The 120113-nt window shown below is 41.7% G+C and overlaps 2 protein-coding genes and 2 long non-coding RNA genes across 6 annotated transcripts in view; 2 read left to right on the top strand and 2 right to left on the bottom strand.

The window, feature by feature from the left end:
* Nucleotides 1–8326, bottom strand: part of LOC114044410 — a 38267-nt gene extending 29941 nt beyond the window's left edge. For all 3 annotated transcript variants that reach the window (XR_003569235.1, XR_003569236.1, XR_003569234.1), the window contains exon 1: nucleotides 8114–8326. This is a non-coding gene — a long non-coding RNA (uncharacterized LOC114044410). The remainder of the gene's footprint in view (nucleotides 1–8113) is intronic.
* Nucleotides 8327–27209: 18883 nt separating this feature from the next.
* RAB43 (RAB43, member RAS oncogene family) lies at nucleotides 27210–60618 on the top strand. The gene is given in 5 exon segments (XM_027863794.1): nucleotides 27210–27287; nucleotides 27289–27366; nucleotides 27368–27730; nucleotides 51909–52092; nucleotides 54612–60618. Coding segments are annotated over 5 exon segments (954 nt in total). The 3' UTR covers nucleotides 54863–60618.
* A 7511-nt stretch (nucleotides 60619–68129) lies between these two features.
* On the top strand, nucleotides 68130–78372 carry LOC114044345. Its single transcript, XR_003569215.1, has 2 exons — nucleotides 68130–68313; nucleotides 78226–78372. It is a non-coding gene; the product is annotated as an uncharacterized LOC114044345 (long non-coding RNA).
* Nucleotides 78373–79780: 1408 nt separating this feature from the next.
* ISY1 (ISY1 splicing factor homolog) lies at nucleotides 79781–102563 on the bottom strand. The gene is made up of 11 exons (XM_027864071.1): nucleotides 102424–102563; nucleotides 98382–98404; nucleotides 97666–97717; nucleotides 96838–96903; nucleotides 95810–95852; nucleotides 94394–94506; nucleotides 89213–89330; nucleotides 87674–87796; nucleotides 81978–82090; nucleotides 81148–81234; nucleotides 79781–80225 (listed from the first exon to the last, which is right to left on the bottom strand). Exons 1-11 carry the CDS (start codon nucleotides 102424–102426, stop codon nucleotides 80118–80120), a joined length of 849 nt encoding a protein of 282 aa, XP_027719872.1. The 5' UTR covers nucleotides 102427–102563; the 3' UTR covers nucleotides 79781–80117.
* Between the last annotated feature and the right edge of the window lie 17550 nt (nucleotides 102564–120113).

Below are 120113 nucleotides of genomic sequence, written 5' to 3'. Positions count from 1 at the left end.
AAAGGAAAGGAAAGGAAAGGAAAGGAAAGGAAAGGAAAGGAAAGGAAGGAAAAAAGGAAGGAAAGAAGGAAGGAAAGAAGGAAAGAAAGAGAAAGAAAAGAAAGAAGGAAGGAAGGATGTTTCAATTTGTACTCAGTCCATCAGCTCACTGTCTTGAGGTGGATGATATGCTTCATCTTGGGTCCTTTGAAATTGTGTTAGAGTATCTAAGCCTTTCACAGTTGTTTATATTTACAGTATTGGTGTTATGGTATAAGCTGTTCTCCTGGTTTTGCTCCCTTCCCTTTGTATCAGTCCCTACAAGTCTCCCCAGTTTTTTTTTAAACCATCCCTTTCAACATTTCTTATAGCACAATTGTATTTCATTAACTTTATATATCATAACTTGTTCATCCATTCCCCAGTTGACAGGCGTCACCTCAGTTTCCAATTGTTTGCCACCACAAAAAAAAAGGAACTGCTATAAATATTTTTGTACATGGAAGTCCTTTTTCTCTTTCTTTGATCTCTTTGGGGTATAGACCTAGCAGTGATATCTGTGAGTCAATGGGTACACATAGTTTAATAGCTTTTGAGGTATAATTCCACATTGCTTTCCAGAATGTTTGGAATAGCTCACGCTGTACCAAGAGTACATTAGCGTGCTTGTTTTCCTATGGGCCCTCCAACATTTGTCATTTTCCTTTTTAATTATCTTAGCCAATCTGATGTGAGGTGTGTGAGGTGGTGCCTCAGAGTTGTTTTAATTTGCATTTCTCTAATTATTAATAATTTGTATATGGCTATTGATAGCTTGGATTTCTTCCTCTGAAAACTGCCTATTCGTATCCTTTGATCATTTGTCATTTGGAAAATGGCTTGTAAATTTGACTCAATCTTAGAAATAAGACCTTTATCAGAGAAACTTGCTGCAAAGATTTTTCCCTCAGATTCCTGCTTTTCTTCTCATTTTAGTTGTATTGGATTTATTTGTGCAAAAATGTTTTAATTTTATGTAATCAAAATGATCAATTTCACCTCATCTGAACCTCTGTCTCTCACTCTGTCTGTCTCTATCTCTATCTCTGTCTGTCTCATCTCTCTCTCTCTCTCTCTGGTCATGAACTCTTTTCCTGTCCATAGATCTGATAGGTAACTTTTTTCCATAATCTACTGTTTTGCTTATGATTTCACTCTTTATGTCTAAATCACGTATCCATTTTGAACTTACCTTGGTATATGGTGTGAGATGTTGATCTATACCTACTTTCTGCCAGACAACTTTCCAGTTTTTCCAACAGTTTTTGTTGAATAGTGAGTTCTTGCCCTAGTAACTGGGATCTTTGGGTTTATCAAACTCCAGGTCACTGCTTAAGCATGTAGTATATGCAAAGCCCTGTGTTAGGTGTTGGATACCAGAACAGCAAAACAACACAACAGATTCTGTACAGAAAAGGAAACCTAGTAAAGTAGGGGAGAGAAGTGAACAGGAGAGAATGGGAGAAAATGGGAGAATGGATGTTTAGGAGGGGAAAGGAAAAGGAGAGGGGGGGAAATATAGGGGAGGGATAGGGAGAGAATAGACAGACTAAGAGAGACAGAGAGAGAGAGATCTACTTCAACACCCTTAATCTAGCATAGAGAAGTAGGATAAGACAGAAGGAGTAGGACAAAAGGAACTCTTTTAAAGAAATTCAGGAATGTAATTGCCTGAGGATTTGCATATATCTTTGGGGCTAATGGCTGCTCATTCATGGATCTCTTTTGCTCTTTTCTCTTAATACAATTTTCTTTTGTAATATTGTGAAATGCAAAGTTATGAGTGGGGAGTTATTCTCAGTACACTGGATAGGGGAGGGGGTGGGCGGGCTGTGCATACATTATCTGAGTTTTCCTGGGTTGGGGTTCTGAACTATGAGAGTAAGCAAATTTCCACCAAGTGGAGCCAATCCTTTTGGGTCATGACAGTTTCTGATAAAGGATAATTATTTTTATCATGAAATATAGAGTGGGGGTGTATATTTTGCCACCAATGCTACCTTTTAACTTTTATAAACCACTTCCTTTCTTTGGCTTTAATTTTTTCAACTAACATACAGCTTGCCAACTCCTGGTCTTGTGAAATTCTTAATGCAGTGTTGATAAAGTTCTTAATGGCTTCCAAAGACAAGTGCCAAATACCTACAGGGCATGACCACTCCTAAACATTACATATGCCAGCATTTCCCAAATCATGCCACATGGAAGCTAATTATATGAATAGGAGTTCCATGAGAAAATGTTGATGCTTGTGATATTTCCCCTTTAAAATATGAAATTATGCATCAAATATGCACATAAAATACAGCAAAAGTAGGCTTAACTTGCTCTGTTTTCCCTCAAGATTTCCTCTTATTTTAGGAATATTCTATATGCTCAGACACCTGGACCATTTGAAAGTTCTATCAAGACATCAAGGCCAAAGTGTTCCTTGCCCAATTTACTCCTAGCTGAATGGAGGTGGAATTATTCCACCTGTTGCCAGGAGCCTTGCCCACCTAGAGATGCCTGTACCCTGGGACCTGCTCCCCTAACTGGTGACAGCCTGGCTGGGATTACCAGCTCCTCTTTTATGTTTTCTTCTCCTAGTAGAATGTAAAGGGCAGCTAGATGGTGCAGTGGACAGAGTGCTGGGTCTGGAGTCAGGAAGGTTAAGATTCATCTTCCTGAGTTCAAATCTGGCCTCAGACACTCACTGGCTGTGTGATCACTCAACCCTGTTTGCCTCAATTCCTCATCTGTAAAATGATCTGGAGAAGGAAATGACAGACCACTCCAGCATTTTTGCCAAGAAAACCCCAAATGGGGTCACGACTGAAACAACTCAACAATAATGTTAGAATAGAAACAAATTCCTAGAGAATGGAGATTGTCTCATTTTCTTGTTCCTGTCTCCCCAGAGCTTAGCACAGTGCCTGGCACATGGTATGTACTTAATAAATGCTTTGTCTTTCTATCCTTAGAAGTGTTGTTGTATGCATAGAGTGTATGTTATTGTGTGTTCCCACCCAAGTTCAAGCCCTCCTTACCCCTCTCCTAGACCCTTTGCAATAGTTCCCTAACAAATATCCCTCACTCCATTCCCTACTTGCTTACTACCACTAGATTAATCCCTTTGTACATATTACTGCCTGCTCCAAAACTTTCAATGGCTGTCTACTGTAAACATCTATTTCTTAATGTGTGATTGTGTTTTGTTTCAGTGATAAATAAAAATAAATGAAAAGCATTTAAATTTTAAAAGTTGCTCTTTGATATGGTACAGCAGAAAGAGCACTGGACCTGGAGTCAGAAGACCTGAGTTGAAATCCTGGTTCTGTTTACTATCTCTGTAACCTCAAGCAAGTCACTTACTCTCTCTGGGTCTCAGTTTCCCCATCTGTAAAATGAGGAGGTTGGACCAGACGGCCTTTGAAGTTCCTCCCAGTTCTAAATCTATGACCCCATCTGTAACATCTGTGAGAGAGATCCCTGATTGGCTCAGAGTGAATGTAGTGAACAGCAGCTGCGTTTGGCCAGAAACCCTAGTCTTCCTCTCCCAGATTGATTTTTTTAAGAAAACTCTTTCCCCATCCCTCTTCTCATATCAGTCCTCTTCTATAATTTGAAAGGTTATAGAACTACCCCAAAGACCCAGGGTTACTAGAGATCTGAACTCTCTCCTCACTTTACTATAGAATTGAACTCTCTTCCACCCTACTACCCCACAACCTTCACAATCCATATGGCTCATGGTACCAGTAAAGGGCAAGGTCTCTTACATGCTCCTTCACCCCATGATCCAGTATTGCTCCTATGGGTCATATTCTGTGCCTAATTGTGCCTCAATTCCATGGTTCCCGGTCATGCCAATCTTGACTCCACCCTTCTTTCCGCCATGCTCCACTGCCAATTGAATGTCCTACTTTGGTGCTGACTCCTTCCCTCCAGGGTTTTGTGAATTCGATAGCTTTCAACACCATTCTCTCTCCAGGTCCAAGTCAATCTCACGCGCCTTCCAATCTGCCCTGCCTCTGGGTCCCATAGGTTGTCACTCCCCATCTGTGTTTGCCCTGTCGCTGTCGGTATGGCCCTCTTTTTTTATGGAATCAGCTCCTGTCTTGCACATGTGCCCCAAGAATCCCTTGAGAATTGGATAAGAGGAGGTAACCCAGTTCTTCTTGGTAAATGCCTGCTATGTACACCACTTTGTATTTCTAGCATGTAGCACATAAAAGATGTTCAATAAATTGCGGATGTTATTTATGATAATGATGACAACGAAGAGATCACATAATCAGTGACTCCAATCATTATCCTTTTAGTAAATTGCTTCATTGGTCCATAATTCAGCTTCTTTTTAATCTCTCCCATTAGGCCAAATGGGTCATGTATCCAGATTTTAGACTTCATGTTCAGCCACTCACAGAGTCATCAGACGACAGTGCCAAAAGAGAACTTTAAGACTATATTATCCAATTCCCTTCATTTTACCATTGGAGAAATTGAGGCCTAGGAAAGTTAAATAACTAAATTAATCCCTTCATTTCCACTCCTACTAGCACCTCCTTAATTCAGGCCCTTTTAGGCCTCTGGCCAGAGATTACTAATCTCACTTCTCTCCAATCCATATTGCTGCTGAAGGTGTTAATCTTCCAAGGTACAAGTCTTAGCATAAGACTTCCCAGCTCAAAACCCTTCAGTAGCTACCCATTGGTACCAAAAAAAAATTTTTTTTTCTTACTTTGGCTTTCAAGGGTCCCCATGACCTACCTCCCATCTCCCTTTCCTGTCTTATTTCATTCTATTAACATGACTTCAGACATGCTAATACCTTCTAGCCAAATTGGACTACCGGTTGTTCTCTGATCTAACTTTGCCCTCTCTCACCTCTATGCATATGGACTATTTTCTATCAGTGGAATGAAACACCTCCACATCAATATGTGTTGAAATCCTTCCTTTCCCTCAAGGCCTAGCCTTAATCATTGAATGGGTGTTGCCTCAGTCAAACTGAGACCCACTAAAGACTTTAGCTTGAAAAGGCCAAGGCCTCCCACTGCCTCCAGGGCCATCTTCAGTAGTCCTGATCTATATCTTGTCACTGGACCCAAAGGAGAAAGTGAGGCTGGTGACTTTGCACAGCCCTCCATCACTTAAATCCAACTCACTTGCATATCAAGGCATCACCTTCCTGACCTCTTGGTCCTCTTCGAGAAAGAAGAACAAACAAGAAAATGCCTCCACAAGTCTTTCTTGTCCTCCCTCCACTAAGAAATCCCTCCCTAGTCTCTCATATGTCCTTTGAACTTTCTAATGTTTGGTTTTTTTTTTGGCAAGGCAATTGAGGTTAAGTGACTTGCCCAGGGTCACACAGCTAGTAAGTGTGAAGTGTCTGATCTGAGACTGGATTTGAACTCAGGTCCTCCTGACTCCAGGGCTGGTGCTCTATTCACTGTGTCACCAAGCTGCCCCTCCAATGTTGGTTTTTTTTTTCTCATTCCAGTTTTTATTGTATTTGTTTGAGTACATGTTTCCTTTGTTGATGTTCAGTCATTTTCAGTTGTGTCTGACTCTCCATAACCCCATTTGGGGTTTTCTTGGCAAAGATACTGGAGTGGTTTGCCATTTGCTTCTCCAGCTCATTTTACAGATGAGGAAACTGAGGCAATCAGGGTTAAGTTACTTGCCCAAGGTCACACAACTAATACGTGTCTGAGGTGAGATTTGAACTCTGCAAGAAGAGTCTCCTTACTTCAGCCCCCACACTCTGTCCACTGTGTCACCTAGCTGCCCCTGAACCACCAAGCTGGCTACCTAATTATATTGGTTTAGCTACAGAGAAAGGAATTGATCTTATTTAAAGAAGCCTTTGGATCTTAGTAAAGGGGAAAGCTTCAAGGGGTCTAGATAGAGGTATGCTGGTAAATATTTAACAATCAGCTGGGGGGGGATGTACACACAACATACCTTTATGTTTAATCTGCCTTATTAACATCTCTATCACTTATTTAAATCTAGATAATCAACAGAATAATAAATCACACCTGACTTGCAGTGTTTGCCAATTTCCCAAGTGTAAATGCTCACATGGAAAATTGAACAGTTGGCTCTTAGCACACCGCTGTTAGATATCCCCAAAACTGCTTTTTCATGGGCATTGCATGGACTTCACTGGTGTCTGAGCACCCTGGGAAGGCAGGCAAAGTGGGAATGGAGAGCGATTGTGGTGTATCCGTGTCTTCTCCTCCACCCCTCTCCCTTAGCACAGGATCTTACAAATAGTAAGAGCTTTTAATAAATTATTTTTGTTTGAAAAAACAGAATGTTGAAACTGTTTTTCATATAATTGGGGAGAAATTAATTTTACATATTAAAAAATAATAAATGCTTTTTGCTATGCTTCGTACCTGCTTTGGAGGGGTGGGGAGGTGAAAGGTGGAGTCAATCCAACACAATGGTGTGATGATAATTTAATTCAGTTACAACCTACAGCTGTATAACTGTAAAGCTTAAGACTCCATCCCTTGAGGGGCATACTCAAGAGCCCTAGACAAAATTCTGGCAGCCTGAGATTTTTGTTTGAATCAATCAATTATTAAGTACTTATTAAGTGCCTACTGAGTACCAGGCACTCTGCTAGTTGCTCAGGAAAGGGAGATAATATTTACATATAAGGATATCTCCAAAATAAACAGTTAGTTTACAAGAACTGGAAGTCTAGTAGGGCCTAATTACCTGCCCACTGTTGTCCTATAATACTGCCACCAGGTGTCATGCCAGCAGGCTTGGATCCATTAATGATTATAATCGAAGTTGAATTTAATGCCTGTAGAGAGGTGATTGCTTGATCCCTACTTGCAAAATATAGTTGGGCAGGATATACCCAGGGGTGTGCTTGAGCTAGCCCTTAGCAGCTACTGAGAGCTGATTTCTTTACAGCTGGAATATGGGCAAAACTACATAGCAAGGCTTGATTTATTGTTTTGTTGATTGTCTAGACTTTAAAAATGGTGGAGAAAATGTTAATAATGGACATTAAACTTTCCTTTCTCGGAGAGGCGGTTGTTAAACATTTACCAGCACAAGCTTGTATATGCTCCACCTTGGAAGGTAGAGGAGTACTCCTGAAGGGGGAACCTAAGTTGCTTGGGTAATGAATTGGTGCTTCAGGTGCAGAGAGTTTTAAGTTGTCCTTACTGGAACAGGCACCTGCCTCCTATCTTGGCCCAGGTTTCTCTCAACTCAGTCTAGAGGAGGAGTTCTTGACTTTTTTTGTGTCATGAACCCCCTTAAGCAATTTGGTGAAGTCTATGCACCCCTTCTCAGAATAATGTTGCCCAAAGGCAACAGAATTGGGGCCAGTAGCTAAGGCTCTGGACCTGATATTAGGAAGACCTTAAATATTTGACCAAAAGGCTTAATTTCAATTAGATGTTTATAATAATAAAGATGTAAATTTTTCCCTAAGTTCACAGCCCTCCCCCTTCTCCCTCTTAAGAACCCTTGGCCTATTTTTTTTTTTAATGCAAAAGCTCATTTGTATATAGTATTTCATAAGTACATCACAAATTAGGCTTGTTAATTTTGCCCCTAAATCTCCCAGAGTTAGATATCTAGGTTAGGAATAGTCTTTCCCATTAAGATTCTTATTTCCATCACTTGATCTACAAGGAAATGTACATCACTACCTAGAATGTCTTTACTATAAGAAGTCATGGTTAAATGTTAATAGAACTCCAAATGGGTGCCCCTGCTCTGATGGGAGTAGGCAGGCAGTTTCTGCCTTGTTTTTTTCCTGAATTCACCTACATTTATTCTTTCCAAGGGAACATTCTCAGAAGCCGTTTGAAGAGAAGCAATATCATTCCTTTCCCATATCACGGTCACAGATTGGTGGCTAGGCTCTCTCACCACACCTAGCATGGTTAACAACAGTTGTTCCTAAGAGCCAGGATCAAGAACCCGGTTTATCTTCTCCCCTAATCTCTGCTCAGAACCTGCTTAGCTATCTCTGCTTCTGGCCTAGCTGGGCTCCAGCAGGCCTCCCAGATTGCCACAGCCCCCTGAACACCCAAGAGAAATATAGAAACATTGAGGTGGCACATTCTCTCACCTCCAGAGTCAGATCTCTTCTCCGATTCCAGGGCTGCCCCCTACCTCAAGTCGCCACTTTTCTGGGTCTTCATCCATCTGGAGAATGTCACTCCTCTCGGCTGGTTGTGTTGAAATCCAGCCTCAAACTCTCTCAAACTGACTGCTTTTGACTAGTTGAATATTTTAAAGGCCACCAGGGCTTAGGCAATCTTTGCTCTTTTCAATTCAAAGAAAACTTTTTCACATGGTGAAGGGTTACATAGAAACATCTCTCTAGTTAGGTTAACACCCACTTCCTGTGGTTACATTTGTATCTCCTTGGCTATAGACTAATCAGAGACCAACTCCCACGTATACAAATTCACCCTTTTTGTCAGCCTGGGCCTTCCTTGCTAGGCTGAGATCACTCTGCACACGAGCACTGCCGGGATGACTCTTGGAGGACTGCCACACTCTTTCTTTCATCCTCTACTGTCTGTTCTTGCTTCCATTGATACAGACGGCAGGACATTGGACTTGGTTCATCAGAAAAATCTGGGTTCAAATTTCACCTCAGAGACTTACTAGCTCTGTAACCTTTCTATGCCTCAGATCTCTCACCTGTAAAATGAAAGGGTTGGATTGTACCACTTCCAAAGATCCCTTCTGGCTCTGAATCTATGGCACTAAGAGCTCACTGTGCATCCACAACTTCCCCTTGAAATACATACTGAAATCCAAGGTCTCAGATAAACGGAAAAACCAGTTAGAGAAGCAGAAATTTCAGCTCAAAATGTCTGTACCAAACCAGGAGGAAAGACACATCGAATGCCAGGGAGAAATGTTTGACTCATTCTGTCTCTTTTAAGTGTGGGTCTTTTTATAGTACGTGCTTGCATTCCCTATTCCAACCAGGCACTGATGTGCTTGTATGAGCACAGGCAGACAGGTGCTCCCTCCTAGTTCCAACTCATAATTCCAATCTGAACTTTTACTTCCTCCTGCCTCCAAACCCTCTACTTAGCAAACCTTATGCTTACAGTTGATCCATGGACCTCTCTCTGCATGACTGACTCAGCCTATATCTGAGGCAGCTAAGTGGTACAGTGAGTAGGTAGAGAGCTGGGCCTAGAATCAGGAAGATTTGAGTTCAAACTCAGCCTCAGACAGTTACTAGCTGTGCGGCCCTGGGCAAGTCACTTAACTTCTGTTTGCCTCAGTTTCCTCAACCATAAAATGGGGATAATAACACCTACCTCCCAGGGTTATAAGGATCAAATGGGCTAATATTTATAAAATGCTTAGCATGGTGCCTGATACTTTCCTTCCTGTCCCTAAGAGAGGACCAGATTCTGGCCATGACCCTTCCTTGATCCCCGATTTCTCAAAAGCCTGTGCCATTGGAGACTCAGCCTCAGCCTAGGGGGCCAGTCTCTCTACAGCCACAGTCCTGTGTGGGTCTGGCAGGACCCTCAGCATTACCAGGATTTCAGAATTCCTCAACCTAGGGGGGCTGGTCTTAAGATCTCCTCAGAGAGTAATTTCACTTGACTGTCTTCTGGACATAAGGTTAGAAGATAAAAAGTTTGATTAGCATCAGCCCATAAGGAGTGGATAATGCAGAATAAAGGGAGAAATACACATACTGTGTATAGGGCTTTTTTAGGGACTTTACAAGCCAAAAGAAAAGTTTGATCAGCCTAAGAGGCCACTTTCCTTTTCTGAGAAATGGCATAATAGGGACAGGATGTCAGGTGCTTTGGGGGAAAATGTGTGAACCTTGGGGTTAGAGCGAGTTAACCTTAGAGTGTCTGGAGTTGCCAAAGATTCTGTTGGTTCCAATGGGATAATGCCTTTCTCTGCGATTAGTCTTATCCTGGTGGGGACCGAAATTTCTGAGATGGTAGCACCCCACTTCAAGTTAGAATCCTCCAGCTGTTGAACAAAACACAGCCTGAAGGTGTGTCCCCATCTACTTATCCCATAACCCTTTTGCTTTGACCTCTAAGGTTAGTTTTCCTTGGGAGAAAATGTTTTCCCCAAACTCACAGTCTCTCCTCCTCTATAGTAGGAATTTGTGGATGAAGACCAAGCCTCTAATAGACCCTCAGGGATTCGGAAACATAATTAAAAAAACCTCCTTTTTAGTTTCTCTTGAAATATTATGATATATTTTTCTCTAAAGTTCCTTCCAAAATGTTTAATATGATTGTAATGTATAGCCTGTATTAGACTGGATGCCGTCTTGGAGAGGGGGCAGGGAAGGAGGAAGAAAAAAATTTGGAGCTCAAAATCTTATAAAAGTGAATGCTGAAAAGTATTTTTACATGTAATTGGAAAAAAATAAAATACTATTAAGAGGGTTTTCCAGACTTCTGGGGAAAGCCCCCTTGGAAAGGTCAGAACAAAAGAAGAAAAATATTTTTTTAAGGGAAGTGGATTAAAGGCGGAACCAAACTTTTAAACAAAGAACAACTCTCCATTATTATTTACTTAATTGTCTTCCCAACAGAAGGGATGAAGGACCACATCAATTGAAGGAAGCAGGTCCCCCTTTCTTTAACTCCTACAATTAAGGGATTAGTCCAAGAGGAATAGGACAGCAACTTGGCTGCCCAGTTCTGGAATGTTAACCCAGACAGTATTTTAAGACATCTTTTCCTTGTTCAGGATTCTCATGTTACCTGAAACTTTAGGGGACAGAGTTATGTCAGAAGGTATAAGGAACTATGCCAGGTTGGACACCTACCTCTCTCTCTCTCTCTCTCTCTCTCTCTCTCTCTCTCTCTCTCCCTCACTCTCTCCCCTTCCAACTCAGAAATGGTTTGGATGTAGATTAATAATGTTAAATTAAATAAAAATTCTTTCTGGTAGACCTGAGCCTAAAGCAGGTAGGTGGTACAGGTACTGAGTGCTGAGCCTAGAGTCAGGAAGACTCATCTTCTTCAGTTCTAATCTGGTTTCAGACACTTATTGGGCAAGTCACTTAACCCTGTTTGCCTCAATTTTCTCATCTGTAAAATGAGCTGGAGAAGGAAATGGCAAACCACTCCAGTATCTTTGCCAAGTCACGAAGAGTCAAACGTGACTAAAACAACTGAACAAAAGAAGATCTGAACCTAAAAACACTGGGGACATTATTATTATTCATATTTTTCTTTCTTTGATAGGGGAATTCCTCAACTACTGGGGAATTGATACACTGATTATAAAATTTGTCAATAGAGTTTACCTAAGCAACCAGGAGCTAGGTGTAGCCAGACCAACACAGGGGGAATCCTGTGTAGGGGGACAGATGCCATTCAGGGAGAAAACCTGAAAGAAGGGAGGTTCCAAATCCCCCAGGTCATGCCACTTCTCTGCTCAAAACCCTTCATCATCTAGCTGGGTAGCTCAGTGGGAAGAAAGCTGGAATTGGCATCAAGAAGACCTGAGTTCAAATCGTGACTTGCTGTATGACCTTGGGCAAGTCATTTTAACATCAGTTTCCTCACCTGTAAAAATAGGAATAATAATTTCACATTTCCCCTACCTCCCAAGGTTGTTGTGTGGATAAAGTGAGATGGTGTTTGTAAAGTGTTTTGCAAACCTTAAAGCACTATGTAAATGCTAGCTATTATTATTATTATTATTATTATCATCTCCCTATTGCTTACTGAGTAAAGTTTGGGCTCTTTTGTTGAAAATTGAAAATCCTCCACAGTCTGTCTTTAGTCTCCCTTTCTAGCCTTGTCTCACATTCCTCCCTTCTGTGCATTTGATGCTGTAATGAACCTTGGATTTCTCTCTTTCCCCTGGACACACGCTAGATTATCCTGCCCTCGTGTCTTTGCTCCAGTCACTCCTCATGCCTTGAATGCCTTCCCGGTCTGCCTCTCTCTCTCTTTTCAACAATTGGGTTCTTGCTCTCATCCTTTAAGTCCCAGTTGAAATATTTTCCCCTCTGGGAAGCCTTCCTGGATTCCCACCACATCACTTGAGTTATTCTTCCTAATTAATGACAGTGATTATGTCCCTCCTTTATTCAAAAAATCTTTTGTAGCTTCCCCATTGCCTAAGGAATAAAATTTAAACCTCTTACATCATCATTCAGAGTCATCCCCAAAATTATTCCAAACTCTGGGTCTGCCCTATTCCCCTTCACATCCTCTACATCCCTGCCAAGCTAGATTCCCATCGGCTTCTGTCCTCACCATGGCCCCTCCCAGCTCCATGTCTTCTTTGCTCGTGTCATCCCGTGCTGGTTGTTGTCCTTTGTGTTCAGAGAAGACTAAAATGACACCATTGCACTGGAGTCAACGTACGGTGTGTCCTATTGTGGCTGGCTCATAGGTCGGGCTCAAAAAGCTACATGAACATGGGGAATGGAGATGTCTCTCAATTTGTGCATCTCATATTTCTTTTGAGCTCCCCCAACTCTGCTTTGCTCACAGAGCATGGCCTCTTCCATGTTGGATGGTCCTACATGCCAGGCACAATGCAAAGTGTTTCTCGTTTGATCCTTATGACAATCCTGGCAGGGAGGTGCTACTATTAGTCCCCATTTTGCAGTTGAGGAACCTGAGGCAAAGAGAGGTTAAGTAACTTGCCCAGGGTCACACAGCTAGGAAGTATTTGAGGCCAGTTTTGAAAAATTATTCTCCTCCAGTTTCCGTCTGTTGAGGACCCTCCCTTCTTCAAAGCACAGGCCAGGTGTCATCTCTGATTGAAAAATACAGAGAATCCAAGATTTCCTTGGGCTTATTTTGGCAACTCTTAAAAAACTTGATTCAATCGAGTAAGTATCCCCTTAAAGACTTCTCTGTCAGGCATATCTAAAAATTATGCAAGATTCCTTTTAAGGTATGACAGGACACGGCCTTGTGCACTGACCCTCTCATCAGTAATATTAGATGACTCAAAAAACAGGGAGGCATATGCTTACCCCAAAGTGTTCCCCCCTGTCATGGTGGAACTCCAGCACAGGGTCCAAGTGGAAGAGGGATTCCCTGCAGATGCTGAGCTTTTCCATATGCTCCTGCTTACACAAGATATTGTATAGGTTGCACCCAGCTCCAAGACCTTTACTGAAACTTCCTGGACAAGACCCACAATCACTCAAAAGAGTTTGGAGGCCGCAGGAAAAGCCAAGTGGATGAAGAATGCTCACTGGCCAGATTACGATGAGTAGTTGGATGGGCAGGCCTCTAGTGTTCATCTATCAGTATACATATCTTGGACTGATATCACAAAAGAACAAGAGTTGGGCACTGAATTCAACAACAGAAGAGTAAGCTGGATTGCCTTTGGGTAGTTGTAAACTCCTTTAATAAAACCAAACTTTTTCCTGAAACAAAAGGCCTATGTTTTCGTGCAGATATTCTACATATTCTGTGGGTAGGGTTGTAAGGTCCAGAATCCTACAATACTGCAAATTATGATGAATTTAAAATAAATATCTCTAAGAGACCCCACCCTTACATCTTCTAGCTTTGATAAATGAGCTTTCACCTAATCTTGCCTGGGCCTGGGCCTCCACATCCCTTCCCAAAGGCCTCCACACCATGCCATCTACCTTCCTCACCATCTTCCTTCCTCTTCCCACTCCCCTTGAAATGTAAAGTAGGTCTACACCCACCCAGCTTCTCTTTAAGTGTGGTCTTCTGCTAAAGTGTAAACTCCTTCTGGATTTGAATAGTCCGAGTTGTTCTAATTTGTATCCCCAGGATAAGTGCTTAATAAACTCTTTATCTCTTTTATCTATTATTTATAATCTAGATAACTCACCTATTCTGCCCCCTCCCCTTTTTTAAGTATCCATGGGTAGATCAGATTTAGAAGCGGCTCATTTCTTAGGGCGTGGTTGAGCAATGCGTATGAAAGAAGTGAATGGACTTCAACACATAACAAATAAGGGATGATGAAGTAGAATTGTAGTAAAGGATGTCTTCAAAAATGTTTGATCTAAAAGGAAGATGGTTAAAAGAAAATTGATCCACAGTCCCTATACTCCACTGGTATCATCAAGTTTTCAAGAAAAAGTGAGGAAGGCCCTCAGGACGTTGACTAAACTCTCTGAGTAAAAAAAAAAAAATTTTTTAAAGTTAGGCAATGGGGTTAAGTGACTTGCCCAGGGTCACACAGCTAGTAAGTGTTATGTGTCTGAGGTCGAATTTGAACTCAGGTCCTCCTGAATCCAGGGCCTGTACTCTATCCACTGCGCCATTTAGCTGCTGCTCTGAGACAAATTGATAGAAAGACTTGGACAAGAGTCACACAGGGTAGAAAGTCTTTGATGGGTGACGGTCCCCATTGTTGGAAGAGAGGACTACACTGATGAGGTCACAGTTGGATCTGAGTATTTGAACATAAGCTCCATCGCCTCTACAGCCCTGTATCTCAGACAAAGCCCGTCCCAGACTAAACTGCTAACTAGATCGTTCATCTGACTCATCTAGTCCTCACTAACTTTCTTCTTTGGTCAGTGGAGCCATGACCTGACCCAAGGTATGTTGACTCCCAGTCCAGTGCCATTTCCCCTATAACATACTACCTCCATGTTGCTCAGAAGGGAGAGGAAAGTAGGATCCAAGAATTGCATCTGCATGTACTTGCATGAGCAGGAACTATGTTTATCTAAAGCTTCTTTAATGGTTCAGAAAAGACTGAAGGATAATCAGTGTGTCTTTAGTGGCGGGTCATTGAATAAGAGCACAGAGGAGCCCGAAGGGACCTCATGGGTCACACAGGTCAACCTGATTCTGAGCTGGAATGCTATCTACAGATGGAGTTCTTTACTTTTTCTAAGTCATGAACCCCTCTGATAGTCTGGTGAAGCTTATATGACCCCTTCTCAGAATCATGTTGTTAAATGCATAAAATAGGTAGTATTACAAAGGAATTCAATTATATTGAAATAGTTATTAAAAAAATTTGTAAACAAGTTCATGAATGCCAGGTCTACAGCAGAAGTATCATCCAGAGTGCTAGGGAACAAGATTAAAATATAATTGGAAAACATGTAACAAGATAAATGTAAATACAGTATAATATAGATAATATTAATCTGTTGTTTTCTAAATTAATATGCTGCTTACAGGGATCCATAATGTTTCTATTTGAGTCTGACACCACTGGACCACGTATACTTTTGAACTTGGCAGTTGGTACTCTGCGACATCCTTGACCAATGAGTGGATAGAGTTCTATAAAGAACTCACTAAGACCCTTCCAATTAAATCAACTTTGATGTCAGGGACTAAAATGCAAAGTGACACAGTCTGACAAGGCCGAAAATACATTGGAAAAAATGAGTAGGGGATAAGGAATGAGAAAGGCCAAATACCTATAAATTCCACAGAAGCCTCATCCCCTACATCATGAGTACTCTTCTTTGAGAAAAGAATTGGAAGACACTCAATACAGTGAATACCAAATAACCTCACAAAAAGTGAATTTGCTTATCTTTTAAGAGGCAGCTAGGTAACTCAATGGATAGACCACTGGTCCTGGAACCAAGAACACCTGTATTCAAATCCTACTAACCAGATTGTTCCTCTGACTCCTCAGGTCCTACCTGATTTTCTTTTCCTCTGAAGTGAACAGAGCCACAACTAGAACCCAGGTATCTTGACTCCAAGCCCTGTGCCATTTCTCAGTTAATTTATTCCCCATCTGTGGGACCTTCGCAAGTAACTAAACTTCTGTTTGCTTCAGTTTCCTCAACTGCAAATGAGTTATTTGTAAAAAGTCCTTTGTAGTTGGCACACGGTAGATACTATATAAATACTTATTCCCTCCCTTCTCCTTGCAAGAGACAGGAAACAACTGGTCACTTGTATGAGAGTAATTTTTTAATTAATTGACTATACACAATCCACCGATTTCTTAGAGCAAAGATCAAGATTAATACAAAGCTAAAATAACAAAAATGATGCCCCCAAAATATGGTCTTCAGATAAAAAAACTACAACCTGACTTATTTAGATAAGTTATCGATGCTAAAAATGGGACATAGGTGGAGGAAAGAACATTGACACTATTTTATAATAATTTCATGCAAAAGTTTAATTGATGTAAATCAAATTGCCATAACAAGGAAACTAAAGGCCTTAAAGCCATTTCATTTAGTAAATTTTTGACGTATTTGCCAAGAAGAAAGCTATAGCAACCAAAGGTAACATTGGCTTAGAATAAAATTGCTTTGTAAAATCATACTGGGAATGATCATAAGTAGACTGCTTCATAAGGCAACAAGAGACAACGGAGGGAAAAACCAGTTTGAAGGAATCTTGGTAAGAGACTCAATTGACGTAAGTTATCACAAAGGCATCTAAGAATGAATCTCAAAGGAAAAACAATGAACAGACAAAAAATGGAGAAGATCTGCAAAAACTTTTATGACTTTTTTTTTTAACCATCAAGGTTACTGGAGTCACATTTAGATACTAACATAACAGTTGTGTATGAGGAAGTAAAGATAGTACTAAGCCAAGTCAACACAAAGGAGGTCCAGGTTGGAGGCACAACAATTCTTAGGGCCTCAAATGATCAATTCTCAAGGTACGTGAAGGGAGTGAAGATACCAAAGGAAAGGGAAAAATATCTCAGACCTTATTATTTCCACTGAAGAGTCAATAACTGACAAACCATAAGTCTACTTTCCCACCTGTATCAAATGTCTATAAACCTGTAACAAGCACCTATTATTTATTGTACCAGGAATGGTGCTAAGCACTGGGGATACAAATATGAAAAAAAGATAGTCTTCAAGAAGCTTACAATCTAATGAGGGAAGAAAACGTACAAAAGGAAGCTAGAAAGCAAAAGTGGTGAGAAGGTGCCAGGAGTTACTTGATGGAGAAATCCAAAGAAATTCCCAGCACAATATGGGAAATAGATGTTTGGCCTGGTCTCCCTCCTTAAATAGAGGTTTTGGCTCTGCCCTCCAAACAGAGGGGCAGATGAGATGAGGGTTCCAAAACTGGGTGGATCTGGCAGGAAGATAACTCCCAAGGACGAGGTTTCTGGGGAGAAGGTCAAGAAGTAGAAAAGAATGGGGCAGCTAGGAGGCGCAGTGGAGCAGCCCTGAAGTCAGGAGGACCTGAGTTCAAATCCGGCCTCAGATCAAACACTCGACACGTACTAGCTGTGTGACCTTGGGCAAGTCACTTAACCCCAACTGCCTAAAATTAAAAACAAACAAACAAAAACAAGAAGTAGAAAAGAGTATCCTCAAATTATACCAAGTCTGCAGCCTCTTATTCTGTATTAAATACAGATTCTATGATCAGGCACCTAGCAATGATGGAGACAATGATCATGTTGATGAAGAGAGGATAGGAGGTAGGAACTAGATCCGTGACTTCATTGGAACAGGGTAGTGGTTCTCAAAGTGTGGTCTGCAGAGCCTGAGAATCCCAAAGACCCCTTCAGGGGGACTAGGAGGTCAAAACTCTTTATAATTATCATAATGAACTATGTTCATGATTTCCCTCTTTTTACTTTCATTATCTCATGAGTATACAGTGGAGTTTTCCAAAGGCTACATGACCAGTGAATTCAAGCTCAAGTCACTTGACATCAAAGAGGACCCTCTTTGAGAAGAAAGGACAGTGTATGGCAACAGCAACAACAAAGCTTTAGCTACACACAAAGACTGAGTTAATATGTCATCTGCAGAATTGTACTTTTGTCTTAGAAATGGACAAATCCAGAGACATGACCAGAGTTACTTTTTCGCCCATATTCCTTGGAAATCAGCACCAACTAATCATTGAAGATGTTTGATGTGAATGCTTGGCAACAAAGTTGGACTTGTTAGATCTCCAGCACTAAGCTCAATGCAGATCTGCACAGAGCAGATCAATTAATCAAAGCACGTAACAGATGCTTAAAACATGTTTACGAACTGAGTAATTTTGAGAGATGATTAAAAACAAAAACAATCCTGTTTCAAAACATTGCTCCCACTGGTCGGCTTCTTCAAGGATGTCTAATGTTATCAATACATCTAACACCATATGCTGAAAAATATACTGAAATATTTAGAGGGTTGAATCACATTTTTGAGTCCGACGGTTTCTTTGGGAACCACTGTGTTGACATTTGTACTAACGGTACAAAAGCAATAGTGGGTAAAGCTTCTGTCACTCTAGCACCAATTAAGGCAGCAGTAAGAATAATCATTTCATTCTTCACCCCACACTCAAAGTTTTTAAAAATGCCATTTTCACTTAAGAATGTCCTTGATAAAGCACTGAAATTATTCATTTTTATCAAATCTTGACCCTTGAATATATCTTTTAATACACTTTTTAATATCGTATGACAAAATGTGAAGTATGCATGACGAACTGGATACCCAAGTGAAAGGGCTTTCTCAGGAAAACTACTTGTATAATTAATTATTCAAGTTGTGAGCAGAATACCACTTTCACTTGAAAGACAAACTGTGGTTATTCAGACTTGGGTATCTAGCAGGCATTTTCTTTATAATGAACAAAGTGAGCCTATCACTTTAAGAAAAACAGCAACCAGTTATTGCCAACTATAAAATTTGAGTTTTCATGGGAAAATTTAAATTTTGTAATTTTTATATCTATCACCACAAGCTTGGGCAGCTTCTCATTATTTAAAGGGATTGGCCAGTGATATTAATTAATATGATTTTTTGATATTGTGTAATGAAATGTGTCCACATTTGGAAGATTTGCATAACTCAGCTAATCAATATTTCCCAAACAACTTTTTTGCTGTAGCATGATGTACAAAATCATGCAAGGGTAAAAGACCTATTTAAGTATCCAAAATACAACATCAATGATTTTCATGTAGCAGAATATGAAAAGTTTATAGATCTGGTTTTAAATTCCACAGTGCAATTAACCCAAAAGGAAATACCACTTGTCTGGTTTTGATGTCTCAAAGAATATCCGTAATTAACTGAAAAGCCCATTAAAATCCTCCTGCTTTTTCCAACTACCTATTTGTGGAAGGCTGGATTTTATTCCTATACTTCAACTAAAACAACTTATCGTAAGAAACTGAATGCAGAAGCAGAGATGAGAATTCAACTATCTTTTATTAAGCCAGACATTAGTTTTGCAAAAATGTGAAGTAAAGTCACTCTTCTCACTAATTTTTCTTTTAAAAATATAGTCATTCTTGTAAAAATGATATTTATGCTAATATGTAATTTTTATTGTTGTTATTTATAAATGAATATTTTAATGTTATCAGTTAAACTTCTAATGTAATAAATATTGATAGAGATAATGTACATAAACAAAAGCTCTTTAGGGTTCTCAACAATTTTTTTTTTGGTTAGGCAATGGGGTTAAGTGACTTGCCCAGGGTCACACAGCTAGTAAGTGTTATGTGTCTGAGGCCGGATTTGAACTCAGGTCCTCCTGAATCCAGGGCTGGTGCTCTATCCACTGCACCACCTAGCTGCCTCATACCTATCTTTTTATCTTCATGGATAAGATAACTGGAGTCTTGTCTCTACATTTAAAAAAAAAATTTTAATTTTCTTATTTTTTAATATTTAAAATTTTTTTAATATATTATTTTTAGTTTTCAACACTCACTTCCATACACTTTCGAGTTTTTAATTTTTCTCCTCCTCCCTCCCCAAGGTGAGTACAATCTGATCTAGGCTCTATACATACATTCCTATTAAACATATTTTCACATTAGTCATGCTGTAAGGAAGAATTAGAACCAATGTCTCTACATTTATTGACCTCCAGTCAAGCACCTCAAGGTGCAAGGATTTACTCCCTGGGAGGATTTTAGGACCTCTAGATTGAAGAATTCCCTAACAAGTAGCCCCTCCAATGGTCAGTTACCACCCAATCATCAAGGTAGATCAGTAAATAATGCTGAGCTTGGGGTCAAACTGACTCCAGTTCAAGTTCTGCGTTTTTTGGTTTTTGGTTTTTTTTTAGTATCTATGTGATCCTGGGCAAGTTACTTAATCTTTCTGTATCTCAGTTTCCTCCTCTGTGAAATGGGAAGATAATAGTACTTACTTCACTGGGTAGTCGTGAAGATCAAATGAGATAATATATGTAAAGCCCTTGGTCAATTTTAAGGTGCTACAAAAATGTTATCTATTATTATTATAGCAAGGATTTTTTTTTTCTTTAGGCGATGAGGGGTAAGTGACTTGCCCAGGGTCACATGGCTAGAAAGTTTCTGAGGCTAGATTTGAATTTACATCCTCCTGACTTGAGGACCAGTGCTTTGTCTGAAGTACCTAGCTGTCCATAATAAGCATTTTTTTTCTTTCTTTTTAGGCAAGTGGGGTTAAGTGACTTGCCCAGGGTCACACAGTTGGTAAGTGTCAAGTGTTTGGTCTGAGGCCGGATTTGAACTCAGGTCCTCCTGACTTCAGGGCTGGTGCTCTATTGACTTTGCCACCTAGCTGCCCCCATAATAAGCATTTATTAAATGCTTATGATATTCCAAACACTATGTTACCCCAAGGGTACTGCAAAAGCAGTCCCTGCCCTCAAGGAGTTTATATTCTAATGAGGGAGACCAACATGTAAATAACTAGGTACATACAAGACATACAGAGAGTGAACTATTTAGTTGTGGTTGACTCTTAGTTCATGCCATAATGGCCATGGGGTTTTCTTAGCAAAGACGCTGGAGTGCTTTATCATTTCCTTCTCTGGTAGATTGGGTTAAATGACTTGCCCAAGGTCACACAGCTAGTAAGTGTCTGAGGCCAGATTTGAACTCAGGTCTTCCTGACTGCAGGCCCAGGGCTCTACCCCAGCTGTCCCACATAGAGAATATTTATCAGGTAATCTGAAATGCACAGTCACTAATATCTTCCCACTCTAACTCATCTTCTACTAAGCTTCCAAGGTGATTTTTCTGAAGCATAGATCTCAGAGGCAGCTAGGTTAGATAGGACACCAGCCTTGGAGTTAGGCGGACCTGAGTTCAAACCCGACCTCAGATATTTTACTAGCTGTGTGACCCTGGGCAAGTCACTTAACCCCAATTGCTTCTTGAAATAAACTAAAGCATGGCTCTCATTAGGTCATCTCCACCTTATTTCTCACCTGGCTACCCTACTTAGGGATTTCTCGGACTTTTCCCCCATGCCCCCAGGCATCTCTCTCCTTTTTTCAGCTTTCTTTTTTACATTGTCATCCCCTCCCAGATTGGCAGTTCCTCCAGGGCAGGAACTGTCTTTCTTTTTTAGTAATTGTATCCCCAGTGCTTAGCACAGTGCCCTGCACTTAGTAGGTGCTTGATCAATGTTTACTGACTACTTATTGTTTAGTGAACTCCCCTGGCTGCTTATTCCCTCCAGGATCAAGTGTTTGGCATTTAAACCTCTAGATAACCCAGCCCCTTCCTACCTTCCCTCCTTCTTCCTCTTCCTTCTCTTCTGCACACTCTCGGCTCCAGCTCTACTCGCTTGCCTGCTCGCTGTTCCTTGAAAACAACATTCCATCTCTCGTGCCCATGTTTTGCACTGGCTGAATGCCCTGCACCCTCCCCCTTCCTGCTGGGCTCTAGACTTCATCAAGACAAGGGTCAAATCTTCCCTTGACCTGTCCTTTCAGCTGCTAGTGCCCTCCCCTCTTCAGTTCCCTTATATCCATTCCATACATTCGTCACATGCACCCAGCCATTTACTGTCTCTTCCATTAGAACGTCATTTCCTTGAGGACAGAGGCTACTTTTGGCTTCCATCATATCCCAGGGTTTAGCACAGGACTTGCCACATAGTAATCACTTATTAAATGCCAATTGACCTACTGACTAGAAGCTAGGGAAACTAGGAAAAGCCTCTTACTGAAAGTGAGCTTTGAGTGGAGGCTTGAAGGATATCAAAGTGGTGGAGGTGAGAAGGGACAATGTTCTAGGCATGAGGGCAGTTTAAGGAACAGTAAGTAGTACAATGTGGCTGGAGCATAGGAGAGTACAATTTAAGCAGACTGAAAAGGTAGGAAGAACAGGCCAAATTATAAAGAGCTTTAGATGCCAAAGAGAGGACTTTACAGTTGATCCTGAAAGGAATGCTCATGGAGCTCATGGAGTAGGGGGGTGTCATGGTCAAACCCGCCATGGCAGCTGAATGAAGGATGGACTGGAGTAGGGAGAAACTCCAGACAGTTAGAAATTTATGGTAAGAGATGATGGGGCTATATCAGATTGCTAGCTGTCTTGGGGAGGGAGGGGGAGAAAAATTTAAAACTCAAAAGCTTGTGGAAGTGACTGCTGATAAATCAAAATAAATTAATAAAAAAAAAGTGATGGGGGCCTGGACTAGGGTGGTAGCTATGTGTGAGAGGACATTTAAAGAGATGTCAGGAAGGTGGAGCCCCCTTCCATCTTCACTTGACCCCCCAGGTTGCTGCCACTCCTGAGCCTCTCCCAGCCTTCTCTGTGGACCTTTTGGTTGTCATACAAAACAACCAGGCTGTGCCTCCCTTGAAACTCCCTTCCTGTTGAAATGTCTTTAACCCTGCCCACCTCTGCCCCCTTGGGCATACCTTCTTGGTGTGTCATGGTGGCCTTGGGTGTCAATTCCCTTGCCTCCATTAAAGATCCTAGTTTTTGCTACTTTGGCAGTAGTCGTCACTTCTGATTGCCAGCTGGAACAAGGAGCGCCCTGCTCTTAAGGAACTTACAGTCTAATGGGGAATACAACCTACAAACCACTACTGCATACACACAAAGACAGGTTAGTGGGGATGTGTGGGTTAAGTGAGAGTGAAGAGTTTCAGATGGTAACACATCAAAAAGTCTGTAATAAGCTCCTATTATGTGCCAAGCACTTTACAAACCTTATCTCATTTGATCCTTGCTACAATCCTGGGAGGTAGGTCCTATTATTATCCTCATTTTATAGTTGAGGAAACCGAGGCAGACAGAGGTCAAGTGACCTGCCCGGCTCATATAGGCAGTAAGTGTTTGAGGCTAGATTTGAACTCAGGTTTTCCTGACTCCTGGCTTAGTGCCCTCTCCACTCTGTCACCGAGGCACAGGGTAGACCTGGGTGACTGGAAGGATGGTAGTGCCGTGGATAGTAGTAGGGAGGTTGGACTTGGGGGGGGGGGATAATGGTGCAAATTGCAATGTATCCCCACTTCCCAGTCTTCTTCTACCTTGTCCCTTAACCAGGCATCTTCCTGTAGCAGGTGTGATGAGGAACATCCCGGTCAAGGTCAAAGGGTGAGTCCTTTGTTCTGGCTTTGAAGATCTCTCCCTTTGGGCTCTTAGCACCATCTTGTCGACTTCCATTGTGCCATGAGGGCCAAGTGGAGGAAGAAGTGAATTCGTAGAGGAGAAAGATGAGGCAGAGATCCAAGTAACCAGACTGTGCTGACCACAGAAGCCACAGGAGCAGAAATGGAAGGCCCCTTGGTGACATTCTCAGGAAGGCAGAAACCTTAGGGAGACATCACCCCACCCTTCGAAGGACTCTACTAGCTCTACCACCATCTGATAAGGACTCTTACCACCATCTGAAGACCTCCCTGACAAAAGGACATGCCATTATTTGATGCAAATTCCATCTACCTGCCTCTTGACTTTGTGCCATGGGACTTTTGTCATTCCGGACTGATTGTTTTCTTTGTGGCTTAAGTGTAGCATGCCTGTATAATAAATGCTCACTACTTTCTTGTTTGAAAAAAAAAAAGATCTCTCCCTTTGGAAGATGCACCCCCTACCCACTACCCACAATGGAGACTGATTATTAGAAAGGTATGATGTGGTTTAGAGGACCTTCCCTGGAAATCCGGATCTGCCACTCATCGCCTGCATGACCCAGGCCGAGGGAATTCCCTTCTCTTTTCATCTTCTGTACCATGAAGGACTTTAAGGGCCTCTAAGGCCCCTCCTTGTACTGCTTCTTGCACAATAATCTCCCAACTCTGCATGCTCTAGTTTTCCCCCATGCCTGGAGGGCTCTTCCTTATCATCTCTATATCCCAACTTCTTTCAAGTTCCAGCTAAAATCCCACCTTCTGCTTCCTGGTGATGGTAGTGCCTTCTCTCTAGGATTCTCTCCAATATCCTGTTCAGACAGACAGTAGTAATTTGCATGTGGTTTCCCTATTAGCTTCTTGAGGGCAGGACTGACTTTGGCCTGGATTTGTAACTCCAGTGTTTAGCATAATGCCAGGCACATAGTAGGAGCTTAATAAATGCTTGCTAGATTACTCCCAGCTTTAGATTATGACTAGTACAGCTTCTGAGATGAGGAGTGCTTGCCCATTGAAAGGAAGGCAACCCTCTTTTTTCTTTTTTTTGGCTGGGCAATGGGGTTAAGTGACTTGCCTAGGGTCACACGGCTAGTAAGTGTCAAGTATCTGAGGCCAAATTTGAACTCAGGTCCTCCTGACTCTAGAGCCGGTAATCTATAGACTATGCCATGTAGGAGTTTACTTTCTTTTTTTTTTTTAAGGCAATTGGCTTAAGTGACTTGCCCAGGGTTACACTGCTAGTAAGTGTCAAGTGTTTGGTCTGAGGCCCGATTAGAGTTTACTTTCTAAAGGAGACTACAGCATTGGAAAGTAGTGGCCAGGAAAGGGAGTTAGGGTCTGGGAAATCTCCTAGAGGCTGAACGGAACAATAGGGCAATCAATTGCCATAACCTCCATCAGTGACTCCATTTCTTCGAGGTTGTCCTAGGACCAAGAATATCTGTAGGGCAAGTAAACTCTTTACTTTCTCATAGAGAGTATCAATCGAAGCCTGAACCTTTGACCTTGCAAAAATTGACCTGGTTACTCAAAGCAACAAGAGTTGCAATTCCCTAGGGAATTTATCCAAGCTCAATGGGCTTCTTCAGTCCCTCTTCAGCCTTACCAGTCTACAGTCTGACACCTACAACATTTCTATTTGAAGATGCTGATCAGCCCATACAATTTCTGATCGTACAATTCTTTGATGGTAGGAAGGTAGGCATAGGTAAAGTTGCCAGAGTCCTTTCAAATGCCTTTTTTTAACCAAGAATTTCCCCTCTCATAGCTTAGTGCCTTCCTCTCTCCCAGAAGCCTGGAAAATCAATACTTCAATGCTTTCAAAACTGTGTTGCCTCCAGTGACGTTTTCTTGGGGGTGCACGATAATTTACACATAGGTCATTATTTTCTTTTCCACTAAGGAGAAAAAGGGGAGAAACGTCTTCCAACCATTCCAGAGCAATTAGGCCTTTCATTACTCAACATTCTAATATATCCTCAGGTCTGCGTTAGTACATCTAAAGAATTACCAGTGGCTTCTTGTCTGTCTTTTGAAATAAATTACTTCCATATTATGCACATCCACAGATCAATTTACTCAGTACATATAACATGGAAAACTCAGCACCCTCAATGATTTCAAGGTCATTACCACATTTCCTAACCTTTTAAATAATATTTTGTAAGATCAGCAATTCCTGGGGAAAGGACCACACAAAGACCCAGGGCTGTGGGTAACGTGGATTTTAATTTTTTGTTGACTTTACAATCTGCAAAGTCATAGGCAAGAATGTTGCCCTAACGGGGCCCCAGGAACAGTTACTGGGCACGTAAAGACAAATAATTGAGATGGGAACAATTTCTAGCTAGGGCTTGGGGTCATCACCAAATGGGCAGTGTTCTGAAAAACTCCAGGGTGCTAAAGCCCCGGAAAGTACCACTCATTAAACAAATAATTGTTAAACGCTTATTATGTGCAAGACACTGTGATAAACTCTAAAATTACTACTAACTCTCAATAAGACAAACTGCGTAATTTTCAGTTTTATAGTAGAAAGACGGCAACCTTTTGGATTGTTTCTAAAATAACGTGCAAGGTAAACCTTAAGTTCAGCTTAATGTTGATTGCCTGTTATTTTATGAAGGCAGAAAAAGTGTGCATATGTAGTGGTTCCCAAGACCAATATTTGGAACATAAGGAGAGTTACCTGAGGGCAGGGGCTGTTTTTACTTAGTATCGCCGGAGTTGCAAAGGAGTGCCGGGCACATAGGAAGTACTTCCTTCATACAAGTTTGTTGACTTTACTTGTGAGAATTATAGCTTAGCTTTATTCGTGCCTGAAGGTTAGCGACCTAGAGGAAATGCTTTGCCCTCCAACCGGTCACAGTCTTCCCTGGGGCACTAGATTTTTGCTCAAACTTGGTATTTAGAGAGGCAGTTTGGATCTAAGTGGAAAGGCCAGACTTGGGAGGTGGAAAGACTTGAGCACTAATCTTGGTCAGCTATAGGGCCTTGTCAAATCACCGGCTTTCTTTTCGGTTAATGAGGGGCCTGGATTAGATGATCTCTAAGGTCCCTTTATGCATATGTGATTACTGCAGCTCAGATGACCCTCGCTGGGCCCAGAAACCTAGACTTGACCTTACACGACCCAGGTCAAGCTAGCAGAGAGCCCCAGGACTCTTCTCGTCCAGCTGAGGTCCCCCGGAGACAGGAAAGAAGGGAGGGGGAGAGGCGAGCGTCAGCAAAGACCTGACCCAAGGGGCCCAGAACAGTGGGCGGAGCGGAGGGGTCAGAGTGAGGAAGGGCAGGGACTTTGGGGATTGGGGGTGGGGATGATGCAGAGGACCCGCCTAGTTCAGGGGACTAGCGGGGAAAGGTTGAAAGTGGGTGCGAGGTCGGGGGGAATAGGAAAGGCAACAGCAAGAAGCAGAGTTCTGGGGCCGGGGTGGGGGTGGGGGGGTCGGGGCAGGACCGGGCTGGGGCGGGCCACGGACGGCACTACGCGGCCAGACGCTGGGAAGAGAATGATGAAGGCGGGGCTGAGGGGCAGGGCCGGGGAGGGGGCGGTGCCGAGGGATCGGATTAGGGAGGGGACAAGAGGGTGATGAGAGTGGGGCTGAGGGGGCCGGGACTCGACTGGGGTGGGGTACTGCCCAGCCAGCGGAGGGAGGGTCCAGCAGGGTTGGAGGGTGGGAGGCGGAGAAAACTGAGCCAGAGGACCCAGACTGGGGAGAGGTGGTGCTGTGTAGAGGCACCAGATTAACGAGGGAAAGTAGAATTGTGGGGCGGGGCTAGAGGGGGCTGGACTGCGCTCAGGGGCGGGGCTGAGGACTGGACTGAGGATGGGTCTGGAGGGGAAGGGGGAGGTGTTCAGCAGGGGTGGGGGAGGGGGCGGCGACGATGCTCCAGACGGGGACTGAGGAGCCGGCGATGCTGTGGGCCGGGCTGCGGAGGGGGTGGCGTTGAGGGGGCCAGACTGGAGACGGGGCGGGCAGGAGGCGGTGCGCTCGGGGCCGGGCTGGACTTGGGGCCGAGCCTGGCAGCGGGGCGGCAGTTCCGTGGTGTCTGTTCCGCAGGTGCAGCGGCGGCAGCCTGAGCAGAGACGGCTCCACGTCGTTGGGAGGAGGAGCAGAAAGAGAGAAAGCAGCGGAAAGGACCGGCCGTGCGCTCTCTTTGCGCGGAGACCGTGCCCTTCCTCCCCAGATCTCCACCGCCCGCCTGCGGTGCCCTCCTGTCCCCGCGGGGCCGGGGCCATGTCGGGGCCGGGCCCGGGGGAGCCGGACGAGCAGTACGATTTCCTGTTCAAGCTGGTGCTGGTGGGGGATGCGAGCGTGGGCAAGACGTGCGTGGTGCAGCGCTTCAAGACGGGCAGTTTCTCGGAGCGCCAGGGCAGCACCATCGGTGTGGATTTCACCATGAAGACGCTGGAGATTCAGGGAAAGCGGGTCAAGGTGGGTCCGGCCAGCTAGGTCGGGAGGGGAGGCCGGGACGCCAGTTTGCTGCTCCTGGCAGGGATAGTGTGCCCGGGACTCCGGGAGAGCCCCCGGATCCTGGCCTCTGGGCAGGGAGGAGCGAGTTTCCGATAACGTTGCAGCTTTCTCCCCTACCCCCAATCCCCCAGAGCGAGTCTGGCCTTCGGGAGGGGGGAGGGCGTGTGTATGTTATTGCCCTGGTGCCCTGGGGATCGGGGGTGGAAAGAGGGGGCAGGACTGTGCCTTCTGCTCCCTCCAGGGACCTATCTGTTCCCTCCCCACCTCCTGACCTAAACCTGCCCTAGGCCTTGACCAGCGGTCCTGAAGCTGCTGGGTCCTCTTGCCCTAACTCTCCTCTGTTCTCTCCAGAAGGGGGAAGAGCTGAAAAAAGTTAGGATGGAGTTTAGGTTTCTTTTCGAAGTGGTCACTATGAGAGATTTTCCAGCGTTCTTTGTTACAGCCAAGACTGTCCTAGAATGTTAACTTTCAAATCCTGTTTGGTTTCACTCGGCCACCCCCTCCTCCACCCTCTTGTCACAGCAAGTTAGCGCCTTGGGGTTAATTTGGAGTTTGTTCTGCATTCGTTGCTGACCTGTCTGTTTCTTCCCTGATGTTCCCTGGACCACTGTTAGCTGGCCGGATCTCAGAAACTGAGAAAAACTTACCCAGAATAAAATCCCAGCCTTTTCCCCTTCACACCCTTTTCACTCCTTCCAAAAAGTAAGGGGGGGTTGCTTTTCACAGGATGGGGGGTGACCTGGAAATAAACTCGGTCACGAAATCTGCCTAGGGATAGAAACTTTCCTGCCAAACTGTCGGCCCTGTCTGGGACCAAGACAGAAACTTCTTTAGGCTATAGGTAGTGGAAGTGGTTTAAGGAAGTCCACACCCTCCCCACCTTCTGAGTGCCCCCTTGAGCCTTAGAGAGAGATGGATGGGCAGGTCTGGATAAACACTGACCCTAAAGCAACTGCTCAGGAATTTTACATAGATGGAAAACTCTGGAAATTACTGGAGGGCAAGAGTGAATTTTGGCAATATAGCCTAAGGGACAGGGCAGTGTGGAGCAGTGGAAAGAGCTGTACTTAAGAATTCATTCCAACTTGGATACTTATTAGATTTGTGTGACCTTGGACCACCCTACACAACCCCAGTTGACAGTTTCCTCACCTGTAAAATGGAGGCAATGCTAGAGATGGATTACCTTCCTACTGGGAGAAAAAAGCCTTCATATAAGCATGTATGTGACCAATTATTAGAAATCTCTATAGACTATTGTGTGCCACCCCTTGGGTCCTAGGCCAGAAGAAACAGATGACCAAGTGCCCTCAAACAAAGTAAAATCAGAAAATTACCCAGATAACTCAAGGCAGAAGTGGAAGCAGTTTGAGCCTGGATTATCCACACAACTGCCTTCCAATAACATTTTACATTCACTTGGGGCTTTTCAGTTTCCATCAGTGTTCACATTTGACCTTGTGAAGGCAGTGGGCCCATTACTCTCCCCATTTGATGGATTAAGAAACTGAGGCTCTGAGAGGTCCTTTAGTATCCCCAGCACTTAGCACAGTACCTGGTGCAGAATAGGTGCTTCACAAATGTTTATCGATTAATTGACTAAACAACCTTTATCTCAGTGGTCCATCGAAAACCAGAACCCAGCTGGCTTGGTTAATGTCTTAGCTCATTGTTGACCTTGGTCAGAGTACTGAGCTCTATTTTTGTTTGTGGGAAAAAGGGAAGATAATATCTGCCTTCCCTCTTCCTTATAGAAACTTTGATAAAACATGTAAGTCAATAGTGTTTTTGTGACCCTAGTGTTGGGAACACTAGTAGGAGTCACAAAGGAAGTAGATGATATTGTTCTTGTTTCAAGGAATCCACAATCTCTGTTTTTCTAAATGCTGTGTTTAGTTAGGGGAGGACAGCTATAGAAATTGCTGAGTAACTTTAAGAAGTGATCCGTGACTTTCCCCTTTGGAACAGGTGGCTGGTCCAGGTGTTTTGGATATGGGTGTGGGAGGGGGTGGTGCTCTAGGGTAGGTGGATATTTTTGTGCATGTTGCCAGCTGGTGGAGGGGGGAGGAGTGAAGGGGAAGAGTGTCAAAAATACAGGTATAAATAGTGGTAGTGGTTTCCATCTCTCAGACTGTCTGCCTGCTCAGCAAGCATCTGTAGTGACCTCATGAGACTGTATACCACATTTGTGGTTGGTTGGGATCTGGGCAGGATGTGCCTGTTTACCTGTCAGTGATAACAGCCTGTACTTAAGAGGAAAGCTCTTGGTGTACTGTGCCCCAGAGCACAAGTTAATTCAAAGTAGGTGGTTAGTTATTTGTTTCTCCTGGTGATCTTGAAATGGTCCTTTTAAAGGTACCTGTTGACAGCCTGAGAAAGCCTGAATCATTGGGGAATAACAGAGGTCTTTCATGTTCCTTGTGAAATTTCTAATAATATATTTTAAAATGCCTCATTAGAAACTTCACATTGAACGTCAGTACCAAGAAATTCGCTTAGTAGCTATTAACATTGAAATTAATTTCAATGAGCAAAGTATAATACTTTTCAGCCATTTCCTATTAAGTCTCCATTAGGAGTCTTAATCAATTTTGTCTCATTCATTCTTCCTATCACGATTATCTAGATTGGAGAGTGTTGCCCAGTGGAAAGAACTTGGGTTTTAAATTCAAATCCTGGCCCAGGGTCTTTAGATTCCCCCATTTACTCATAAGGTCTTTCCAAGTCTCTTTATATTCCTCATACTTGTCTGTCTTAATTACATTAGGATTTTAAGTGAAAGTCTTGTCTCTGACACCTACTGGAAATATGACCCTGACCATGTCACTTAACTTTCTGTAGCCCGAGCAACAGCCAAGATCATTTCAAAACAGATGCTGACTTGCTTTGACAGAGAGATCTTCCTCACTGGAAGTTCCCTATATCAATGAAATCATAAGATCCCCTTAAATAAAGGGGAGGGGGAGAGTAAGAATGGAAGTGACCTTAGCTAACCACCTCCATCTTTTTTTGTTTGTTTTTTGCATGAGGCAGTTGGGGTTAAGTGATTTGCCCAGAGTCACACAGCTAGTGTTATGTGTCTGCAGCCGGATTTGAACTCAGGCCCTCCTGATTCCAGGGCTGGTGCTCTATCCACAGCACCACCTAGCTGCCCCAACCTCCATCTTTTATATATGAAGAAACTGAGGGCCAGAAATGTAAGCTGACTTAGCTGCCTGAAGCTACCTGGACTAACTAGAATAGAGGGTGGAGTAGGAAGAGCCTTGGTTTGGGAATCTTCCTAATTCTGCTGTTTCTCATTATGAAAACTTGTGTAAAGTATAATTTCTCAGGATCCCGTTTTTTTATCTCTAAACAATGAGGGGCTTGGACCTACTTTAGTGTTCTGTAATGCTAACTACAATCCTTGATGAACCAAATTTTTTTTTATCGTTTTCTGCTCTTGACTTTTAGGAGAAGGAACCAACTCACAAGAAAAACAAAGTCAGAATTTAATTTACAATTTAAAAAAAGAAATACTTCTGGGATATGTCTTCGGGCCAGCGCACGTTCAGCACGGATGTTCCATGCTTCCTTGACCCTGTACAAATAAGTCTTTCTGTTGGGAATCAATGATCCTGAGACATAGCAAGTTTCAGGATCATGAACCAAAAAAAAAATTTTTTTTAAACCTCGACCAGAAGTCAGGAAAGGTGGATTAAAGTTCTAGCTTGGCAGCTAAATAGCTTATAGCCTTGGGCAAATCACCTGGCTTATTTGGACCTCACCTGGCCAAATATGTAAAATGGGGGTTATACTGGATTACCTCCCAAGTCCCATCCAGTTTCCAAGTTTTGTATTTCTAGTTATTTTCACTGCACTCCATTTCAAAAGTCAGGAAAGTAGATCTAAATAATTTAAAAAGTTTTTCAACTAAGGTTAAAGGAAAAGGGGGTTTGGGCTAGTCCAGGGGCAAAGTGAATAAAATGCTGGGTTCAAATTCTAAATTCTAGCATTCTAAATTATAGTAGTTCAGCTTCCAACCTATTCGCTGGTTTTGGCCCCACAGATGACTGTTAAAAAAGGAATCCAAAGACTGTTTAATGTTGATTTAGCAGAAAACACTTTCCTAAGGCCTTGTGGCTAGTGTGAATTGTGAGTTACTATGACCTTCCTGCCTAGTGCATTGTGGGAGAATCAGGTCATCCTCCTGAAATCCAAACTGGTTCTAAATCCCCCAGGCAGCTACTCAACCTGTTCTCTCCAAGAACACAGAGGTCTGGTTGCATAAAATATTTTCTGAAGGCACAGGAGGACAAACATCTAACATATTAAGGAAAGAGTCTCATAGATCCGTACCCCTACTTCACCAACCTCAAGTTACAGAATTAACATTTTGGGGAATTTTTATCAGATATCTCCTTCTGAGGAGGCCTCTGGTTTTAAGGGGAAACCCACTCCAAAGCTCTCCCTATGCTGAAATGTTCACCAAGTTTTGTTATCATCTGTTAACAGAGTCTTTAAGACCCAGGAAGGGGTGAGGTCAAAGACATAGGTAGGTTTTTAAAATTTGTAAGTCTGGCCTTCCTACCATGGTCCTGCCTGTTTTGTGACATGTTTCCATTTATTATGAAATTCTGGGTTCCGGTCTTGGCTTGGTTTGAATAGAAGAGGTTAGAAAATATATATATTCTTAGATAAGAGCAAAATTCTAGGTCAATGTGGTCTGGCTAACAAAAACCATTTAATTGTGTCTGCCTCATCTGCAAAGTAGACCATGCTTTGAGGCACTTGTCAAAGAGAAAGTGAAACATTTGATATTACATGCCAGGCCATGCAGGAGAAGTGATGGGCAGCTACCCATGGTCTACTTCACTTTAAAATGAGAATGATAAATACTGTCTTACAGGACAACAGCATTGGGAATATAGGCAATGATGTTGTTTAAAAGATTAAAGAAATCTATGAAATTCAGTTCTTTTCTTAACCCTGAATGGACTTAAATTCAAACCAATTTCTTTCCTTAACGCATATTCATTTTTTTCCCCAGTAACTCAGATTTTGTTTGCAGTTCCTAATTCTCTCCCTTCTTCCCTCCTCAATCCATTGAGAAGGCAAGAAAAGATGTATGGTCTGCATATTAATTTCAATGTGTTTGTTTTTGTTTTTGTTTTTTGCCACTATATGCCAGGCACTATGCTAAGTGCTGGCGATACAATAACAAAAATGAAAGAGCCCAGCACTCTCACGGAATGATTCTTAGGCATAATTATTATTCTGTTTTGGGAATAGTTAATGCAGTAATTTTAAGCCACTTAAAATGTCCATAAGGTGAGTATAGTATAAGAAAGCCTTTGATAAACTTTGAAAACCTCACTGGAAGCAACACAAAAGTGCTTTTTTTCTCACAACTCCGTGAGATAGGTAATACAAGTATGACCCCCATTTTGTAGGTAAGAAAATCGAGGCTTGGATTTTAAATGATTTGCCCAAGGGTCAAATGGCTACTAAGTGGCCTTGAATCTTGAACTTCCAAGTCATGTCTCTGGGTAGCAAAAAAACTTGATACTCCAGCTTTATAGAATGGACTCCATTTAAATTATAAAAATCAATAATATTAAATATTAATGAAATTAATACATCTAATTCATTTAAATTGTAAAACTTCCCCACACCCATACTTTCTTGTGTAAATCATATTTCAAATGCCTCTTTTGTCCTTCTCACAGTTCCTAATCATTATTGATTCTATTGTGTGATTAAAAAAAACCCACAAAGCCTAGGAGAGACTACATCAAGCTGGTGAAAGTGGGAAGGGCCCTCGATTGCAAGGCAGAAAACTTAGATTTATATTTTAGCCACTCATTAGCTGTCTGCACGTCTGTTTAGGACACTCCAGTGGCCTCAGTTTCTTTTTCTTTTTTTTTTAAATTAATTTATTTTGATTTATCAACAATCATTTCCATAAGTTTTTGAGTTTTAAATTTTTCTCCCCCTCCCTCCCCACCACCCTCTCCAAGCCAGCCCACAATCTGATATAGGCTATCCATATACATTCCTATTAAACATATTTTCACATTAGTGAGGTTGTAAGGAAGAATTAGAACCAATAGGAGGAACCACCTGGCCTCAGTTTCTTTATCTGTGAATGGGGATGGTACTGAATTCACTGGTTCTCAGAGTTGTTTTGGGGAATTGCTTTGTGAGCTCTTAAGTCACTCCATAAATGACTCATTAGTGAAGAATAATTTCTTTATAATGGGCTATAAATGAGACCTCAGGAATACTGCCTTATATTCTGTTGGCTGTACAAGATATGTATGTGTGTATTATATATGTGTGTATATATATTTATGTATATTTGTGTATGTAGTATGTCACTTCAGTTTTTGGCATTGTTTCAATTCTATTAAGTATCTATACTATGTAAACTAGGAAGCAATGTGATGTAATAGTGTGTGTTAGGAGGGTGGGGTTTGAATCCAAGTATTTGACTTCCAGGCTATTGGTGGAGTGAGGTATGGAAGGGAATAAAAAAATAAAATAGTCTCTATGTAAATAAAAGCCCACTGTGTTCCAGGTACTATGCTATGAATTTTTTTTTTTTTTTACAGTTGAGGAAACTGAGGCAAACAATTAAATGACTTGCCTGGGTCACCCAGCTAGTAAGTTTATGAAGCCACGTTTGAACTCAGGATTCTGGATTCATTCCACCCTGCCACCAGTCACTAATTTTATAGGGCCCTGGGCAACTCTCATGACCTACCAGACGAGCAAAGTTCCCTGTTGTTGAGTCATTTCAGTCACGTCTGACTCTGTGACCCCATTTGGAGTTTTCTTGACAAAGGTACCTAAGTGCTTTGCCATTTCCTTCTCCAGCTCATTTTATAGATGAGGAAACTGAGGCAAATGGGGCTAAGTGATTTGCCCAGGGTCACACAGCTAGTTCCCTAGGCAGAGGAAATTCACAGTTCAGAACAACAAAAACATTTTATTGGCACTTTAGAGTTGATGACCCTTATTATGTCAGATTAATGGTATATTATATTATCAGTACCCTCACAGCAGGAACTTTTTAAGCCCTTCAAAGCCTGTCTGAGACCAGGATCACAGAAAATGGGATGATCTGAAGGGAACTTTGAAAAATGAGCTCCCTCAACTCACTGAACAAATGAGGAAATCAAGGCCCAAAAGAATCAGTCTTGGCTCTGGACTGCAGGTCTCAGATTGGTTCCACAAACCCCTCCAATTGTGTCCAGGATCCGTTAGGGAAATGACCGGGCTGAAGCAAACTCATGCCTTGTTATTACTTTCAAGTACTAGGACAACCAGAGCCAAGAGCTACCAGCAGAGTTTTTTTTGTTCTGTTTTATTTTTAGGCAGTTGGGGTTAAGTGACTTGCCCAGGGTCACACAGCTAGTAAGTGTCAATTGTTTGATATCCGCCGGATTTGAACTCAGGTCCTCCTGACTTAAGGGCCTGTGCTCTATCCACAGTGTCACCTACCTGCCCCTCTATGATTTTTAAATTATGCATCACCCACCCCTTCCCAGAACTCTACCAAGGTGAACACTTCCAGATCAAGAGAACTGACACAAATTCAAAGCAGTGATGCAGGTAAGGTTTAAATATAGTTTATTTATATAATATTTGGACTTAATACAATCTCATCTATGAGATGGGATTTTTCAAGAGATGAGTATTTTTTTTTAAACAAATGAAACAATATTTTACATTTTATACAGTGAGAGGAGGGGAGTATAGTGCCTAGGCCAGAGGTGGGGAACCTTCGGCCTCAAGGCCATATGAGTCCAAGTTTTACAGAACAAATCCTTTTATTTATTTATTCATCCATCCATTTATTTATTTATTTATTTTGCAAGGCAGTGGGGGGAGGTGATTTGTCCAGGGTCACACAGCTACTAAGTATCAGGTGTCTGAAGTCGCATTTGAACTCTGGTCTTCCTGAATCCAGAGCTGGTGTTCTATATACTGTGCCATATAGCTGCCCCCAAATCCTTTTATTAAGGGGATTTGTTCTGTGAAGTTTGGATTCAGTCAAAGGGCTACACTTGAGGACCTAGAGGGCCATATGTGGACTCGAGGGTGTAGGTTCCCCACCCCTGGCCTAGGCACTATGCTCCCTTGGCATCAGGAATAGTTGGGTTTGAGTCCTACTTCTGACGTGAGATGTGTGACCATGGGCTAGTTAGCTAATTTTTTAGTGCCCCAGACAGCTCTTACAGAATTTAACAGAGCAAGTACCAGGGTGGAGGTTTCCACCCTCCCAAGTTCTCCTAACTGATGAAATTTCCCCACTCAGCACAACAAAAACATTTTATCAGCAAGGAGTTTATGAGCAATGAATGATCCCGTTTTACAGATTTAAAAAAATTTGATAAGGGGCACCTAGGTGGCACAGTGGAGAGAACTCTGGCTTTGGGGTCAGAAAGACCTGAGTTCAAATTCAGTCTCAGACACATGACACTTACTAGCTGTGTGACCTTGGGCAAATCACTTAACCCTAATTGCCTCACCCAAAAAAGAAAAGTTGATACTGAAGGGTAAAGCCCAAGGTCACACAGTCAGTAAGCAGCAAAACAAATACCAAGCCCTACTGGCTGCCCCTTTATGAGATCCCATGTTGTCACCTGAAGGAGTCTGTTCAAGAGGGGCTGCCAACTGGTGGATCCCCAGCGTTGAGTTGGAGAACTGGCCGTCTAGAACTCCACATGGTCCCTCTTAAGTAAGCTAAGATGATCTGTATGTGCCCTGAATGGGCAGGAGAGGGTAAAAGGCTCTACTACATTAAGATCTTCAAAATAATATTATTTATGGCAAACTCAGGTCAGCGAAACCTTTTGTGTGAAGGTGTATTTTTTTTTTTTTTTTTTTTGGAAACAGCCAAAAGGCACGGAGAATCAAGTCTGGTCAAAAGCGCTGGTGAAGTTTTTCCCTTATTGAAAACAAATTTGGTGACGATATTTGCAGTTGGAAATCAATGCAATCCATATAGCTCTGCGTCACCTGGCCTCTAGCTTGAATGCCTAGAGAAGAGATAAATTTTGAGCAGCATTTGGACAACATCATTGTTTAAAGAATAGCTCCCCAAGATGATTTCTGGTATGCCAGGCACCTCCCAAGGGGCTCAGGCCAACGTCCATTTGGGTGTGTGAGTTGTATTCTATTAAGTAGGTCTTAACAAGAAGGATCTAATTTTCTGAATATGTGTGCACCACCATCCCACACAGATCACGAGCCTGCCTGTGATACCAGCCATGTAACTGGGCAAGCCTCTGAATCTCTCCGAGCTTATTTTCCTCTTCTATAAAATGGGGGGTCTTTGGCGGAGAGGGGGTTGAACTGGAAGGCCTCTAAGCCCCCTTCCAGCTCTAAATCTGTGATCCGATGAGCCTTACATCTCAGCAGATGGTCTTTGAGGGTTGTGGGCCAAAAAAATTCATCAACTCAGAGGCCTCTTGGTAATCCCCTCGACTTGGCTGGACTGGTCCGAGGCTAGCTGGCCCAGCGGTGTCAGGCCCTGGGCCCTAAACTGAAGTCTTTGCGCCATGATAAGACCTCTTCTGCTGGAATAACTCTAGAGAATCCAGTGTCTGTCCGTCCCCGTCTTCCCCCTCCCCCGCCATGCTGCAGTGGGCATCAGAAGAGGAAGTTAGTGGCTCGTAAGTGTTTTCTGTTGGAGGTAAGGTTTCTACACTTAGAATGAAGACTGCACATTTGGATTTGGTTTTGTGACCTTGGCCAACTCACTTCATTTACTCCTGTAAAAAGGTTGGGATTGGACTTCACTGAATGATCTCTGAAGGCCTCATCTGGTGCTAACAGTCTAGGATTCTATTTTTTAAAATTCTTTCTCTATAGCAGGCTAATTGAACTCATCATGTCGAGTTTGAGGACAAATAGTGGCCATTTTTTGTTTTTAATGGCCTTTTAGACCCCTGTGTAGCTTTCTGTGTGACTGGTCTGTATCAGGTGAATTGACTTGAGCCCTCTGCCTACCACCCAAAATTCCTAAAGGCTTTAAAGTGTATTTGTTCAGTTGTTTTCAGTTGTGTCCAATTCTTTGTGACCCCATTTGAGGTTTTCTTGGCAAAGATACTGGAGTGGTTTGCCATTTCCTTATAGATGAGGAAACTGAGGCAAACGGGGTTAAGTGACTTGCCCAGGGTCACATTGTAGTAAGTGTCTGAGGCCGGATTTGAACTCCGAAAGGGGAGTCTTCCCAACTTCAGGCCTGGCACTCTAGCCACTGCATCCCTTACCTGCCTTTTAAAGTGTCTATGGCAACGCAAAGAAGCATGAATCTGTAATGTGGCATCAAGAATGATGTTATAGTTGTCAGAATCACGGTATGTTAGATAGTGTTGAATCTTTGACAGCATCAGTAGACATTCATTCCTTCATTTATTCCGTACCAGAGGAAAATGTTTGGCTCCCCAGACAACTGAAGACTTTATTTTTACTTTAATTTCCACGGGCAGAAGGGGCTAAACTCTGCTCCACTGCTTGTTATCACTGTATTTTCTGTGGGTTTTGGCTTCTTCTAAATTTTCTCATCATTTTCGATTCTCATTTCATTTTAATTTTTTTTCTGTTTTCTGTTTCATTTTGCAAATTGATTCAGTCTCTTTGAAAATAGCTGTACAATTCAAAGAAATGTTTATTCATTTAGTAGACTTTGGAAGTCCTAGATTCAAATCCTGTTTTTGCTCTGAGACGTTGCCATGATCCTAGAATTCACTGCTCAGGGCCTGGTTCTCCCCACATGTAAAATGAAAGTTGAACTAGAAATCCTATGATCTTAATGGGTATATGTAAGAACCTGCCCACGGTGAGAAAAAGATGAGTAATGTGTAGTCCCTGCCACGTAGGAGCTTTTAAATAGCTAATTAGTATTTATATAGCATTTTGCAAATATTATCTCATTTGATCCTCATAAACATTCCTGAGAGGTAGTTACTATTATTATAATTATTCCCATTTTACAGATGAGGAAATTGAGGCAGAGGTTAAATGACTTGCCCTAGGTCACACAGCTGGTAACTAAGGATAGATTTGAACCCAAATCTTTTTTTTTTTTTTTTTTTTTGGCTAGGCAATAGGGTTAAGTGACTTGCCCAGGGTCACACAGCTAGTAAGTGTTATGTGTCTTGAGGCCAGGGATTTGAACTCAGGTCCTCCTGAATCCAGGGCTGAAGCTCCATCTGCGCCACCTAGCTGCCTCTTGAACCCAAATCTTACTGACTACGGTTCCAGGGCTCTGTATCCACTGAGCCACCTAACTGCCATATATTCAAAATGTGAGTTTATCCATGTTTATGTATCCTTTTAATGAAGACCGATCTTGTTGAACTGCTTGAATCACTTCTTGTCTGGACTATTGTAATAACTGGTTGATCTCGAAGAGTTCAGTCCATCATCCGCTTAGCCTGCCGGGTTCTAAGGCACTTAATGGTTTTTAGTGGCTTCCTATTGCTTATAAGTTGTTTTGTTTGTTTGGAGTTAAGTGACTTGCCCAGGGTCACACAGCTAGTATCAAGTGTCTGAGGTCAGATTTGAACTCAGGTCCTCCTGACTCCAAGGCTGGAGTTCTATCCACTGAGCCATGTAGCTGCCCCTACCTATTGCTTATAAGGCTAAAATACAGATTTCTGGTATTTCTCCAGCTCTCAACTGCCTTTCCAACCTTGTTTCATACTTTCCCCACTCCCAAACTCTACATTTCAAAAAACTAGATTACTAGCTCTTCTCCAGACTCAGTGCTCCCATCTCCCCACTTGCCTGCATTTGCACAAGGTGTTCATCATGCCTGGAATGCACCCCCTTATCTCCGCTTCTCTGTATCTCTGGATCCCCTCAAGGCTCCCTCTCTAAACCTTTCCCTGATCCCTCCTTTCCTTGTACATTACTTTTGTACTTTTTACGGTATCCCCCCCCCCCCCCCCCAGTAGAATATGCCCTCCTTGAGGGCAGGGACTGTTTCATTTTGTCTTTTGATGCCAGTGCCTTAGCATAATGCCTTGACTGTCAAAGGTGCTTAATGAAAACCAATGGTTGTCAAGTTCAGTTGGTCCAATAGTATGATGCTACTAAGGAAACATAGAGGTAAATAAGATCTTGTCTCTTCTCCAGGAACGTAGTCATAAGATCTGGAGGTCACCTAATTCAACCTCTCCTCTTACGTATTGAAGCTGAGGTGTGGGTAAATAATTTACCCAAGGTCACAGCCGTACTAAGTATGAGGGGTATGTTTGGAACTCAGGGCCTCTGACTTCAGAGTCACTGCCCTTTCCCCTGCACTAAATTGTCTCCTTTTGGGGCAGTAGTAATAATAGCTCACATTTATGCAGCGATTTAAGGTTTGCAAGGCACTTTATAAATATCTCATTTAGGTCCTCATAACCACCCTGGGGAATGGGTACTATTATTTTCCCCATTTTACAGATGAGGAAACAGGCCAAGTGTTGTGTATGTATGTATCCATCAATAATTGGAAACCCAATATTACTGTTGAATTACTTGTCATGATGCCATAGTAAATTTGGTTGTTTAGGACCATAGAGTGTTATTGAGAGGAGTACACATACATTTAGCCATGAGATGGCAGCCCTGAAATTACTTGGTAGATAAAATGGAACGAAGTAGAATTTTAGGAGAATCCGGTTTTCTGGTCAAAATCAGTCAATCAACAAGCATTTAAATGCCTATTTTGTGCCAGGCTAAGTACAGAGAATACAAATGTAAAAAAAAATGACCAATCCTTACTTTCCAGAGACTTTTTCTAGTCCACCCCCCCCCCCATTATTTGACTACTAGGGGAAATCAGACCCAAGAAAAGGAAATTAATATAATAAAGTTACTTGCTGTAGGTCATACAGGAAGAAGGCCAATCAATTGCTAAGGACTCAGCCAGGACCAGTTGACTCCAAATGGGACGTCAGACTGGGCTCCTAACTATACATCCAGTGTCTCTCCCATTCTGCCATGTTGCCCTAAAGAATGATCTTCCAGTGATCTTCTCATGCTGCCCAGCAAAGAGTTCCCTAAGAATGAATATATAGAGAAATAAGAGGAAAACAGACTAAAAAGAGAACCACTACCTAGAGAAACAGGCCTATTGTTCTCTCCCACTGACTGCCTAACTGCCTAATCTCCCTGTTTCAAGTATTTCTTCCTTTTCTTCTGTCCTCTCAACCTTTATAACATCCATTCAGAAAAGAGCCTGAGAAATTTATTCTCACTGAGGTCTAAGGTAGTGATAAGAATGGATGTTTGAGGGGTAGCTATGTGGCCCAGTAGATAGAGCACTGACCCTGGATTCAGGAGGACCTGAGTTCAAATCCAGACTCAGACACGTAACACTTACTAGCTGTGTGACCCTGGGCAAGTCACTTAACCCCATTGCCTAACCAAAAAAAAAAAAAAAAAAGATGTTTGAGGGTCTTTGTTTTGATATCAGGCAAAACCTTAAACAGCATTGGTGACTCTTTCCCTAATGATAGAATGGCCTGACCAAGCAGACGTAGACGTGGTGAGCTTTAGAACTTTTGGCCAGTTGCCTCAGTTTCCTCAGATGCCAGTAAGTAGCTTTTGTCCTTCAGTTAGTTAAGTCAGAAGCTGAACAAATAATGCTCACACAGTGCTCCCAAATTCTTTGGTCTGTGGTAGTTGGAAGTCCATTCTTGGAGAAGCAAAATTGGACAGTCAGACTTCTGCAAAAGGGTTGTGGGTAGACTCAGGTCACAAATGACACTCCCAATTCTGATTCATCTTGTCCTAGGAGGTGATGAAAAATAGCAATTTCTATTTGGGTCAGTGTGACCAGTTTTCACAAGGGTTGTCCTGGGAACAGAGTTTTCTGAGTTTCTCTGCTACTTTGGAGAAGCAAGGAAATTTCCACTGTCCCTTTTACTGGAGAGAAAAATGGTCCAACCCAAGCCTCTTGTTTAGATGGAGGGGGGGATGGTGGTTAGCCAAGGTGCTATAATTGAACTGGTGATGTCCTGTTAACCTAATAATCTAGGATAATTTTATACAGAAATAAATAAGAATTTTACTCAGTGGGGACGTTATGAAATCCCTAGAAAGCACTTCTTTGGACTGGCTGCGCTTTTACTCTTGTTTTAGGGTTTATTTTTTATAGGAACTACCATCCTCTCAGCAGTTCTAGGATGACAGAAAGATGCCAAGACACCTAGTCATCCTTGGCTATCAGTTACCTTCGTGATACCACATAGGAGGAAAAAAAGTCACCTACTGTCTGTATGTTGCAGGTCCTTACCAACAGGCTTAAGTGGGAAACAGTGACTTGGTAAAAGGGACTTGCCCAGCACTTAGAATCATCGTGGTTAAAATTCCACAGATGTCCCTGCCTACCTGTGTGACCTTTGAGCAAAATCACTTAATCATGTTCCAGCTAGCATGTGTCATCCTAAGTTGAAAGGCAGATGCAGTCATCATTATATCATTCAGACGGAGGCCCAGAGATAGACACACAGTGTCAGAGGTAGGATTTGAGATGGACGTACAGTGTCTGAGGAGTCTTAACTCCAGGTTCAGCAAATAAGGAAGAAAAGAGATAAGTATTTATTAGGAGATGGGTGCTAATCTCCATAGCCTGGGTGATAGCTTTGAATACATTGTGTACAGCTCCATTCTAATTCTGGAAACATGATTAAATTAACTTGTTAATTAGCATTCTTGGAAGCTCCAAGCTATAGTACTGTCATGGTATTCTTCCTATGGCCCTAACCACCATCCCAACCATCTCAGCTTCTCCCTAAAAGGAAAGAAACAAGCATTTATTTAAAAATATATATATATATATATATATTTTGGGGGGGGGGGCCTAGGCAATGGGGTTAAGTGACTTGCCCAGGGTCACACAGCTAGTGAGTGTTACGTGTGTCTCAGGCCAGATTTGAACTCAGGTCCTCCTGATTTCAGGGCCAGTGCTCTATCCACTGCACCACTTAGCTGCCCCAAAACAAGTGCCAGCTGTGTGCCAGAGCATCTAGGTGGCACAGTCCATAGAGTGCCTGGCCTGGAGTCAAGAAGACCTGACTAGTAGTGTAACCCTGGGTAAGTCACTTAACCCTGTTTGCTTCAGTTTCTTCATCTGTAAAATGAGCTGAAGAAGGAAATGGCAAACCACTACAATATCTTTGCCAAGAAAACCTCAAATGAGTCACAAAGTCAGACAAGACCGAACAACAATAAAGCACTGTGCCAGGTACTGTGCTAAGCACTCTACAAATACTCACCTGACCCTCACAACAGTTGCCCAATTTTACAGTTGAAGAAACTGAGGCAGACAGTGTTTATGTGATTTGCCCTGGGTCATATAGTTACTGAGTGTCTGAAGTTGGATTTGAACTCAAGAATTCTTAACTCCAGACTCATCGCTCTGTCCACTGCATCATCTAGCTGCTCAGCTGACTTGCTGGCCAGACCGTGTCCAGTGTGCCGAGTACCACATTTCAAGAGGAAAGATGACAAGGAGTGTCCTCCTTTTGAGTTGAAAAGGTTGGCCTGGGTGATGACCTCTGAGGGTTCTATAGTATGATACCCTGGTACTGAAGCCTGTACTTGGAATACTTCCAGTGAGGGCAAGCTCATTGTCTTGTGAAGCAGACTGCTCCATTGTGAGGCAGCTGTGATGATTAGGAAGTCCTTTCTTTCTTAACTGAGAAGAAATCTACCTCCCTACATTACCGTATTTGTTGTTCAGTCACATCCAACTCTTTGTGGCCCCATTTTAGGGTTTTCTTGGCAAAGATACGGGACTAGTTTGCCATTTCCTTCTCCAGCTGATGAGTGAAACTGAGACAAACAGGGTTAAGTGACTTGCCCAGGGTCACCCAGCTGATAAGTGTCTGAGGCCAGATTGGGACTCATGAAGATGAGTCATCTCGATTCCAGGTCAGCCCTCTGCACTATGGTGCCACCCAGCTGCCATATTACCATTTATTGGTCCCTGATTCCTCTTTCTGGAGCAACTCAATGTTATCATCCCTCTTCAACATAACAGCCTTTCAGATATTTGAGAACAGCTCTCATACACCCTTTTAATATTTATTTCTCTAGGCTCATTATTGCCCTGAAACCACAGTCCCGAGGTTCACACTCTGTGACACTAAATTTGCCTGAGTTTAAATCTGAAGACCCCGAGGGGTCCTAAGCCCATAAAAGTCCTTCCTGTGCCTTCCTTGGCTAACCCCTGCTGAAGGGAAGATAGAGAGGGAAATGCAGTTGGTTTACTTCTTCAAATATTACTAAATTTCCTCCTTCTTGGAGTGATCTGGACAGTTTCCAAGGTTGCCTTCTTTGAGGCCCTGGGATCCTTCCTTCCTGATTTATGGAAGCTTTTTTACACCTAGTCCCTTCTTCCCAGATGTCAGCGGCTCCCGGGATTTATCCTGAGGATGAGGCTTTGTCGTGAGAAAGGAGGACAGAGAAGAGTTGGGAGGCTGGTTTGCTAGCTGGATGTTAAGATTTTATTTAACAAGCCTGTGTGTGGGGAGGGGGGAGTGGATAAATTTTATAATCCAAAGTCCTTGTTGATTCGCTTGGTTTGTTTAGATAACGTAAGCAGAGAACTGTTCAAATAGACTGTGGCTGTTTAGACTTGGCTGTTGTTTTAAGTAGTTTGAAATGTATCATGTGATCCCACAGTTTGTTTGGAGATGGGGATGGGTAGTGAGAGACAGTTTCAGAAAGATAGAAGCCTGAGGCATCAACTGTGTATGAATTAATCAGCCTGGAGTTTCCAAGAGCACTTGGTAGGGCTTAAGGAATTTAAACAGTTTAAGGCAAAGGAGAGAGAAGAGGAAACATTCCCCCCCCCCAAAAAAAAGAAGGGAAGGAAAATTCAGTTAGAAAAAGGAGAGGAAAGAATGCCTTGGATCATATGAAACTAGGGGTGGAGGGAGCAGTCAGTGCCAAGTTTGAGACTGTTGGTGATCGGAGACCTTGGTAGATTGGTAAAATCATAGGGGTCGGTGTGGGAGGCAGAATATTCACTCGATGGGATCCAGGGCAAGAGTGGAGATGGAGCAGCTATAGAAAGAGGGTCGGGGGAAACCACCATAACCACCTTAGATTTCTGGGAAGGGTACTTAGAGGGGTGAGATAATGAGGAAGTGAAAGATGGCAAGAATCTGCCTTGTCCTTGCTTTTCAACAGCCCAGGATTATTCTGGGCAGACTTGTCTGTATGTTTAGGTCTTTACTCTGCTATTCCCTAAAGTGAACACTATCTAATCAGTCTCATTAAACTTTACATCTCTCTTTCCCCTGGGCTTCTTTGGAGACTGAAATATCAAGTCTTGTGGCTTAATCAGAGGGCTGGGATTTCATATTGAGTTAGAGCACTAATAGAAATAGGGATCTAATTAAGTAGGTAATTGGCTAGTGGCTTGGATGGTGGTGATCACGTGGGTCTGGGCTAGGAGGGGAGTGACCAAGTAATTAACTTCCCTCTTTTCCTTCCCCCCTTTTTTTCCCCATCCTTTTGGGGGTGTTACAGTACGACAGTGTTATAGTGAAATGACTTAGTTTCCAGGTTCAGTTCTTTTGGAAAGTTTATTAAGTGGCATTTCTGCCATTTTGACTCTCACTGGCTTTATCTCTTCCATCATCCTAAAGTCTTGACAACAAAGATCTACAGATCTGAGCCCAGGTGCCCAGTCTGATGTTTTCCTCCTGCCCTGAATATGGATAGGACAAAAGCACCCACAACTGGGCATTGGGTCAGACCTCCTCTCAGAGCATTCAGTGGTGGTGGGCTGAACATTTCTGCGCCATCTCTAAAATTGAGCAAGGATTTCCCAAGAGCAATTCTAGAGGCCATTAGAGTTCACCTGGTTTGATACCTTCATTTTACAGATGAGAAAAGCAAGGCACAAAGATGGGAAGAGGCTTGCCCTAGATGTGCACAGGTGGTAAGTGGCAGATTGGGATTCAAACCCAGATCTTCTACCTCCAACTCCAGTGTTCTTTCCACTGTATCAGTCTGCCTTTTGTACCTCATTTTACAGAGGAAGAAACTCAGCCTTCTAAAGACGTGAAATGGTTTGCTGAAGGCCACACTTCAAGTTAATGGCAGAGCCCAAGCTAGAACCCAAGTCTCCACACTCCCACTAAAATAGCCTTTCTGTCGTCCCACACTACTTTGATGGCAGTGTCCGCCATCTCTTGGGTTTTTTAGGGCTGTACGCCCACCCCTGAGAAGTTTATACTTAAGTGAGAACACAAAAAATAGCCATACTGGGCCGACCTCCAAAGCCAGTTAGGCCAGGCTTTGTTTTGGTCTCTGAGGACACCACGGGTCAGATTGGAGAATCATGACTTTCCTTCTTGATGTCAGCCTCAGAGGTAGAGAGAATTAAGATCTTGTTCTGGGTCCTAGCAGGGTATGAGTATGGGTAAATTACTGCTTCTTTGGGCCCATTTCCTCTTCTTTTAAAATAAGGGGAAATGGGTAAGATGATCTCTGTGGTAATTGTCAGTGTTTTATGCTTCTGTATCTTTTAAAAAGTGCCCAACTTTCTTTGAGCATTTAAATCTGTTATTCTTGTTCATATTTTCTTTGAGATTATTTCTATTTTCAGGATTGACTACCTCTCAGGATACCAAGTTTACTCTCTTCTTGCAGTTTGTTTTATTTGTCCTAAATTTACATCTTTTAACTTCGGTGAGTCTTGGAAGCTTTGAGTATCTCTTGTGGAAATAGGTATCTGGGCTAGGTAGCTGGGGGATACTAAAGAACATTAAGTGATCGCCTGCCCCTTAGAGATTACTCACTTAGAAGGTAGCCTGTCAGTGCTGGTGAGAGACAGAGGGTAGTGGGTAGCAGTCTTGGAGTTGGGATGACATAGTGTGGCTGTGTGACCATTGGCAAATCTCTTTAACGTCTCCAGAGGTTAAGGTAATGTCCTTATATGGATAAATTATGGGTTTGATTTAAAAAAAAAAAAGGAAGTCCTAAGAGGTATCATACTTAGATTAGATATATTTACTATTTGGGGGCAGCTAGGTGGCACAGTGGATAGAGCACCAACCCTGAAGTCAGGAGGACCTGAGTTCAAATCCAGCCTCAGACCAAACACTTGACACTAGCTGTGTGACGCTGGGCAAGTCACTTAACTCCAGTTGCCTAAAAAACAAAACAAAAAGATATATTTACTATTTGGCATAAATTAAACTCTCTTTTATGAGCTAGTGATCTCAAATTCTTTTTTATTGTCTTTTCTTTAATTTTTCTTTAGTATTTGTTTAAAATTTTGAATTCCAAATTCTTTCCTTTCACTCCTCTCCCACCTACTGACAAGGCAAACAAAATTATATCAATTAATTATACATGTGAAATCATGCAAAACATTTCCATATTAGCCACATGGGGAAAAAAGTGAGAAAATTGTGTACTTCAATTTGCACTCAAGTTCATCAGTTCTCTCTCAGGAGGTATGTAGTATTTTTTCATCATGGGTCCTTTGAAATTGTCTTAAATCATTGTATTGCCAAGAATAGCAAGTCATCCACAGCTGATCATCATACAATGTTGCTGTTACTGTATACAATACTCTTCTGGTTCTTCTCTTTTCACTTTGCATCAGTTCATATAGGTCTTGCCATCTATTTTCTGAAACCACCTTCCTGGTCATTTCTTATAGCACAGTAGTATTCCATCATAATCATCTGCCACGTTATTCCTCCATTCCCTAAATGATGGCTATCCCCTCAATTTCCACTTCTTTGCCACCACAGAAAGAGCTGCTATAAATATTTTTGTACATGTGAGTCCTTTTCCTTTTTCTTTGTGTGATCTAAGATCCTTCAGGAAAATTGTATGGATTCCAAATAATTAAGGGATATTATAACAAACAATGCTTGAAAGTCTAAGAGGTACATAGGATTCTTACTTTGTCTTCAGGCCTGAAATTATTCCTGTGCAAGTTAACTGGCATTTTCCAGGAATAGAAGGTAGCCTAGCTAGTAGAGAAAACAGCTGAACTTGAAGTCAGGAAGAAAGACCATGGTTCAAATTCCACCTCAGACACTTATTAGCTATGTAAAGCTAGGCAAGTCACTTAACCTCTGCTGCTCAGTTTCCTCATCTGTAAAATGGGTATGATAATAGCACCTACCTACCAGGGTTTTTTGAGGATGAACTGTATGTAAAGCACTATGTATGTGTTAGCTACTATTTATTACTCATTTGATTTTTCCATGTAACTGCTACAGGGACAGTATCTTGTATATATTTGTTTATGAATTGTTTTCATTCCCAAACTTTTTTGCATTGAGAAAGGGCTCGTTTTTCTTTTAATCAGCTTGGGATCAGAGATGTAGAGTTTGGTTCGACCCTCTCATTTTAGAGATGAGGAAACTGAGGCCAGGAAAGGGAAGTGACCTGCCTTGGGTCACACAGCTAGTAAGTGAGTGAGGTAGGATTTGAAACCAGGTCTTCTCGAGCCCAGCCCTGCCCACTACAGCATGCTGCTTCTCCACAAGTCCTCCCAGCTCTCAGTTTGGGGGAAAACGAGTGTAGAGAGGTATAACGTCCTGACAAGGAAGATGCTGCAAATGATGGTGTGTGGAGTTGAGATTGCATCATTCATTCCAGAGCTACAAACAGTCAGGGACTGATGTAACCCTTTTAAACATGTAATTGTGCTAGGTGGTCATTAGACAGAAAGAAAGGGAAAAGTGAGAGAGCCTTGAATAGTGGAAAGAGATTTAGAGTCAGGTGGTTCTCACTTGTATTAGTTGTGTCAGTTAACCTCAGTTAACCTAGCCTTAGTTTCCTCTTCCGTAAAACGGGTAGATTAATTTGCATTGTAAGGAAATCTCTTTCTTGAGTCTTAAAGTGCCATATAAATAAGCTGTTATTACTGCTGCTGCTACTGCTTCTGATGATAAAATCTCCCAAAGAGAAAAAGACAACATGAGGCTTAGAGAGATCGAGAAGTTTCTAGCTAACAGGTAACAATACAAATCACTTTTACAAGATCTAGGATATAGATAATGAAATATCTCCCTCCTTAGCACAGAGAAAAGGGACCGACTACTTAGAAAAGACTATTGTATGCATTGTCAGTATGGTCACTGTATTTCCTTAATTGTTTCTTTATCACAAGGAAAAACTTGTGGACTAGGAGAAACCTGGGTTCAAATTATGCCTCAAATACATACTGATTGTGTGACTTTGGGCAAGTCATTTACCATTTACCCTTTTGGGCCTCTGGCCTCCGTTTCTTTACTTGTAGAAAATTAGGCTGGACTAGAGATTTCCTATCAGGATGTTTGAGGAGATAATTCTTTTTTTTTTTAATTTATTTTTAGTTTTCAGCATTCACTTCCACAGGATTTTTGAGTTCCAGATTTTCTCCTTATCTCTCCCCTCGTGCATTCTGAATATTCCTTCCCCTAATCTGCCCTCCCTCCTATCAAACCCCCCCTCCCCCTCTTTCTTATTTTGGGAGAGAATTCTTGCACCTTAAAACTGAATCATTGGTCGTGTAAATGCTTACGTGTATCTTGTGGCTTAATTAGTTTGCTTTTTTAATACCTAGCACCAAGGGAATGGGAATTTTTAGGATGAGGATGAAGGAGAAGAAGAAAGATTTAATTTTGAAACCTAAGACAAGGTAAAGATGGCCCTAATTGTCGAATGGAAGGAGTAAGAGGGACAGGGCAAGAGACTTAGGAGCAGAGAAACTGTTGGGTTCTAGCACCAGATAAGCTTTAACCTTCTGACACTGCCCTCTCCTCCTGGAGGAGTACTGAGCCCACCTGGCCTTGGAGGAGGGGTAAGCTAACTAGCCACACAAGGTAAACTTGGGTTGGCAGTAGAGAAAGTTTCACAGGTGAAAGTCTGAACAAGATTAAGAACTCCTGAATAATGTTTTTTATTGCATCAAATAAAACATATGGGATTAAAATGAAAACAAAAGCTGGTTTAGTCCAACCCCCATGAGGAAACTGGGGCCCAGAAAGGTAAAATAATTTACTCAAGGTCACGTAATTAGTAAGTGGCAGACCTAGGATTCTTTTCCAAGTCTTCTAACTGCAAATAGAATGCTCTATATTTTATTATGGTCATATATAAAAAAAATCTTTGTGCAAATTGTTCATTGGATTCATTGAACCCTAACTAATAGTCTTAGACCCTTGCCTGGATCTCTTGACAATGAAACACATATACATATCCCTCCACCCCCAGTGAGAGGAGAAAAAAAAAGTCCGTGTAAGAAATAGGCATGGTCGTAGAGTGAGTAATCGACCCTGGAATCAGGAGGACCTGAGTTCAAATCTAGTCTCAGACACCTACTAGCTGTGTGACCCTGGGCAAGTCCCTTAACCCTGATTGCCTCCAATTAAAAAAAAAAAAAGACTCCAGAAAAAAGCAAAAGAAATGGGTATAGTCAAGTAAACATTCCTGCACTGACCATGCCCAAAATGAAAAATGTCTCAATATGTACTCTTGAAACTATGACCTGTTTAGGAGGTGAGTAAGTAGCATGTCTTATCATTTATCACTTGTTGCCTTAAAGATTAAGAAATAAGTCTTTCAAAGTTAGTGGTCTTCTATAAGTTTTTGTATTGGGGGGGGGAGTGAAGGAGGTGTTTCTCAGACAAAATCTACCTTTGCCTTCTAAAATCAGTTACCTGGCAGCACTCTTATCTTTTCTCCATAGAGGAACAGACAGCTTAGCCATCAGCCATCCCCTGCAATTAATTGCCCTAAACTGCCTAGAGGAAGAATTGAGGACAGGACCAGGCTTCTTCATTTTTTTTTTTTTTTTTTTTTTGCCTTTTAGTGAGGCAGTTGGGGTTAAGTGACTTGCCCAAGGTCACACAGCTAGTAAGTGTCAAGTGTTTTGATCTGAGGCTGGATTTGAACTCAGGTCATCCTGACTCCAAGGCCAGAGCTCTATTCACTGTACCACCAAGCTGCCCCCATAATTTCTTATAGCATAAAGCACAGTAGTATCCCATTACATCCATATGCCAAAATTAGATCAGCCCTTCCCTCAAGAGGATTTCTACATTTTATTATGGTCCCTGTATTTTATTGTATTCCCCCCTTCCCCCCCAGAGAGAATACCTTTTCACTGGTTTTATAGAAGTTTATAGGCTCATCTTAGGTAATGTCACTATTGCGCTGAGTAAGTAAAGGCATGAGGAAGCAGGGATTGTAAGACCCTCGTTGTTATTTGGCGTGCCATATCTTTTTCTGGGGCTACCCATAGCAGCATTGCAAACAGAATTGGGGGTGGTGTGGAAGTTGGTCAGCACAGGGTTACCCAGTATCCCACTAAGGTCTGATACTTCTCTTGGTGAATGTTTATGTCTACGATGGGTGGGCAATGATGTGGCAAGCAAGATATTTCCACAAAGCAAGGTGGTAGACTTCCCCCAGGGACCCTCTTGGACTCTGGACACCTCTCAGTTTCTCCTTGGGAGTTTGAGAGGTGGGCTTTAGAGTTGCTACCATTGTCTTGTGAGTAAGGGGGCTTAGAGACACTGGTCTGGATCTCTTGGTCAGTGGCAGTAAATGGAATTATTCATTGTTCTGGATTAGAAATGAACCTCATTGAGAAGCTTCGTTCCAATGAGAATAGCAGCCCACCAGGGCACTCCAAAATGAAACTGGAGTGGGGAGGGACTTGTTGCATTGAATTCCATGATTATCAAAAATAGAAAAGCCAGGTAGTAACTCCTAGGACCTTGGCTCAGGGACAACTCCCTGGGCAGCCCGAGGTAAACATTAACCCAGGTGCCTACTCCCTTCGTAGCTTGCTGCCCCGTGGGCCACGGGCTGCGTTATGTGCCCTCTGCACAATTCCCTAGGTGCTCACACTACAAGCTTTAGGATCCTTCCGTGAGGCTGGGCTGGTCATGGGTAAGGAGCAGGTCTCTGACAAGGGCACCATCTGTTGCTTGGGGTCCTGACTAGCCAGGAGCTCAGCAGAGCCCTCCCTTGCTACTGGTGTAACGTGATCAAGGCTGCAAACAACTAAATTCTTCCTGTTCGATGCCTCCCTGCCAGTTCAGTAGTGAGCACAGCCCTTTGCGTATCATCTGGTTCCCATGGTTACTTGCCCCTCATTAGGTCTCTCCCCTGTCTCATACAGCTGCAGATCTGGGACACCGCTGGCCAGGAGCGTTTCCGCACCATCACCCAGAGCTATTACCGAAGTGCCAATGGAGCCATTCTTGCCTATGACATCACCAAAAGGAGCTCATTCCTCTCTGTTCCTCACTGGATTGAGGACGTCAGAAAGTATGCAGGCGCCAACATAGTCCAGCTGCTGATTGGTGAGCTGTAGGGCTTGCTTTCCTCTGACTTCTGGTGGTCAAATCAATGCAATTCAGTAAGCTTGTATTAAATACCTACAGTATACCAAGCTACCTAACACCAAATAGGGTTAATATTAATATCCACTTTACATTATGGATTATTATACATACACATTATCTATTAATATCATTTTACAGGTGAGGAAACTGAGGCCCAAATGCTTAGTGGCAGAGCCAGAATTTCAACTAAAATATCTTCACTCTTAACTCAGAACCATTAGGGCAAAGACAAGGTCTACCCTGTCTCCCACTCCACACACACACACACACACACACACACACACACACAGACACACACACACACACACACACACACACACACACACGCGCGCGCAAGCAGGCACTTGCCAGCGGTTTCTCAGAGTGTGATTTTGACTGGAACTTCGGGCCAGCTGATGGCCCGAACTTTATGATGGCCCTACTTTAAGAAACTGATTTCTCAACCAGTCCAGGGAGAAAAGCTGTTTACTCAGATGGCATTTCCTATTGGACTTTACTCCACTTTTGTGCTTTTTTTTTTTTTTTTTTGGTAAGGCAATTGGGGTTAAGTGACTTGCCTACGTTCACACAGCTAGTGTCAGGTGTCTGAGGTCAAATTTGAACTCAGGTCCTCTTGACTCCAGGGCCAGTGCTCTATTCACTGCGCCACCTACCTGCCCCTACGTCTGTGCTTAAAATTCATTCATTCACTAATTTTTTAAGCACTTTTATTTAATTCACTGATTCACCATCTCATTCCTTATGACTATTTCAAGTGTCTTTAAGCCCTCAGCCCCTCTCCTTCTAGTCATAATCATGTTGCCATTTTTCTGAGTTCTCTCAATTTTCTGCATCTCCTCAAACCTTTTTAAGCACTTTTTCTTCCTTCCCTCCCCTCTCCAAGGAAATCCTCCTTTTTGCTAAAGTTCATACCTTTACCTGTTCTCCCAATTATACTTTGAGAATCTCGAGATTCTCCTGCCCCTCCTCCAGAACTTTGTCTTATCTATCACCCATGTGATATATCTTTAATCTCTCCCTTTCTCGGTTCCTGTCCATCTGTTTACAAACATGCTTAGCTCTCACAATCCTACAAAAAAAAAATCCCTTGACCCTTCTATCTCATCAAACTGCCATCTGTTCTGTGACTTTTCTTCCCCCATCAGATGCCACCATGATTTACTACCCACTCACTCATCAACCCCTATAGAAACTGCTCTTGAAGCAGATGTACTGGCAGGATTTGTGTCTATTGCTTACCCTCATAGGATCTTACATCTAGAACTCAAAGGACCATTAGCCATCTAATATAGTCACTTCAGGAAACCAAGACCCTGGGAGGTTAAATGATTTATTTATCCAAGGTCGCTCAGGTATTAAGTGGTAGAACCAGAATTGGAACTCAGTTCCTTTGACTCCCAAGCCACTGCCATTTTTATACCGTGATAATTCTGTAAGTATATAGTAAATTCACTTTTCAAAGCTTCCTACTTGTCTGTTTTCTTCTGGCCTTCTTTCTCTTCTCTTCTCTATGTTATTTTTCAATGTCCTTTCTTGATCACTACCCCTTGCTTCCTCTCACCTTCCCCCCTCCCCAATTAAAAAAAATAAAAACCCTTTAGCCAGTAAGGCATAGTCAAGGAAAACCAATCCCCACATTGCATTCTAGAGCCATTTTGGAACAGGTGGAATTGGTAGGTAGTTAGTTTTTCCTTATGTTAACCTGAAATCTGTATTCTTCCAGACTCATCTCAAATGCCTTCTACCTCTTGAAACCTTCTGTGCACACACCTTCCCCCGCCCCCCAGTTTCAAGCTCTTCTCTCTCCTGACTTATGGCATTTTGTATCTTGTCTCCCACACATTGTCTCTTCTGCATTATAGTTTTTCCATTTCTTGTATATTTTGCATCTCCCCCTGCTAATTGTAAATAAGCTCCGAGACCTCAGGGACCACATCTTTGTGGTATCCCCAGCACCTAGCGAAGGGCTTAATCAGGAGCCAAGAATTATAATCAGATTAAGGGGGCAGTGAAAATAGAATGAAAGGGATGGATGTGTACATTATTGTGGAGATAGGCTATAGAATGAATGAATAAATGAGCAAATAAGTCTTTATTAAGCCTGGCCCTTTGCTCGGTAATTAATTGGGCTTGGGAGATACAGAGAGAGGAAGGAGTCAAGGGTAGCTTTGAGGAGTCTAGACAGCTAGAGGATAACAGTGTCATTGAGAGACTTAGGGAAGAGGGATGTTTTAGGGGGCACCAGGTTTAATTGTGGGGTTAGGGAAAGATGATGAGCACCTCCGGGTCCTTAATCAGTGCTTATTGAACTCTTGTCCCCTGGGGAGGTGTTTTTTGTTTTTTTTTAAATCTTCCTGTCTGCCTCCTTCCCACTCCATCCACCTCTTCCCTGACCCAACCCTCCTCAAACCCCAGCCCTGGGGGGAAAGTACAGAGAAGATTCCATCTGTCTGACCCAACCTGGCTTCTGCCTCCAGGAAACAAGTCAGACCTGAGTGACCTTCGAGAGGTTCAGCTGACGGAAGCCCAGCTCCTGGCCGAGCGTTACGAGATCCTCTGTGCCATCGAGACGTCTGCCAAGGATTCCAGCAACGTGGAGGAGGCCTTTGTGAAGGTGGCCACCGAGCTCATGATGAGACATGGTGGGCCTGTGTTCAGCGAGAAGAACACAGACCACATCAAACTTGACAGCAAGGACGTGGTGGAAGGCTGGGGCTGCGGGTGCTGATGGTGGCGGGCTGGGGTGGAGTGCAGGCCAGGAGGCAGCAGCCAATATGGATGGAATGATAGACAGTGCTAATACTGTAGTTTTCTTTGACCTAATGCTAAGTAGTGTTACTGCAATAACTCCTGCCCCAAAATGGGGGACCAACGATTCTGTAGTGGCCAGAGCAGTTATGATTGTGCTTTGCTGATTTTTTTCTTTTTAAAAGGGACATAGTTAAGGCAGTGGGGTCTACTGGTATGGCCATAATGCATAAGGGGAAAGTTTCCCTGAAGGAAGAATTAGGGGGTAAGTTTAGCTTAGCCTCTGAGGTCTCTTCTGGTGCCTTTGCTATAAGGATAACCTGTAGGCTTACTGATTAGTTGACTTTGGTCTGGGTGCAAAAAGGAAGAAGAGAGGCCACAGCATTCTCCTGAAAACTTATTTGAGGTAAAAGTAGTTTCTACCCAGCATCTTTTGCCTGTGTCCCTTTAAAGCCTTCACATTTCAGGAGCCATCCACACTCCCAAAGTTACTTGGTGAGGCAAGTGGAGAAAATTGTCCTCATCTCTAAGGGAGATGATACCCTTTGAGATCTCTGAGGTACCACTCCCATCTTCCTCTATCTCCACCCACTATCCCCTGCCAATCCTGGTTTCTATCATGGTTATTCTGATCATTCAGACTATAATGAGGCCAAGAACTTTTTTTCTTTTTCTTTTTTTCTTTAGGTCAGCTACCAGTGGCCCACCTGGGTGAAGTGGAGTTTCAATAGGGTTTAGGTCCTTTTTTTTTTCCTGTTTGGTTTTCACACTGTTTTGATTGCTTGGTTGTTTCCAAGTGACTCTGGTCACTTCAGGTTTCTTTTCTTGGCCCAAGGTGCAGTCTGCCCTTTCCAGGGCCACCCCTTCTATAAACTGAATTGGATGAGCAGGGTGTGGTGAGTGCTATCTCGGCACCCATCAGCTCAGCTCAGCCTCCCCTCTCCCCTGAGGACCCAAAGTGAGAGGGTGGGAAGAGGCCAGACTCAGACTTGTTCTATCTTAAAAAGTTTTGCTATTTTTCCTAGTTCAAAAATCCCTTTCCCACCTACCTGGAGTTTTTCATTCCTACCAGCTCCAAGCAGGAGTGGTGGCTTTCCTTTAAGGGTGATTCAGCAGCTAAAATGTTCTGAGGAGCAGGTATGGAGGATGGGGAGGCAAGGCTCAGACAAGGAGAAGGAGGGAGGAGTTCAGCTGCAATTCCCCCAGACCAGCTATGATCATGTATTCTCTTTCTCAGTGGAAACTAGTTCCTGAGAAGTTTTATATTTTTAGAAGAAATGTAAACCTGTTAATTAAACAGAAAGTGAAACTACCCCAGAAGCACAGGGAGGTGTAAGGCCCTTCCAATCTGCTTTTCACTCATGGTTAGGGGAAGGAAAGACTCATCATTATCTTGAGGCCCAGAGATTCAGACTTGAGAACCCTTGGAGATTTCTCTCCAGAGCAGTGCCCTACAGCTCATCACTGAGTTGGAGGAAAGAGATAGGGGCAATGTTGGCACCAACTCGTATCAGCTCCCTGTTAGCAGAACAGTGGGCCTTGGGCCTCTCTGGCTTCTAACAAGGTAGGGCCAGAAATTCCCCTCTGCTCCTTTTCTGCCACTCTTCAGGAAATGGGAGGCCCTACTGAAAGGTTAGCTTTTCCCTCCAGACTCAAATCTACTAAAATAATGAAAAGTAAGTTCATCCTATATCCAAGTGAAAAATTATTAAAAAAAAAAAATCACCCTCCTTGCAAAATTTAGCCCCAGTCTTCTGGGCACAGTAGGTCTCTTAGAAATAGATTAGTGAACCCCTGAGGTTCAGCATTGGGCCTCCTCATAAGCCTACTGGTGTCACTAGAAGCTTGCACAAAAGTGGCTGGCCATCAGGAGTTTTCATATACACAGAGTTTTCTGCCTGGCCTTTTTATCAGCCAGGTTCTGTACCCCTGGTGCTCTACCCTCATCTTTGTCCCTCTCTGGGATGCCAATCTTGGCCTGCTTGTCACTGCCTCCCTCTTCTTCCCAGGTGTCTGGTGTTGCCCTCATTGCTCCTAGGTACTGAGCCTTCTGTGACTGAAATTTAGCTTCTTTGCCTCTTAATTCCTTCAGGACCCTACTTAAGGGACAGTTTTTGACTTTTAATCTGTGAGGTTAATGGAAAACAAGAGAAAGCTTTATCTGCTGTATCTCCAGGACTTATCTCTTGGGTACCTAGTGAATCTGGGCACATTCTTAGGGGCCTTCTAAAGTCAAAGTGCCCTATTTTTGTTACCTCTGTGTAGAATTTTGAAGGGCAAAATAATAACCCATCCTCAACTTACCACTGTGTAATTCTGTCTTCCCACTCTAATAATAGAGACTGCTTGGTGTCCTCAGAGCCTTTCTTTGGATTTCAGGATTAGAATTCTCCCCATCCATTCATCCCTGAAGGAGGTAGGCTCTGTGACATGCTCCCACCCTCCCTTCCAGGCTAGACCCTGGGGATGGGTGGAACCAAGCCAGGCCGACTTCAGGCATTGCTGAGCAGTGATAGCAGGTTGGAAGAGTGAGCCACTGCTAGCCTTCAGAAAGGGAACTCTTCTGTGCTGATGTCTGTCCCCTTTCTGGCCTCATGGAAGGGAACTACACACAGAAAAAGGTAATGATGATGGAGTCCTGGTAGTTGGCTGAACTTGTCCAGGAAAGGAGGCTTCTCTCCTCCCAAACTTTCCCCTCTCTCTCTCTCTCCCAAACTCCAGACTCCTCTCCCAGGCCTTCTCTCTCACAAAGCTGATATCTCAACTTTCCCAGAATCTATGTCGACAAAATCTTGGATTCTGCTAAATCATCAAATCTTAGTGATTTCAGAGGATGTTGTGGTTTAACTAGGTTGTTTGCCTCTTCATGATGTGGGGTGAGGGGACTAGGACATAATACCTGGAAACCTTTTTTCTTTCTGGGTCTGGATCAGGAAGACTTCATGCACTCAACAAAAAGTACCTGCTCTCCATTGCACAGAAGACCCTCTGTCTTGTCCCCAGTACAGAATCAAGTAGCTAGACCCCTTGAGAGAGCCTAGCCCTTCAAGTAGCATCTGAAATATGTGTTTAGAAGAAAGATACTCTATTCCCAGATCTCTTTTAATAGTGTACAGGGGGGAAGAAGGAGCTTCTTTCTGAAAAGGGCCCTGTGATACCCCATATCCCTGGCTATTGCTACCACCCATTTGCAGATGTAAAACTGCCTGGGCGTTGGGAAAGGAAACCCCCCCAGAATCTGGAATTCAGATCTCTCTCACCTCCCAGGGTTATTGTGAGGAAAGGGCTTTGCATACATAAGACACTGAAGAAGGTGAACTTAATCATTTCCTAGGACTAAAATGGGACCAATGGTTTCTCCTACCCACCTTAGCACATACAGATTGCTATTTCCCTGAGGTGGAGATAGCACTGTTATTCAGAACATCATCCTGAGGGCACACATTGAATTTTTGTCAGCCCCCCAGCTTTTCCTTTTCAACCCCTATACTGCTGCCAAGTTAGAGTTTACTGTGTGTTAGTTGCATTTGGGCTGAAAAAAGGACTTTGGTTAAAAAGATATGTCTTGGCTACCCGACTTGGGGGTAGGGACGTTCCTGGTCATCTAAGACAGTGGAGAAAGGGAACTGGAAAAGAAAGGGAACTCCTAGTATCTGTCGTGGCTTTTGTGGAGGATAATTTCAACTTTTTGCTGCTGTTCCCTTAGTTTTAGCAAGGTTCCTTCCTCTATTTCCTTTGACATCATGTCTTGAATTTCCCATGTCGAGTAGAAGTTAAGGCCAGTTTTTAACTCTCCCTCGCCCCCAGAAAACCCAGTTTCTCCTATTTCAATGGCACCTCAGGTTTAGAAACTGAGGTAACCCTTGTCTCTGACCACTTTCTTGCTTCCCAAATCCAGTCAAATGCTAATCCTTCCACTTCTCCATTTCTTCTGAATCCTGGCACCCCTGCCCTACCACAGCTTCTGATCACCTCAAGCTTAGATTACAGTAATAACCTCTTAACTAGGCCTCTGCTCCCTTCTCTTCCCATGGGGACTCATCCTCCATGTCACCAGACTTATCTTACCTCAAGTCCATCTCTGATATCATTCCCCTCGATACCACCCATACACTTACCTTTGCCTGCTGAATAAATCCCAAATTCAGCCTACCATTCAAGACCTTCCATTCCTTTTCTCGTCTTTTCCTATTAGATGTGATCCTTTCCCAGAACTGTTCCTTATTATTCAACCCTGCCTGGAAGTCCCCAAGTCCCCTGACTTCCCCTGACCCGTTTCACCCACTATCTCCATCAAAATCTTCACCATACTAGAAGGTCCTGATTAAAGGCTACCTCTTTCCCCAGATAACAAACCCTCCCCACCCTCCCTTTACTAAGTGGCATTGCCACTTATCAGGTGGTGGTGGTCTTGCATGGATAGCTATTCCTTCTGCCAGCTCCCAGAGTGCAAGGATTCCATCTTATTTAGCTTTGCCCTAGGGCCTACCACAGTGCCACACATTGGTAGGTTCTAAGTGTGTATTAAATGAATGCATCATATAGATCTAAAAGGAATTGGGAAAATCATTTTCATTCCACTTGGGCCTTGAGAAGAGCATGTAAGAAGAGGGAGACTTTTTTTCCTCCCCTCAGCCTGGTGTTTACCTATTAGAGACTATTGGATAACTGCTTAATTTGGCTTAGGTGAACCCCAACCTTCTTAAATGTCCTTCCCTGTGGCACCTCCCCCACCCCCTAGAGTGAGGAGAACCTGTTCTAATCCCTTCCTTGTTTATAAATTACCAAAGAGCAGGGGGAGGGACTGCTAGGGCCTAGTGCAGCCAGCCAGGCCAGCGGGGGAGGTTTGCTGTCCTGGAAGCAAACAGGCCCGAAATGGACACTGGCTTCTGACGGAATTTCATCTCTAACCAGCTCCAACAGGCCAGGCCAGTTTGGGTTTCAGTTGTAGTTAACATGACCCAGGGAAGCCTGGGATGGCCATAGCCTTGTCCTTAGCATCATATGGAGGCCTGAGAAACATGGTTAAGGTTCCGGTGGGTTTGCCTCACTATCTCCCAGGTGTCTGAATTGTCTTATCGTGGCCATCTGCTGAGAAGGCTTGTTGAATGACCAGGGTTTACATGATGTAATGTGTTTAAAATAGAAACTGGAAACAGATTTGGGCATTCTCTACCCTGAAGAGGTAGAGATGGGGAATCATTCCAAGACTGTGTAGGGTTTTTTGTTTTTTTTGTTTTGTTGTTTTTTTGTGAAACTGCCATCCCCCAAATAGCTCTGCCCTGAATCTGGGGGACAGCGTAGAAGCCCCCAGGCCCATAGCAGTCTGTCTGTTGGTCCCTCGAGGGCAGAAAGTTGAGATCCAGCATGGATTCTGGATTGCCAATACACGTAGGAGGGACGAAGCTCTTAATTCATATTGAATTCAATTATTTCATTTCCAAAATTACTTCAGAGATGACAGTGTTGGGTGGCCGCCTTTGGGGTCCCCTTTTTTCTCTCTTCTGTCACTTTCTGTTTCCTGTAGCTCCTCAGTCACTTTTCTCCTCAGGAGAACACAGGGAACCATTCTCTTTTTTTGACTCGACCTACCCAGATAAGGCCAAGGCAGTTTGGAATGTGAGGCCTTGAGAGTGAACTTTGTATACTTTAGTCATGTTTTGATATTTTACCTTTCATCTATTTATGGATTTATAAACTTTATTAATAAAAATGTTTATTTTTAAAAATATGAAACTTGCCTTTTGGAAAATTTTAGCAGAATTAGAGTTGCTATACACCCCTGTACACCATTAAACAGATTTCATTAAAAAAGAAAATGGACATGCAAAGAGAGCTTTGTTGTTTCTCCATCAGCCTTCCCCACTTGCATTAGGTTCAAGCTAAAGTAACCACATCCCCGGCCAGATCTTCATTTCTTGGCTGACAGAGGGTGTATGTGACTGTGTCTGTGTCTATGTGTCTGTTTTATGGGCAGGGGAAGGTAGCATTATGGCTCGACCTTCAGGCAAGAGACAGGAAAAAACTATAGACCAGAGAACCAACAAGGAGCACATAAATTGGGGTGGAGGGCATGGATCCTGGGTTTTGGAGTCAGAATTTTCAAGATAGAAAAATACTTGGGAGATAGAATGCCTCCATTTTAAAGAAAAGGGACCCAAAGCCCAGTAAAGTTGGTTTGCTCAGTTACGCAAACTTTAGAGGACAGAAATGAGACCAGAACCCAACCTTCCTGCTCTGTGGGCTGGTGGACCTTCCCCTAAATGCGTCATACTGGTTTCTCATCCTAGCTCTGCTAACGACTCCCTAATACTTCACTTACCCTGGTTTCAGTTTTTCTATGTTTAAAACAGAGGTTGGAGCCATAGACCTTTCTGGCTTAAATATTTAATGGTTTGAAGGATTGGGAACCCCAAGTTCTGTACTCGTACCAAAAAAGATAAAGGATTTGACATTTTCTAGTCTTAGATGTAACCTGGAGTGAATCACACCCTCACTGAAGCCTCAGTTTCCTCATCTGTAAAGTGAGAATAAGAATCGCTGCCTTAGGACAGGGTAAGGATCAGAGGAGAAAATGGATGTGAGCAGACTAGGATGCTTTACAAACGCAGAGATTGATTATGATTGTACTTACACAGCCATGGCACTCAGGAGCATTGGCCTCAAGCTTCAGAGGATGCCCAGCGCCATGATTAGTAGTAATAGTAGTTAGTCTTTTGGATTTGTTGAGCACTTGGCAGGAGACTGCAACTAGGATGGTCAGGCCATCATTCCGTCTGTACGTTCTTTCTCTGAGAGTCCTGCTTCCTCTGCTGTCTCCAGGATGATGGTATATGGTGGGTAGAACGTCACCCACGCTTGTTGATTAAGTGATGGATCTCCTACAACCCAGTGAGGGCTCTAAATCTGGAAGAAACTTTACAGGTCATTGAGTCCAACCCTCTCATTTTACAAGTGAGGAAACAGCCCTACAGGTGTGGTCAATACAATGAAAGAAAAAGCATTTATTAAGCCCTGTGGGTCAAACACTATACTAAAATACAAAAAGCAAAGACAGTTCCTGCCTTGAGTTGTTGATATTGTAATAGGGAGAAACAACACCCAATAAGAGTAGTGGTCAGTGGATTGCTGGGGGGGGGGGGGGGGGGGGAGGTTGCTGGGCTTAGAGTCAGGAAGACCTGAATTCAAATCCAGCCTTAAGACACACAGCTAGTCAGTGTCTGAGGCTTAATTTGAACTCGGGAAGATGAGCCTTCCTGACTCTACCCACAGTGCTCTAGCCACTGTGTCACCAGCTGCCCAAGGATTGGGTAGAAGGTCTTACAGGGAGGAAAGAGTTAAAACCTCAGGGGCATGGTGTATTCCTCAGACTGCTGGGCAGTGGAGACCGTGGCTGTTGCCTAGTGGGAGTACATTAGTAGCGAGTGAGAAAGCCAGAATTCAAACTTCAAATGCCTGTGCTGGCTTCCAAGTTCAGTTCTCTGAATTCAGCTTTCAGTCCACTGCACCATGAAATGAAGAATGGGACCTAGACAATGTAAGTCACTTGCCTGGGGGCAGCCAGCCCTAGGAGTTAAAACCTTAGTCAGAACACTGGTTTCCAGCTCGGGATGGGCAGCGTGTCTTCCTTTCATCTTGTTCTCCCCTCCCCTGATCTCCCCAGGCCATCACCCTCCTCCTACACCGCAGGGACTAAAGGGAAGGAAATGGGGCCAAGGGACCATCGTTCAGGGTCTCTACAGCCCCTCTCTGACCCAGTGCCCCCCGGGGCTCTTGGTTCCTCTAGGCTTCCAGGATTAATACCTCTGGACACTAGTTCGGGACTTGTTCCTGTTTTAGATGGTTCCTCTGCCCATCTGCGAGCATCCCACGGACCCTAGGGCTGTCTGGGACCCCACAGCTCACTTAGCTAAAGTCAACTAGAAAGAAACCGAACTCTAAACCAGCTCAGTTTGGCTGAACCTCGTTGAGTTGCAGCTAGGTGTAGAAATGGACAGAGTGCTGGGAGTCTTCCTGAGTTCAAATCTGGCCTTGTAGGTGGCAAAGTGGATAGAGCTCTGGCCTTGGAGTCGGGAGGATGTGAGTTCAAATCCGGTCTCAGACACATGACACTTACTAGCTGTGTGACCCTGGGCAAGTCACTTAACCCCGATTGCTTCACCAAAAAGCAAAAAAAAAATCTGGCCTCAGACACTTACTAGGTGGGTCATACTGGCCAAATCACTTAGCCCTGTTTGCCTCAGTTTTCTTATCTGTAAAATGAGCTGGAGAAGGAAATAGCAAACCAAACCACTTCTTTGCTAAGAAAACCTCAAATGGGGTTACAAAGAGTCCCTTGGTTTGTTCATGCCTAGGCCCTGTGATAGAGAAAGAAGAACAAACTATAAAAATTAAAAAAACCCAACCCAAGCTGGGGAAAGTCCCCGGGGATGTCCTAGCTTAGTCTTCAGGACCTCTTTTTTTCCAGGGTTTTTGAGGAAGGGGAACTACCCTGTTCCTCAGGATCACAGTCCAAGGTCTGGATCTGGGGCCCAGCTAGAGAGAAAACTGTGAAGTTTATCAGGGGCATGGACCTCACCTCTGCTCCTTTCCCCTTCTCTCCATCAACTCAGAAGAGTGGGAAAATAGCTGTGTGGCCCCAAGCAAATCCCTTCACCCCTCTGAACCGTAGGGTCCTGACCTGTAAATGGAGATGATTTAAACCTGCACTAGAGCTGTATGGAAAATGTGAATTGTAAATGTTAAAAAAAAAGTTCTAGAAATGGGAGCCCTCCCCCTCTCTCCAGTCACCTGAAGCTGTCTTGGGGTCCAGGTCTCCAAGAAAGTCACTCATGTTAAGATATTATACGTCAATGTTCCCCTTCTCAGAAGTATTTGTATTTTTAAAAAGCAGAACAGAGGATTTCACAGATCAATGTTTAATCCAAAGGAATGAATCTGGAAGGGCTGTGGGAGGCAGTAGATTTTTGGTTTTCGATTTTCGGGGCAGTTAGATGGTGCAGTGGATAGAGTAAAAGCCTTGGAGTCAGGAAAACCTGTAACCCAGGGTGAGTCACAACCTCTCTGTGCCTCAGTTTCCTCATCTGTAAAATGTAGCACTGATTGTTTTTAGGATCAAAGCACTATATAAATGCTTTTATTATTGTTGTCGTTTAACAGAGGTGGCACTTTTCTAATCAATTGAAGCGCACCAGATTAAAAAAGAAAATATTATATACCGCCTATATGGGGAAAACAAAAACAAAAGAAAATCGATATGTGTAAAGTGGAAGTGAACTGTTAACTTGGGAGTCCAGACAGATCCCTGAGTTCAATTCTGCTTCTGTCACTAACAAGTTGTGCGACATTAGCCAGAATCTTTCCTTCTTAGAGTCAATCAACCAACACGCATTTATTTCATTTTATATTGTACATTATATTTTGAGGCAGCTAAGTAGTGCAGCAGATACAGCACAGGCTCTGAAGTCACAAATCCAGCCTCAGACACTTACTAGCTATGTGATCCTGGGCAAGTCACTTAATTTATGTCTGCCTCCATTTTTTAAACTGTAAAATGGGGATAATAATAGCACCTACCTCAAAGCGATGTTGGGAGAATCAAATAAGATAGCACTTAGCACATAGTAGGCATTTAACAAATCCTTCTTTACTTCCTTCCTTCCAACAGTTACCATGTTGGGTCCTGGGCATACCAAAACAGAAATGCAGTATTTTCTGCCTTCAGGGAGCTTATAAGGGAAGACAATTTATACATATCAATCAATCGATCAGTAAACATTTATTAAGTGCTATTAAGTACTATGTGCCAGGCGCTGTGCTAAACACTGGGAAAATCAAAAAAGAGGCAAAACACAGCCCCTACCTTCAAGGAGCTTACAATCTAATGGGAAAGACAACGTGCAAACAAATCTATACAAAATGAATTCTATCCAGGATAAATAGGCACTGGGATTAAGAGGGGTGGGGGAAACCTTAGGTCAGAGGGGTGGGGAGGCAACAGGAGAGGCTTCCAGTAGGAGGTGGTGTTTGAGTGGACCCTTGAGCCTGCCCCAAGGTCCCTACCAATGTAAATGTCCTGTGTTAATGAGAGGGGAAGAGCTCTAAGTTGAAACTTCTCTTGAAGAGGACATGTGGCCAGGGGTCTTGATATTTGAAAGTGGCAGGCTGAAACCCAAAAGGAGAACTTGCCTCAGAGGGCTCAGTCTCTGCTGGGGCAGGTAGCGGCTTTGCTTTTCGTTTTTGAGGTGATTCACAGTTCCTGAGAATTTCCAGTTTGACAAAAAGGACCCTTCCCAACACCCCGATGCCCTGTTCACAGAGGAAAGGAGTGACACACAGCAAGCCAGACTCCTCGTGGCTTCCAACAAGACATTGCTCCTCCCTGAGGCTTTAGGTGCTCCCAACTGCGTGACAAACATGTCTCCAGCCCTTTTCCATTGGACACAATCCAGGAAGAGACATTTGAGCAACCCTAATGGCTGGGGAGGGTGGGGGTGTCGGTGAGGTGGTGAGAGCCCCATGCCACACCAGGACACCAGGCCTTCCCCTTGCCTCCTTCCTACCTCTTCTTCCTGCCTCCAGGGTCCCAGACCCTGCTCCCAAGACACCTCCTTTCTATTCCTTGGGAAGAGAGGGGGGCAGGGATTGGCCTGGCGCTCTCCTTTCTCTGCTGTTTCCAGCTAAACTTTCTCTCCTGCCTGGCCCCACTGAGCAGCTAAAGGAGATTTCCCAGCTTTGTCCCTCCCTTTCCTTCCCTAAGGCAGACACAGCTCTCTGGAGGTTTGAATAAACAACAAAACTGTTAGAATCAGTAGGAGAACAGGATAAAAATAACAAACTTGGGATAAGTTACAGGGTTCCAAGAAGTCTTGAATGTGCCCCACTCCCTCCCCCTAAATTATTCCTGCCTTTTATTTTAGCATCAAGAGAAAATACTTTGAAAAATACACAAATTTAAGGTATTATTATCTTCACATGTAGAAATTCTACTGGTCCTAAAAAAGCCCTCAGGACACAGCTCCTTCCTTTTATTTCAGCCTGTCCTCCTCTGATCTCCCATAGTACTTATTTGGTATCATCATGCCTCATTCTTTTTTTTTTTTTTTTTGTGAGGCAAAGGTTAAGTGACTTGCCCAGGGTCACACAACTAGTAAGTATCTGAGATCAGATTTTAACTCAAGTCCTCCTGACTCCAGGGCCAGTACTGTATCCACTGCACCACCTAGCTGCCCCTAAATTCTAACTTTAAAAAAAAAAAAGATTGGTATACATCTTATCTTGCCTCCTAGACCAGAAGCCCCCAGAGGGCAGGAATGGTATTTTATTCATTTTTACCCAGCCACCATAGGTTTCTTAAAATGTAGTTCTGAAAAAAACAGGCTTTTAAAAAGTCTTGAATGAAACTACTTGACTGGTCTTCAAAACCAAATCCCTTTGGCTTTTTTTGAATGGCCAATAATAGCCCCCAGTCCAAGCCTGGGTTGCTCATTGTTTAGGTTTTGACAGGGCTTCAAATGAATGTAAATAGCAACTGTCTTCTATTCTGGCCCAAAACTCTGAGGGCCTTCTCCTCCCAGATTAAAACTTTTGTGATAGTACACTAGGACATTTTTGGTCACAATTCTTACCCAGCCCTTAGTCATTGAATGGGTGTTGCCTCGGACAAACTGAGACCTGTGAAAGACCCTAATTTTAGAAAGGCCAAGGTCACCCACTGCCTCCCAGGCCATCGACAATCTTGATTTTGTCTTGCCACTGGACTCGTGACTCTGGAGGAGAGATTGAGGCTGCTGATTTTTCTCAGTTCTGCTTCACTTAAATCCAATTCAGGCACTAGTCATAACATCACATCTTCTTTGAGAACAAAGGACAAACAGCAACAATAATGGGGCCATCATCCAGGAGAGCACAGAGCAAAGGTCCACCACCCCCTACCACCACCCTTACCACCACCACCACCACCACCACCACCACTACCTACAGCTGCCACCTGGAAGTAGTAAGATAAAATTCTGAGGGGGAGAGGGGAGGCAGCATGTGCCCGGCCCACTCAGAGATGGAGATGGTACAGGGCCCTAAGCCGAAGAACTCTGCTAATGTCAGCACTCTCACACCATGAGCTTTGATTCCAACCTACCATACCTGCCCCAGGTAGCCATCACCGAGGGAGTGGAAACCCTAGTAGAAAAGGGGCCCACCATCCCTGCCACCACTAACAACAACCCCAAAAGAACTGATACTGAAGGTCCCAAGACCCAAGGAATAGCATCCCTCCCTCACCAAACTTCAGCACACCACCCCAAATAGCTCAGAAAAGCAGGCCTTGTGGAGATGGGACCTGATCACTCCCTCCTCCTTAGGAGCCACTGCTTCTAGAAAATTCTCACCACTGAAGTCCTTGACGCTGTGTTAGGCAGTAGGGATACAAATACAAAGAATGAAACAATCTAGTAGGGAGAAGGCAAAGGAAAAAGCATTTATAAATCGCCTACTATGTGCCAGGCACTGTGATAAGCACTTTACAATAATTATCTCATTTGATTCTGATAACAGCCCTGGGAGGTAAGTACTATTATTATTCCCATTTTACAGATGAAGAAACTGAGGCAGATGGAGGTGAAGTGACCTGTCTAGGCTTACATACCGATTAAGTGTCTGAGGCTGCATTTGAACTCCGGTCTTCCTGATTCCAGGCCCAGTTCTCTGTTTATTGCAGCCTCTGCTTTAATTTTTCATTCATTCATTCGTTTTAAAAAAGCTGGTTCAATTTACTTTTTGTCCTGAGCAATTTTCATTTGATTTCTTGAAATATAGCTCTGGAAAAAAATAGGCTTTAAAAAAGTCTATTATGATCCAAATGGAGCTATTTTATGCCTTTAAAGCCAAATTACTCTGGCTTTCATTGAATGGCCAATAATAGCCCCCAGCCCAAGCCTCCATTGCTCATTGTTTAGATTTTGATGACTTAAAATAGTGTAAATAAATAAAATAGAGCATAAATAGCAATTGTTTTCTATTCTGGCCAGAAACTCTGAGATTGAAACTTTTGTGCTGGTAAACTAGGTCATCTTTTGTCTCAATTCTTGCTTAGTCATTGCCTTAGTCATTTGAATGGGTGTTGCCTCAGACAAACTGAGACCTGGAAAAGACCTTAACTTAGAAAGACCAAGGTCATTCACTGCATTTCATTGTAGATCATCTTGACTTTTGTCTTTCCACTGGACTCCAATGACTCTGGAGGACAGAGATCTCAGCTGATAACTTTACACAGCTTTGCCTCACTTGGAGGAACAACAACAAATGTTGTAGAATTCCAACCTTGGAAATGGCTACGATTCCATCAGTATGAGTCCACCACCACATTCGCCATGGGCCTTTCCATCTGCTCTGCAGCTGAAACTTCCTACAGATTTTGTTTTCCATAATCAAAACGTAAGTGATTTGAGAACAAGGATTCTTGTTTTTCTTTTTCTATCCATATTGTTAGCACAGTAATCTGCATATTATAAATACTTAACACTTATTCAATATCTTCCTGAGTGCTTAGGTCAGGGCCTAACTACAGAAAGCCAATATTCAGTAAATGTTTATTGAAGGAATGAATGAATAGGTCAGTTATTCTCATTCTTAAAACCATTGATTTAGAGCTGAAAGTCACCTTCCAATGACGAAACTGAAGCTGAGATAAGATGGAGTACTTATCAGGAAAACCCGAGTTCAAGTGCTGCCTTAAATACTGATATACTGAAAGATCCTCAACTAGTCCCTTAAGCCGCTCAGCTTCAAGTTTCCTTATTTATAAAATGGGGATAATAATAATACCTAACTGATAGGGTTGCCTGGAGGCTCAAATGAGGTAACAAAATGTAAAATTTCTTTGGAAATCTTCAAGTGGAATATGATGCTAGTAATTGTTATTTGAATCCAGGTCCTTGACTCCAAATCCAGATTACTTTACTTTGGATGACTCTCCACTCTCCAGCATAACCTAGTAAACAGCATTCTAGTGGAGATTAAGAGTGTTTAACATAAAATGTCAAAGTCTTTCACCACTAAAGGAACAGAACTCTGTGCTACTTAAACCAAAAAATACTTCAAAACTCCTAAAAGTTTAGCTCTTTCAAAAAAAAAATTTTTTTTTAATGAATGTAATGATCACTAACAAACACAAATAGTCCAAGATACAAAGAAGAAAAAAGAAGAGCATGGCATATAAGTCTGAACTTTAGTTATGTATAATTTGGATTTTTTTAACATATATTATATTTAACAAAGTAGTGACAAATTTTGTAAAGTAGCAACACGATTGAACTGCTTGTGCATAGATTCACTGATCTAAAGTGGGAAGGAACCTTGGAGTCGGTCCAGCTTTACAGACCCATTTTATAGATGATGAAACCAAAAGGAGGCCAAGAGAGTTTGTCCAGGGTCTTTGCCCCATCTTCCTGATGCATTGGGTTTTCCATTCTGCTGAACTTTTGTTTTCTCCTGTAGAAGGTTAGCTCTTCTGTGAGTATGTTAAAAATGAGCCTGTCTCTTGGAGATGCTCCACCCCCCTACTCCCCACCCCCTATTCCCCAGAGGAAAACAAATCTTGAAAACAAATCTTTATAAAGACCTGTGGTCTTAGTCTGCAGTCTTCTGCAGTGACTCAATCCTGAAATGGGGTAATTCCCCCAAAGTCTCCTTGCAGATGACTTAGAAATCCCAGAAACTGAAAGCTGAGCTCTTCTTAAACCAGACTGAAATAGGAGATACTAAAGATTCCAGTGCATCCTTCCTAAAGACTCCAGTCCCTGCCTCGTCTCCATTACCCTCCGCCTCCACTGGGGTTTAGCTGGTTTTTTACAACCACTCCCTACTCAGAACCAAACCTCAATTTGAGTCAGGACTTAACTGTCACCTGGATCGTAAGCTCCCTGAAGACAGGGATTTATCTTCTCCATCTCTGCCTTCCCTCTCAGTACAGAGTACAGAAGGTTCTGAGCCATCTCTTCATCCCACATCTGCATTTTATAGATGAGGCTAAAGACATGAAGCAAGCCAGGAAAAGAATGGGGGCTCAAACCTGGGTCTCCTGACTCCTGGTCGATGTTCTCTTTGGCACAGCTGGGCAATTTGTAAATAGCCGTCCCATATTTTGTTAGATAAATGACTATCCTCTTGTCCTATATCAGGCATACATCAATCAATCACTCAATCAACATGGATTAATCGCCCCTACTATATGCCAGGCACTGTGCTAAGTGCTGAGAGTGCCTGTGAGGTAGGGTAGTTTAGTAAGAAGAACACTGGATTTGATGTCAGGATAGATGTGACTGGCCACTTGGGTATGACCTTGGACACATTACCTAACCTTTCCCAGTTTTAAGTTTTCTCCCTAAAAAAAGGGAGACTGGACTTGATGACCTCTGTGGTCCCCTCCCAGGTTTGAAATCTATAAGGACCAGGGCCAAAGTCCCAGATTTGACATCAACTGTGTGACCTTGGGCAAGTTTAAGGATGTCAGTTTTCTCATCTGTAAAATGGGACATTTGGGCATAGGTGTATTGATAAATATTTAAGGACTAGCTTTACAAAAAAAAATTATTTTTTTTAAATTCTGGACACTTTTAAGTTTAATCTGCATTATTAATATTTTAGCCATGACTTTCTTGAGTCTATACAATCAACAAAACACTAAGACAAACCTGGATCTCTAGCATCTGCCTTTATTGGAGGTGGAAATGCTTATACTGAAAACTTAGTGGAACTGTGTATAAATTGATCTCATCCTCCTGATTCTGTTCACTTCAATCTGCATCGCTTCATACAAGTCTTCCCAGGTTTCTCTGAAACCATTCTCTTCATCATTTCTTAGTATTCCATCACATTCATATACCATACCTTGTTCTGCCATTTCTCAATTGATAGGTAGTAAGCCCCTATATTATTAAATTATGCTTGTTATATGCACTTGTGAAAGCCTTTTTTTGTGTGTTAAGATTTCTTGTGTGTGTAGTAAATAAATACCTGACCCATACCTGATTTATATTATACATTGAGAATCCTTCTCTTCCCCACTTTAGGGAGACCCTACATATGAACCAAACCTAAACTTTAATTTTCCCACCCAGGCACCAGGGACCAGGGTAGGGGTATATAATTCCTCTCATTAGAGGCCAGAATCCCTTAGGACCTGGGTTCAGAGTACAACAGAGGGAAGAGAGTGTAACACTTCAGCCCTCCTAGGCCCAGTATCATTTATTATTGTTAGACTATAAAATGTGGACTGCAACAAACAACCAGACCAAAAAAAAAATTTAATATGTTACATATCCTATGACAAAGAGCATTGACTCTGGGTTCAAATCCTGCCTCTGACTTCTATGACCTTGAGCAAGTGACTTAACTTCTTGGGGCCTCAGTTTCCTCCTTTGTAAAATAAGATGATTATACTAGATAATTTCTAATATTCTTTCCAACTCTGACTTTTTTTTTTGGAGTAAGTAACACATTGGCTCTTCCTTTTTATTGTAAATTTAACATTTCAATATACAAAGAAAAAGAAAGATTAAATAAGAAATGATGAATTTCTATATGTGGTATGGTTTTTTAAGTATATATCACACTTTACAATATAGTCACAAAATGTCTCTAGTTGTTTGTGTCCCCTTTTACAATCTCCTGTGCATCTAAAAAAAATGCTTAATTTTTTTTTTTCCCTTTCCATTATTGGCTCTATCTTTCCTTAGATGCCCCCTAGTGGTATGAGAGCTAATGTTGGTGATTCCATTGCCTTCCTCTTAAAAATGGTAACTGAAATTTACAGAGCCCATTACTAGTAACCAAGGTTCATCTGGGCAGGGCAGAACAGAGCATGGAGTCCCATGGCATAGACTGGAGGAGAGGAAACACATCCAAGCACACCTCGAGGTCTACCTACCCTTTTTGTGTTTGTTGCTGTGAATCATTAAAACTGTCTAAGTGGAATAACCTTGGGAAAAGAGAAATAGCTTTGGTTTTAGCCACATATCACTGAGAGAGAATCCACATGGCTAGCTAGATTTGACAGTTTGTACGTCTTTCAGAAATCTTTGCAGTAAAAACATGCTTGCTTAGACACACTGCCCTCTCTCGAGCCACACGCCATTTCTTAAAATTGGGATCCTTCCATGTATGATACAAGATACTTTTCTATTTACACTTCCAAAGATTTCTTTTTTCTTCTGTAGTGTAGTGGGAATGTCCATACATTGGTCAGTGGTACCTAGTCTTAACATAGATGAAGAGTGGCTTTACAGGTCTCTGGCTTCATCCATGCATTTTTAGATGCACAGGAGAAAAATCAAGCCCTGTACAAGGCTTCATGTTCCAAGACTGCACTGCTTGCTGATCCCAACAAAGTGGATGATACTGGACGGCAAGGTACGAGGACCAGAAAAGACCAGAACTGCATAGAAACTTTGAAGTTCAATAAGACCATAGGTCTAGAGCTGCTGGGGGGGGGGTCTCAGAACCCCACTAGTCCAGCCCCCTCACTTTATTGATGATAGAAATCAGTCTCTGGACATTAAGAGACCCGTCCAGATACTAACCACCTACATACATCATGCCATTTGCCTATATTTGCCTCTACAACTGAAGTGGGGGGTCAGAGGCAGGAGCCCAAGACTTCCGAATCCAGAGTCAGTGTCGGCTTTCTCCCTTCCTACAATGGCTCCAATTGCTTGTTAGCTGTGTGCCCATAGGAAAGTCACTTAACATTTCTGAATTTCAGATTCCTTCTCTGTAAAATAGGGATCATATTTACAGCGTTTACCTCATAGGGTTGTTGTGAGAACTCGTGTAAGGAACTTTAAAATATCAGCCCTTATTCGTATTGGATCTAGAAAACCTTAGAGATCTAACCTAATTACCTCATTTAACAGAGAAAGGAAACTGAGGTCTAGGCAGGGGAAATTACTTGCCCAGGGTCACACAGCTAGTAAGTATCTGAGATTAAATTTGAACTCAGTTCTTTCTGAATCCAGGCACTCTATTCACTGAGCCACCTAGCTATCATAATAACAACAGCAACAACAACAAAAATAATAATCTTTTACATAGCGCTCTAAGGTTTGCAAAGTGCTTTACACTTGTTAGCTCATTTGATCCTATGGGGTAAGTGCTATTCTTATTCCCATTTTACAGATGATGAAATTGAGGCACAAGAAGATTAAATTATTGGCCCAGGGTCCTATGGCTAGTAAGTGTCTGAGGCCAGATTTGAACTCGTCTCCCTGACTCCAGGCTCAGTGGACACACTGTGCACCTTGCCACCACCAGGTGACTAGGCTTCTTTCATTTGGAATGTTGCAAATATTGACAAACGAAGGCCACGTATAGGACTGCTTCTCAAATTGTGGCAAAAGCAAGGCCTAAGGGTTGAAAGGAGCTGGTTCTTTTTCTCCAAAATAAACTTCTACTATAACAAACACACAAGAGAATCTCATGGTGTGTTTAAGCCTCAGAGTCAGAAAGACCTGAAAAGACCTCTCCTCGTCCTATGCTGGCTGTTGGACCCTAGACAAGTAATTTGACGTCTCAATGATCAAGGTAGCTCCTTCAGATTGTAAATTACAGAGGAAGAGTTTCCACATTGGGACTTCCTTATACTGCTGAGATCAGAGGTCTGGCGTGAAAAATGACACTGATTTGAAGAGTCTTTCAGAAATGAATAATAGCTTACATTTATAGAGCCTTTTAAGGTTTACAATATTCTTTACCTATTAAAGAAATATAGACTGAGGCATGGGAAGTGTGGTCTTTATTTTTTGTTTTTTTTTTAATTTTTTCATTAATTTATTTTGATTTATCAACACTCACTTCCATAAACTTTTTTTTTTAGGCAATTGGGGTTAAGTGACTTGCCCAGGGTCACACAGCAAGTAAGTGTCAAGTGTTTGGTCTGTGGCCAGATTTGAACTCAGGTTCTCCTGACTTCAGGGCTGGCGCTCTATCCACTGCACCACCTAGCTGCCCCTCATAAGCTTTTGAGTTTTAAATTTTTCTCCCCCTCCTTCCCTGTCTCCCTCACCAAGATGGCACACAATCTGATATAAGCTATACATATACATTCCTATTAAACATATTTTCACATTAGTGATGTCGTAAGGAAGAATTAGAACCAAGTGTGGTCTTTATTTTAACTCACACAAGCTGGCAAGTTGGGTCCCCGAAGGGTAGTTACATCTTCCCCTGAGGGTCACAGGGGCTTGAATTTCTTCTATTGGCTCAAGTCCCTATTCTGGTGTTTCCCCCAATATAAATTTCCAGTGCCCATTAATATTTCTACAATCATTGATATTAATGTCTCACTATCAATTTAACTAATCAACACCAACCAATCAGGATTTAAACCAATGTTCTTCTGACCAACCCTCTTATCTGCTATGCCATGCTATCTCTCTCTTGCAGGGTTGGGGTAGACGAACAGACACTTTAAAATGCCTGCCCTAGGGCTAAGTGGTCTAAGATGAGTGCAAACTCACCTAACCCATTATATCCAGACATTCTCCGATCGTGCTTTACATCCCATCAAGCCCTCTGACCTCAGTCATCTTGCCACCCACCCTGCTGCCTCTGAGTAGCCCCACACATTCTGGCTCCTAGAAGGCGTCTGACAATTGCTGCTCCTGGCTTCACTCATCAACTCTATGAGTTCCTAGATCAAGAGGTGACAAGGTCACTACCTCTCACGGCACACACGTGGTTAGAATTCCATTTTATGAACTGGATCTCTAGAAACTGCCGCTGGTATTGGAATGTCCAATAGGGATTTCTTTTTAAATAAGGTTGACAGCTTGGTGATGGGTTAGGTTTATAATCCAAACCTCAAACTGTGCTTTTTTTTTTTTTTTAATTGAGACATTAACCTGACTAAGGAATGATTACTCAGCCTTCATCCGGGTGAGATGTAGTGTGCTCTATAAAAAGAATGTAGTTTTGTTCAAGAAACTAAATTGTAGTTTGGTTTATAAAGTAATTTGATAGGGCCATTTTTCTGTAAACCAATCTTAGCACGTCAGTTTTTGCAGCTGGGGTGAGGTGGATCTTGTGACCACATTCATATTTCTAGAAAACCTCTAAATCCCAACATGGGGTCGGCATGATCCTAGACCAGATTTCCCCAAACAAATTTGGTCACGAAACACTTTGGAGCTTGAAAAATGTTTACCAAAAACCCGGGTTCAAATCCCACCTTTGACATTCTATAATCATATGTGCATCATAGCCTCTCCCAGTCTCACTTTTCTCCTCTGTAAAATAGAGATAATAATATCTGTATTACATTCCTCACAGACTTGTGAGGGTCAAATCAGATACTTTATAAAGGCACTGTGTAAGCTTTACAATACTGTATAAATGTCAGAAAAGCAGGATGGCATGGTCTTGGAGTCAGGCAAACCTGGGTTCAAGTCTTGTTTCTGACTATTAACTGTGTGACCCTAGGTAAGTCACCTTGATTTTTGGTGCCTCCATGTTCTAGGGTATTGAGAAGCTGTTAGCACTGTTGGTAGTACAAAGAGGGTGACAGCAGCCAACAATGGAGCCTTTATGGTGTTGAGAAGTTATCAGTACAAAGAGGGCTATGAGAAAACAAGGCCTTGTACAACCCACCTGTGCAAGATTGATCAAAAAAAACAAACCAGTAACAACCACACTGATCTTTTGGATCATACATATCTGTATTTCCTTGGTATAGGGAAAGAAACTCCCTCTACCAATACAGAGTAGCACTCCCTGATCTACAGCTTATCGTCCTAGAAAATTGTCTTGGGCACGGAGAAATTAAGCCAAGATATGTCAGACGTGTGTCAGACTTCAACCCAGGTCTTCCTGATTCCAAAGCCAGCTCCCATCTGCTATACTGCCCTTGCTATTTAGTAATGAAGATATTATTATGAAGAAGTACTGTCCTTTAGGACAGCTAGGTGGTGCCATAATACACAGAGCGCCAGGCCTGGAGTCTGGAAAACTCAATCTTCTTGAGTTCAAATCCAGCCTCAGACATTTGCTAACTGTGTGACCGTGGGCAAGTCACTTAACCCTGTTTGCCTCGGTTTCCTCATCTGTAAAATGAACTGGAGAAGGAAATGGCAAACCACTCCAGCCAAGAAAACCCCAAAAGGAGTCACCAAGAGGGAAGACCAAACAACACCACCATCCCTTAGACATTTTGGTTGCTGCTCTCAGCAAGTCTGGGAAGACAAAGCATTTGTGTAAGAAGTAGTGATACAACTGGCTTGAGGGGAAATATAATGAGAGTTTGAAATACACTTCAGTGGATCTGTAATCCCACTGATGTGAGCATACCCTTCAAAGATGCACATAGCCACCTATCTGTGCCCTCTCCTCCTGTGTAACTCTTGCCCATGTCTTCCTATGAATCCTCCACAGTGGGTCATTTGCCCATGCTGGGGTCAGGCCTCTTGTTCCTTGGACACCGTGTGGACAGCACACGGGCTGTCCACCAACGGATCTTTCCTTACCATTGCCCAGCCTACCTTCATTTCTGGTCAGACGTCCTTCGGGTGATGTCCCAATTCTCTTACACAACAGGTGGCTTTGCGGTCCAGCCCACTCATGCCCATTCTGCATTTCCCCGCTGCCCTTCGGGTGACCCTCAACTTGGATTCATCAGAGACAATGGCATTCCCACCTTGAAATATACAATAATCACATTTGTAACGTGTTGGGATATTTTATAAGTTTTCTTTTTTATAACTTCTGTTCACAATTCTCAAAAGAGTACGTTCTTTGATAAACCAGCTGGTAAAGCCAGCCCATCTCTTTTTTCACTATTAACAAGTTTGATCTGGTTTATCAGGCTTTGTACTGAGGGCAGATATGCTTTTAATCTCAAAAACTCAATACAAACGTTTCCTTTAAAAAATCCAGCAAAGTGATCTGACCAGTTCCTCCTCCTTCTCAATAAATGAATGCCCACAATATTATGTTTCATCTGTTTAAAAACAGGTTTCTCAGATTATATAGTTTCAGCATTAATAAACATGAGGGAAAGAATCAGAAAGGGACACAAAACTATTAAAAACAAAGCAAGCCTCCAGACCCACTCTAGGTTCTGGGAAGAGAGAAGAGGAAGGAGAGGTCAGGACAGCTCCCTGTTCCATTAACATCCCCCGGGTTAGTTGGTAGTCAGTAAGATGGAAATCTATTTGTGCAGCTCTGTTCCTTGGGTCACAAAATGAGTTTTAAGGATGTGGTCTGGTCTTGAACTTATGAAAACTTCATGATCCTCACCCCGTGAGAGTACCCCTCCTCCAGCTGGAAGGCTGCTGGTGTTGTACTCTCCTTGGGGAAGAGTGACCCTCACCCCAGCGGTTAAGTGAGACGCAACACACAGTCTTAGAGGGAAAATCCAACTCACAAAATTCCCTTCGGTCATCTGTCATCTGGCTAAGCTGGAATGAGTCAGTGAAGTTCAGAAGACAGTAAGAAAAATCATCATCAGAGATCAACAGACTCTTATAAAACAGCTGATACGGACACAGCACTCGAGGTTGAAAGTGTTTTACACGCAATCTCATTTAATCATAGGATTTTAGGGGCAGCTAGGCTAAGTCACTTAGCCCCTCTGTTTTCCTCGGTTTCCTCATCTTTAAAATGGGGATAATAATAGCAGCTACTTTCCAGGGTTGTTGTGTAGATCAAATGAGATAATAATTGTAGTGTTTATCACAGTGCCTGGCACGTAGTAGATACTACATAGATGTTTACTATTATTATTCTTCATACATTTTCATTTACTCATAGGATCATAGGAGCAGCTAGGTGGTACAATGGATAAAGTGCCAGGCCTGGAGTTTGGAAGACCTGAGCACACAGTCAGAGCACGTGCCTACAATGAGGAAAACCACCCAAACCAAGGCTACAGGGTAGTGTTCCCAGTGAGGAGGGAACGTTATCTGTCTCTGCGGACATGCTCACCACCTACAGTATGAATAGCTATGAAAACTGACAACAATTTAGCAAAGGGTCAAATGTACTCTGCTCCAGTAGGAAGCTTACATACCTGGTGACAGACAGGGTTTCCTGGGAAGCAAGCACCCCACTCATCACAGGAGGCCTTACGTGGATAGGGTGGGGGCTCATGAGGTGGTTACAATGGCTAAATTGCTTATGTGACTGCACAAAAGAAGGCAAATGCAATTCCCCATGTTCTCAACTCTGACTGCTGGTTACACAATCTTAACAATACAAATAGTCATCATTTTGTCATCTAATCCCCAAATTGACTCAAAGTTCCACGTTAATATAGGAACCGGTCAGCCTAACAAGATCCTTTGTTCATTTTTCCAGGACCAATGTGCCCCCCTTTTAAATAAACTCAACACGGGGAGGAAACGAAACTCTGGCCAAACACAAGAATTGATGACCATACTGCCAAAATTGAAGGACACATCGTACCTTTCTGTTATTAATAAAGAAGCTAAATTTGGAAATGTTTTGCATGACTTCACATTGTATAATCAATATCAAAGTGCTTGCCTTCTCAAGGATGGGGGAGGGGTTGGAAGGAAGAAGAGAATTTGGAACTCAAAAACTTTTAAAAAATGATTGTTAAAATTATATTACATGTAATTGGGAAATATTTAATATTTAAATATGTTAACATTTAAATATATCAAAAATAAGCAAGCTATTGGTTTTCTGGGAATATATTTCATAAGGGGGTTTTTGTTAGGCAGTATCTATTATATCAAATCAAAGTGTTTCCTTACGTTTAAACTTTAAAGAATGTTTCCCTACTTAAGAGAATTTAGATTTAAAATTGGAGAATTTGTATTTACAATCAGATTGATGAGAGGGCTAATATTCCTGGTTTTTATTTTATTTTAATAAGAATTTATAAAATGCTTGCCATGTACTATGCTAAGCTCTGGGAAGACAAAAGTGAAGCAGCCCCCCCCCCTCAAGGTACTGACATTCTAATGGGGGAGAGAGAATGGATGTGTTAAGCATATACAATATTGGAAATGAATACAAGGTAGCTTTAGGGGGAAGGGCACTAGCAGCTGGGCGGGAGGATTGGGAAACGCTTCATGTTGAAGGTTGCAACTGAAGAAAATTTTGAAGGAAACTAGAGATGCTAAGAGGCAGATGTGAAGAGGAAGGCATGGGGGGAAGCAGACGCAAAGGGGATGGAACGTCACGCATGAAGAACAGCTGGTAAACTGGGATGACTGGACCCAGAGAGGGCATGTTCAGGCGTAAGAAGACTGGAAAGGTAGAAACGGGCCGGAATGAGAAGAGCTTAGATGCCAACAGTTTATCCTGGAGGCAATAAGAAACCACTGGAGTTTACTGAATAGGAAATGACCTGGTTAGATCTACACTTCAGGAAAGAAGTCACTTAGACAGCTGTGCAGAGGATGGATGGGAGTGGGGACTGACCAGATGTGTGGGATGAGTGAAAGAAGAGCTGTGGATAAGCCTGAGGTTTCAAAGCTGAATGACTGGAAGGACGGTGACATCCTAGACAGTAATGGGGAAAGTAAGAGGAGGGGTCAGTTTGGAGGGAAAGAGAATGAGTTCTGACCGGGAGTGTTGAGTCTGAGATGCCTCCACGACAACCAGCTGGTGATACAGGACTTGGGGTCTGGAAGCGGATGCACAGATATGAGAGTCAACTACACAGAGATGATAACTGAGCCCATGGAGTTGAGGAAGGTCACCAAGTGAGAGTGGAGAGAGAAAAGAAAAAGGACCCAGCAGAGGAGACCAAGAAGAAACAGCTAGGATGTGAATCAAGAGATACCAATGCCAAGCTCTAGAACTTCAATAAAACGAGACCAATGAAAACACGGCAAATTTTCTTTCTTACAAAAATATTTAATAAAAATATCTTCACAGTGATTAGATATTACAAACTTCAAAAGCAATATTATTTATACAGTAATAAAATATTTATACAAAATAAATTGCTGAAATGTTCAGCACGTGAACAACCCAACCAGGAACACTTGGACCATTTTATGGATTTAAAAAAAAAATGGATTTTTATGACTTCAGGATGGAACCAAAGGAAAAATATTACTATTAAGCAATCCCCAAAGCTAACAGGAAAATTACTGGAAAAGGACCACCTTTAACCTCTTGTGACAGTTTGTATCTGTTAGTGAACAAAACTGGGAGGATGGTGAGTGTGTGTAGAACCACTGAGGAACTCCAGTCCAGGCGACACCAAGATACTAAAATCCAAGAAGCCTCTTTGCCTCCTCACTCTGGGCCAGGAGTGTTTCACTGGCATACTTTTGCAGGAGTTCCATCTTCTTTCTTCGTACAAGAGCCTCCTCGATCTGAACATACAAATAATGAAAAGTCTCTTATCCAATGAGCACCTCAAGCCCCTTCTGCATAACAGCCTAGTGCTCAAAGCTATCTACACACAACCAAACATCCAAGTGAAAAATGGAAAATTACATCAGTGGTCAAACTGGCCCACTTATGTCACCTTTCTGTTTCAATTTTCTCATCTGTGAAATGAGGCATTAGAAGATCTCAAAGGTCCCTTCCAGCTCTGAAATTCTTTGAACTATTATCTCTACTTAATAACAATAAGAGCTAGTATTTATGTAGCATTTTAAGGTTGGCAGAACTCTGAGTTTCTTCATCTGTAAAATGGGGACACTACCCATACAATGAACATTTCTCCAATGTGATGATCAAGTGCTTCTCGTGCGACCACCCTATGAAGCCAGCAGAAACACTGGGATTTTACAGCTGAGGACACTGAGGCTCGGAGGAGAGCAGTGATGTGCCTGGGGTCACAAGGCTAGCGAGCTGGGACCTGCACCAACATCCCCTGATTCTAACTCCAAAGCTCCTCCTCCCACTACATAACAGAATCACTCACTGAATCAAGTCATTTCTCAGCACCCTCATTGGAAATAAAACACGTTCTGAAACATGTATTTAGAAAGTAAACGATCACCAAATAGGCACCAAAGCAAGAAAGACACCTCTGCCTGAGCCACGCCTTAGCCAAGCTCCTTCTGAAGAAGGCCATTGGGAGTAAAGTATAAACAGATGCTATCATTATTTTTAGAAAGTAGCTGATGATAGAGGGAGAGAAATCAGGTCCTTGGAGCATGAGGGAAAGGAAAACAAAGACTGATCTGTGTGCACTCTGTACACAAACATGGCTCGGGGGATTTGGTGACATGTTTTGAAAGAAAACTCTTCCCTCGGAGGCCACAACTGCACAAGTCGACTCCTTACCTCCTGCTGGGAGGGCACTGGGACGTGAGCGATAAATTTCTGCTGCCCTTCTTCTCCTTCTTTCTCTTTGGCACTCTCCTCGTCGGACTAGAAAATGGACAATGTACTTCACAAACCACCCAACACAACTACCCCAATTACTGTCTCACCTTAAAAGTACCACATGTGCCAGAAAAATGATGTCCCTGTTTTTTTAAAATGCTGTGCCTAGAGCTCCAGAAGCCTAAGCTTTGCTCACCGTCAGGATCTGCATTTCTGACTTAATCCATTCTCTAGCAGGAGGCCTAAATTTTAGTTTTCCTGGGCCTTCCAATGCTTCCCACTTTCCCTGTGTCAAGTCGGCCAACAGGAACAAGCTTCCTTCCCTAATGCAGCTCGGGCCAGAGCTGAGGTTGGTTCTCTGGCTGTGACTGTCTAGGTCTGCTGATTCCTACCATCACTGCATTTGGGTATCTGCCTTCAGTTTCTACAGTCTCCTACCCATCCTGCATAACACAAGTGTAACATTCCTAAAAGACTATATGATCTCATTCCCCATGTTCAGAGAAGTCATTTACTCCTCTGGGCTGGGCCTCAGCTTTCCATCTATGAAATGAGAGAGATGGACTCTGTGATTTCCAAGGTTTTTTACAGTTTAAAATGTTGACTCATTTCAACACCTTTGGTAATGGGCTGAGCTTGATTTAATGAAAAGACTTCATGTTGTACAGATCCCAAATGTTTTCGTGCAAACAATAAAAAAAACACAGTTCTTTGACAACCAACGATATTGATCTCAAAGGGACCAAACAGAAACTGAAGGTGAGCGGCTCATCCCTTTGCCACAATACCTCATCATCATTCACAGCATAGATGTTTATTTCCTCTTCCTCCTCTTCTTTGTCACCGCGTGCAAGCCGGGCCTCTCGTTCAGCTTTCCACTTTTCTACTGCTTCTGCTATGACTGATTGAGCACAAGAAGAACAAGTGTTATTCAGTTCCCCTTCTAGAGGTCTAAGTTTATTCAGAATCAAAAGAAGAACCTTCTCCAGTTGTGCTACTGGGAGGAGAGAGAGAGAGAGACACATGAGTGAATGACCACCTAGGCTGATGCTGGTCTTTGTTCTGAACTTCCTGACCTACAAACACATCACGAAGCAATTCTGTGGTCAAGATGCTCCAATTCTATCCAGTTCAATGATTCAGTTAACTATCAACTTACCTGTGGGAAAACAGCCATGAAAAAGTATATAAGGGGGCACCAATCACTAAGTGAACTAGTATTTTTTCCATGACCATTACTTACCTATGATGTGTGCATTACTACAGATCCTGAATGTTTGCTGAATGAATGCAGAGCCCTCACTTTCTGTGACACTTCAAATATTTGTTTCTGAGATATACATTTTGAAGATATGCTTCAGTTACCTTTCTCTTGATTCTCCCTTTTATATTAACAATCTGACATATAAACAGATCTGGAAGTTAAGCAATTGATTACCTTTTCGTACTTTCAAAGTAATCAGATGTAGAATGAAAAAAGGTATGGTCACCACACAGCTCAATTTCCTTTTCCCTTATCTCATTATAGGATCAGGTTTTTTAGAGCTATAAAGGAAGGTCATCTAGTCCACACTTTTTCATTTCATGTTTTATAGATGGACAAAATGAAGCCCAGAGATATCTGGTGACTTGTTCAAGGTTGGATCTGGGATGCAAACGAAGATCCCTTTGATTCCAAACAGCCAAGTAAGTTTGGCAAATGTATTAAATGTACTCAATGGAGAAAATTCTGATGGGGGCAAAAAAACGAAGGCTAGGTACCAGTGGGTCACCCCAGGTATCCAGTGGACAGAAAGAGTGGCCTGGGTATCAGAAGTGGAGAGTAAAGACAAACAGTCTTGAGGGATCTAAGCACTCTGATTACTGCAATGGCCAAGCCTAACTCCAGAGACCAGTGATGAGCCGTGCTCCCCACCTCCTGACGCAGAGGTGAGGGACACAGACACAGAAGGGAACACGCCTTCTGGTGCCCAGCCTGTGACAGACCGTTCCTGCCCTAGCCCTGACACTCAAAAACAGGATGAACAAAGGTCATTCTCAAAGAGTCAACAACTGTATTTAATTTATGCTTAAAGTCCTGTAGTAAGTGTTAGGTGGAGTAAGTGAAACAAGCTGGGAGAAGGAACAGATGCAGCCATGGTATCAGGGTGTTTACATCGTATATAAAATGGGGGGGCCCTAAAAAGTGAGAGAGACACAAGAATAAATGAACAAATTTCAAGAAAAGATGTAAGCATAGGAAGGAACAGATCTCCACAGAATTACACACAAAGGAACTCAAAGTAAGGCTGGTTTTTCACACATACTTAAGAGTAACTTGTTCCATGAGGAAATCAGCCTTCCAAACATAGGAGAGCTCTGGTGGAATGAATGGATTAAGTGGAAGCCGCCATCAGAGACAAGAGAGCAGAGCACAGCTGTAAGGGGCCTCAGCCGTGAGCTCAGCCACAAGGGAGAAGGGGGACATTTCAAACACCCCAAATGGCCTGTGCAGGGGCAGCCTGGGAAAGGTCGTTGGAGGTCAAGTCCTAACCAAAGGTGACCATTCAGTGGAGGCTGTTAATGCACAAGCTGAAGAACCGGTGATGCTGAGTGTATACAAACCCCCAGAGCTCCAGACGACCAGTAAGGGGGAGAACTCTCTAAAGGATAATGACTCAAATGCCCTTCACGCTCACCTTCTGGTGCCTATAAACTGGGCTGCAAGTGACCAGGCTGTCTAGGAGAAAGGTTTCACCTGAATGCTGCAGGGCAACCCCCCCCCACCCCCGTGGAGAGAAGGGTCAGATTCAAACCAAGACCAGACTCAGTCAAGGCCTGCCTCTGAGGGTGGCCAAGTGTCTCTGAGCAAGAAGTCTAACTCCTCTGTGAACATTTGTTCTGTCATTTAAAGAATGAGGATGATAGCTCATAGCATTTGTATTCAAAGTCAGATCAAAGGAGTTAATATCCATGAAGCACTTAGCAGGGTGCCTGGCACACAGTAGGTGCTTAATAAATGCTTATTCCAAAAGAACTGATGAAGACAATGCAGACTGAAGCATATTTTTTCAACTTTATTATTTTTGTGGGTTTTTTTGGTCTGTATTTTCTTTTGCAACATGGCTAATATGGAAACGTTTTGTATGACTGCACATGCATAATCTATATAAAATTGCTTGCCTTCTTAAGGAAGGGGGGAGGGGAAGAAGGGAGAGAATATGAAACTCAAAACTTTAAAAATGAATGTCAAAAATGTTTGTTTACATGGAACTATAAATGTTTGTTTACAAGTAATGGAGAAAAAATGCTTATTTCCTTCCCCTAAAGTGTTTTACAAACTTTAAAATACTATGTAAGAATCAGTTATTAATATTACAGTCAATTATTATTAGAATTTTAATCCTAGCTGAATGAATCAGGCCAATCACTTATAACTCCTGGGCAGAGATTTTTGGAAATGGCTACGATGTAAAGCAAAAGGCCTCAAAAAACCGCGATGATATTTGTAATGGGCTCAGCACCATGCCTGGCACAGATGAGGTACCCGATAAATGCTTGTTCCCCTTCCCTTTTTCTAAACAAATACCTCTGGACCTCAATTTCTTTATCTGTGCAAAAGGAAACATTGTTCCTATGAGATCAAATGGGAATATGAGATAATGGATGTGGAAGAGCTTTAAGAAGCAGAGCATTTGACAATGTAGGACAACAACTTGTTCCCCCTAAGAGTGGGGAACATGAGGCCCATTAGGTCCTCAAGTGTGGCCCTCTGACTTCACGAAGTTTGGATTCAGTCAAAGGGCCGCACTTTAGGACCTAGAGAGACACACGTTCCCCACCCCTGATTTAGCCTATTTCTTTCCTTATCGGTAAAATGGGGCTTATGCTAGCTAATTTACAGCTTATTCTAAAGATCATGAGATAAAAAAAAAACAAAACCCTAATACTATCTTAGGAGACACTAACAGAAGTACCATGTTACTGCAGGATCTACTTAACTGCGACAGGCAAGACTGATATCAGTGTCTGGTTTGCAGCTCCTATGATCTTTCTTATAATATGCATCAGTCTACGTTGGCTTTTTGAAATTTTAGAACTGGATGATTCCCTCCCACTGGGAATGCAAATTAATGTATATTATTTGCTCAAGAATTGCTAAATGCACACACCCATTTATACGTAGCAATATTAATCACTGAGGATTGAGGTCTTTCTACTCTTGTTAGGATCTTTGTACATTAAAAAGTTCTCTCTCCATTCCTGATGGAATATGAGTTAACATTCAGATGTAGAATTTCAAGGGCAAAAGTTCTAAGAACCTCCCTTTGAGGCTCTTTGACACTCACGTGAAAGAATAACCTAAGGTCCTATGATTCTTGGCACTGGCCTGGTAACCTAAGAGTCAGAAGCTGGGATGCACACCTAAAGTAATCATAACTGTTTACTATCCCATATACCTATGTAGTTTTTGTTGTTTCTCACTTTCTTTTTCTCCCTAACACAAGCTGAGAAGACATCTGATTCTAACTTTATAGATAAGTGGCCTATCTGCTCTCAAATCTCCTCATCTGACTTAGGACCCTCAGACCCTTCCCATCCCCCTAGTTAGCCAGCATCACGCAGACTGGGCAACATTTCAATCACCTATTCTCATCCCCTTCCACCAATCCCTGCAGATCTCAACTCACAACTCTCCCAGGGAGGTACCAGGTGATATCTTGCTCCTTCCCAATCACCATTTTGGATCTCCTGAAAAGGAAGGAGCACCCCAACCTATGTCAGAGATGGAACTTTTCCTGCACAAAAAAGGAAAAGTGGGAACCCGTTTTTGTGAGTGCTGCCACACGTCTCATTTACATCTGAGTGCAGAGGTGAGCACTGCAGCACCCTCCCCCAATCTCCAGCCAGCTACAACAAATCTCCTCTAATAAACCATGGGCCCGCGCGCCCCCCCCCCCCCCCCCCCCCAAGTTTTGGACATGGGTTCTCTAAACATCAGGGACACTGAGTTACCACCTAATCAGTTATTTGGAAAAGTTTTTACCACCTAACAGAAGAAATAAACTAAATCCTTGAATTCACACAAAACCTTAATGCAAACCACTGTAGTGAATGCCCCTAATTTGAGTGTCCAGAAAGGGAGATGATGGCTAGTCTCTATATACCTTTTGCTCAGACCACATGTGGGTGGCTCACTACAGTTAGTGGTCTGGTACATGTTCAGAGGCTCATTTGCCAAGGAATGATAAGGAAACTGAAAACCACGTCATACAAGGGGGAGTCAAAAGAAAAGCCACATATTGAGGGTGAAGAAGACATGGTGGGGACAGGAGAGATGTCTTCACATACACAGAGGAGGGATTGGATGTATTCTTTAGTCCCACAAAGTCAGGACTAAGTTACGAGGGGCAGAGTTCACCTCAACATAAAAAAGAACAGGCTTCCTGAGAGGTAGTACAGCATGTTCTCCATCACAGGCCATCTTCAAGCACAGTCTGGATAATAATAACAACAATAATTTATGTAGCACCTACTATGTGCCAGGCACTATACTAAGCATTTTACAAATGTTATCTCCTTTGATCTTTACACAATCCCTTTTGAGGTAGGTGCTACCAGTATCCACATTTTATAGACAAGAAACCTAAGGCAAATGAAAGTGAAGTGAATTGTCTAGGGTCATATAAATATTAAGTGACTACAGTCATATTTAAACTCAGATTTTCCTGTCTCCACCTATCATGGATGCTGTGGAAAGGGTTGGACAAGATAATCACGGGAGGTATCCATGGGCTGTTATGATTTTAATAATGTATGCAAAATGCTTTTCAATTTTAAAGTGTCACATAAATGTAAGTAATTATTATTAATATTTTTACTAAAAAAAAAACACGAAATTTATCTGAAGTTACAAATAAGTATTTTACAACATGTTTCAGTTTAGAGTAGAAACTCAGAGGCTGTTCAACTGGGGAAAAGCAGAACAAATTGTGGTGTATGATTGTGATGGGATGCTACTGTGTTATAAGAAATGACTAGGGGGATGGCTTCAGAAATATTTGGGAAGACCTGTATAAACTGACGCAAAGTAAAGTGAGCAGAACCAGATTGTTGAACACAGTAAAGGCAATATTGTAGGGATGATCAACTGTGAAAGACATAGCCACTCTGATCAAGACTATTCAAAAGGACCCAGGATGAAAACTGCCATCCACCTAAAGAGAGAACTGATTAGCTCTGAAGACAAATGGAAAGACTTTTTTCTTCTACTTTACTTTTCTTGTTTATTTTTGTTTTTGCAACTCAGCTAATATGGAAATGTATTTTGTATGACTTCACATGTATAACTGATGATATATTGCTTGCCTTCTCAATGGTTGGGGGAGGGGCTGGAGGGAAGGAGAGAATTTGGAACTCAAAATTTTTAAAAAATATTAATGTTAAAATAAAGTATTAAAAAAGAATAGAAAGATGCTATTCAAACGGCCATCTATCTATTTACCTTTCTTTTCACGCTCCTGCTCTAAAGGTTCCAAAATGCCATCATCTTCATCTCGGTAACCATAGTATTCAGCATCGATAGCTTTCATGAGTTCAGCTCGAGTCTTCCTTGGAGGAGGAAGGGCTAAAAGAAACAACAGCCACAAAGTCACCTTGTTCCATAAAAATAAAAGCTTTAACTGGGAAGAAATACCAACATTTGGTTCACACTAAATTTCTAGAATGTAATGTCGTACACCAGACACTTGGTCTTATAGTCTCTGCCTCTCTTAACTGATCCTTAGGTAATTTCAGAGAGATACAGATGGATGCCACCCAAAGGAGGCACTTAACCCATGCCTACTGACTGAGTTTGTACTTTTCTTCAATCAAAATAAACACTGCAGTGGAAATTCCCAAAACGGGACAAGTCCTTTCATCTTTCTAGGATGAAGTTTCCTCATCTGATACATGAGAACTTGGGCCAGATAAGATTTAAGGTCCTTTCCAACTTTTAATCCTATGATCCTACATTACAATATAGAACTCAAGTATTTACCAAGAAACTAAGATTCAGCACCACACCTTTCCTCTGACGTGCCCAGTTTCTACAACAGCTTAATAAACATTCCAGCCCTCCAGACTTCCTCCAATACCCCAGCATGGGGGAGAAGTGGGGGAGGGAGGAAAAGCTGGGTTCTCAAAAGCCAAACAATGAAGCTTGTACTCAGACCATTTTACCAAAGCTAGAAAGGCAAATGCAGGGAGATGAATCTTATTAGTTACACCCTGTGAAGGCCATCTATTAAATTATGGAACATTTTGTGTATGTTTTAGTAAGGGGTGTACCCAGACCCATAAAATATTTGAGGCACTGTCAATCAATAAGCATTTATTAATCACCTACCATGTGCTAGGTACTTACGCTAAGCACTGGGGATACAAAAAAAGGAGCCCACAATCTAATGGAATATGAATTATACCAAACTATAATTATCCTCCCACTCTTAGACACACATGCTCACTCTAATACCCTATAGAAAAAAAATTCAAACCTATAAAAGAGAATTTAGGAAATGAATAACCACATGATTTATAAAATTACAGCATTTTAAAGTCAAAAGGGACCTACAAGATCATAGAGTCCTAACCCCATTATTTTTCAGATGAGGAAATTGGTGCCTGGAGAGATGGAGTGATGTCCTCAAAGTCACAGGGGAATGAGTCAGGTCTGAGGACTTCCAGGCCCTAAGCCAGCCTCCAAGTCTTCCTCTCATGCTCTTCCCATTAGAGCAGGCCGCCTTCTCAAGTCAATTCACAACTTGAAAACAACAACTACATATTAAGATATACCTAAGCTTTTTTCCTCACTTTTTGCTTTTAAACTCACATAACTGTGCAAACTGAAGTACAAAGTACAGAAGTTCGGTACATAATGCCGAGAAGTCAAAAGAAACTCAGACCCTATTCTAAGTCCTATACTGGAACTGAAGAACCCCAAATATTGAAACTAGAGTTATCAATAAAATTGTACAAATAAAGTATGTATGAAGTTACTTACGCTCTTTTTCAAAAAGCTCTCTGACACCCGGTAAGTCTTTAGCTGCTCCAAAATATTTGTAACCTCGATTTCCTGGAACCTCTTTCCCTTCATGGTCTAACATTTTAGGGCCAACTTTCTTATATCAAAAAAAAAGAAAAAAGAAAGAAAAGAAAAGGTCTCATTAAAAAAAGTTCTCCAAGAAGGTCCTTTCGCCCTAATGTTTATGAAGTCTTCAAACAAATCCTAACAGATAAACTTATAGGTTGACACAGCAAGGTACAGAATATTCACCAAAATTCATAGACTGCCAGCTCCTTGTGGACAAAGACTACTTCTGCTTTTGTCTTTGTATCCTAAGCACCAGCACGAAGCCTGTCACATAAAAAGTGATTAATCTATGCCCTTTAAATTTAAAGTGCCAGATGTATGGTAAGACAAAGACACAATCTACTGGGCCACAGCAAACTCTTTTCTACCTACTCTCTTTAAGATAATGAATAGTCACTTTTTCAAAACACTCCATTTGTTCAAGAAGTGACAAGACTTTGAAATGGCAAAATATTACGTATTTCTTTTATCCCTGTAAAAATAATGGAATAAAATCACTTTGAACTTCTAGCTTCTATAGGAGAAGGTTGCAGGAGGAGAAAGGTGAAAAAATGACTTGAGCCAGAGGAGAAGGAAATCATGAGGGAAACTTGGAGAGGACATGGACTAGTGATGTAAACTTAATCTGCAGAGAAGAAACTGAAGAAAATTTTGTAGGAGTCCAATCTCAAGGCCAAAATCAAAGACAATTAAGGGACTACAAAAGGATGAAGGAGGATAAAATATCATTAAGCAGTGACGCCTGAGGATAAGGAGAAGCTAGTTGACAAGGCCAGGCCAGATAGGTCAGAAAAGGTAAGTAGAAGAAATAGAAAGTTAGCTGACAAAGTGCATTGGTGGGGGGGGCAAATTGGTTAAAAACAGTTTTAACTTTTAAAAATTAGTAAGGGGCTATAGAAACTTCTAAGCAAGCGCTCAGGGCTGAGGTGTAAGCACCACAAGTAATTTTAAGAAATGAGGCTGAAGATCTTGACCACTGCAGAGCCCAGCTGCGTGACCCCTTGGGGCTGTGAGTGGGGGCTCCGCTACATCCCAGAGAAAGGAAAGGGTAGAGAAAAATGCGCCGCCCCTTGCCTCTGGCTGTTAGGCAGGATGAAGATTTTTAAAGGAAACAGATCAATGCTTTAATGGAGAAAAAGGGTTCTGAGGTGAAGGAGGGAAGATCTGACCACAGACAAGATACTGGGAAGAAGAGGAGATCTTCATAAAGAGGAAAGAGCTGGATATTCCAAGGAAAAAGAAGCAGCTCATCCTCCCAAGAATGCCACAGCAAAACCACGGACACCATCAGGTGAGATGACATCCATTTGGAGCAGGGGAAAGAGACAAGAGCAGGAGTAATTGGTGACAATTTCCTGCTCAGGGGTATTAAGACAATTATTTGTCCAGCTGCTAACAACAACAGAGAGTCTGTTATATTCCTAGGGCATGTATCCAAGACATTCTAAAAAAACTCCCTAGGCTTATCGAAACAGATGGTGACTGATACTGGTACAAAGGACAGTTCCAGAAAGGAACTTCAAAAGTATTAAGTCTTGGGCAAAAAACTTAAGGCCATAAGGACACAGGTTGTTTTTCCCTCAATTTTACCCACCGAAGGCAAAGTATACGGAAGAAAAAAAAAATTAATTTAGGATGTGAATAGCTGTGGCTTAGTTGGTAGTATCCAAGAATGAGATATAGTATTCTGTTATCACTGCTACAACAGGACTGACAGATCCCTGGTAAGAGATGAAGTACAGGGGGCAGCTAGGTGGCGCAGTGGATACAGCACTGGCCCTGAAGTCAGGAGGACTTGAGTTCAAATCCGCCCTCAGACCAAATACTTGACACTAGCTGTGTGACCCTGAGCAAGTCACTTAACCCCAACTGCCTAAAAAAAAAAAAAAAAAAAGAAGAAGAAAGAGAGATGAAGTATACATCAAATGCTGGTGAGAATGTATTTGCTAGGTGTTTTGCAATCCAATCAAAAGGACTTTAAGCTAAAAAGGATAGTAGAGGGAGAACGAACGTCATCTTTGTAGAGTACCCAAGTTAGACATTATAGGGAGTAACTAAAAAGGAATAGCAGCTAAGATTTCAACAAATTCATGGAAGGCAAAATACAAGAAAGAAGAAAGTAATAAAAGCCCATAGCCTCTTAAGCGTATACTCAAATGCTCAAAGTTTAGGCAACAAATAAGGTGAACTCAAAGACCCCAATACAAAGAAACATATTTGACATTATGGGTATCAACGAGACTTGGAAGGGGATGAAATCCATAACTGGACTATGGCTTTGAATGGGTATATTTTATCCAAAAGAAAAAGAACTGTCAAGAAAAAAAAAGGAATTGTGATGGGGAGAGGATGGTGGCATAATTCATGTATGGAAAACCAGGAAAAAAAAAGGAGAAAACATAATGGGGTTGAGATAATATCTGGGTAATGGTCAAAAGATGGAGAAAGAGAAGGGACTGTCATTGGTATAAACTACACCACAGGGACAGAAAGAGGAAATAGATGAGTAGTTTGGGTAACAAATCATAAATATGGCACAAAAGCATGAATGTAGCAGTGATGAGACACTTCAATTATCCAGACATCTGCTGGAGCTCTCTTTCTGCCAAAGACAGAACAGTTAAATATCTCTTGAATTGCCTTAGTGATAATTTCATCCTTCAAAAAGCAGAGGAATCAAGAAGTGAAAACTCTATTCTGGATCTGACTTTTACTAACAAGAAGGTACTGGCTGCTGGGGTAGAACTGATGGGAACCTTGGCAGGGGAGTGACCATTCCAACCCAGAGTTTGTGATAGAGAAGGAGAAAAAATCTGGCAGTCTGACATGTATCTTAGATTTTGGAAAAGCAGATTTCAAAGAGTTCAGAAGAAAGATATAAGATCCCATGGAGTAAAATGCTTCAGTGAAATCAGCCCCAAAGGATGGCAGATGCTAAGACATAAAGTGTATCAATTCCAATGAAAAGGAAAAATGGGATCTGTCTGAAGAGATCAATGTGGATACATATGGAACTAAACAGCCAACTTAGGTCTTAAAAAAAGAAATATCCAGAAGATGGAAGCAAGGCCAGGTAACACAAAATGAATTTAAGAACATGACATAGTCCTACAAAAATGGTGTCAGGTATGCTAAGGCTAAGAATGAGCTAAGGGTGGTGAGGAAAGCTAACTACAAAAAAAAGGGTTTGGGTTTTGTTTTGCTTTTTAGCTATATGGGGGGTGGGGGGGAAGGAGTCAAAGAAAGGAAAAACCTTTTCTGAGAGTGAATGGGATGATGAAGACTGACAACAAAGAAAAGGGAAAGGTGCTCAATTCTCCTTTTGTTTTAGTTTTCTCTTTCTTTACACTAGAACTAACAGAACAATAACAACAACAACAACCAAAAAAAAACCCCAAAAACTAACAGAGAACTGCTACCCAGGATCAGTCAGGAGATAGTTGTAAGAGAAAGCCGAACTGCCCTTCAAGTAATTCAAGTAATCTGGCCCAGATGAAAGGTGTCTTCTAGGCCTCAAAGCTGGCATATATAATTGCCGAATCAGTGATAACTGAAAGACCATGGAAAACAGAAATGTCATTAAGATTGGAGATTTTTTTTGAAATGAAAAGAGAATAGAATTTGCAAACTATAGGCTAGTAAATCTGACTTTGATTCACGGGGAAACTCTAGAACGGACCATTGAAGAGCTAGCTGGTAAATATCTATCTACAAAGGGAGGCTGTGATTACAAAGAGCCAACAAAGTTTTATAAAGAACAGGTCAGGTCAGATTAACCTCATTTCCTTTTTTGACAGAATTACTACTAAACCAGAAGGTGAGGGGAATGCCATGGATATAGTTTACCTAGATTTCAGCAGAACTTTAGATACCTGATAATATTCTTATAGAAAAGATGGAGAGATATGGATTAGACAAAAGGCAAAAGATTTATTAGAAATGAAGAGAAACCTGAGAATGGATCAGAAAATAATATAATCGGAGGGATTCAGAGCTAGCTGGATAGCCAAATTCAAACAGCAACTGTTAAAGGCTCAATGTCAACATGGTAGGAAGTCTATAGCGGAACACCTCAAGGATCTGTGCTTGGCATCGTGCTGTTTATCAATGACTCAGACAAAGGCCTAGATGGTATGATCACCAAATTTGCAGATGACACAAAGCCAATCACTGAATGGCAGTTAGCATCCAATATCTTGAAAAACTATATCAATGGGTTGAATCTAATAAGATAAAATTCAAGAGGGATAAATATAAAGTTAACTTGGGTACAAAAAAAAAAAATACGAGCGGGGAGGCACAGATAGACAGGAGGTATTCTGAAAAAGATCTGGAGGTTTTAATGGACTACAACAAGCTCAATGAACCAGCAGTTTAATGGAGATGATTTACACTTTGATTGCATTATAAGAGGCATGGTTTCCAGGAACAAGGAAGGAGATGATAGCCTGACTATACTCTGCCTTTACCAAGTCTTACCTGAAATAATATCATATGCAGATATGGGTGCCATGGTTTAAGAAGGACATTGACAGGTTGGAAGTGTACAGAGGAGGGCAATCAGAAAAGTGAAGGGCCTTGAGTTTGTCATATGAGGACTGACAGAAGGAATTTGATATTTACAACAGTGTACTGTTGTAGTTGTTGTGTGTATTGGCTTTGCTTACTTTCACTTGGCTACTCTAAAGGAAAAGCCATCATAGACGTTTGCCAGCTTGGAACTGGAATACCACTAGCTCATCTACCCAAGATGTCCATAGCTGCTGCCTTCAGAGCAACGAACCTCAGGTCCAAATTCAAGTCCTCTGGGCAACTATTGTTGGCTCTTTGAGACAAGGTATAGGAAGAGGTCCGGATCCTAGAAGCACTGAGCTTGGTAAGCATCTTGATGAAACACAGAGGTCCATCACTTTCCTTGGGCTGTGTGAATTCAATGAATTTCAAACGCTGAATGGGGACTTTAAAAAATATTACATTGAAAAGTCAGTGGATGTAATAATTTTTAAAGTTATTCTTTTCATCCTTTTGTGAATTTTCTTTATCCAAGATATACTTTTTCAACAAATTTTACTAAAGTTTCATTTCACTTACTCCATAATCAGGACCTCCCAGCTCCTTTATCCGAACCTCCCAGTGTCCTTTCTCTCTTAGGAGTTTATTAATTTCATCATTCAGGTCTCGAATTCTGAATTCGCCTAAACCAGCTAAAAATAAAAACATTAAAAATTTTAGTTCTATTATAATTTAAAAAAAAAAGTTTCCCCCATTTAGGTCTTATTGAGAAGGAAAGAACATCTCTTATATCAAATCTATAATCTTAAGAACTTTCCCTAATGTTGCCTCATCTTTAACTCTATCACTACCAGAGTAAGTCACTGCAGTAAACACTCGGGAAACCGTCCAAAGGAAGGGAAGTATATAAAGCACATTGCTGCTCCCTTACTTGACAAGTAAGGAAAGGTGGGCATGTGATTCATATCCAAGACACACTATACAGAATTTCTGTGGTTAATGTCTGTGCCTACCCTAAAGTTATAGCCACCAAGGTGCTGCTGCATTACAATGCCCTCTCCACCATAATACAAATCCCTGAAATTCCACCATAAGAAAGGCATGGCTTTCTGTTTTTTTCTAACATTTTGGTACAGAGAGAGGGGTAACACACTGAGTCACCCAATCTTTGCGTGACTGATCTGATTTCAAGCAGTAAGTACATCAGTGGGGGGAAGCTCTCACTTTGCTGGCCCTGGTTATTAGGACATTATATGAGCTACAGTTGCAAAAAACATTTAGGAATCAGGGAAAAGACAACATTCATTCTTCCATGAGCAAAAATCACCTCTGCTAACAAAATTCATCATGGAAGAAACTTGTACATTGATCTGAAAAGGTTAATAAAACTAACTACCTTCTCCAACACTCGGGAAACATGTGAAAACAAAATATATTATATCATTAACTCCACAGAAACAGGTTAAACAGGAAACATCTAAGCCTGTAAGATGAGGAATATTCAAGTAATCAAGTGACTCTATTTTTCAAAACCACCAATAAGCTCAGATAAGATAGGAGGATATTCAGCTGGCAAATTAGGCCACATTGAGACCCACCTATAACACACCCTGAATTTGATTCAAACCGATTTTGCTTTTCTTTGGGTCCTCAACATTTAGCCCATGCTCCACATACAGAAGACGATTATTGAATGACTGTTGACTGGCTGATTCTCCTCTCCAAACCAGGGAAGATATATATTCCCCAGCTGGATTCTTCCCACTGCCTTTTCCCATACCCTCTACTCTGGGTCTGTGCCTCATTTATTTAAACCCCAGTGTATCCAATCTGAGCCCAACTATAAGGTACAGTGAATAAAACCCATTAACTTATACTTAGAGTCACATCTTATCTCCCACTAAAATGCAAGCTCTCTGAAGGTATGAACTGTTTGTTTTTCACCTTTGCCAGTACTAAATAAATGTGCCGAATTAAGAATAAAATCTAGCTTACCATTTTGAATTTGTGCCACTTTTTTTGAGATCTCCCCAATAATCTGCAACAAACAAAAGTATTTTTGCACACTTTTGATACCACTAAGAAAGATAACTTTATAGAGGTAATACAGGACTTAAAAAAAACTTTTGCTAAATGCATCTTTAAGTTTTCATAAGAGTTGACAAATTTAATTAAATCACTTTCCTTCAAATTGGAAAATGTAGGCTTTCCTTCAAATTGTACCAATTTTCAGGTCACAGTTTTTGCTATGGTTAAATTAAGCTTCTTTTTTAAAATCACCACCTAGAATGGAAAGCTCAAGAGTAATGAAATACAAACAATACTTTCAGAATTTCATTGGTATGGATATGCATCCTTCCAATGAGGTAAACTAATACTTCTCAGTGCCTTAGCCTAGTAGACAATTTTCATGAGTTGCTATGACCTAAATAAATAGACAGACAGATAAATAAATAAATAAATCAATCATCCAGCTGGTGAGTCAGCCTTCTACTGATGAGTCTTCCTTAAATTTAGTTAGGATGGTCAAAGGACAACAGACACAATTTGCTACTAGGCCAATGTGCAGTCCTTCCAGGTTGGTAGAACCAGAAAAATGTGTACTCCAGGAAAAACAACCTTTTAGAACTTAGGGTCACCTCAATACCATAAGACTACATTGGAGTAAGATCTTAGTGGAGGAAAGAGGAACAATATTCCAGTATTTAATCATATCAACAGTGCTGAAAGCAGTGAAAAGAATACCATATCAGACCACAGAGCTGAATAAAAACAAGGTCTCCCATCAACCTTTCTGGGTCTTAGTTTCCTCATCTGTAAAATGAAGGGAATGCTAAGGTGCTTTCCTTTTCGAACAGTGAATCTTAAAATGGGCAGCAACATCCATATGCCACTCCAATGAGATCACTGAGATACTAAACTGGAGTCACTAGCACATATCCATATCCTCCACATTCGTTTCTGATAGAACCACTAGTTGTTGAATTCTGTGACAAATAAATACTCATCTACACCAAACATACCTGTCGTCGCCATTTCTCAGCTTTAGGTAGCTCATTACATTCAGAGGCAAGAAAAGGTCTTCGTTCCTGAATGGGAAAAAAATATTGATGGTGATGCTGCATGTATTCCAAAACTCTTATGATCTTAACAATTGGCTACAATCGTGGGGAGCCCCCACATTTGGCAATCTCAAACCTACTTATTATGAGTTTTAATTCAAGCAAAAGGTCCTTGTCCTCAGCCTGACTTACTGAGTTTATTTCAGGCACATCTGCTTTAGGTCTTCAACTTATGTTTCTGAACTTCTTCTCTTTCCTTAACCTGATTTCCCACCAGCTATAACTGAAGGAAGGAGAGTCTGGGGGTTTCTTTTAAAGTATATTTTAGGGCGCAGCTAGGCGGTACAGTGGAGAGAACACCGGCCCTGAAGTCAGGAGGACCTAAGTTCAAATCCGGCCTCATACCAAACACCTGACACTTACTAGCTGTGTGACCCTGGGCAAGTCACTTAACCTCAATTGCCTAAAAATAAATAAATAAAGTATATTTTGGTTGAAGCCACCATGGCCATCTACTGCCACCATCAGAGACAGAATGGTGGGCTAGCTGAACCATGGATCTCATCACATTTGGTAATTTTTGATTCTTAACTAGCTCATTAGTTACAGATGGTATCAGAAATTGGAACTCAAATATGAGAACCCATAAGACCTTCAAATATTATGAATACAGTAGAGACCACATAGGAATTCTGAGGCAGCGAATGTCAAACTTGGCCAAGAGTGAAAACTAATGGAATCTATTTATAACACATCCTAATTTAACAAATAAAAATAATGTAAACCAACCTTAACTTTCCCTTCTTCAAGTTGAGCTTGGCGAAATCTCGCCAAGGCCGTCCTAAAAGTGGAAGAGGAAATTCCATGAGTTTACTTTCAAAGATTTCCCATTAAGTTGACCAGTTGTGAGTCAAGTGGATAACCCTAATTCAGCATCAGAGTCTAAACTACTCATGCACATAATGACCAAAAAAAAAACGTACAATGACTAAGCAGTGGCAAGAAGGTAGTTGTGGGACATTCCAAGTTGTCAGGAATTCTGGGGCTTGGACAACCATCACTCCAGATACTAGTATCTTTATTTTAAGGGTCACAAATTTACACAACTATGAGCTACTGTAAGGAACAGGGAAGCAGTATAGCCTTTAGTGGGTTTGTATCTCTCTATTTCTGGTAATAAGAATAACTTGATCTTGAATAGCTACTCTAGGAATTCCCACTCTCTATAAGGCTTTCCCCAGAAAGTGAAACGCACTGCTAACCCACTTGAAGTTCTGTTGGCTGAGTACTAAACATTAAAAAGAAATGGTGATGAAAAGGACACACTAGTGAATTAGGGAATGGATGGAAGATTTTTCTAAAGTCTGCTTCACTGGCTGGTTTAACCAGTATGCAAAGGGTATATAAAGATAATGACACTGAAAGCTCTCCTAATCTAAAGTGACAACTACAATACAAACAAGCTCCAGAAAGATATTTCAATTTGGAAAAAAACTGGTACTTACATGGCCTTTTCTGCATTTCGAGCCTATGGAGAGAAGAAAGAGTGTCCATATTTAACATATTGCTTAACTGAGTACAGTTTTGCATAACACAAGAAGGGTACATAAATACAAACAGAAAAGAGGGCCCATTAAATTGTGAATCAAAATGATAAGGTAACAAAATTCAGGAATGACCTCCCTCTAGGATCCAGACTGACCCCCACACTGAGTGATTGAAAAGCATTCTTAAATAAGAAACTTCAGAATTATTATAAAATAGGAAAGAGTAGAATGGTATTCAAATAATTTGTAATTTAATACTGTACTCTATTCCTCAGACATAAGATTTGCAAAGGGGAATCAAAGTGTCCTAGAGAAAGAATACGGAATTGCCGAGTGGCAGTTAACAGTGGAGCGAGCTGTCAAGTGGGGTACTCAGCTTCTTTACCCTTTTGGATTTTCCCCTTGCCTTTGTAAACCTTCCCTGTTATCACCTCTGGTCCATACTCTGAATTCCTACTGAAAGTATGGTCAATACCACAAAGTTTAGCATTTAAATTTAACTGTACTTGTTTTGTGTTTTTAGATTTTGCTTCCCCAACAAGACTGTAAACTCCTTGAGAAAAAGGGTCATTTGGTAAGTCTGACTATGCAGAAAGTTACAAGAGTTTGTTTCTCCTTTTTTCTATTTCAATGATGAGGGAAGGTGGGAAGGAGAGAAATTTCATTTTTGTTAGATGAATAAAAAAAATCTTAATTTTTGAAACCATAAACTATATATAGATAGATCTATCTATCTATGCCTACTTACCTGTTAAATTGTGTAAGTCTTAGATACCAAACCCTTGTCAGAGAAGTTTAATACAAAGATTTTTTCCCATTTGACTGTTTCCCTTCTTACCCTAAGTATATCAATTTTGTCTGTGCAGAAGCTTTTCAGTTTCATGTAATTAGTTATCTTTCTTTTTTTTAATTGCTTCTATCCCTGGTTTGGTTAAGAACACACCTCTTGGGGCAGGTAGGTGGCACAGTGAATAGAGCACCGGCCCTGGAGTCAGGAAGACCTGAGTTCAAATCTAGCCTTAGACACTTGACACTTATTAGCTGTGTGACCCTGGGCAAGTCACCAAACCCCAAAGCCTAGCCGCCGACACCCCCCCCCCCCAAATACACCTCCTTCCCAAAGCTGTAGGAGATATGTGATCTGCTTCTCTTTTAACTTTTTTTATAGTAAGATATTTACTATTAAGGTCTAGTATCTGTTCATTGTGGAATAGGGTGTATGGTGCTGGACTAAGCCTTACTTAATCCACCATGTAATGATAGCTATCATCCCATATTTCTCTTGCCCTTTGCAGCTAATCTCCCTGAGAAGGCCATCTAACAAACCGGATGCCTCCATTTCCTTTCCTCTCTTCTTAACTCTGTAGAGTCTGACTTCCAGCCACATCACTCAAACAACACTGCTGCCTCCAAAGTTACTAGTGCTCTTTAATGACCAACCCTAACGGCCTTTTTCTCAATCTTCATCCCTGACCTCTTCGCAGCCTCAGACGATGTCAATCACCCTCTTCTCTCTAGGTTTTTAGGACACCACTCTACTCTGTTTCTCCATCTACCTATATAACCAATTCCTTCTTGGTCTCCTTTGCTGGATCTTCATCCAGATGATGCCCCTAACTGTGGGTGTCTTACAAGACTATCTTTTTTCTCTTGATCCTATTTCACTTGGTATCTCATCAGCTTGCTTGGATTTAATTATCATTTCTAAGCTGATGAATCACAAATCAATTTATCAGGGCCTGACCTCTCTGCTGACAACTAGATCGCCTCCAAACACCTGTTGGACATCTCACACTGGATATCCTGTAGCCATATTAAGCTCAAACTACACAAAATCAAACTCATTATCCTTCCCTCACACCCTTCCCCCTTCCAAACTTTCCTATTACTCGAGGGCACCACCATCTTCTCAGTCCCAAGACTGACAACTTGGGTGTCAGCCCTGACTCCTCATTCTCTCATTCCCCATATCCAATCTGTTGCCAAGTCCCGCTACCTTTGTAACATGTTTGTAACATGTTACAAACAAGTCCCACATCTCTAATAAATGGCCCCTTTCTCTCCTCTGACACTGCCACCAACCTGGTGCAGGCCCTCCTCACATCACACTCACACTACCACAAAGCCTGTGTGTCACAAGGCTCTCCCCGCTCAAGTCTATCCTCCACTTAGCTGTCAAACCAATCTTCCTAAAACACAGATCTGACCATGTTACCTTTCCCTCAATTCAATAAATCCCAGCGGCCCCCCCAGCATCTCCAGAATCAAATATAAAGTTCTGCTAGGCACCAAAGTCCTGTAAAAAGGTGCTTCACCTCCACCCCCAGGCCCAATTTATCTTCCTAGTCTTCTTACACCTTACTCACCTCCACACATTCTACAATCCAGACACTGGCTTCTTTGCTTTTCCTCAAACAAGACACTCTATCTCCCAACTCTGGGCATTCTCATCCTGGAAATCTCTTTCTCATCCCTGTCTCAGAGCTTCTTTGGCTTCCTTCAAATCCCAAATAAAATACTACTTGTACAAGACGCCTTTCCAGATTCCCCTTAATGGTAGTGCCATCCTCTGCTGATTATCTCCCACTACCCTGTATACATCTGGCTTGTTCCTAACTGTTGGCATAATGTTTCCTCCATTAGACTTCGAGCTCTTGGAGAGCAGGGAGCCTTTTTTTTTTTTTTGGAAGGGGGGTGGGGTTCCTTTGTATCTCCAGCACTTATTCCAGTGCCTAGCACATTAATAAATGTGCACTTTTATTTTAAAACAGTTTTAAATCAACTTTTTAAATGTACTTTTAAAGCACTTAATACATGCTTGCTGACTGAACAACAAAAAAATTACTGGGTACCCAGGAAGATGCAGTGGAAAGAATGCTGGATTTGGAATCAGAGGATGTGGATTCAAATCCTGTTTCTGTTACTACCGGTGTGAACTTGAGCACATCATTTAACCTCTCCTGACTTCAGTTTCCTCATTCATAAAAAGAAGGGGTTGGATGAGAGGTCCTTTTGAGGTCCCTTGTAACTCTAAATCTGTTACCCCACTTCTGATAAACCCCAGTAGATTGTTAGCTCATATCTCTTTTCATATATTCTATAGGGTGCAACATTATCAATAAACATTTGTAGAATTAAATATAGCTGTACACAGCAGATCAGCTACTAAAGTTGTACACAGAATAGTGACAAGAGGACCCAGCTTCAAGGTACTTTAAAGAACAAAGAAAATGAAGGACTGTAAAAGCTCCTAATTTAGACAGACAAGTGTTTTAAGGTCTACAAAGCACTTTCCTGGCAATAACCCCCTAAAACAGGGAGTACTAGTGTTCTTCTCAATTCTATTTTACATATTAGCTGAGATTCAAACCCAAGTCTTCATACCCCAAATCCTGCTCTGCTGCCACTTCACTGCATGCAAACACAGTCTCCGACCCCAAAGCAAGAGTGACAGGTGAAATACTATTTAATTCAGCAAACACTTAACTTTGGGGGGAAATGCGCAGATCAGAGAACACTTGGCTTGTGGAATAGCTCTAGAGTGAATAATAGAACTGACTGTCCCCGGGGAGATTCTGGGGAATAAGAAAAGACAAAGCCTCCAGCCCTTTTCTCACACCTAGCAGACGATGCAGGTGCTTTGAAGGTCCGTTTGACAGAAGAGGAAACTGAGGCTCAAAAGGGGAAAGAGGAGTGGAACTTACGCTCCAGGAGGGCAGAAACTGTCTCCTTTCGTCTCCAGTACTAACCCTGCTCCTGACACAAGGCAGGCGCTGGATAAGCGCTTGTGGATCCATCAATTAATCAATCAACACCTATGAAGCGCCTGCTCTGTGTCAGGCACAGCACAACGAGCGCCGGAGAGAAGAGACAGTCCCTGCCTTCAGGGAGCTTACAATCGACACATTCTCCCGGGACTCTTTTTCTGATGGTCAATGACCTCTCCCCATCGAGCCCGAGGGGGTTCGTGGCTTTAAGCTCCCCCGCGCCCCTCACTCACCATGGTGCTCGCGCTTCCCCCGGGGCCGCCCCGGCCCCCAGCACTTCGACTGCACCCGAAGCCGAGGCTCTTCCAAACTCTCGCTTCCCACCTGGGTCAAGTAAAGGCAGCTAATGCGAACGTACCGTGTTGACCCGGAAGGAGTGAGAGGAAGACCAGGAAGTGAAAGGAGAATAGAAGCTGGAACGGAAGCTCGGACTCGAGCGCGTGCGCACTGGGAACACCCGGCCAACGACGTCCACTACGCTTGCGCAATTCTTCTGCCGTGGAGGAGGGGAGGGTGGAAGGGAGTGTGTGTCTTCCGGGCTTCGTTTGTGCCTGTGCAGCAAAACTACGCGGGGCCAAAGTGTTAGTCGTTAGGAAAGCCGGCGCCCTTGCGTAGACTGACACGTGATGTCAGAGAGGAATGGTGGCCGGGGGAGGGGGGGAAGGTCTTTGCGTTAAACTGCCCGTACCTCCTGTGTATTCCCCAGGCGCCTGTTTTCTATCCCAGTTCCCTCGTAACACGGACAGAGTCTTATCTTGTCCAATTAAATCAATTAATTGATTCAATTTAGTAAACGTGTACTAAGTGCCTACTGTGTGTAAGAGCTCTGTACTCTCCCTTGCCCAAGGAGCTTACATTCTGGAGGCAGCTAGGTACGAGCACTGACTGCAGTCCTCTGGGACCTGGGTTCGAATCATACCTTTCATTAAGATTTACTCCCTGTGTGAATTTTGACAGGTCTACCTTTTTGTGCCTCAGTTTCCTCATCAGTAATGGGTTAAGCAGTTGGACTACATGTTCTCTGAGATCCCTTTCAACTTTGAACAATGAACAAGCCTCTTTTTCAAGAAGTCATTAAGCAGTACTTTATTAAACAGCTGCTTTTTGGTAGGTCACTTGCTCCCAGCTGGACAAATTATGTTTTACACATCCCACTTAGCACAGCTCTCCTCCTGCCCTGCCAGGTTTAGGGCTGATAGAGTTAAAACTGGAAGGGGCCTTTTTTTAGAAACCAACTTTATTTTACATACGAGGAAAGCTGGTATTAGAGCCAAGCTTTGAATTCAGGTGCTAACTTAGAATCCAGTGTTCCTTCCAATGTACTGCATAGGATTATAAATAAATGTTTAAAAAAATAATTATTTAAGCTCAATAAATAATTATACAAGGAAGTTGAACCAACTGACCTAAGACATGATCCTCTTATGAACAGAGCACTAGGTCAAGGTTGCAAAAGACCAGTGACTGTATGTAGTAGTTGTTCTATAAGTTTCCAGATATTGGTCAGTGATGAAGATCTAGTAGAGAGATTTGGGAGCCAGAAAACACAAGTTCATATGCCAGCTTTGCTGTTTATTATCTGTGGGACTCTACACATTTTCTTATATCTTTGGACTGCTTCCTCATCTGCAAATGGAAATATCGGAATGGATAGTCTATAAGTCTAAAGTCATTGAATCACAGAATCTCTACTTTGGAAGGGACAGCAACATGTACCTGAACAAGAATCCATTCTACAGCATAGATGATGTTGGTAAGGAAAGAGTTTGGATGAACAGCACAGAAAGATGCTCTGAGATCATCACCGTGAACCCTGTTGAAGAAAAATTGTTTCCTCATGGAGAAGGGAAATGTGACCTAAAGAGATGTCATCACTAGTATGAGCATCCAAGTAGGCTGATCCAAAGCTTTCCTTGGATTTATTTAATTTCAAATAAGCTGGAATAGTTGTTTATAGGCAAATGGATAAACCAAAATATGTATGGGGCAAATCAGATAAGCAAAAATGATTCAGAATATACCCAGCACATTTGTACCTTTTGAGCATTAATCATCGTTACCATATAATGAGATAAGGATGACAATGTCAAGCACTTTGGTCTTGAGGAGGGGAAATTCTAAACTGGGACAAGAACCTCTGTAGAAATTGACAGTATAAAAGTCTCTAAGAACATTCATGTTGTCTTCTTCTCTTATATCCACTTTGTGTTTTTTTTTTAAGAGGAGAAAAAATTATTATTAGCATGAGGACAAATGTAATTTTCAGATTCAATCAGAAGCAAAATGCTGATGGTTTCTGTAAGGTGAAACTGAGATTGAAACATGGCATTTCCCGTGTTCCTTAGAAGCATTGCAGAGATTTCGAGGAAGCATATTTCATAGTACCATCGATTTTAGAACTAGAAGGTACTTTAGAGGTCCTAGTCCAACCTCATTTTATAGATGAGAAGCTGAGGTCCAAAAAAGTGAAATGACTTTCCAAGATTACACAGCTAATTAGTGTCAGAGTCAAAAATAGAACTCTGGTCTCCTGACTCTCAATAGCTATCTCCATTTTGTGAGAGTGAAACTGAGATAGCCTAATGGAAACCTCATAAATTAGAGGTGAAGACCTGGGTTATCACAGGATCTGGAATCGCTAGACCTGGATTTGAATCCTTGTTATTCAAAGCACCATCTATGTGAACTTTGGTTTTGAGATGGTGGAACATTCAGGTAGAATAATTATGTAGCAATTAGTTTAAAGTGTGGAGCTCTTGGAAGAGGTCGGGGTGGAGATATAGATTTGGGATTAATTCGTACAGGGTAATAACTGAAGCCAAGACAAAATGGCGGGAGTGGGGAGGGAGGAGAAGGAGAGAATCTACATTTAAGAAAACTGTATTGATCTTTCTTTAATGTCACAGTTACTTCCTAACAATTCCTCACCTTATCCCAACAGAACACTTTTGTGACAAAGAAATAAAGAGTTAAGTAAAACAAATCAGTATATTGGCCATGACTGATAACCTTATGCATAATTCCACACCTATAGTCTACTACTTTTCTACCAGGAGGAAGGAGGCATCCTTCATAATTGGGACTCTGAAGTCACCATTATCAGAGCTCTAATGATTTTCATTGTTTTCCTTTACATTACTATAATTATTATGTAATAATTTGTTCTCTTGGTTTTGCCTCATTGTGCATTATTCCATACAAGTCTTTCCAGGCTTCTTAAATTTTTAATTTTCAATGTTTCTTATGTTGCAATAATATTCTATTTTTATTCAGCTAGTCTTCAATTAATAGGCACAAAAAATACTGGTATAAGTATTCTGGTATATATGAGACTTCCCCTTCCCTTTGACATCATTAAGTATGTGCTTAGTAGTAGTATCATTTTACCAGCAAGTAGGTACAGTTTCTAATATAATTCCAAATTGTTTTCCATAATGGTTGGACTGATTCACAGTTCCACTAAAGAAGTATTATTTCCATAATCCTCCAATATTTACCATTTTCATATTTTCCCATCTTTGCCAATCTGATGGGCATGAGGTGAAACCTGAGAATTATTTTAATTTGTATGTCTATTATTAGAAACTTGGAGCTTTCTTTCATATGGTTGTTTATAGTTTGTATTTCTTCTTTTGGAAACTATTTACATCCTTTGACCATTAATCTATTGGGGAACGGGTCTTATTCTTATATACATAATTGTATCACTTTCCTATAAATCTTGGATGTCTGACCTTTGTCACAGACATTTGCTGTGAAGATATTTCCCAGCTATCTTGCTTCTTATTCTAGCTGCATGGACTTTGTTTGTGCAAAGCAATGTTTCACTCATGTTCTTGAAACTGTCTATTTTATCTTTTACAATCACCTCTATTCTTTGCTTAATTAAGAATTCTTCATTTAGCCATATTTCTACAAGGTACTCCCTTTCATTTTTTTCTTAATGATTGTGACCTTTCATATTGATGTCAAGTACCTATTTAGAGCCTATTTTGATATCTGGTGTAACGCATTGATATAAACCTTATTTCCTCTTTATTATGTTCCACTCTTCCCAGAATTTTTTGTTGAACAGCATGTCCTTACCCCCAATAGTTTATATTATTAGCTTTATTGAACAACAGGCTACAATGTTTAATTTCTTCAGACTCTTGCTTAATATATTCCATTAATTGACTTTCCTATTTTTAAATCAGTTCTAGATAGTTTTGATGATTACCACTTTCTAATACAGTTTGAAATTTACCAATGCTAGGTCTCCTCCATTGCTATTTTCCCCCCATGTCCTAGCTCTATGAAGTAAGTCTTTGATAGTTTAATTGGTATGGCACTAAATGTAATGCAAGTTCATTTAGGTAGTAAAGTAATTTCTTCTAATAACAATCAATATTTCTCTTATTATTTAAGTCTTCCCATAATTCTGTAAAAAGTTTTCATGAGTCCTCAGTATGTCTTGGCAGGTTAACTTCCAGATATTTTATACATTTTGTAGTTATGTTTAATGGAATTTCTTTTTCTATCATCTCCTGCTGGGTTTCAGTAGCAACATACAGAAAAGCTGATGGTTTTGTGGGATTTTTTTTTTAATAACAGCTATTTTACTGAAGTAATTAATTGCTTCAATTAATTTTTTTGTTGAACCTCTTGGATTCTCTAAATTAGTCTCATATCTTCTGGGGATGCCACATATGAAAAATAAGAGAAAGACAAGCAAAGGAAAAGTCATTAGATAAGTAATAGCACAACCATGATCATTTAGGGTCATGATAGCCTAGGAACTTAAGGGTACCAGGAAAGATCCATCATTAATGGTATCAGATGCTGCAGAGAGGTTAAGGAAGATGAGAATCTCCCCCTCTCCAAGGTCATTGGACTTCATGATTTTTAAAGTGATAGGTGATTGTGGAGAAAGCAGTTTCAACAGAGTGGAGGGGATGAAAACCAGATTAAAAAGTATTTGAACAGCAATGTAGTAGAGGTAGAATACTCTTTCCAAATTTTGGGAGGGAAGGAGAATGGGTGAGATAGGGGGATCTTATGCTCAATGGAGTGGTTGTTTTTAGGTTAGAGTTTTCCTGAACAAGACCCAATGAAAGGAACCAACAGTTGTTGTTCAGTGGTGTCCAACTCTTTGTGACTCCATGGACTATAGTATGCCAGAGCCAATACAGGTGGTAACATAAAGGTTGTCTGAGATACAGGGGACAATTGATGGAGCAAGGGCCCCTGGCAGACGGGAAGGGATGAAATATGAGACATGGGTAGAAGGATTAGTCTCAGAAAGGAAGAGGGACAACTCATCATCTAAGACTGGACAGGAGGAGGACATAGATGAATGTTATGGGGAAGACATGGAGGAAGTCGAAGGAAGCTATATTTGCTCAGGAAAATGAAAGGTGAAGTCATTTGTTAAGAGGGAGCGTGAGCAAGTAGAATTGGAGGACTGGGGAGAGAAAAGAATGTATGGAAGAAGTGATGTGGGGAATTTGATAGAAAGTGAGGGATAGAAAGTTTTATAGCATTAATTTGTAGTGGATCCAGTTACTTTTTCTTTGATAGCATTTTCTTCAGGAGTTCAGGGATAAATTTGAGAAGAAAAGTAACTAAGGGGGTTAACCAGGCTGGAAGGATTGAAGGATAAAAGAAATTCAAGAACAGAGCGTGTTATTCAATTTAATAAAGACTGATTAAGCAAAACACTATTCTAGTTACTGGGAAGATACTAAGCTTAGATAAGATGAACTTTGTCGCTCACAAATACAAGAAAATATTTATTAAGTATCTAATATGTGCCTGGCACTGTGCTAGGTGTTGGGGATACAAAAAGAGGCAAAAGACAGTCCCTGCCCTCAAGGAACTTGCAGTCTAATAGGAGAAACAACATGTGAACAAAACGTATGTTGCTGTTATTATGCCCAACTTTTTGTGACCCTCTCCCCTTGGGGTTTTCTTGGCAAAGATACTGAAGCAGTTTACCATTTCCTTCTCTAGCTCATTTTACAGATGAGAAACTGAGGCAAATAGGGTTAAGTGACTTGCCCAGGGTCACACAGCTAGTGAGTGTCAAGTGTTTGGTCTGAGGCCAGATTTGAACTCAGGTCCTCCTGACTTCAGGGCTGGCATTCTATCCACTGTGCCACCTAGTTGCCCCTCCTGTTTACCTTTTATGCTTCTCTTGAGTCTTGTATTTGAAAGTCACATTTTCTATTCAGTTCTGGTCTTTTCATCAAGAATGCTTGAAAGTCCTCTATTTCACTGAATATCCATTTTTTCCCCGGAAAGATTATACTCAGTTTTGCTGGGTAGGTGATTCTTGGCTGTAATACTATCTCCTTTGCCCTCCAGAATATAATATTCTAAGCCCTCTAGTCCCTTAATGTAGAAGTGTTATCTTGTGTTATCCTGATTGTGTTTCCACAATACTTGAATTGTTTCTTTCTGGCTGCTTGCAATATTTTTTCTTTGACCTGAGAACTCTCAAATTTGGCTATAATATTCCTAGGGGTTTTCTTTTGGGGATCTCTTTCTGGAGGTGATCAGTGGATTCTTTCCATTTCTATTTTACCCTCTGGTTCTAGAATATCAGGGCAGTTTCACTTGATAATTTTCTGAAAGATGATGTCTAGACTTTTTTTTGATCATGGCTTTCAGGTAGTCCAATAATTTTTAAATTATTTCTCCTGGATCTATTTTCCAGGTCAGTTGTTTTTCCAATGAGATATTTCATATTGTCTTCTATTTTTTCATTCTTTTGGTTTTGTTTTACAATTTATCATTTCTCATAAAGTCATTAGCTTCTACTTGCTCCATTCTAATTTTTAAGGAAGTATTTTCTTCAGTAAGCTTTTGGACTTCCTTTTCCATTTGGCCAATTATGCTCCTTAAGGCATTCTTCTCCTCATTGGCTTTATGGACCTCTTTTGCCATTTGGGTTAGGCTACTTTTTTTTTCAGCCAAAGGCAAGGTTTATTAAAGATCCACCATATTGGGCAGACTCTTAACCAGTCTGAAGATTGGTGAGTTATTGGCTAGATTATAAGAATCTGAGCAGTGGCTAGATTTTAAAAATCTGAGCACCTTATATATAGAAAGATGAACACACTTTGTTCAAGATGAACCTTATATATAGAAAGACTATGGGAGGGATCTAGGAGTGGCCAAGTAGTCTGTGGGGACTGTGAGGTAATAGAACGCCAGGGACAGCGACCTGGACCATGTGACCAAGGGAGAATGGAGATGATTAGGCTATTTTTTAAGGTGTTATTTTCTTCAGTATTTTTTTGGGTCTCCTTTAGATTTTCTTGCATCACTCTCATTTGTCTTCCCAGTTTTTCCTCTACTTCTCTTACTTGCTTCTCAAAATCCTTTTTGAGCTCTTCCATGGCCTGGGACCAATTCATATTTTTCTTGGATGCTTTGGATGTAGGAGCTTTGATTTTGTTATCTTCTACTGGTTGTATGTTTTGTTCTTCTTTGTCACCAAAGTAAGATTCTATGGTCTTACTTTTTTTGCACTGTTCGCTCATGATCCCAGCCAATTATTTGACTTTTAAACTCTTTATTAAGGTAGGGGTCTGCTTCCAGTGTGGAGAATGTACTATCCCAAGCTTCAGGGGTTTTGTGCAGCTGTTTTCAGAGATACTTCTAGGGACCTATAAATTTTCAGTTCTTCCAAGGTGGTATGATTAAAGGAGAGGTGTTTACTCCTTTCCTGGACTGTGGTCTCGTCTATGAGTGACCACAAGCACTCTTTTCTGCCTTGTAACTGTGAGGATTATTCCCCCTCCACCACCACTACAAGCTCCACCACGCCAACACTCCTCTTCACCCCAGGACTGCCACCCAGAACTGTGACCCAAATCTAAGCACAGGCAAAGCAAAAGAATCCTGCCTCAGCACCAGCAAAGAGATCCCTGCAGTCCCCCTCTGATCAGCCATTCAATCCCCCCTCTATCTTTTGGGCCGAGAGCTCCAGAAACAGCAGCCACCCAGGGCTGTGAGGGGACTGGGGCTAGACTAAGCTCCTCTCTCACCATGGTCACAGACCTTTCCTACTGACCTTCTAAGTTGTGGCATTTGTGTGTTGAGAAGTCTGGAAACCACCACAGCTGCCCATGATTCAATTCCTTGAGGCCTGCTTCAGGTTCAGAGGCCTGGTCTTTGCCTGTGGGGTCCAAGCTGAATTGCACTCCTCTCCCAACCCGGGGCAACAGACTTTTCCTGCTGACCTTCCAGGTTGTCTTGGGCTGGAAATTTATTTCATTCTGTCTTTTTGTGGGTTCTGCTGCTTTAGAATTTGTTTAGAGTCATTTTTTACAGGTATTTGGAGGAGTTTAGGGGAGATCTCAAGCAAGCCACTGCTTTTACTCCGCCATCTTGCCTCTGCCCCCTGTGTTCAAGTATTTTAAGGAATGTCATTTAGAAAAGGGATTCAATTTGTTGTTTGGCCCCAGAGAACTAGAAATTTAGGTCTGATGTCTGGAAAACCTTCTTTAATTATTAGAGTAGCCCTAAGAGTTGAGTGCCTTGCTTGAAGAAGTGGTCAACCCATGCCTTGGAGGTTTTCAAGCAAGGGCTAGACAATAAATTTTATAGTGGAAATTCCTTTGTGAATGGTTGGTCTGGATGTCCTCTGAGGTCTTTTCCAATTTTCAAATTCTGTGACTGATGTTATAATTCTGCAAATTCCCTACCCACTTACATATCTTAGTCCAGGAAATTTTTTTCCTAAGTATTCCATCCCTGCAGTACCTGAATTTCAAGGGTGAGCTTTGTAGGTGTTACATATTCTTTCTAATGTGGATGGAGATTAGAATTGCTCTTCTCTTCCAAGGGAGGCTGAAGACCATGCAGGAGATGATGGTATGGGATAGTAAGGCTCCTTCCTCTCCTCTTTCTTCCAGAATCTAGAGGGGTGTGTGTGTGTGTGTGTGTGTCTGTGTGTGTGTGTGTCTGTGTGTGTGTGTGTGTGTGTGTGTGTGTAGGGAGGGATCTGTTATGTCTGTGTGTTGGCAGGATACAAAGATGAATAATGCACAGTACCTCCCCCCTCAAAACCCTTAAATATGAGTGAGATAATGTATATTAATATAATTCTAGGCAGTATTCTGATATGAGTCTTGAGAGATATGTAGAACATTTCTAGCTGGGGAGAATCAAGGAAGGTTTCCAGGAGGAGGTAGCATTTAACATGGGATATTAATAGTTCGGTTTTTGTCAGGTAAAGGGAAAGGGCAGAATATTCCATATTAAGTTAAAAACTGACTCTGGAAAATGCAAGTCATATTTAGAGAGCAGTTTGGTTGGAAATTAGGATTGAGCGAGTGGTATGAGATAAAGTTGAAAGGCAGACTGAGGCCAAATGATGGAGGCTGAGTGTTTCAATTTTCTCTTCTGGGTAGTGGGAAATGAAGAAAGGTTTTTGATCTGGGTAGTGACATAATCTGAACTGTACTTTAGGAAGTAATCCAACAGTACAGCCAGAATGGACTGGAGAAGGGAGTGAACAGGTGCAGATATGGCTGATTAGGAAGCTGTTGGGATAGTTTACCTGGCAGATCAACACAAATTTACTAAGATGGTCTATTTTCCACCTAAGGTTCTACTTCTTCAGTTGTAACCCCATTTGGGGTTTTCTTGGCAAAGACACTGGAAGAATTTGCCATTTCCTTCTCCAGCTCATTTTCCAGATGAGGAAACTAAGGCAAACAGAGTTAAGTAACTTGACCAGGGTCACACAGTTAGTCAGATTTAAGCTCAGGTCTTCCTGCCTCCAGGCCCTGTGTCCTATCCACTTTGCCACCTAGCTGCCCCTAAGGTTCTGCTATTTATGGTCAAATATTAATTATAGCGATATTTTGCTGCTTTATAAGAAATTGGTCTTCAGAACAAAGAGAAAAATGAATGCCCATAAATCATGGAAGTGTTACAATGCTAACACTTAACTGCTATGGTCAGTTAGGCTGTGTACTAGTACAGTCCCTCACGACAAACTGGCACAGCTTCTAATGTCTTCCCTCAATTGACGTTAAATAGGAAGGCTGTGAATACAGACAAAATTTTTAGGCTCCCTTTTCTGAAAACCTTTTCCCCTTTGAAAGGGGGCTGCTTCCTCTTCTTCAGACCGCTGTATCCTCTAAATAAACAGGAAATGAACTTGCCATATGTACTTCTTTTTGACTGATAAACTTTCATGTAAATGTGCTATGTGAACCAGAATTTTATTTTAGACCCTTTTATCTCATTTGTTAATGAAAAGCTTTGCTCCATTAAATTGAGGTGGGGACCATACTTGCTGGAAGGCCTCAGATCACAGTAGTTTTGATTTACACAAAAACAAATTATGGCTCCAGAGGACAACTTCCTAACAATTTAGAGCTGGGCCGAGGTGCAATAGGCTGCCTCGAAAGGGATTATCTTTGGGGATCAAGGGGAGTCTAACTGGCTATTTGGGATCTTACAAAAGGGCTAAATGATCTTGGAGGTAGTATTTTGATTCCTTTTTTAAAGGAAAGTTCTGAAGCTAAACACAAAGAACAGTGCTTTTAGAGTCAATGTGCTCCAATTCCAATTTTTTCATCTACTACCTAGTGGGATTTGGGGCAAGTCACAGAACCACTCTAGGGATGTTATCACCTGTAAAATAAGGTGTTGCACTAGATGAACTTTGAGGTTCCTTCCAGCCCTAAATCTATGTAGGATCCAAATCCATTGATTTTTTGACATGGAGGAACAAAGAGCTTTGAATACTAGAACTTTGTACCTTTCCTACATGTTATTTTTGGGGGGGGGGCTGGGCAACGAGGGTTAAGTGACTTGCTCAGGGTCACACAGCTAGTGTTATGTGTCTGAGTCCGCATTTGAACTCAGGGCCTCTCGACTCCAGGGCGGGTGCTCTATCCACTGCGCCACCTAGCTGCCCTTGTACATAGTTTTGTCACTTAATCGTGTACCTCTCATCTCCACAGGATGTGTAAGTTTGTGGAGGCCAGGGGCAAATACATTTTAATTCATCTTCGTATGCCTCCCCTGCCTAAAACAGTGTAAATAGCTGGAGCTTAGTGTTTGTTAGTCTTTCTTAGCTTCTTGCTCCCATGTTTCAGGGTATAGGGAAGTATGTGTCCAGTTTTCCTCATGGAGTATCAGTTTCTTCTAGGATTCGAACTTCTGCATTTGTACAGGTTTTCAAAGTAGGCAGCTTTCTACCAAGTATCATGTGCACTCCCCCCATCCCTTTTTCCTTCGACCCAACTGTCAAATATCTGTTTTCCTGCCTGCATATAACATTATTTTAGTTAGTATTAAAGGTTTTTGTAGTTGACATTCTGGAGTGGGCTTAATTTATCTGGTAATGATATTTCCACTACCCATCCTCTTCTCCCTCTCCAAAAAAAAAAAAAAAAGATTTCATTGAAATAAGAAATTAATAAGAAAGGGATTACTGGAATGGCCAAGTGCTGCTATCCCTTGAAGATACAAATTTAAAAGGTCCCGTCCCTTAAGGAGCTTGTATTTCAGTGGGGGAGTTAACATGTATGCAAATAGGCATGTACCAGATAAAGTAACTTTAGATGAAAAAAGCACAAGTAGCAGGGGAACTGGGAAAAGGCATCCTGTAGGTGATGTTTGGGAAAATTGGAACACTAATGCATTGTTGGTGGAGTTGTGAACTGATCCAACCATTCTCGAGAGCAATTCAGAACTATGCCCAAAGAGCTATGAAACTCTGCATACCCTTTGATCCAGCAATCCCACTACTAGATCTGTATCCCAAAGAGATCATAAAAAAGGGAAAAGGTCCCACATGTACAAAAATATTTACAGGAGTTTTTTGCGGTGGCAAAGAATTGGAAATTGAGAAGATACCCATTAATTAGGGAATGGCTGAGCAAGATGTGATATATGAACGTAATGGAATCGTGCTATAAGAAATGATGAGCAGGCAGATTTCAAAAAAACCTGGACTTATATGAACTGATGCTGAATGAAGACAGCAGAATCAGAACACTATACACAGTAATAGCAACATTGTTCAACAACCATGACAGACTCAGCTCTTCTCAGCAATATAATGATCTAAGATAATTCCAAAAGATTTATGATAAAAAAATGTTATTCACATCCAGAGAAAACTGGAGTCTGATTGAAAATAGAAGCATATTTTTTTCTCAGTTTTTATCTTTTGTTCTGATTTTTCTTCCACAACATGACTAATGTGAAAACATGTTCAATGATTGTACACACATAACTTATATCAAATTGCATGTTGTCTTGGGGAGGGGCGAAAATTGGAACTCAAATCTTACAAGTGAATGTTGAAAACTAAAAGTAAATTAAAAAAGAATAGGTGATGTTTGAGTTGAGTTTTTTGAAGGAAACCAGAGATTCTAAGAAGTGGGGGTGGATCTGAGTGTTCCAGACACTGGGACAACCACCAAGATGGGAGATGACAGTATGGTTCAGCATCTTAATACATGATGGTAAACAATGTCTAAGAGGAGCCAGGTGGTGGTTTTAAACACCAGAGGATTTTAGGATTTGATCCTAAATCTAAGACAGGCATTGCGGTTTATTGAATAAGGGGGTGGGGATGGTAGTGACACAGATCAGAACTGGACTTGAAGAAAATCATTTCAGCAGCTTTTTGGAATGAGGAGACTGACAAGCTACAGCAGATGGGCACCTGGTTTAGGATACTGGCTATACAAATGAAAACAAGCGGATATTACAAGGAAGAGACCACGGAGACAAATGTAAAGATTTGACAACTGACTGGATACAGTGAAAAATTTAAGGTTCAAAGAGTTAATGAACCTAAAGGTCACTTAGTGATGGGAAAATTTTTGGAGAAAGGATGAGTTGTTCTGGATATGCTGCATTTAAAATGTCCCATGAGGCAGTTTAGTGACATGGAACTAGAATTGAGACTACGGTTGGATACATAAGTCATCTTTATGAAGATAACTGAGCCCATATGAAGCCAATGAAATCATTAAAGAGGGTCCAGACCAGACCTCTGAGAAATCCTGAGTTGGAGGACATAAGATGGATGAAAATGATGCAGCAAAGGATACCCATTCAGCTAGAAGAACCAAGAGAGAATAGTGAGATGAAATCTCAAAGGGAGAATATACCGAAGGCAGTTAACATTGTCAAATGCTGCACAAAGGTCAAGGATGAGAGGTAAAAAAGGCCATCGGAATTTGCAACTAAGGCATCACTGCCCTTTGACAGGTTTGTTTTCACTGTGATGAGATCAGAAGCATAACTGCAGAGTTTAGGAAAAAAACGAGTTAAGGGGAGGCACCAAATAGATGACTTTTTCAAGTTTAGCTAAGGATATGGCCATGGGATTAAAGATAAAGGTAGTCCTCATGTATGACTGCAAAGGCCTATTGTGAGTTTGAAAGTACTGGGAGAAAGAACCAGGCAAAGTGGTAAAAATGAAGATGAGAGAAGAATTAACAGGGTCAAAGTATCAGATGGGAGGAAAATAAATCTTGAGTTTTTCACAGTACTGGAGAAAAAAATTTGAACTTTGGGTTTTAGTGAATCATTTTTGGGTGTTTCGCATTTTCACAAACTGAATGTATTTCCTTCTACAAGCTATTCTTAATTAGCAATACTCTATGCAAATCCTAAAGTATTATCTTATGGTCTAATTCAGATTCTGAGATGTTTTAAAGTTCCAATTTTGTTTGGCAAGTAACATTTTTCATTGATCACTGCAAAAACTTTTTCTCATTTCTGTGCCTGGGATCATTGGAGTCCAGTGGGATTTTTTGTTGAAAGGGGTTTGAGAATCCACGAGACACTGAGCATTGTCATGATCATCTTTATTTCTAACAAAATATGTGGGTGACCAGTATAAGCAGCAAATTCATCTTCTGAGTAATGAACATATGATCTTTTACAATGAGTTACTAATTATTTATCAAACTTACACAGATGTCATTGTTGATTAATAAAATGCAAATTAATTTTGAAAGTGTTACTGGATTCATAGAAACCTTTAACGATCACGTACTTTCCCACTAACGTCCTACTGTGATGCTTCACAATAGCCTGAGGCAAATCATAGTTCTCAAGGGCAGTGGCAAGTGAGCTCTAGTAGGTTCCACCATGGAAAAATACAAAGAAACCCTCCATGTTTCAGCCCTTATTTGCTTCTTCAGTGGCATTAACAGAGTGGTGGGAAAAGGAACAAAGGGTATTAAGAATCACAAAGACCATCTATAGACATCAATTTAACTGTTGATATTCTTAAAAATAGTACACTGGTCCAGTTACCTAATCAACATATTATGTGAAAAACTGAAAAAAATCACATCAATATTGAAATTCTTGCTATAAATAAAACTAGGAACTAAAACTACAAGATTAAAAAAAAACTTGCAGAGATAGTTTCATAATTCATCTCAAAACAAGAAACAATTCACTAGGATTACTTGGTCATCTCACTTGACAAAGCTCATGACAAACAAGGAAGGAGCAACTTATACAACACTAATTTAAAAGGAATGGTAGGAAATTATATGAATTTAAGACACTCCAAACAAATGCAGAGATACTTGATTTCAATGCAAAAGTGAGCACAGGAAAAGCTGTCAAAAATTATCAAAAGGCAGCAAATTATAATAAAAATGAGAAGATATTTATACAAATAAAAAAACCTCTAAACCAATCTACTTAAATAAGCTACTGATGCTGGAAAATGGGTAATAAGGGAATATATGTCAACACAGACCAGCACCATTTTCTATAGAAGTGGAATAAGCAATAAGTTGCTGAGCTTAAAACTGTCTCAGCCAGCAAATACTTGACCCTCCTTGCCAACTGAAATATGGCAGCCAAGAGCCACACCAGTTTTTAAGTACAAATCCATCTACAAAATTTTGAGCTGGAGGACGAAGAGTATCACCACAGAAACCAGTGAGAGGCAGTAGTGAAAAATTGGTTTAAAGAAGGTCTGATGAGAAGCGCTTAAGCTAGTTCATCCCATCAACAATTAAGCAATGACACTGGAAGGTTGACAGATATAAAAATAATGTAACAAAAGCCAATATACACAGAAGACATCTGTGCTAAAGGCAACTTGTACAATGATCAGGGTACAAAGATATTGACATTCAAGACAACTCAAGGAGGGGAAAAACACTGAATGAAAAATCTTTTGAGATAATGTATGCACACTTCACTTTTTTTTTGGGGGGTAGGCAACTGGGGTTAAGTGACTTGCCCAGGGTCACACAGCTAGTAAGTGTCAAGTGTTTGGTCTGAGGCCAGATTTGAACTCGGGTCCTCCTGACTTCAGGGCCAGTGCTCTATACACTGCGCCACCTAGCTGCCCTACACTTCACTCTTGATGAAAACATCACAATAGGCAGGCTTTCTAAGTCATGCTCTAGCAGAGACCACATATTCAGTCATACAATTTATTGAGGTGGCATTTGGTAGCACAGCCATCTTATAAGCTCTACCTAAGTGTCCCACGTGTATGTGGCAAGACCATAGAAGATTCCGTGTCAGAGATAACAGGATAAAACAGGAAAATGTATATTCACCAAGTCTGCCAATCCCTCACCAAGGATGCATGCTATCTGCAAACAGATAACATTTGCACTTTGTTAAATGAGATTTACAATCACCCTCACATTTGGCCTAACTATCCATGCGGGACAAACCATGTATAAGATACATTCCATCTATAACATGCAGTTAGATGGACGGCCCACACAGCTGCTCTGTTGACAGAACTGCAGATGGACAATGAGCTGGGCTCAGAACTGAAGAGAACAAAGAAGGCACTTGTTTGCCTTTTGGAAAATGGATAGTACTTTCAACAACCTTATCTCCTTTATACAAAATCTCCCTTAAAAAACAAAACAAACATGAATGTTCTTTCTTCTGGTGATGCTACTGGATGTAAATAATGGAATACCACAATCCCTGAGGAATCAAATTACTGGTCACCCAAAGGGCACTGGAGAAACGCTTGGTGGCCTTTCCTGAACAGGAAGCGTAATGTGACCGAGGACACACCATACACACAAAACCAAGTATCAAGAGATGTATGACCAGAAAAGGGATGGGTCAGTCACAACAGCAATCAACAGCCATGTGGCCATGAGGTCCATCTGTCTAAAGTCTCCAGAACATGGGTGGACCTCCTGTGGAGGACTGAAAGGAAGGCATGGACTAATGGTGCACAGGATGAGAAAGTATCAATAGATTGTACATTCCACATCAAAGCGATCATAGACCCACTGAGGCACTGTAGTGTCAGAAGTATTTTCCCAACCAATGAATACTAGTGTAAGTATCATCATGGAGGTTCACTTTTTTGGGGGGGGGGGGGGGGAAGAGTCCTTTTGATTGGGAAACTTTTCTAATCAAAAAACTTATTTGTAATGTATCTCACTTAAGTTGCTAAATAATGAGGCTAACTCACTCCCATCTAATGTAATATGCCAGTATTGTTTCCTTTGGGGACCCATGTCCAACAATTAATACCAGTTGTTACTTGTGTATGTGTGTGTGTTCAGGGGGAAAAAAAGGCAGAAACACACACTGATACTTTTAGCATACTTAAGAAAATAGGGCCCTACATACACGTAAGCCTTTATTTCTACGGCACTATCTCCTTCAGGTCAAAAGTCACAACACATGGACTGTAAGAGTGAAGTTCTTATATGAGATGTTAGTTCTTTGTCCCAGACAGACTTAATCATGGTCCAAGCGGTGTAACAATTCTTTTTAAAATTCCTTTGTAATGAACAGGTCGTAACTGAAGGAAATGTTTGGCTATCACCTGTTGTTTGCAGAACTGAAGTGACAGTAATTTTCTTAAAATCTATTAACTCTTCTACTAGGCTTTAACAAATTTCAGGCTTAATTACTTAGTTTTCTCATTTGTAAATGCCATATAAGAACAGAATACAAGAGTGACAGAATGCCAATCTTTTCTAGTCCATAGGGCTCTAACACCTCAAAGGCCTGGAACAAACAGATCAATTAACCATTCTGAGATTATTTTCCTAATCAGTAAAATTACAGGATTGGAGTAGTTTTAGGATGGATTAAATTGGGGAAGGAAGGGACAGAACTTTTGGTTTCTATTCAAGAGAATTAACAGGACAAAGAGCATTATCTGTATATAACACAAAACTGTCTACACCAAAACACTTTTCTGTAGACTTCCCTTGAAAGCTGTTACAGAGTTAGGTGTAGCAGAATAGCACAAAAACATGTAACAGCACTCACTGGTACTGATTTTGGTTTTGGCTAACAGAACCAAAGAAATACTGGATCAGCCCTTACTTTTGAAAATTTCTGGGAGAAATACCATCGACAAATATTTATTTAATAAGCAATTTGAAGTAAACTATTTAGTCAATGGAGTGATTTTCAATGATTCTATAAAAAGGCCATCCACTTAGTGAAATGCATCAGTTAAAACTTCTAGGGCCATGCAAGTAACTTTCAAAAGGATCTTCCAATTTCCATAGCAAGGAAAACTAAATGTCAATCTTATTAGAGCTAATGAATTAAAGTTGACAATAGCAAATGAAGCACTGGTACACATTTAATCTCTGTTTAGGTCCTCTAGATAATCAATGTAGTCCATGCTTGTTTACATTCTTTAGGCAACGGAGCATATTAATTACTATCTATGTTATTACAAAGTCTTAAATTGTTATCTAAATCTTTTTCAGGGCCTAGAAGTTACATCTATAGAGCAGATGAGTATGACTTTAGCTTTGTTTTGAGGATATACTGTTCTCTCTATTTGCTGCCAAGTTCTCCAAGAAGTCAATCCTCAATTTTAATAGAACTGGTTCCATGATCTTACAACAAAACTTTCCAAGGAATGTTCTGTAGCAACAATAGGAATGGCCTAATCCACCCAGACTAAGAAGTGGAA

The sequence above is a fragment of the Vombatus ursinus genome, unplaced genomic scaffold (genome assembly GCF_900497805.2).
Source record: "Vombatus ursinus unplaced genomic scaffold, bare-nosed wombat genome assembly UNPS02014773.1, whole genome shotgun sequence".
Classification (NCBI taxonomy): Eukaryota; Metazoa; Chordata; class Mammalia; order Diprotodontia; family Vombatidae; genus Vombatus; species Vombatus ursinus.
This window is presented reverse-complemented; position numbering and strand designations above follow the sequence as displayed.

Bases quoted from the DNA above. Each gene is read 5' to 3' on its own strand.
- ISY1 (XM_027864071.1), bottom strand. The intron at 97,718-98,381 runs GTAAGTACCAGT...TTCCACTTTTAG, and splicing joins CGAAATGCAGAAAAGGCCAT to GACGGCCTTGGCGAGATTTC. The intron at 89,331-94,393 runs GTAAGTGAAATG...TTTTGATATAAG, and splicing joins TGGGAGGTCCTGATTATGGA to AAAGTTGGCCCTAAAATGTT.